The sequence below is a fragment of the Colletotrichum chrysophilum genome (genome assembly GCF_026319265.1).
Source record: "Colletotrichum chrysophilum strain AFK26 chromosome Unknown scaffold_15, whole genome shotgun sequence".
Lineage (NCBI taxonomy): Eukaryota > Fungi > Ascomycota > Sordariomycetes > Glomerellales > Glomerellaceae > Colletotrichum > Colletotrichum chrysophilum.
In genome coordinates this window covers 122,719-242,434 of record NW_026517302.1, presented here as the reverse complement: position 1 = coordinate 242,434, position 119,716 = coordinate 122,719, and the positions used below count along the sequence as shown (strand labels likewise).

General features: G+C 55.4%; 28 protein-coding genes across 28 annotated transcripts; 13 read left to right on the top strand and 15 right to left on the bottom strand.

Moving 5' to 3' along the window:
* Window positions 1-475: 475 nt before the first annotated feature.
* On the top strand, window positions 476-3,920 carry COL26b_002897 (uncharacterized protein; the record flags this gene model as incomplete). The annotated part of the gene is made up of 2 exons (XM_053175803.1): window positions 476-552; window positions 620-3,920. 2 exons carry the CDS (start codon window positions 476-478, stop codon window positions 3,918-3,920), a joined length of 3,378 nt encoding a protein of 1,125 aa, XP_053040232.1.
* A 1,908-nt stretch (window positions 3,921-5,828) lies between these two features.
* Window positions 5,829-10,089, bottom strand: COL26b_002896 (uncharacterized protein; the record flags this gene model as incomplete). The annotated part of the gene is made up of 7 exons (XM_053175802.1): window positions 5,829-6,239; window positions 6,295-6,478; window positions 6,533-6,973; window positions 7,027-7,355; window positions 7,648-7,741; window positions 7,976-10,017; window positions 10,069-10,089. The coding sequence occupies 7 exons, from the start codon at window positions 10,087-10,089 to the stop codon at window positions 5,829-5,831; spliced, it is 3,522 nt and encodes a 1,173-aa protein (XP_053040231.1).
* Window positions 10,090-11,525: 1,436 nt separating this feature from the next.
* COL26b_002895 (uncharacterized protein) lies at window positions 11,526-13,127 on the bottom strand (the record flags this gene model as incomplete). Its single annotated transcript, XM_053175801.1, has 4 exons — window positions 11,526-11,746; window positions 11,806-12,618; window positions 12,686-12,874; window positions 13,106-13,127. The coding sequence occupies 4 exons, from the start codon at window positions 13,125-13,127 to the stop codon at window positions 11,526-11,528; spliced, it is 1,245 nt and encodes a 414-aa protein (XP_053040230.1).
* Window positions 13,128-14,625: 1,498 nt separating this feature from the next.
* COL26b_002894 (uncharacterized protein) lies at window positions 14,626-16,886 on the top strand (the record flags this gene model as incomplete). The annotated part of the gene is made up of 2 exons (XM_053175800.1): window positions 14,626-16,494; window positions 16,551-16,886. 2 exons carry the CDS (start codon window positions 14,626-14,628, stop codon window positions 16,884-16,886), a joined length of 2,205 nt encoding a protein of 734 aa, XP_053040229.1.
* A 1,451-nt stretch (window positions 16,887-18,337) lies between these two features.
* On the top strand, window positions 18,338-19,235 carry COL26b_002893 (uncharacterized protein; the record flags this gene model as incomplete). The annotated part of the gene is made up of 3 exons (XM_053175799.1): window positions 18,338-18,886; window positions 18,954-19,176; window positions 19,228-19,235. 3 exons carry the CDS (start codon window positions 18,338-18,340, stop codon window positions 19,233-19,235), a joined length of 780 nt encoding a protein of 259 aa, XP_053040228.1.
* A 337-nt stretch (window positions 19,236-19,572) lies between these two features.
* COL26b_002892 (uncharacterized protein) lies at window positions 19,573-20,243 on the bottom strand (the record flags this gene model as incomplete). Its single annotated transcript, XM_053175798.1, has 2 exons — window positions 19,573-19,934; window positions 20,018-20,243. 2 exons carry the CDS (start codon window positions 20,241-20,243, stop codon window positions 19,573-19,575), a joined length of 588 nt encoding a protein of 195 aa, XP_053040227.1.
* A 997-nt stretch (window positions 20,244-21,240) lies between these two features.
* On the bottom strand, window positions 21,241-21,689 carry COL26b_002891 (uncharacterized protein; the record flags this gene model as incomplete). The annotated part of the gene is made up of 2 exons (XM_053175797.1): window positions 21,241-21,528; window positions 21,582-21,689. 2 exons carry the CDS (start codon window positions 21,687-21,689, stop codon window positions 21,241-21,243), a joined length of 396 nt encoding a protein of 131 aa, XP_053040226.1.
* A 3,035-nt stretch (window positions 21,690-24,724) lies between these two features.
* On the top strand, window positions 24,725-30,312 carry COL26b_002890 (uncharacterized protein; the record flags this gene model as incomplete). Its single annotated transcript, XM_053175796.1, has 3 exons — window positions 24,725-24,786; window positions 24,865-25,017; window positions 25,110-30,312. The coding sequence occupies 3 exons, from the start codon at window positions 24,725-24,727 to the stop codon at window positions 30,310-30,312; spliced, it is 5,418 nt and encodes a 1,805-aa protein (XP_053040225.1).
* Window positions 30,313-31,119: 807 nt separating this feature from the next.
* Window positions 31,120-33,342, bottom strand: COL26b_002889 (uncharacterized protein; the record flags this gene model as incomplete). Its single annotated transcript, XM_053175795.1, has 5 exons — window positions 31,120-32,225; window positions 32,276-32,935; window positions 32,999-33,145; window positions 33,206-33,235; window positions 33,297-33,342. The coding sequence occupies 5 exons, from the start codon at window positions 33,340-33,342 to the stop codon at window positions 31,120-31,122; spliced, it is 1,989 nt and encodes a 662-aa protein (XP_053040224.1).
* Window positions 33,343-35,815: 2,473 nt separating this feature from the next.
* Window positions 35,816-37,846, top strand: COL26b_002888 (uncharacterized protein; the record flags this gene model as incomplete). The annotated part of the gene is made up of 1 exon (XM_053175794.1): window positions 35,816-37,846. The coding sequence occupies one exon, from the start codon at window positions 35,816-35,818 to the stop codon at window positions 37,844-37,846; it is 2,031 nt and encodes a 676-aa protein (XP_053040223.1).
* A 923-nt stretch (window positions 37,847-38,769) lies between these two features.
* COL26b_002887 (uncharacterized protein) lies at window positions 38,770-41,393 on the bottom strand (the record flags this gene model as incomplete). Its single annotated transcript, XM_053175793.1, has 2 exons — window positions 38,770-41,183; window positions 41,243-41,393. 2 exons carry the CDS (start codon window positions 41,391-41,393, stop codon window positions 38,770-38,772), a joined length of 2,565 nt encoding a protein of 854 aa, XP_053040222.1.
* Window positions 41,394-43,121: 1,728 nt separating this feature from the next.
* COL26b_002886 (uncharacterized protein) lies at window positions 43,122-44,123 on the top strand (the record flags this gene model as incomplete). Its single annotated transcript, XM_053175792.1, has 5 exons — window positions 43,122-43,296; window positions 43,354-43,535; window positions 43,591-43,710; window positions 43,739-43,928; window positions 43,981-44,123. 5 exons carry the CDS (start codon window positions 43,122-43,124, stop codon window positions 44,121-44,123), a joined length of 810 nt encoding a protein of 269 aa, XP_053040221.1.
* A 587-nt stretch (window positions 44,124-44,710) lies between these two features.
* Window positions 44,711-45,797, bottom strand: COL26b_002885 (uncharacterized protein; the record flags this gene model as incomplete). The annotated part of the gene is made up of 3 exons (XM_053175791.1): window positions 44,711-44,719; window positions 44,785-45,478; window positions 45,751-45,797. 3 exons carry the CDS (start codon window positions 45,795-45,797, stop codon window positions 44,711-44,713), a joined length of 750 nt encoding a protein of 249 aa, XP_053040220.1.
* An 828-nt stretch (window positions 45,798-46,625) lies between these two features.
* COL26b_002884 (uncharacterized protein) lies at window positions 46,626-48,181 on the top strand (the record flags this gene model as incomplete). Its single annotated transcript, XM_053175790.1, has 3 exons — window positions 46,626-46,824; window positions 46,873-47,033; window positions 47,093-48,181. The coding sequence occupies 3 exons, from the start codon at window positions 46,626-46,628 to the stop codon at window positions 48,179-48,181; spliced, it is 1,449 nt and encodes a 482-aa protein (XP_053040219.1).
* An 868-nt stretch (window positions 48,182-49,049) lies between these two features.
* Window positions 49,050-50,402, bottom strand: COL26b_002883 (uncharacterized protein; the record flags this gene model as incomplete). Its single annotated transcript, XM_053175789.1, has 3 exons — window positions 49,050-49,615; window positions 49,709-50,328; window positions 50,383-50,402. 3 exons carry the CDS (start codon window positions 50,400-50,402, stop codon window positions 49,050-49,052), a joined length of 1,206 nt encoding a protein of 401 aa, XP_053040218.1.
* Window positions 50,403-52,514: 2,112 nt separating this feature from the next.
* On the bottom strand, window positions 52,515-53,876 carry COL26b_002882 (uncharacterized protein; the record flags this gene model as incomplete). Its single annotated transcript, XM_053175788.1, has 1 exon — window positions 52,515-53,876. One exon carries the CDS (start codon window positions 53,874-53,876, stop codon window positions 52,515-52,517), a length of 1,362 nt encoding a protein of 453 aa, XP_053040217.1.
* A 2,822-nt stretch (window positions 53,877-56,698) lies between these two features.
* COL26b_002881 (uncharacterized protein) lies at window positions 56,699-58,222 on the top strand (the record flags this gene model as incomplete). Its single annotated transcript, XM_053175787.1, has 6 exons — window positions 56,699-57,160; window positions 57,211-57,278; window positions 57,328-57,379; window positions 57,429-57,623; window positions 57,678-58,104; window positions 58,155-58,222. The coding sequence occupies 6 exons, from the start codon at window positions 56,699-56,701 to the stop codon at window positions 58,220-58,222; spliced, it is 1,272 nt and encodes a 423-aa protein (XP_053040216.1).
* A 1,853-nt stretch (window positions 58,223-60,075) lies between these two features.
* On the top strand, window positions 60,076-60,736 carry COL26b_002880 (uncharacterized protein; the record flags this gene model as incomplete). The annotated part of the gene is made up of 2 exons (XM_053175786.1): window positions 60,076-60,643; window positions 60,693-60,736. The coding sequence occupies 2 exons, from the start codon at window positions 60,076-60,078 to the stop codon at window positions 60,734-60,736; spliced, it is 612 nt and encodes a 203-aa protein (XP_053040215.1).
* Window positions 60,737-61,130: 394 nt separating this feature from the next.
* Window positions 61,131-64,829, bottom strand: COL26b_002879 (uncharacterized protein; the record flags this gene model as incomplete). The annotated part of the gene is made up of 1 exon (XM_053175785.1): window positions 61,131-64,829. The coding sequence occupies one exon, from the start codon at window positions 64,827-64,829 to the stop codon at window positions 61,131-61,133; it is 3,699 nt and encodes a 1,232-aa protein (XP_053040214.1).
* Window positions 64,830-66,992: 2,163 nt separating this feature from the next.
* Window positions 66,993-68,850, bottom strand: COL26b_002878 (uncharacterized protein; the record flags this gene model as incomplete). The annotated part of the gene is made up of 2 exons (XM_053175784.1): window positions 66,993-67,961; window positions 68,026-68,850. The coding sequence occupies 2 exons, from the start codon at window positions 68,848-68,850 to the stop codon at window positions 66,993-66,995; spliced, it is 1,794 nt and encodes a 597-aa protein (XP_053040213.1).
* A 2,196-nt stretch (window positions 68,851-71,046) lies between these two features.
* On the top strand, window positions 71,047-72,511 carry COL26b_002877 (uncharacterized protein; the record flags this gene model as incomplete). The annotated part of the gene is made up of 2 exons (XM_053175783.1): window positions 71,047-71,776; window positions 71,829-72,511. 2 exons carry the CDS (start codon window positions 71,047-71,049, stop codon window positions 72,509-72,511), a joined length of 1,413 nt encoding a protein of 470 aa, XP_053040212.1.
* Window positions 72,512-73,198: 687 nt separating this feature from the next.
* COL26b_002876 (uncharacterized protein) lies at window positions 73,199-74,593 on the bottom strand (the record flags this gene model as incomplete). Its single annotated transcript, XM_053175782.1, has 2 exons — window positions 73,199-73,809; window positions 73,864-74,593. 2 exons carry the CDS (start codon window positions 74,591-74,593, stop codon window positions 73,199-73,201), a joined length of 1,341 nt encoding a protein of 446 aa, XP_053040211.1.
* A 2,148-nt stretch (window positions 74,594-76,741) lies between these two features.
* COL26b_002875 (uncharacterized protein) lies at window positions 76,742-78,457 on the bottom strand (the record flags this gene model as incomplete). The annotated part of the gene is made up of 3 exons (XM_053175781.1): window positions 76,742-77,614; window positions 77,680-78,264; window positions 78,320-78,457. 3 exons carry the CDS (start codon window positions 78,455-78,457, stop codon window positions 76,742-76,744), a joined length of 1,596 nt encoding a protein of 531 aa, XP_053040210.1.
* A 1,042-nt stretch (window positions 78,458-79,499) lies between these two features.
* Window positions 79,500-80,093, bottom strand: COL26b_002874 (uncharacterized protein; the record flags this gene model as incomplete). The annotated part of the gene is made up of 1 exon (XM_053175780.1): window positions 79,500-80,093. The coding sequence occupies one exon, from the start codon at window positions 80,091-80,093 to the stop codon at window positions 79,500-79,502; it is 594 nt and encodes a 197-aa protein (XP_053040209.1).
* Window positions 80,094-93,919: 13,826 nt separating this feature from the next.
* Window positions 93,920-96,461, top strand: COL26b_002873 (uncharacterized protein; the record flags this gene model as incomplete). The annotated part of the gene is made up of 2 exons (XM_053175779.1): window positions 93,920-95,521; window positions 95,571-96,461. 2 exons carry the CDS (start codon window positions 93,920-93,922, stop codon window positions 96,459-96,461), a joined length of 2,493 nt encoding a protein of 830 aa, XP_053040208.1.
* A 1,010-nt stretch (window positions 96,462-97,471) lies between these two features.
* COL26b_002872 (uncharacterized protein) lies at window positions 97,472-98,829 on the top strand (the record flags this gene model as incomplete). The annotated part of the gene is made up of 3 exons (XM_053175778.1): window positions 97,472-98,206; window positions 98,264-98,494; window positions 98,551-98,829. The coding sequence occupies 3 exons, from the start codon at window positions 97,472-97,474 to the stop codon at window positions 98,827-98,829; spliced, it is 1,245 nt and encodes a 414-aa protein (XP_053040207.1).
* A 5,052-nt stretch (window positions 98,830-103,881) lies between these two features.
* Window positions 103,882-104,600, top strand: COL26b_002871 (uncharacterized protein; the record flags this gene model as incomplete). Its single annotated transcript, XM_053175777.1, has 2 exons — window positions 103,882-104,389; window positions 104,539-104,600. The coding sequence occupies 2 exons, from the start codon at window positions 103,882-103,884 to the stop codon at window positions 104,598-104,600; spliced, it is 570 nt and encodes a 189-aa protein (XP_053040206.1).
* A 90-nt stretch (window positions 104,601-104,690) lies between these two features.
* Window positions 104,691-105,974, bottom strand: COL26b_002870 (uncharacterized protein; the record flags this gene model as incomplete). Its single annotated transcript, XM_053175776.1, has 1 exon — window positions 104,691-105,974. The coding sequence occupies one exon, from the start codon at window positions 105,972-105,974 to the stop codon at window positions 104,691-104,693; it is 1,284 nt and encodes a 427-aa protein (XP_053040205.1).
* Between the last annotated feature and the right edge of the window lie 13,742 nt (window positions 105,975-119,716).

Genomic DNA, 119,716 nt, shown 5'->3' with positions numbered 1-119,716 from the left:
CGACAGGTTGGCAGCTCGTCCCGGACAGTCCGCGAAACAGCTTCGGCAGGAAAGAAAAAAAAACTAGGACGTTGGGGAAATTGACGCAGCATTTCGCTGTCGGTATCCCTTTCGACTCGTCCGACAGGGAATACGAGACGTTACGGTCTCCTCCAGGCTGTCCTCAAGTCGTCGGATTTGATTCTCCTTGGCGCGTGTTCATCGTCACCCCGGAGAACAGCATCCAATTCGACAGCCCCGTCATCCCATCGGGTCCATTTCAAGTGTCACAAACTTCTCTGATGAGGTGCGGCCTAGATAATTGATAATGTCAACTAGATCCGATCATTTGGCCATTGGTTACCCGCCCCAATCTGCCACACAGGCTCGGTCGACTTCACCGACTGCCAACAACACATCTCCCATTGACTCTGCCGCTGGTTCCTCGGTCAGATCTCCATTCGGCCTGCCAGGCAGCTTGAATCACACCAGCAAGATGGCTAGCGCTTCGCGATCAGGGGCTGGCTCTCCGTCGCACGAGATGCCCGGTTCCAGCAGGCTGTTCTCCAAGAGGTACGCGAGGTGCCCATTCCAGCTCCCTTTCTTTCTGGAACCACCAATGCTAACTGCTTCATCACAGAGCCCGGGAAATTCAAGCTCAGGAAGGCGTGCCTGGATTGCCGTTAAATCCCTGGGGCGGCCCGCCGACGAGCGGCAACTCCACGCCTCTCCGCGAGAACATCCCAGAATCGCCAACCGATGGCTTCCCCGACTTTGCCCAGCTTCCTACGCCTGACTCGCTACCCCAGACGAGGCGTGCCCGCGCTGGTACCGTCCCGTCACGATTCTCTCCCGGTGGTGTCGGCAACGGTCTGCTCAATATTCCTGCGATGGCTCCCAAGTCATCTCGGCCCACGCCTTCCCACAGCCCCTTCAAGTCATCTTCCCCAGGCCTCGAGCCAGCGGACACCGCCTCCAACAACTCCGCGCTGCTCTCCCGTCTTCGCGCCGGTTCAATGCCTCAGCGTAGCCCCTTTGCTCAAATTCCGGGTACCAGCTCTCCATTTGGACCCTCCATCTTCAGCAGCTGGAACCCCGCGGGAACCGGTCGCGATCGCGGCATGACACTGGCAAGCATTGCTAGCATCGGCTCTACGAACGGCCCCAGTTCGCCGACCCAGTCCCAGATCTCTAGAGAAGGCGGTGGTGAGAGTGATGTCCATATGAGGACGCTCGACTACCTGGGACTGGCTGAGACACCGCAGCCCCCTCGCGCGCAACTGGCGACTCCGTACATCCCGAGCTTCAACGATTTTACTAAGGCTAACCGTTTCCGCTCCTACTCGGTCAACAACAAGGACAAGTACGCTGACGAGGAAGAGGATGATTTCGAGGAGAACATGACTTTGGAGAGCCAATATGTCGCTCACCTCCAGGACCAGCTTGCGGCAACCAATGCGGCCATTCACAACCACAACCTGGCTGTGCAAGCTTTTGCCAACCAAGCGACCCGTCCTCGTGCCCGCACTGCGGGCGTTTTGGACACCCCTGGCTCCCGCCTGATGCGCACCTACATGTCTGGCAATGCTGGCATGGGCGGTGCTATCCCGCCCGCCGAGATCCGTCTGCCGGATGAGAAGGAGTTTGACGATCTGCCGCAAGCCGTCGCTGCTATGAACCTTGGACGGTCAAGCAGCCGCAACGCGAATCTCCTCAACGCCGAAGACCAAGGTCTCGAAGGTCCCACCAGCGCTCTCTGGCTGGGCAGCATTCCCACCTCCACCACAACGTCAACCTTGACGGAGATGTTCAAGTCATACGGCCCAATCTTGTCTGCTCGTGTCCTCACCCACAAGAACTGCGGCTTCGTGAACTTTGAGCGCATGGAGAGCGCCATCACGGCGAAGGCTAGCATGAATGGCAAGGAGATCTTCCCTGGAGCTGGACCGATCCGCATCAACTTCGCCAAGCCCCCATCTGCCTCCAACACGCCCGGCCACGATGGCGTCTTCCCGTCCCCCAGCCCCGATCCCTTCTCGAAGAACCAGGACGGCGCACCCGGTTCTGGCTCCGGCGCCGCCGCCGACAGCGCGCCCCTGGCTGCGCAGCCAGCGAATGCTGCTCCGACCGTGCCACCTCTGGCTGAGATGACGAATGACATCCTCCGTATCGTGAAGCAATTCCAGGCTTCTGACGAGGACTCTGCCAAGATCTCCCGCAGCCTCCAGTCTTCTATCCAGTTCAACAACTTTGTTGACGAGATCCCCCCTATTCGGGAGCCTGCTCACACCCGCGTCCACGACGCTCCGAGACTGAGGGACATCAGGAAGCGGATCGACAACCAGAGCCTCTCCCAGGCCGAGATCGAGACGACCGCCCTCGACATGCTTCCCGAGATTGCCGAGCTGTCGTCCGACTATCTGGGCAACACCGTCGTGCAGAAGCTCTTCGAGCACTGCTCCGACGACCTTCGGGATGCCATGCTTGCCGAGATTGCTCCTCACATGGCCGAGATTGGCGTGCACAAGAACGGCACCTGGGCTGCCCAGAAGATTATCGATGTCTGCAAGACTCCTCGCCAGATGTCCTTGATCGTTGAGCACCTGCGACCGTACACGATCCCCCTGTTCCTGGACCAGTACGGCAACTATGTGCTCCAGGGCTGCCTCAAGTTTGGCGCTCCCTACAATGACTTCATCTTCGAGACTATGCTTAGCCGCATGTGGGAGGTTGCTCAAGGCCGCTACGGTGCTCGTGCCATGCGCGCTTGCTTGGAGAGCCACCACTCCACCAAGGAGCAGCAGCGCATGCTTGCTGCCGCCATCGCCCTGCACAGCGTGCAGCTCGCCACCAACGCCAACGGAGCCCTGCTTCTGACTTGGTTCTTGGATACTTGCACGTTCCCTCAGCGCCGGACAGTTTTGTCGCCCCAGCTTGTCCCTTGCCTCGTCCATCTCTGCACACACAAGGTCGCTTACCTCACGGTTTTGAAGGTCATCAACCAGAAGGCCGAGCCGGAGGCACGAGACACCATTCTCAAGGCTCTGTTCTTCACGCCTAACGACCAGATTCTCGAGGCGATCCTCAGCGACCACGCCTGCGGTGCCACCTTGATTTTCAAGGTCCTCACCACACCCTTCTTCGACGAGAGCATCCGCAGCCAGGTGGTCGAGAATGTCAAGAATGTCTTAGTTCGTATCAAGGCCCAGCCCGGCCAAGGCTACAAGCGCTTGATGGACGAGGTTGGTCTTTCTACACGCAACAGCGGCGGAGGTGCTCGTGATCACGGACACGGCAACTCGAACAATAATGAACAGCGCCAGCGACCGGCTTCTCGCCAGGCCAACCTGAACAACCACCATCAGCAGGGTGGCCACATGAACAAGCAGCAGCAGTTCTACAACCCGCTCAACGCGCCTGTCAATCCGTCCAACTACGAGATGGGCTTTGGTGGCCAGCGTAACGAGCCTGCTGACGCCAACATGCCGCCGTTCCCGCCGTATGGTGTGCAAAACCCTATGTACAACCCATCGAACTCTCCGATGCCGGCTCCTGCGAACTTGCAACAGCTGCAGTACCAGCAGAACATGCTGAACCGCGCAACCCCTCCCATCAACAACTTCTTCCCGCCGATGCAGGCAGGATTTGGCGGTTACAACAGCCCTAGTCCATCGATCGACCAGTACCGCAGCCAGAACTTGGCCAACGGTAGCCCTATTCAGCCCCCGGCGACTCAGATCCCTCAGATGCCTCCCGGCCAGGCACCGTACGCACCTCCCGGATTTGGTATGAACATGGGAGGCATGGGAGGATTTGGTTACGGCAACATGGGTGGCGGCATGCAGAACATGGGTTACATGCAACAGGAGCAGGTCAATGGAAGACGTGGCCGAGTAGGTCAACCCCTACCTACCCCCATCGGTGTCCCCAGGCAGCACTAACTCTGATGACAAAGAGGTGATCCAAACGCCAATTGTACAGACGAAATGCTGGTCAGGGACGGTCTGACTGGCTCACGCCGCTCTTTTTGCTTGGTAAAGGATGGCTTGGTATGGAATCGGCACAGGAGTTTGGTGGATCTGGGTCGTCATGTAAAGAATGTTTGCAGGAGTAAACGCCGCCCGATGTGTCAGGAAAATGCGCAAGCCACTCCCATCGAGGAGGGGGCCATGTCTCGATGATAGACAAGGGCACATACGAATGCTGCCCCCGGATAGTGGTCGCAGCAACGAGAGAGGGTTTTATTTTTTTTTCTTCTTCGATTCACCTGGTGGGCTCCAGCAGCTCCACGAATGGCTCTTCATCCTTCCTGATCTTCACCTGGGAAGTTGTTTCTTTTTACAACACTACTATTGCTACCCTCACTTTGCTTGTGGCGTGGTATATAGAATGAGCGGGCGGTGGGTGACGGGCGGCAGACCGTCCTCCTGAAGCCCGCGCTTGCGAGGAAGTCAGACAAAACCAAAAACCACAAAAAAACAACCAACCCTACCCCCAAAAAAATGTGTGTTGCTTCCAGGTACTGCAAAGTCATCAATCGGAGTCTCAAACGATGGGCGGTCATCACTTCTTTTTCTGAGCTTTACAGCAGCAGCAGCAGCAGCAGCATCTGTTGTTTCTTGTTCTTCCCTTCTTTTTCCTTTCTTGTAGAAACCTTGGGTGGGGATGGAAGGGTGTCCTATGGCTTTCGAAAGTATGTCTTTTTTTTTCTTCTTCATTCGATTACGGCTGTGACGAAACTTCCTTCCCGTTCATGGTGGCACCAAAAGCTGCTCTTGACCGGGTTGTATAGATAGATAGCATGAGGTAGTGTTTGCATTGTAGTAAAAGCTATTGGTATTTCCCAACACACACATATGGCCTGTCTGTCCTTGTGCCTGTTTGTGTATCACATTTATTTATGGTGTCTGTCCAGTTTCAACCCCGCCAAGTGAAGAAGAGCCAGGTAAACCTTCTAAGCCAGCAGTAACCAGGGGGTTCTGTCATGAACGAGCCAAGAAGCTGGTTTTGGCAGTACCACGTGGGCCACATGTCACAGGGGCATGACTTGATTGATGCGGTGTGTAGTGTAGCATTCTATTCGATGCCTAATGCCCCCTCCGCCATCCCCATCCACTCGCTCACTCTCACCTCCGCCTCTGTGCCATCTCAAAACTTTTACCTTCCTGTGTGCCTTACCCATACCTAACCTAGGAACCCAAGGAAGAGATTACGAGTGTAAGATATTTGTGGTATGATACAAGACGACCGTAGAGAGAGAGGGGACGCGCAAACGAGCCCGACCCGACTGACTACTCCTTCTCCATCGATATATGCACGGTATACCCAGGCTACCTGTCATTCTCACCTTCCCCCCAACGCTATGGATAGCACATACTGCCGATGCCGTGCTTGCTCAAAAAAAAGTATGAAAAGACTCAAAATGCCACCCTTCTTCCTGCGCTCGAAATGTGTGCGAACTCGTTTCTCTTACTAGACCGCTGTGCTTCTTTCTATGACGTTGAGTGTGTGTGTGTGTGTGTGTGTGTGTGTGTGTGGTGTGTTTGGAGAGGTCCTCCTGTGTTCAATCGCTGATGCCCGATTCCTCCAAACTCCGGTATCCGTGCGAAAGGTCGTGTCTTGGGAATCAAGGGGCAATAATAATAAAAGGGAAAATAATAGAGAATACCGATGGCGAATACAACATGATCGTCGTGCCGTTCTTGTCAGACGACGTCGTGGTGTCTCTCCAGTGTCGGTACATGCGCGCCGGTTATGTCGTCATTAGGCTGTCGCATGTGTATGTCGGAGTTGGTTGGGGAAGAGGAACGTTCCATTGTCACCGACCGAGTCTCGTTGTGGTTGGCATCCTAATCGATATCCATAACGGTCGTGTCGTCGTCGTTCGGCACCTCCTGCGACGACTTCTCCCCAAGAACGCTGGCCGGCTCCGGGTTGTCCTGTGTCGTCGTCGCCGGGGTAGGCAGATCAGCCGGCGGCTCAACGGACTCGTTCTTGATTGTAGTCACATCGCCCTCCACGCTCTGTGTGACGTCTGTGGTGTTGCCGTCGGCTGTGGCGGCGTCCGCAGCCATCGGGGCCGGGCCAGCAACGCCGTGCAAACCGCCTCCAAGCAGGCTCTTGATGCGGTCAGACATGGCTTCCATGTGAGCAAGCATGGCGCGAAGACTTTGCTTGTCATTGGCATTCAAGTCACCGTTGGCAAAGTTCTCGGCGCTGCCACGCGCCATGATGGAAAGAACGTCTGCATCGGCACTCATCTGTGGATCTGTTAGTTCTACGTCTACGCCGTCTCGACGTCGCGGTTGTTCTTACCAAGAGAGCCTGAGTGAGGTCGTCGAGCTTGTTGTTTTGCCGATTGGAAGCCAGCTCGACCATGTTGAACACCGCTTGCTGTTCCGCCAGCGTGCGAGAGTCCAGAGGAGGGCTAGTCTGGTGTGGCTGGGCCCCAGCCAATGGCTGCGAGCCAGCAATGTAGCCTGCGCCATCCTTTCGAAGCCTGTGAAAATTGTTAGTACTCCCCGCAAATTCAGGCAACGCAGGCGGTACTGACTGAGAAATGAAGTCGAGCACAACGCCCTTGGCGGGCAGTTTGTACACTCGGCCAAAGGTCTTCACGTCGCTCCAGCCCGTTTCGTCACTTGATTCTTCCTCCTCAATCTCGATGAAGCCGTTGTTTCTCATACCGCGGCTAAAAGCAGGGGTGATGGTGGGTGCTCCTTTGATCTTCCGGAAGCGGTGAGCTGGTGCGAGCTGTTCCGGCAGCGTGGCCAGCAGGTCGTCTGCGTGAACCGGACAGCGCCATGTCCGCACGACTGGCGGAATCGCCAGAGGCGGGTCAAGGCAGTCCAGATGCCAGTAAAGTCCACACAGACTACAAGGAATGATGGCTCGGTTGTCTGCTGCTGGATGCTGGCAATTGTGGCATAGAACCGCAGAGCCGTCGGCGTCCCGAACCTTGAAGAAGTCGGGAGCTTCCTCATATCCCTTCTTCCTGGAGCGATTGTCAGCTGACGGTGACGATAAGCAGTGGGACTTGGCACTTACTTTGGCTTAGTGGGAACCACCACGTCCTCGTACTCGCCCTCAGGTCCAATCTTGACGCCTTCAAAGTAGAGCTGGACTGGCCGAGGCAGCTTGAAGGCTTGCGGGTTCGTCTTCTCCAAGCCATTCAGCAACCCTCCAAAGGGACCCTTGTGTTCGGGCACCCTAGTGGGGTATCTCGTGCTGAAACAGACGTTGCAAAACCACTCCTCGGGGAGCGTGTCGCCCAGGCCCAAGTCGACACATTCGAAATGGAATGACCTAGAGCAGTTCTCACAGCAAACGAGCTCCCCAACACCGCCGCAAGCCGAGCAGTAGTCATCATTCTCGTCCTGGTAGGTTGTAAGCATGTGTTCGCTGAGGCAATTTGCGGGAAATGAAGAGGTGGGAGTGCAGGCTGGGTCGGGAAAAACGGGAGGACGGGGGCCGCTAAACTCTGAGTCGGGATGTGCGCCTTGGCCGCTCAAGATCCATGCCCGCAGAATGCCCTCATGCCCTCGTGTGCTCCCATCCTGTCATCCCAACCACCAGCCCATCGAGTGCGCCAAAGGCAGAAAAAATGGTTTGGATTGAGGTGGGAAGCCTTGTGCTACGATGAAAAAGAGACATGCGACGTAGACTCACCTGATTTGTCGGGCCCCCGTTGGCGACAGATGGGCCGCCCTCTCCACTGGCACGGGGAACGCCAGCTGCAGTGCCTCCTTTCTTCTTCATAGGACTGTGATGGAACGCGTCAGTGACTTTAATTTTGCATGTTTATGATGTGCTTTGCGATGAAATTTCGGACGAATGCGATGGCTACGGCGACGAGATCAATCGCCTGCCGTGCGACGCCGCCCAGGTCGCCACTCAGGGCTGGGGTTCTCATCTCATCGCACTATGCCACTTCGACGCAAAGTCTGGGATAAAAGCTGCGATATGCAGAGTGCATCAGGGGCAAAAATGAACTTACGAAGTCTTGATACGCAAACCGGTCCGCTGCTTCTTCGTAGGGCGTAGGTTTGTGGGCGTCGCAGCTCTTGAGCTCGCCGTCGGAGTGACGTCCTCAATGAAGGATGGCGCGGTCGGAGAGCTGTTGTCTATCTCATCATGCGTCCTCTTGGCCGATCTCGTGGTCCTCGCGCTCAGGTTCAAATTCAGGCTCAGATTGGGAGCCGGCGTCCTGGCTGACTTGCGAAGATGCACCGCTGGCGAAGATGCAAACACGTATCCTGCTCTACCTCTCATGTCTGATCCGCGAATGTGGCTCTCTGGCTGGGGCGTCTGGCTGATGGTGCTGTCGCGTGCATTTCTCCTACGGGAAGTCGTGGCATCATCGCTGGGCAAGATGCGCGGTGCCTTGTCCTTGCTGGCGTTCTTCTTACCGGCCGCTTTTGTTGTCGTGGTCGTGTTGGCCGTGGACGACAGGTTGGGGAAAATGGGCGAGGAAAGTCGACCAGGCATGTTGCCAGCCCCTGCAGCTTGAGATGCGTTTGGGGGGAGGGTGGGTGAGTTTGGGTTGGATGCGTCAGACACGCTCGACTTAGCAGCAAGGGATCTGCCGCGTCTCTTAATTGGCTGGAGTTCGGTTGGCGGTGCTGCGCTGGTTGTGGTGGTCTCGGGGTCGGCCCCAGCAGCCGTGGTAGCCGTCGTGGCACTGTGACGGCGACTGTGGCTGACGACTCGAAATCCGACGGGAATGGGCGGAGAGCTGGGAGATGGCGAGTCTGGTGGCAGTGATGGCGATGCAGACAGTTCCGAGAGGGAAGAATCACTGCTTGCTGAGTCCCTTCGGGCGCGCCTGCGTGAGGGCGTGACGACACCCAAAGTCGCTGTTTCCGCGTCCATCATTGACTCATCCGCGTCGTCGACGGGGGATTCTAGCTCCTTCCGCCGCTTTCCTTTCTTTTTTGTCGGCGATGGGCTCTCTGTCTTGGCATCGAGAGAAAGAAGCCTGCCGTAGGGTGCTGTCTTGGGCTTGTGAGGGGTGAAGCGCGAGTTGGTGGAAGGGGGCACGAAAAAGTAGCATGCCTGATTGTCCTTCTTGCCCTCCTTCTTCTTCTCTTCGATAAGGCGAGCGAATTCATCCAGAGTGTCTGCGTCAGCCTTCTGATTGTACACGTCCTCAAACATGGCTAGGAAGGTTGGGTTCGCAGAGTTTTCATCGTAGAGGGTCCTCAGTGCCCACGCAGTGGGATAGCGGTAATGCCGGAGCGCCTCATCAACCGCGATCTCCACAACGCGCTCGACCGACTCCTTGCTCTCAGGAGTCGGATCCGGAGTAGGAGTAGGCTCAGGCGTAGCTTCACGAGGCGGAGGCTGCACGGCATCGCTGGAAGGTGCCGAGGGCTGTTGAATTGACGCTGAGAGGCGGCGTCCCGCAGATGGTCGCGAGAGGCTCTTGCGCGGGAGCGATGTGCGAGTCGCCGCATTCTTCACCGCCGCTGCCTTGGGCGTGTAGTCCTCGTCCTCATCGTCGTCATCAAACCCTCTGATCGTCAACGATTTTTTGCCCATCTTCGTCGCCGCGATGGGTGGTGAGGGGAGTGGCGGAGGAGGTGTTTCTGAGCGCTTTGGTGCCGACGCACTTGCGGCGGCCGCGGCAGAGTTTGCTGAGCTTGGCTTGATGATGATCTTCCTGACAGGTTGCTGCGCACCCTCCTGGCCCTGCTTCTTGGTGGTTCCTGCCTTTGGGAGGGTCCCAAGGGGCGCCATATTCTCCGTCACGCCATATCGGATCAATCCTGCCTCCTCAAAACTCGGCTTGCTCTGGACTGCGGGCTCCAACCATTTTTGCAAGAAGGTCTTGGACGCTGCACTGGGCGCATTCGACGACTTCTTCGCAGAGTCACCCCCTCCGTTGGCGTGCTGGTGCGGGCTGGAGAATCGCGACCTCGTAGCTCTCGTGCTCGTCGGCATCATGTCGAAAGGGCTCTTCTCGCCGGAAGGGCTCTCTGCGGCGGCCCCTGACCTCCTTGCCTTGGACCAGACTGACAAACGCTCCGAGTCGGAAGCCTGCAATCGCGTTAGTTCGTATCTTTGCAGAGGAAAAGGGGAGTTGGCTACTTCTCTGGTCTTGGAAGGCATTCGGTGATGCGTTCTAGGCGCGTTCCCTCCACTTGCGACGCGAGAAACTTGGTGGGAAGGAGGGATGGGAGAGAAAAAGGGTGCCGAGCTGCGGGATTGGTCTCGAGGATTTTCGGAGTCGACGGACTGGGGGTGGTGTGGGCTAAGGAGCTACGGTGCAGTGTAGGTACCTACAAAGCTACCTTACCACGGCGGTGGGCGGTGGGCACGGGGGGGGCTGCGAGGGTACCAGATGGCGAAGTGCAGGGGGGATGGGGGGCCAAGTCACAGCGCTCTTGGGAGCCAGTAGTTCGATGCCACAGCATGCCAAAGCCTTTGACCTCGCTGTTGGCCCTGTGACTTACACACCCGGCTCACCTCACTGGACGCGCTCATAAGGTTTCCAGCTTACTGCACGTTGGCGTCAATCCGTTGTCACTGGATTGGACTGTCTTCTTCGCCTCCTTCCTTTTCCTCTTGAACCTGCTGGGCGATGGACTCGAGGACGTCACTTGATCTTTGTTTCTCGAAGAACGAACACATCTACTTTCTCTGTAGACGGTTTCAAGGAATGGCGGGACGGGAGGGCTCTTTATCTTCAGGAGCTCACCTACTTGGGTCTCCTCCCGACGCTCGACCTGAGAAACGAAGTTTGGATACTCGGGATCCAACTTTGCTTCCCACCCAGGGGGCTGGGTTCTGCTGCGGGTGCGGGTGCTCACCACGCGGTACAGTCGCCATTTGCCTGGGCGGGTCCGCGTCTCTACCGTATCGACGACGACCAGGGTGAGCGACGGGCAACCTCTGGAATTGGGCATTCTGTTCCACTCATCCTCGTGGCCAACTTTCTCTTCCCCCGGCCGACGGCTTCTCCTGGCGTGCTGGGTCTCATCGGCAGAAACGCCCCTGTTCCATCTCCGTTCTCAGACATCATCACTTTGCGACAAACCATGCGGGATATCAGCAGTTTTGTTCTCACACGTCCCCTACGACGCTGATGCTTGGGGATCACTGGGATCCGGGTCGGTTAGGGAAACGGGCTCAGTGGAATGGTATATGAGATGCGCGTATGCGTGCAGATGACTTGTCTTTGTTGGGGCTGTTGCATCGGGGCATCAGGCTTTCCGACCTATCCTCTGCCAACAATGCGGCACATCCAGGGCTGCCTGCCTCAGGGACTTCCCGCGTTGCCAATCAAGCCGGCTCAGTGAGGCTTTCATCGAGAACCGTCGCTTCGCTGACACTCCGGCAAACAGTTTCGAAGCCCATCAGCCACCCAGCGTCGGATAGCAAGGACAAGCGCACCTGTTTCCGGCCTCACCATGGCCACACGGCCCTATCGTTTGTCCAAGGAGTAAATTCACGCATTTGACTTTCACGAACGAATTTTTGTGGGCGCAAAATCGGGCCGCCCCCTTTATCATTATTGATAGTCACTGTAGTTTTTCCACTTCCGCTTACTCCTCGTCGCTCTCCTCCTCCGCCTCACCAGCGGCAGCCTTCTTGGCGGGCTTCTTCTTCTTCTTGTTCTTGTTTTTGCTCTTGGTGGTATTTCTGGACAGAGGCTGCTCAAGAATCTTGAGGATCTCCTCGTCCTCGATCTTCTTGTCAGACTTGACCTTGCTGAGGTCAAGAGCCGGGGGGGCACCGAGCTTGGTGATGCCGTTCTTGGTGATGGCTGCGCAAAAGTTAGCTGGTTGCCTAGGGATGATGACGGCACTCCATCGGGAGGCTTACCAATAGTGGTCAGGTAGCGAGCGACGGGGGAGATGTCCTTGTCGCCAACAACCTCGTAGGCACGGAAAACGTTGCCGCGAACGCACTCAACGACACCAGACTTGGCATCGCGCTCATCCTCGAGCTGGCGCAAGCTGAAGGGGAAGGTACCGAACTTCTTCTGGACCTCGTTGAGGATCTTGCGGGAAGTCGGGCGCTTGAGGCCGTAGGTCTGGAGGGTACGGCGGTGCAGAGTGGTTCTCTGGTCAAAGGTCTTGACCTTTCCAGCGCCCAAGCTCACGCCCATCTCGACACCCCAGACCTCACCAATCTCGGGGGTACCGTCGCCCTTGGTGCCCTCGGCGGGGGCAAGAACAATCTTCTTCTTGCCCTCGATCTCGTTGCGCTCAAAGAGCCATGACGTGGTGCTCTCGACGAGGTTGCAGTCGTAGGCCTTGACGACCTTCTCGAGCAAGCTGGTAATCTTGGCCTGGCTGGGGGCCTTCTCGGCGCTGGCCTTGGCCTTCTCCTCATCAGTGCCGTTGGCCAGAGTGCCGGGAGGCAGCATCAAGCGAAGGAGGAGCTCATTGGCGTAGTAGTTGGCGAGGATCAGGTCAGCAGAGCGGCCAGTGATCTCCTCGGAAGCCTTCTCCTTGGGGGCAGCGATGATGGTGTCGCAGACGATGGAGCCGAAGCCGTCAATCTGGGCGCCGAGCTGGATCTTGATGGGCTCGCCCTCCTGGATCTCGACGTTGGCCTCGGCCTCGTCGGAGGTCAGAGGAGTGTAGGGAGTGACGAAAGAGGCCGGAGAGACCGTGGTAGGGTGAGAGAAGCCTGCGCGAAGCAATCACGGTCAGCAACGGGAGGTTCGAGGGGTGGCCAGAAGGGGGACTTGACTAACCCTTGTTGACCTTCTTTCCGCGGTAGACCTTGGCAAGCTCCTCCTCAATGAGCTTGTCGCCCTTCTCGCAGATGGTGACGATCTTCTCGCCGGGGACACATAGCTCGGCGACAGCAGCAAGGACCTTCTCAGAGATCTGAGCGGCGGTCTTGTACTTGGTGAGGGTGTCGGGGTTGTTGAGGGTGTAGTCTACCATACAGTTAGCTCCATGAACGAGTCCGCGATGGAAGGGCAGCTCTCCAGGCACGAGTCTCGTGAGCCTGAGCCGCAGCAGCGTTTGCTATGGCTGCTTGGGGCGTGGCGGGGTAGCAGCGTGGGCTGTTTTTGGTGTGTGACGCAAAGCAGCAGAAGGAGCAGCAACACACGACCACGCGAAAAGAAAATAGCAGCAGCAAGAACGGGCAAGACGGGGCAACTGACCGATCTCCTTCTCGTCCGACATCTTGGCGGTATTTTTGATCAAGGAATTGCCTACAAATCAAAGGGATATCTCAAGCGATTGTGGTGCACTGATCCAGGATCTCAAAAGTGGGAGAGAAGCTGGAACTGCTGGATGTGCGGGAAGATGCAGTGCAGAGTTGGTGTGCTCGGGGCTGGTATTTTTGACGACGAATACGTCGATTTTCAGGGCGGGGAAGGAGGGGCTAGCTGCTGTTTGTGGGTGCTCGGGCAGGTCAAGCAGATGCAGTTCCAAGGTCCAGTCTGATGTACCTGTGGTGGAGAATTTGCGCCGGGATCGCTTAGAGTCGTTACGTCGGTACGTGAGGTGAGGTAAGGTAAGGTACTTTACATAGGTATGCCCACCAGCGATTCAGCGAATGGTTGTTGACGGTTCACGCGGCAGCAGGAGAGAGATGGGAGCATTTTTGTGCCGTGCTACCTGTGGTCGGGTGAAGCCTAAATTGTTCCTTGACAGTGAAGCAGGCACCTGAGGCAAGGTGAAGGTAACAAGAGCTCAGGTACCGGGTGCCCAGCCGCCTCCAAGGTGAGGGGTTCCAGGTGCATGACCCAAGGTGAGGTAGCTCCGGCTCAAGGTGTACTCGGTGAATGAAGGAACCTTTTCTCGGCTCAGCCCTCCCAGAGCTGAAGCTGCCGATGCTCACAGCTCAGGGCAACCCGTCATCCCACCAACCTCAAACCGGCAAAAGCCCGGGCCGTACCGTAAGGCCACATGGGATCTCTCCAAGAGATGGGAGGGTTTCTACACGTCTGGCGACAGCGTATTATGTTCGTCCTGGTCAAGACGATCCTGGCCGGGACTCATCGATGTCGACAAGAGTGACTAAGGAACGAATGTGGTGGACTGCGACCATGGCAAAGCAGCTGTCGCAGCAACTGTTCTGAATGCTTCATGTGGTGCGCCACGCGCGAGGTTGCTTCGAGGCAGGTGTGGCGCCGACACTCGAGGCGGTGCGGCCAAGTCCAGTCTCAGTCGAGGTCAGGACGCGCTCAGATCGTGAAAGACACGCTCAGCGCCTGGTGCTTAGTGCGGCAGCCATCGAGGACGTGTAGGAGCGGCGACAGGTACCGTTCTGCTTAATTTGTACGGCAGAGTACATTGGCGTGACCAATGAATTTTCGAAGCAAGAGGCAACTGCAACTCCCGTCCCCTGAAAGCCTGGTACTGGTCTGCGCCGGCTAACAGAACCGGGTCACTCTGACCGGGAGTTCCCAGCAAAAACACGTCCTAGAGACATTTGGTGCGTTAGCCACCTGGCACCAACCAGCCTTCCCGCCCAACACCAACACGGAGCAGGAGGCTGCCGCAGACGTAGCAGAATCCACCTTGCACCTCTTGATCCGACTTTGGAGGCATCGCCAATTGGCATCTGCCACAACACGCGCGCAAATCGACCTCGGGCCAGTCTGCGCGTTTTCTACACCAGCTCGCGCCCGTCGCATTGCCGTTGCGATTCGGCACCCTGCACATTCCCTCCACAATGGCCGCCCAGCCATCTACGTCCACGCCCACCGGCGCTGGCGCGACAGCCTCATCATCAGCATCCACGTCCGCCAACAACAACCACGATGGCACTCCCCAGTCTGCCAGCGCGAAGGCGCTCCCGGTGCGGGACAAGGACTCTTTCAACAAGATGCAGGTCGAACGCTACGTCGCGCGCGATTGGCAACACTCGATCGCCATGAAGGATGCGCAAGCCAAGTTCGAAAAGGACATGGAGCAGATGCGAGACAAGATCGACGACTACAGCATCCTGAAGAATCAGCGCATGTTCTTTCCCCCGAGCAAGCTGTACGGCGAAGGCTATCGCGGTTACGGAAATGGATACACCGACATCGATCCCCGTATGCGAGCGCCCTTTCCCGCTCAGGTCATCTACCCGAGCCAGAAACCGCGGCCCGGAAAGCGCCAGTCGCATCCGTTGAGGTGGAAGAAGAAGGATTTGAAGAAGCAGGCGGAAATGCATGAAGAGCTCGTGCCGATACGGATCGATGTGGATTGGGAGAAGATCAAGCTTCGCGACACATTCACGTGGAACCTCCACGACAGGGTGATTCCCGCTGAGCTCTTCGCCCAGCACTTGGTGGAAGACATCGGCATCCCCTTGGACCAGGCAAACAAGCCGGTCCTTGACCAGGTCATTCATCAGATGCGCGACCAGCTCAATGATTTCTACCCCCTTGTCTTCTCCGAAGAGGACGCGCTTGATCCGGAATTGCCCTATTCCGCGTACAAGAACGACGAGATGAGGATATTAATCAAGCTCAACGTCACCGTCGGCCAGCACACTTTGGTCGACCAGTTCGAATGGGACATCAATAACCCCCTGAACTCGCCGGAGGATTTCGCCGCCACCATGGCGCGTGACTTGTCGTTGTCGGGCGAGTTCACCACCGCCATCGCCCACAGCATCCGTGAGCAGTGTCAACTCTTCACTCGCAGTCTGTACAGTGTTGGCCATCCCTTCGACGGCCGCCCGGTCGAAGATCCCGACCTCATCAACGCTTTCCTTCCCTCTCCTCTCACTTCCGTCTTCAGGCCCCAGCAACAAGCCAAAGACTACGCACCATACTTGTACGAGCTCAGCGACGCCGACCTGGACCGGAACGAGGTCATCTTTTCTCGCGAGCAAAGGAGGCAGAAGCGCTCCATCAACCGCCGCGGCGGGCCTCAGCTGCCAGATCTCAAGGAAAGGCAGCGCACGATCAGGACGCTGCTGGTGTCATCAGTGCTCCCTGGAGCCGCCCCGAACATGGAGGAGACGACGCTGTACAAGCGCGTTGCCGGCGCGCCAACCACACGCAAGAGGCCAGGTGCCCGCGACGGCGAGATTTCTGATTCCGATTCAAGCGACGACTCCGGCCCAGACTCGCCGGGCGTTTCACAACTCGGGGGAGGCACGGCCAGGACAAGAGGCCTTCGTGGAGCTGCTAGCGCCGCTCAGCAACGCATCACGAACCTGGGTCGCTCTGAGACGCCCGAAGCGAGCGTTATTCATCACCATGAGACGCGCAGAAATCTCAACCGATTCGGCGGCCGCGAGACTCGAGACGAGACTGAGGAGCCTTCTCAGCTCATTGTCACGCTCAAGGTCAGCAAAGACAAGCTGCGGAGACTTCTCCAGAACCCCAGAGCCAGAGTCACGCCGAGCGGTTCGCAGACCCCGTCAACGCCTGCGCACACACGCATCCCCAGTGTCGCGGCCCCTGCCAGCTCGATGCCCCCTCCGTCCACGCCGGCCTCCAACAGCCAAGCTCTGCCCGCGAAGCTAGGCACTCCTCTTCCTCAAGGTCAAATTGGCCGACAACCCGCACCACCACCAGTCGCTGGCCAGCCACCGCCACCTGCTGTAAGTAAATTCGCGTAATAAATGAAAGCATTGGAACAGTAGCTGACATGACCCAGCCTCCTCCGCCCGAGTGGCTCAAGGATTGCCTTCAGCAACTCAAGAACACGTATACGTACGACAACTTTGAAGGCATGATGAAGTACTCAGCAGTCAACCCCACCACAGAAATGCCGGTACCCGTTCCTGCGGGTTCACAGCCGCCAGAGGGCGTCAGGTGGATGTTCCTGCCAAGAATCCGCTGTCTGGATTGTCCCGGAAAGCTTTACACGCCTGGTCCAGAAATGACGGCCGGAAACTTTGAGGTGCATCTCAGGAACAAGCAACATCGTCAGAAGGTGGACGCCAGGGAGGGCAAGGACACTGCGCCTCCGGCCTCGACAGCCACATCCTAGAAGGCTGGTGAGCTTATGCTGGGAAGCCCAGTGCCCGACACTCCTCGGTACGAAAGCCGCTCGTCTCGTCGCGGGCCTTTCCAAGATGCTGCACCACAGAGCCTGTCGCTCGTGGGAGGCGCATTGCGTCAGCTGAGCTTTTCAGGAAGCTATGCTGAAAGCGACGATGATAAATAGGGGAGGTTCACCGCTTCCCTTATTGTACAAGGTACCTCTCATTTTCGTTCCTGTTTTTTTATTTGTAGAAAAGACGCTATTACATAGGCATCGAGCCTTGACCGCCCCTACGGCTGGTAGAGGCATAAAAGGGACACTAGATCGTCATTTTCTCTATGGAGCTTAGGGTAAGGGAGTTCAGATCCTGCCAGTGTGGCAGCGAAACGGGCGGAGGAGTTTCACCTTGGGTATTTGGATCAAGAGCAGCGAATTCAAGGGGGGAGTGCAAGCAAATGTAAACAAACTGACAATGAGCGCGCTATTGGGGGTGTCCGCGCTGCTACGGTAGTAAGAATAATACTACAAAGATCCGATCGGCGTTTGGTTCATTCTGTGATTGAGGGTGTTCCTTGATACAAAATACCATGAAGCTGGCTATATTCGATGCCTGGGCCCAGCTAGAACAGGACCAAGATCTCATCACACGGCTTGGTCGTCCACTTATCGCTCAGTCTTTTTTATCCTTCTCCGCAGATCCTTTCGCCTGTAAGCCGCGGTGGCTGCTTCCGAATGTAACCCTCACGACGTGTCAAGACACCACGCGGCATCTGGAGGGAGCACTCTCTCCCGGTTCCTGAACAGGAAGGGGAACAAGCTTCCTTGGCACACCGTGGCATTGCCGTGGTTCATTCGGCGCGTCTAGCATGCCGAGGAAGCTTCAAAAGGGTCAAAGATGGAATCGCGACCCCTTCAACGTCGTCAGAGCCCGAATGCCCCTTAATTGGGGTTGAGTTCGCCTTCGCCCAGCATGCCCTTGCCAGACGGCATGTCCTTATTCTCCTTGCGTGGCGGGGGTGGGCACGCTTTAAACTTCATACAGCCTAAATTTCCCCCTCTTCCGCCCAAAACAAATTCCCCAAATCATCGCCCGAACCGACGATAAAGTGCATCGGAAGGTGCTGTCCGGACGAATGCGACGGCACACCCAGTCAGCGTCGAAGCCAGTCTTAGAGGCTTCCTTCGCGGGCAAGCTCCTGGCTACTCGGTCCGTCCGGGGCGATGTTCATATTGCTCGTGACCCATCTTTTGCGTCTGAACTCCTATTTTCCCCTGGGGTTCGCAATGCACGCTACCGAATGTCGTGATCCCGAGTTCCCATATTGGATCTGCCTTGGAGTTGATATAAAAAGAGTTCGTTCTCCTGTTGCGGGGTGGTGGTTCTCCAGTTCGACTCGGATCCTCAGCCCTACCAGTACAATTACACATTCCATTTCCCCCGTCGTGATTTGCCCAGCATGAAGGCCGCCGCCCTCTTCTCCCTCCTCCCCCTCGCCTCCGGCAAGATCCTATGGGACGGCCGCTTCAACGACCTCAACTCCTCAACCGACCTCAACAAGTGGTCTTGGGCGAACCAGGTCGGGCCGTACCAGTACTACATCCACGGCTCAGGCGACGTCACTAAATACGTCAACCTGTCGCCGGATTACAAGAACCCGGCCGACACGGCGTCCAAGCAGGGCGTCAAGATCACGCTCGATAGCACGGCGTACTGGAACGGGCAGAACATGCGCCGTACAGAGCTGATTCCGCAGACCAAGGCGGCCATCAACTCGGGCAAAGTGTGGTACCACTTCTCCATCATGCGCAAGGACACGAATGCGCCGAGCATCTACCGCGAACACCAGATTGCCTTCTTCGAGAGCCACTTCACCGAGCTGAAGAGCGGGTGGATCAGCGGGGAGAGCGCGACGAGCAACGCGAACCTGCAGTTCATGGTGCAGCAGAAGAGCCTGTGGAAGGCGGAGTGGAAGGCCGGTGTGTGGCACAACGTGGCGTACGAGATTGTGAGTCTTCTTTGCTTGATGAACTGTTGGTTGGGCTGGGACGCATGCTGATGTGATGATCTTGCAGAACTTCTCCAGCGGCAGCGTTGGCTTCTGGCACTCTGAGGGCAGCGCGCCCCTCACGCAGGTCGTGGCTCCGGTCTCTGCCTCGACGTCGTCGAACGGTGCGGACTGGCACTTGGGCGTTCTGGAACTGCCCCGTGACGGGTACCCGGACAGCAACGAGGACTTTTACTTCTCGGGCGTTTATGTCGAGGATACTGCCATCACGACCTCCGTCACTGGACCTGGTGAGTCTCAATGAAGCACAATTGATACCCAATGACTGACCTTGGATATAGCTGCTTAAGAAGTGTTGGTTGCGTGGCCGAGGAGGCGTCATGTATACGGGGTAAATGCAACACATCTGCTTGGGTAACAACATGTACATAGCTCTTCTTCACTGCACATATTGCAATTTGGAAATATCGAATCTTGATTCTCTCTACCATATAATCGAATGTCTCTGGGGCTGACGGTGTTCCTCTTCAGATGTCATGATCGTCTGGTAACAGGTCTCCGGGTTTCTCCCAACCGTAAGCTTCTCGAAAATGGTTGATCATCTGCAATCCATAGTGTCAGCTGATGAGTTAAGCAAATCTTTTGGGCAACAAGGGCAGAATTGGAGACAACCTACGACGCTCTGTTCATTGAAAGAAAGATGCGCCTCTCGCTTTGAAAGCCTTGACAGTAGCAGTCTGTGTCGGGAGGTTGTTGCCGGACTCGTCCACGGAGGTCGAGGTGGGAGCTTCACAATTGCCAAGAGAGGTGCGCTGCATTCCAGGGATCGCACCAAGCGAGACATCCCAACCAGTAACACCAGCCCAGTACATGCAGTACGAGGTGCTGTCCTGGCAGAACTTATAACTGCAGTCCATTGCGACTGTGGGGGCAGGAGTGGTGAGCATCTCGTCGTTCTCAACCTTGCGCGGCAGGAGGTCTTGGGCAGCGGTGGCCGTAGGCATGGCGCAAGGACCGAGGTTGGTGACAGTCTCCCCTGGAATAGGGCCTCGAGAAGGGTCAAAACCTGGCAGGAAAGCTAAGTTAAATACCTAGTAAAGATAAGTGCTGAAGCATATCCATGAAGCTTACCTGTAACTCCAGCCCAGTGGGCGCACATGGAAGCTCCGTCCTGGCACCACTGGTGATCGCATTTGATAGAGGTAGTGGCAGGAGGCTGCACTGTGGTGGTGGCAGTGCCGATGTCAACGACTGTCTCGACCGACTGCTGAATGCTGGGCCTTATCGCAGCAGCAGCAGTGATTGTGACTGTGGCAGCCAAGACAGCAATTACAACGATGCCTTTGAGGTTGCACATTGTTGCAGGTTGGAACGGATCTGTTGGAGTAAGAGTCCTGTGATGAGGCTTGAACAAAGTCCTTTGGTTTGGAAATAGGAAGGAAAGAAGAAGAGTTGATGATACCCTTGGTGAGCTGAGAAGAACAAGAAGAAGAGATACAGAAGGAAAGGAAAGAGAGGTAGAGGAAAAGAGAGAAAGAAGGCAAGCAGCAAGAGGGTCAAAAGGTTGATAACGGATTTCGCAAGTCTAGCAACTCGCTTGGAGGTACGTAAGGAGGGAAGGAGCAAGCGACATCGCAGGAAAGGAGACAAAGACAGGTTGCCTGATCTTTCTGACAAGAGCCTAGAGCCGAAGAAGGACATTTAAAGTCTTGAAGTTCAACTACCACACGACTCTTGCTTACAGGCTGAGGAAGGATCAAAGAGAGTCTTGGGCAGTTGCGTCCATTTAAGTGGCTCAATCTGGGTCTGAAGTCCTGTATGTTCCACAATGCGGAAGGTTGTCTTACCCGTCATGCATCCTTCTTGCCATTGCTAGACCGCAACACTGGAAGCCACTCCGGGTACTGGTCCGGGTACTGGTTGCGAGGGTAAGACTGGGCATGAGGGATTCCAGGCTTGTTCCACTACATTCAGGCGAATGATGGCTTGCTGCACGTACGCTTCGCAAAAGCGAGGAACCGAACTTCAAGATCGCCTCGTGCAGACAAGCGGGCCAGATGCCACGTTTGCGGACGGCTGGGTGCTGTTGAAGCGGTACGAGGTTGTCAAGTGCGGCCCGAGAAGAAGCCGTCTGGGTGATTCGCAAGGCAACCTGATGGCACCACTTTCCTCATTGAGTTCCCCGAATACGCCGCCGATACAATGAAATCAAAAGTCGAGGAGCACGCCACTTCACCGGGACTAATCACCAAAAACGAAATCTCATAGTGTTGCTTGTAAGCAGGCCCGAGGCCGTGATCAATATTGTATACACGATTAGGCGATGCCCGAGTTACAAAGAAACCAGAGAAAACCTAGGCAGAAGCGAACTTCGAGGCGGCAGTGAAGTAAAGCGTAAAGGTGCAAGCGATGCTGAGAATCCATGAGAGACTGCGCACCGGGGCCCAATTGCGGTTGTCCTGCAGACGAATGTAGACGATGTTGTACAAAATGCGGAGGCCGATGTAGCTGAAGCTGATGGTGTTAACAAAACGGGGATCCACGCCGGCCACGTTGGCAGCGACCACGCCGGCCGCATAGAGGCCGAGAGTCTCGAAGCCGTTCGCAGCGGCGGCCTCGGCGCGGAAGATCCGGGCTTTGATCTGGAGCGACGGTCAGTCACGAACTCCCAAGACTCGGGCGGAGGGAGACGCACTATCTTGTTCATATTCTCGTCGGCCGCGACGACGTCGTTGAGCTTACGCGGGTTGGCTACGTCGTAGAGCTTTCCCGAGGCCATGGAGGCATAGGTGTGAGCGGCCATGATCGACGCTACTGCAGCTGGGACCTGTCTCCATCGTGAGCTTGGTGACGCGGATGAAGCCTCAGGTGAGGGGTAACTAACCGTGTACAGAGACAGGCCCTTTTGGGCAATGTCCAACCCGAGGAACGACATTTTCAATAGGACTGCGGTATTACAGGTATCAATCGGTGTCAAATGGGAAGTGATGCAAAGCGTTGGTGAACCAGCTGCATTGACAGAACGTATCCCTCACATATATGTACCAGCCAGATCATCAACTGTAAACTGCAAGATGACTTGTTTATCAAATATAAATAACGGGACGGCGCAGCTGCGGACTCCGGCGGGAAAGGAGCAATGGGGTCGCCCGAGGCACACAGGTTGCCCCGAACTGGGAGCCGTCTTCGGCTGTGCAAGGCGATTCTATCAGACTATCATTGACACTTTGGCGTGCAGATTCTATGTCAACCTAGCTGTCAACTCTGGGAGTTCATTGGCAGCACATGGCCCAGCCCCTGTACGAACCCACAAGGGCCAACTGCAACTGTGCTGGTAGGAATCGTGATGTCACACAAAACGGCATTTATACTCGTCCAGCCAATCCGAGAGGGCCGTGCATAACTCTCAGGATTTAAGCATTGTGTAAGGCACGACGGCCTCTCATTGGGCGACGGGTTTGCGTCCAAGCTGTCGTGGATGCGATTTCTTTTCTCCGGAGCTGTGACCCGTCAGGTACACCCACACATATCCAGCTGCCAGCTCGCTATTGTAAATATTCTGTCTTTGGTTTACTCGATTTTGTGTTCTGAAAGGTAGATCTTATGTCGCGTGTTGTAGCAGTTCCAAGTCTTGCTGACATTTGTTTAGACTTCCAGTGCTGGAAGAAAATGCGACGTCTTGGCAAACGCACAGCTGCGTCGAAACATCGGCTCGACTGGCTCGCTTTTTTCTCGGTTCCCCAGCTTCGATTTCCGGGTCCGTCGACAAGACCATTCAGCACAAATCACCACAACCCAGCACCAACGACTTGACCAAGAGAGAGACTGCGCAAGATGACGATCAGCCCGGCTCACGGGCCTTCGGGATAAAAATCCCCCAGAGGCTAGCTGACAGCTTCGACATGATGGTGATGATTTTAGGACCGCGCTGGAGCACGAGCTCCGGCCAATGAGCGTCGAGCACTCGACCCTGGCCGCCGCCCTGCACCTCTCACTGCTCAGGCTCACTCTCTCACACCCGATCACCCATGGGGCCCCGGCGCCAAAACCAGTGAGAAAATCTCGAAAAGCCGGCTGCAGGTTGGGATAAGTCATGGACTGCCCGTGTGTGGCCAACGGTCTGATCTCGCACATCGACGCCCCCCTTCCGAGATCCCAACCGAAAACTCTTCTGGAACTGACGACTTTTCCGCTGAAGGCTCCAGCTCTTCCGAGTGTTGGCGGCGCGGAACTGACTCGATGGTCGCAAGATTTTGGGCTGCACCTGCTCCTACTACTATTTAGACGGAGCGAAAGAGACGTTGAAAAATAGCTGGTCGACAGGTTGCGAGTCGAGCCTCTTTTGTGCTCAAAGGCACCCGACTCATGCCCATCCATCATTTCACCCTCGCCTCCGGGCTTGCTGTCTATGACGGTTGCTTCAGCGGACTTCAAGGGCGCAGGCAGGCGAATCAAGCGATTTCAGCTCTGTTGCAATTCGTCTCATCACAAGCACACCCACACCCACACACCAACAACCATACCGGGGTTCTGGCTCCTCGAGTGAGGATGCTATTAACTGCCTTGCCCTGGGCTTCGTTGGCGTGTTCCATCATGCGTTCGTTTGCCACGGTCGCTCCCTGCCCGTTTGTCATCGCATAATGGTCAAGCGACCAGCCGGACGACTCCCAGGCAGAAGCCATGTTTGTCATCGGGCCGTCGTGGAGGGGGAGCGCAAACTTACATGACCATCGGAATCTGAAGCCTGCTCTGAGGCTGGAGGGGAGAAAACCAACCTGAGGAGTGAAGGTTTTTGTTAGTCTTGCCAATTGCAGGCGTGGCGCATGATTGTGAGGCTGCCGCCTTGAAGAAACGTCCACAGCATGGTCGGGCAGGCTTTGGTCTAACAACCAGGAATACGGCCAAGAGGAAATCAAGTGAGATCCAGATTTTCACACAAACATGGAGCTGCAAAATCCCATGCAGGAAGCGACGACCGCTTGCACCTGAGGAATGTGAATGGGGCCAGGGATGCTAATGAGATTGGATGCCAGGCCACACAGGAATTGGGTTGGTCTAGACGAATGCAGCACTTGCAGACGCGAACCCTGAATCAAGCAGACAACCTCCATCATGACTGGTAGATACTTCACAGGGTCGTTTGGAGGCGCCTGTCTACTAAACTAAGACATGTACCGATACCTGCCTTGACGGCAGAGAAGGGGAAAAAAGAAGAGGGAAAGGGCAAAAAAGAAGAAAAGGAACGAGCGTGTGTCGGCGCTGCACTTGGACTGAGCGCGCTGGAGAAAGCCCAGAGGCACTGATGGAACGCCTCCAGTATTCCCCGGGGGTGGTTCACTTTCTCTCTCAACAGTCTTCGTGCGCGCCAAAAGCCTGGAGGGTCCGGTCCAGGCGTCCCCATTGGAGAGGCTTATCGCATAAGAGATTAGGACCTGGCACTGTGCCGCTTCTCCTTTTGGCCCCGGTCGTCCATCTCGCCATCACCGGGATCTGCACGCGTTGATGGTAAGCGCAAACCGGCGCGCACAGTGTCTTCTCCGCTTCCCCATGGTAGCGATAACATTTTTTCCTTGGTCCATCAATCTCTCTCCCGCCCAATCTAGCACCGCCAGCCCGGCCTGTGACTTCCAGAATCACCTACTCGTTCAGCGCCTGTAGACCGACAAAATTCTGGTCGAGCCTCCACGCCTCCACGACGAACTTCAATCGCGATCAATTGTCACGACCCGCCACCACCACTTTCATCACCTGCGATCGCTGATTCCATCTCTGCGAATCTCAAAAATTATCGTCGACATTCCGTTTTTGCCCAAAACGGATGTCGCGGCAGCTCATGACATGACTGAGGTCGGGCCTGCCGACCGCTCCAGGCTTTTGCGATCTAAACGCGATGAATTTAAGTGAGTAACTATTCCAGTCGATAGAGCTCGCTCTTCCGATTCCAGCGATACCAAATTCGAGGTGTTGACAATTTTTAGTTCAATTGTAACGTCGAGAAAGCGGAAGCTTCGCCAGCTCTTTGCTGTCGCGACCGATGGCGATGCACTCCCGACAAACGCTTTTGCAAAGCCCGACGCGCCGCCCTTCACAACAGCCGAAAATCAGTTCTTGCAGAGCAGCGATATTTCCCAGTACGTGCAATCTACCCTGCCGCGCTTTTTTGAATTAATTTGGTCGCGTTTTGCCCTGTTCGCCATTAAACCGTCGCTAACACGACTTACAGAGGACGGAAGCTGAATGAGCTGGCTATTCCCCAACGACCTCAACTACGCTACGATGTCTTGAAAAACTCCCTCGACACATCTGGCCTCTTCGCACCAGATGCCGAGCCTACTCCTCCACCGAAGCAAGCTGCTGTCGCCGAACCGCAAGCGAAACCCATCCCCGCGCCGTCGCAACAGCAGCCTCCGACTGCGCCCACCGAATCGAATGGCGTTCCCCCGTCCATTCGACCACTGACCGGCCTTGCTGCTCTGCCACCAAAGCCTCCAACTCCCGTCTCAGCGATCCCAACCCCAAATCGACACGAAGCTGTAAAGCCGCCTGCTGCCGCCGCTCCGACACCTCCGCCAGCCCCGCCGGCTGTTGTATCCAAGGACCCTTCCCATGCGTCGCGTCAGGATGCTAGTGATCCGGTGGATGGCGACAACTCGGAGAAGGCCGCCCCGTCGCCTGCACGGGACGAGCCGAAATCCACGTCGAAGGAGGTCGAGTCTGCGTCGCCTGTTGATGCGCCCAAAACGTCTACCGGTTTACCAGTTCCTCAGCCTCCAGCACCACAACCGCCCGCCCAGCAGGAACCCAAGAAGACGGAGGATACGGTTCCCCCGGCTGTTAGGCTGCCGCCGGACACCGCGCGGGCTGCGGATGCTCTCTCGTCACCGGGTTCGACAACCCAGACAGCAGCCACCCCAGCAGTTCATGATGCTTCGACGGATACCAGCCCTGACAACGAAGGTCCCCATTATGTCGAGCGTACGGAGCCCATGGACGAGGCAGAGACGGAGGACAAGGTTGAAGAGGAACCGAAGACGGCAGAGACGTCCCCTCTGGCAGATGCGGATCGGATTCCTGATGGGCCGGAGGCCCAGCTTTTGCAGGAATCCCTGGCAATGGACACCACTCCTTCGGCACCAGTAGTTCAAACTCCGAAAAAGGCACCTACGCCCCCACCTGCGTCCACCCCTGTGGTACCAGAAACTGAGGTGAAAGCTCATGAACCAGTGGCTGATAAGCCGTCAGCACCTGAGACCGTTGAGGATGCTCCCGCCACAACGGTCGAGGGACCGGCAGCCAAAGAGGTTCCGGATAGTCAAGAACAAGCTTCGAGTGACGACCAGATGGATGTGGATGAGCCAGCTTCTAACCCTGAGGATAAGGTTTCTGTGTCAGATGGACAAGAAGGTCGCCCCGAGCCCACACCGGCAAAATCTGCAACCCCGCAACCACAAAACCTCGCCAATGTCTCGCAAGATCCTGAACGTGCTGTCACACGAACGGCGTCCGGCGCTATGCGGCAGAAGTCGGTATCAGAGATCTTGGGAGAATCGCGGCCGGAACCTGTGGACACTGCCGGCACCGATAATGTACCACCCAGCCAGCTTACTCCGGTTACGCTTGCTCCGCAATCACCAACTATCAGATCAAAGACATTCGCCAGCAAGAAGAAGGACAAGGCCAGGAACACGCCCTCAGCGGTCGTCTTCGGAAAGTCAACAAAACGCTCAGCCGACAAGTCTGTGGTGCCCGCACAGCAAAAGCAGAGTTTTCTGCCAACGGACGATTACTTTACGCCACTCTTCGTGCAGGGCTTCACTCAAACTAGCAAGTGGATGAAACCGATCGAAGTTATTCTTAATCAGTCTCACAAGACGGTGTCGACTCCCGATGCTTACGTGGCCATTCAAGACAACCAGGCATGCCGTGTGCTGCGGCGGGTCTATCATCTTCAACAGCACGACAAGTGGTCTCTGCGTCAACCAAAGCGGTGTGCTGAGCCGGTACGCCCCGAGTCTCATTGGGACGTCTTGCTTCAAGAGATGAAGTGGATGAGGACAGATTTCCGAGAGGAGCGCAAGTGGAAGATGGCGGTCGCGCGCAACCTGGCGCAGGCGTGCGCTGAGTGGGTTACATCCAGTGCAGAAGAACGCAAGGAGCTCCAGATTCCTGCCTTCATTCCCCCCAAGCCACAATCGGCTGAGGCGGAGACGGACATGTCGATGGCAGACACCTCCATGGACGCGGTCGACGCTCAGCCCACCCCCGAGCTGATACCGTCCGGCGACTCGGATTCTCCTGAGCACGTGGATGAGTTGCGCGAGGAGGTCCTGGAGACTGTTGCACCGTCGGCGATTTTCGCACTCGAAGAAGATGATGTCGTGTTTGAGCTGCGAAACTCGCCAACGGCAGATCAACTGCTGCAGGAGCTGCCCATGTACGGTGCACCGCTCAAGGTCCCTTCGTTCGATTTCACCGGCCCCGAGTTCGACCCGGATGCTCACTGGCGCCGGCCCGCACTTCCTCTGAGCAAGTATGTTGAGGGTGAAATGAAGCTTTCGACGGACGGACCTCCGAGAAAGCGTAGCCGCTTCCAGTACGAAGAAGAGGAGGATGACGACGACGAGAAGGTCGTGTTTGGATCTCAGCCTGCCAAGAGGATGAAGCTGCCGCCGCAAAACACGGACGTGGCCCTTTTCAACCCCGATATGAAGCCGATTAGAGACCGTCTTCACGCCGGCCACCAGTTCCGCCCTCCTGCGGAATATCAGATGCCGATGCAAAACTTCTACGAGAGCCGCAGCCCTTCGCAGTGGACTCTTTCCGAAGATGACGAGTTACGTGGACTTGTTCGCGAGTATTCGTACAACTGGTCGCTAATCTCCAGCTTGCTCACGACGAGATCTGTGTTCGCCTCTGGTGCCGAGCGTCGAACGCCGTGGGAGTGCTTCGAGCGCTGGATCAATCTGGAGGGCCTACCAACGGACATGCAAAAGACGCAGTACTTCAAAGCATACCAGAACAGGATCGACGCGGCAAATCGGGTGATCATGCAACAAAACCAGCTTGCGGCGCAGCAGCAGCAGCAGCAGCAGCAACAGCAGCAACAACAACAGCCGCAATCACAACAACAACCAGCTGGCGCAACCACACCGGCGACACCGATTGCTAGGCGTAGACCGTCCACACCGCTTAGAGTGGAGCGAAGACGCAACCAGAAGCACTTGACGCTCATTGACGCAATGAGAAAGTTGGCCAAGAAGCGGGAGACGGCGGCTCAGAAGCAGCAGCATGCTTCTCAGATGGCAGCCATGCGCAAAGCCAATGAGTCGGCCCAACCGCGAGGACCAGTCAAGACGCCGAGGGACTACAGCTTGATGAGGTGGGAGCGTGACCAACAACTCGCTGAGAAGGTGGCCCAGTTCCACCAGCGACAAGAAACTCAGCGAAGGGTACGTCCTGTGCGAAATCCCGAGGGTATCGTACCTACTAACACAGATTCTCCCCAGATGGCCTTACAAGCACAACGTGCCCAGCAAGGCCAAGCTGCTGCCCAGATGGCGACCACTCCCGGCGCTGCCCAGATGCAGGCGAACGGTGCGGCGGCCGCAGCTGTGGCCGCCGCTGCCCAGGTCAATGGTAACTTGGCTCGCCCTAACATGCCGAACCAGCTTGCCGTCCCAGGTCAGGGCCGTGGCCGCATGCCGATGCAGGCTCCGACAGCCAACATGGGCGGCGCAACTGCTCAGATGGGCGGTCTTGTGCCGCCGATGCAGATGAACGGAGTGCCACAGGCGCAGATCCAAGCTGCGATGCAGGCCCAGCAACAGCACAGGATGCCAATGCCAAATCCCCAGCCGGAAGTTAATGTCAACCTGCTGCTTCAAGCCCGTCGCATCTCGGACCAGCAGCGTCAAGCCGTCGCCCACATGCAGCAGGCGCAGCAGCAACAAGTCCAACAGCCTCATCAACAACAACAGCAGCAGGCGCAACAGCAGCAAGGTCAGCAAGCGCAACAGGGTCAACAGCAGATGCACCAGGGCACGCCGGCTTCGCAGTCCCACTCACCGCCGAACATGCGCCCTGCTACCGTCAATGGCGTCAATGGCGTTAATGGTGCCAATGGCGTCAACGGTGTCCCTCAGCAGCATCTCCTTGCGAACGCTCAAGCAATGATGGCCTCCTTCAACGCCGCTAATGGCGGCGGAATGTCCACGCCTCCCGCAGGTGGTCTCCACATGCCCAATGGTACTTCTGGCTCGCCTCGCCCGCAGATGCCGCCCAATATCCAATTGCAGCTCAACGCGATCCAGGCCCAGTTTCAGGCAAAGAATCCCAACTTGACGGAACAGCAGGCTCGCCAAGCAGCTACGGATCACCTCACGCGGTTGATGATTGCCCAGCGAACGACAATGTCGCAGAGCGCTATGAACGCTGCCGCTGGTGGTGGAGGCGCTTCTTCCCCTGGTATGGCTAACGGCATAGCAGCCTCAACAAGCCCGCACCAGTATGCTGCACTTCTCAGACAGCAGCAACAGCAACAACAAGCGGCGCAGGCTGCTGCAAATGCCGGCCAGCCCAATGTTCAGCAGAACGGTCAGCATCAGCAGGCACACCAGCACCATGGCCAGCAACAACAGGCGCAACACCACCCTCAACAGCAACAACATGCTCAGCAACAAGCACACCTCCAACAGCAGCAACACGCCCAGCATCACCAGCAGCATGCTCAGCAACAACATCATGCTCAACAGCAACATCAGGCTCATTCCCGCGCTACATCTCAGTCTCATTCCACACCTCAACCTCAGCCTACACCACGACCTCAATCCACACCACAATCTCAACCTACGCCCACACCTCGACCTCAGTCAACTCCTCGGCCGCAGTCTACTCCTCAACCCCCTAACCAGCCTCAGCCACAACAACAGCAGACGCCGCATCAACAACACACGGCTCAGCAGCTGCAACAAGCTCAGCAGGCACAACGTGCGCAGCAAGCTCAGCAACTCCAACAGCGTGCCCAGGCCCAGGCACAACAGGCACAACAAGCTCAGCAGGCGCAGCAGAACCAGCCAAGCAAGCAACCGTCGCAGCCTCCGCCAACTCCGCAGACCTCGCAAGCTCAGCAGGCGAAGCCGCCGCAACCGCCTCAGGCGTCTCAGCAGGCCCAGCAGGCTCAGCCGCCGCCGCAACAGACGCAGCAACCGGTTCAGCAGCAAGCCCAGCAGCCAGCTCAACAACAAGTTCAAAAGTCTGCTCAGCCGCCAGCTCAGTCACCTGCTCAGCAGCAGGCAACGAAGCAGGCGACCCCGCAAGCAACACAGCAGGCCACTCCGCAGGCAACACAGCAGGCGACCCCTCAACCAACTCAGCCCGAGCGCCAAGCAAGCGGAAGTGCTACACCGTCTGCTGCGCCATCAACATAGGCCGAGGTAGCGAAGACGAGGCATCTTATTAAAAGTGATGATATCACACACATAACTCACACAAGTCGTAAATGTCTTCAGGGGGCAGAGATGAGTGCCCGGATATTTGCGATAGGGGACGATACACAATAACGGGTGCCGCGGGAAGCGCGGATTGCATGTTCCTTGGGGGAGAAACAAGGGCATCTTCGCAGTGTCGTCGCGCCGTCCGCCTCCCAGTCGCCCTAGTCTGCACTCTGATGCGGCTAGACGACACAGAAAGGAAAGGCCGGCGGCGCGAGCAGACGTCGTGTACATAGATAAAAGGAGTATTGCGAAATTCTTACTGGCAGCGGAGGCGAAAGAATCCACAAGGTTGTATATAACCTCTTGTAATGCGAAGACGAGACGGGAGGGGGCAGCAGTGCTTCTTAGACAGGCTGCCTGATGAGGAAAGACGAAATGAAAAAAAGAAGAAAGCCACTCCTACATATCTGTCACTACCATCGTATGTGAACCTGTGCTGTTGGTGTGGGCTTGCTCATCTAATCTCACACCGGACATCCAAAGCACGTCAAAACTTTTGCATGTCACAAAACTGACTTGAATAGCATTAGGAAACGACATTTCTTCATGGGTACTATGATATGGAAACCCAGGCCTCATGCGAGACCTCGCTCTATAGTTACGCCTAACGCCACTTGATGCCCACTCTCCCAGTGCCGCTGGAAGTGCAACAAACCCGTCTCCGAAGAGATGAAAGCAAACAAAACCCCTGAAATGACGTTTACACAGTTTGAAACGAGAACCGCTGCACGCGAGCCACATCTAAGCAGGCCCAGACCCGTTCCCGCGATGATTGTTGTTGTTGCCGCCGTCGAGCAACAGCTTGGGCTTGATAAAGTCCTCGTCCAGCTGCCGGAACAGACCCGCAGGATCCTCGGCGCTGAACAGCTGCCTGATGGCTGATGTCGCAGAGACGTGATGCGCTGCAGGTGAGGGCTCGGCTTGCAGGATGGCGGATGAAGTTGCCGAGTTCGATGCGCCAGGGGTGAGCATCGACGGGCTTGTCCTCCGCGGTTCGCGACGAGCAGGAGGCGGGAGATCCGACGTGTCAATATCGCTTCCCAGATCCGAGTCTGTCGTGTTACCGCTGCGGTCCAGCAGGTCGCCCCGCTCCGCCTCAGAATTCTTGCGGCTGAGGCTTGTGCCTCGCTTGATGGGGTTCGGCGAGTGGTGGCCGGAAACGTAGCTACCGCGTTCCGAGCCAGCGCCCAGACGAGTGCCGTTGCGTGAGGCGATGTTGTCTAGCGACATGCTGCCGTTCCGTCGCCCGGGGGTGAAGCCGATGCCGCCGGAGCGCTTGTAGTAGTTACCTCCGAACGACTCAATGTCGAACTCGTCATCGCTGTCAATCTCGTCGACGACGCCCGTGCGGATACCGAGGATTTCCAACATGCGCGCCGTCGTACCGCCAAAGATGATGACAGTGAGCACGACGACAACCAGGACGGTGGCTTTGAGCGCGTAGGAGTTCTCGCCCGTGAGCAGCGCTGCTAGAGCCACTCCGACAGCTCCGCGGAGGCCGGCCCAGAAGAGCATGGCCTGGTAGTTGTACGGAAGCTCGTCGCTGACATCTCCGCCCCTGCGTTGGGCTCTGTAACGGATGACCCAGTTGATGGCACGGGACAGCGGGAACACAGCGACCCATCGTGCCGCGCAGACTGCTGCGACGGTGATGATGATGAGCAGAGGTCGAAACTGCAGCGCATTGTCTGTGAACAGGGCAAGGCCGAGGTAGATGAAGATAAAGTTCTCTGACAGCTGTGCCAGGATCTGGAAAATGAATTTGGTGGTGAGCTGCGTCCGCCTTGACATGTTGAAGTAGGCGTAATGCTTCAGCGTGATACCGCAAAACAGCAAAGACACGATACCTACAGAGGGTCAGCGCCAAAACAAGAATACAGTCGTCGGGTCAACTTACCAGACATGTGGATGCCGTGAGAGAAGAAGTACGTGGCGTAGGCAATCAGCACAACCAAACAGCTCTCTGTCTTCGGGTAGCGGCGGATGTAGGTAAGCTTCAGAAGCAGTGCTGTCATGACACCGACGAGAACGCCGATTAACATGCTGCCGAAGAAGACAATCAAGAAGATGCCGATACCCTCGAAGAAGCTTAACAAGCCCAGCTTAGAGGCATCACCCTTTTTGTACTTTTGCGCCGTCTCGAAGATGACGATGGCAATAGCGTCATTCAAGATTGACTCGCCAAAGATAATGGTATAGAGCTTCGGATCGACTTTGTACGAGTTGAAGATGGCCAAAATGGTCACGGGGTCAGTGGCTGACAAGGTAGCTCCCACTGAGATAGCGTCGACAAATGACATGCTGATGGACTCGACTCCGGTGAGCGCGTAGAGCCACAGTATAAGACCAATGACCACCGCCGACAGGAACGTTCCGGCGAAAGCGAATGTCAAGATCGTGCCCATGTTTCGGAAGAAGTTGGCTTGGTGTAGTTCGTATCCCGATGCCAGGATAATTGGAGGCAGTAATAGGTTGAAAAAGATTTGGTAGTCGAAGCTGATTAGGTTTCGAATCGAGTCGCCAGAGGTCACGAGTAGGAGAAGTCCGACAGTCATACCTAGACGGTAGGGTTAGATTATCTCTCAGGATACAATCTGCGCATGGAGAGAAGGAAACGAACCCGCAAAGATGGAAATAACGGTTTCGTGGACCGCTTCAATCTTCCTCTCTTGGAGAAAGTAGCTTGTTAGGAATGCAATAATGAGCAGCATGATGGAAATGAACAGCGCCCACGCGGCGAAGATTTCCTTCTGAGAGCCATCGGAACCTGGAGTATACAGTCAGTCGCAGTCGGCAGGGCGGGAGATGGACAGCTTCGGCATCGTACTTTCGGGATCGCCTTCTTCGGCCGCACGTTCTGAGGATCGTCAGTTTGCGCGTTCTCTCTAGAGGTGGATGGCTGTGCCATGGCAACGTACGGACGATGCGCAGGGCCGTCCCTGCGAGATCGGAGGCGGAAAACATGTTGAAGGAAAGGTTCGGTGCGGTAATTGCGGCGCTCACGGGTTGGTGACAGAGTAAGATCCAGAATCAAGAGGGAAGCAGGCTGACCGGCGGGTCGCACATGAGCTCCGAGGATTGCGGATGGCGATCATGAACAAGCCAGCTCGACAGGCGTCGCAGGTGTCGAGGGATCGTCCGCCGCGGAGTCGTGTGAGGCGGCGACGAGAGGGCGCAATGTATCGATTTCGCCAGGCCTCAAGGTCGAGATGGCATTCGCAAAGGTGTCCACTCGAGATGCAGGCGCAGGTAAGGTCAGTAGGTGCAGCAGTGCAATAATTAGCAAGACAGACGGACGGGAGCCAGCCACTTCTCGGAGGCTGCAACAATGCACCGCGGTGGCTCTGTACCCGTCCGCTGATTGGCCATGGATGTTTGACGTTGCGTAGTCGCGGCGGGGTGGTAGAGCTACAATTGGGGGCGGGCAGGTGTCAGTGCCTTTTGGACGGAACAGCGGCCGCCAAGCGTCGATCTTGAAGTACCGGTACTGGAGGCCCAGTGTTTGAGCTTCGAACGTCCCAGATTCGGTTAGCCCGTTCGTCTGGACGCAAGGAACTCCTGATAAGTCGATAGGCTCGCTTAGGTGGTGGCCATGCGTGAATGGGCTTCGCTTATTGCATCTCCCGCAGATGATTTCATAATGACATGGCACGTGTCTTCCCCATGCCCACACTCACCCCCCCAACGGGTCTAGATCGCGGGCAACTCTGGGGCGGGCGGGTGCAGCTGCAACGAGACGCTGGGAACCAAGCACCAAGCAGCAAGAGGTACCCATTCTTTTCCCCAGCGCAGCGGTCGGGAGCCTGGAAACCTGGAGAAGACGACCAGTTCGCTGAGGGTGTCGAGGTCGGCACACACTGCGGTAAGACATCTGACACCTGGGGAGAGCGGTTGGGAGAGCGGAAGAGTTGTTGGGCAGCCTGGGGTGACACTTGACCAGATCCTCGTGAGGATTCTCTCAGTGTGAGTACGAATAGCCGAGCGGATGGCACCGTCAGCCGGGGGGTTGCTGCTGTTCCACCACACGAAAGCGACTCTGGCTGAAGCCGAGGTGAGATTGTGGCCTGCCCTACCGTACCTTGCTTGAAGATGTTTATTTCGCAGCGCCCACCCGAACGAGGAAGGCCATGCTGACACATGGGGCCGCGCTGACTTGATGATTGTACGTAAATCCGGGGGCCATGAATAGCATCTCTTTGTCACGGGCCGTAAGAGGAGATATGTTGCGCGCAGACTGCGAGAGACAATGTGGTACGCGTTTTGGAGTCTGAGGTGGCAGACGGCGGTGACAACGGGGGCGGAAGAAGGGAGCTACAGCCATGACGTACTGTTTTGCGGGGGTACCCTGGGCATGATGCCCCGGCAGCAGGCAAGCAAGGTGTCTCTCACTCGCTGTCCGATGCCATCGTGACCAGCTCCCGCTTGTCCCCCAGCTTCCAAGCCCCTCTCTCTCGGAACACCCGCCTTGTTCTGCCACCCAGTGGAAGCTTCCATCGGTCCCGCCACGGAGTTGCGCCGTGACTACCTCCCGGCTCCAGCAAATAAATACAAAGACCCTTCCCACTCTCGACCTCAGCTCAGTCAGGGTCCCGTGTCTCGAAACAGCCCACCAACGACCGATCCAACCGACTAGCTGCGCTCGCATCGCCAACACGTGTGTATCCAGCCGGCCTAACCAGCAAAGACACAGTCGCGATCCACGAAGGCGGACGGTTCAAGACCCCCCATCAGCCCGGCCCGGCAGCTGCACGACGGCTCTCCCTCGGCTTTGCACCACTCAGCTGCACGTCGCACGCAGCACGCTTCCACCCCTTACATCGAATTCCGCCAGTGCCAGTCGAACCCGACGCCGGTTCTGGCTGCCGCTCTCCCGCATCCGCTTCTGTCAAGCCTCCAGCTTTTACCCAGCCGGTTCCCCCTGTGGCAGACACTCTGGCGCAACCCTGGCACACCATCTCGATCCGCGGTACCGCCTCTAATTCGCCCGTGCCAGGCTCAACCGCATATCCTGGGCTCGAATCAGGAACCGGCCTACATTTTTAGTTGGTCATTCCGCCAGGGCGCAGTTTGCATCCAGCGAATGACGCAGCCCTCTGCCGCCAGAACTGTCATCGTCAGAAATCGACTCACTCCCGTCCGTACCTGCCAGCCAGCCCGAGGGGTCTCGTGGCATCCTCCTACTTGACCGCGTGACGGCACAACGTCTTTCTGCCTGACTTGGCCACGTCGGTTCCCTTGCCCACTCTCGCGAACCATTGAACCCGCTGTTTAAATACTCTTTCACGGGCTATCATTGACTAACGCAGTCAACGAACCCACCGACCTGTCTCTGGCATTCGAAACGAACCCCTCGAGTTGACACAAACCGACCTTCGATGCCCCGCTAGTGGGCCTGGTCCGAACTGAATAGCTTCACTCCGATATCTGTCCGCCCAACATGACTTCCAACAAAGCTCAATCCCCTAGAAGGGGGCGACCTTTGCCCAACATTGATCAGAGCAACCCTCCGTCCAAGACGAACAGCACTCAGACTCGCACATTGTCCGGCAGCACAGCTCGGAACGGCTCGACTGTGCGTGACAAGGGAATCGCCAGCGAACGATCTCCGCTTCTGTCTCCGAGCAGCGACGAAGATGGTTTCACCGACGGTAACACGGTCATGGGGGAGCAGGACGACTTGCAGCAGACAAAGAGCGTGTGGTACCTTATCCTCCTGACCATCAGCATTGGCGGTCTGCAGATCGCATGGTCCGTCGAGCTGTCTAATGGATCACCTTATTTGCTCTCTCTTGGCCTCAGCAAGTCGTTGATGGCCTTGGTGTGGATTGCAGGTCCGCTTACCGGTACGTTGGTTCAGCCCTATGTCGGCATGCTGAGCGACAACTGCCGACTGCCGTGGGGAAAGCGGAAACCATTTATGGTCGGCGGGGCCATCGCAACCATGGTGTCGCTGATGTTCTTGGCTTGGACGAGGGAAATTGTCGGCGGCTTCTTGGGGATTTTTGGAGCCGATCCGGAGTCCCAGGGAGTCAAGACCGCCATTATTTGCGTCGCCGTGGTCGGCATCTATGTACTCGATTTCGCCATCAACACCGTGCAGGCCGCCATTCGAGCCTTCATCGTGGACTGCGCACCTGCTCACCAACAGGAGGCAGCCAATGCCATGGCAAGTCGCATTACCGGTTTCGGCAACATTGTCGGATATATCGCGGGCTACATCGATTTGCCCAAATACGTCTGGTTTTTGGGTGACACCCAGTTCAAGGTGCTCTGCGCCATTGCCAGCATCGCCTTGGCGTCGACCATCCTGGTAAGCACAACATTTATCCACGAACGGGACCCCCGACTCGAGGGCCCGCCGGCGCAGAGCAAGGCTGGCGTCCTTCCATTCTTTGGGAAGATCTTTACCTCCATCAAGCGTCTGCCGCCTCAGGTTATGAGAGTCTGCCAGGTTCAATTCTGCGCTTGGGTTGGCTTCTTCCCCTTGCTATTCTATACCTCTTCGTACATTGGCGAGATCTACGTTGAGCCCTTCCTAGAGAAGAACCCGCACATGGCTCCGGAAGAGCTCGACAAGCTGTACGAACAGGCAACGAGAGTCGGAACGTTTGCTCTCCTCATCAACTCTATTGTCAGCTTGGCCACAAACGTCTTCCTGCCCTTCTTTATCGCTCCTACCTATGACAGCCACCCCGTCCTCTGCGACGTGCCGGGGGAGACGGATGCTGCTCCGAAGGACTTCGACAGCGAGAAGCCATCTTTCCTAGATCGTCTGCAGATTCCAGGCTTCACGCTCAAGAGAGCTTGGTTCATGTCGCTGTGGCTCTTCGCAGGTGCCATGTTCTGCACCGTCATCGTGCGCACAGTCGAAGCAGCGACAGCATTGATTGGCCTAGTCGGCATTACTTGGGCCATGACTCTGTGGGCTCCGTGGGCCATTATCAGCGCAGAGATCAGCCGCCGAGACGCGGTACTGCGTGCCAGACAACGACACTTGAGCCCAAGCAGGCGCTCAGATGGCCCAGCTTCCCCGTCCCTGGACTCCATTGCCGACTCCGACCGATCTGTTCTCAGCGAGGGCGAGGAGACCGACCAGGCGGGCGTCATCCTCGGCATCCACAACATGGCTATCGCCGCGCCGCAGATCATCGCCACTGTCGGCTCCAGCATCATCTTCAAGATCTGGCAGAAGCCCCGCGGCACTCCCGGCGACCACTCCATGGCCATCGTTCTGGCCCTGGGAGGTATTGCCGTGCTTGTCTCGTCCTTTTTTGTGGCGGCTATCAAGGAAAGCTCATCCTTGCCCGCGGACGCCATGGTCGCTGCAGAGGAGGGCGATTCCACCGGTGGAGGCAGTCGCCCAGGAACGGGCCATGTCCGCAACAAGAGCTACGAGCAGCTCCCGCGCGTCAGCATCAAGCGCGCGACACTCACGAGAAACAAGAGTTTTGGTGGTGCCGAGTACTAAATTACTCGGCTCAATCACTCGTTAGGCGTTGGGACTGGAGGGGTCACATGCGGGTGGCATCCCAGATTGGTTTGGAACATTGGAAACATGCAAGGAGTTTTGGGTATACCTACAATGAATGACGGTGGGAAGGGCTCCGCCAATCTTTTCTTTTTTCAATGACAGCGCGAGGCCTGGGAGCAACTGGGAAAATTGAAGGCAGGATTCCTTGTTTTTACCCCATCAGACACCTTAGAATGATGTAAGGGGAGTCATGAGATGTAGACCATACACAGAAGCAGCACAAGTTCTGCTTAGAATGATGAGGCACGCAGCCAATACGACATACCATTATGAATCACATTATTGCAGTCACATTTTGCACAGGAATTATCATGGTGACGAGCTCTCCAATTATCCACAAATACCCGTGTTGTCTTTCGTACAATCATCCATCGAGAGATGTTCGTATTCCTTCATACATATTCACAAACTCAGGCTTGCTTTCGTTTCCGTAAAACTCGTGAGAGCCGTTTGGGAGGGAAAATCGCGCGACATGCTCCAACCGTTATAAGATAGATGTCGTCCCTTTCAGGAGAAAGGAGGCGCCGGGTTCGAGAAAGAAAAGAAACAGACACAAAAATTCCACGCCCGTAAACTCCTTTCGGGGCCTGCTTGCGACAGCAGGGACACCCGACCCAATGCAATCTTTTTTGTACTTTGTGCCGTCAACCATGAAGAAGGAGAAGAGGGTGAAGAAGCAGTCGTGTCGCCGTAGCTAGAGTGCCAGTCTTCCCTGAAATATCGCGATTCAAAGATGGGACAGCAGCCAACCCAATGCCAAAAAGGGACCGTGGTCATACTTACCGCCCGGGCGAGGGGGGTGTTACATCAAAATGTCGTGTCGGTCGTGAACGCCGTCGCCGTCGCTGTTGACCGGCGTTCTAGTCGTACATGTCCACTCCTCCCGCCGGCGGGCGGCTCGCGCTGCTCCGTCTTCGCTCCTGTCTTCTCCTCCTCCGGTTGTGCTCCGCGGCGGATCCCGTGGGGTTCAGGCCGGCCGGCGGTACGGCGGGTGAGGGGCTCATCTGGCTCCAGGTGCCGTGCGTGTGCTCGCTGCCGATGCTAGAGACAGAGGGGTTTGCGCCGCCGGTCGGTCCAGAGTAGTAAGCCGAGTCCTTGGGCTTCCGGCCCGCCGCGAAAGCAGGGTTGGGGGGCGGGAGGGCGTCGCCTGCCTCGGCCATCTGCTCGGCTGCGGCCTCTGCTCTCCTTTGGCTCGAGTCACGGCGGTAGCGGCGTCCGCTGCCGACGTCGGTGCCGGAGAGACTGCTCACCGAGGTGCCGCGCCGTCTTCGGTGGTCGCGCTTGGATGCGGCGGCTTCTTCCTCGGTCAGCCTGCGCAGCGTGACGTTGCGGTCTTTATCGTCGTGGACCTTGACCTTGACGCTGACGGGTGCCAAAGTGGATTGGCCGAAGCGCTCAGACTCTGCGCGACGACGCTGCTCCTCCTTGGCTGCGAGGGCACTCGCCGAGGCGACGGCGGCCGCTGCTGCCTCATCGCCAGCCCTCCTGCGTTTGGCAGAATCGCGGCGCTGCGGTCGACCACTGGGAGATCCGTACACATCATTCTCGGACTCGCGGCTGAGGATGCCCTGCGGGTCTGGCGGCATCGCAGGCATGCTGACGGAGTCGGGGTAGCCGGCACCTGCACCGGGAGGCGTTCTCGGGGGGCGGGCAGAGTACGGCGGCATCGGGGGGCCCCCTCCGTAGCCGGTTCCGGAAGGACGGGGCTCAAGCTCGGAGGATTCGGTCAATTCGGTGATCTCTGTACTGATGGCGGACATGGGAGGTCTCGGGCGGCGTCCACCACTGGCGCGGCGAGAGGAGCGTCTGTCGCGGGACGGGGAGGACATGCCGTCGCCCGTGTATCTTGAGCCCGAAACGCCTGACCTCATCTCTTCCTCGTCCCTGATTCTCTGCTCTTCGGCCTTCTTGTTCTTGCGGTCGGCCATCTTCTTGGCGAACCATCCCAAGCCCAGACCAGCCAAGATGCCCTTGCCGGCCCCGCCTGAGGGCGGCGGCTCATCCCTACGTCTAGACGGGCTCACATACGATGAGTACTCGGAATCTTCGAAGCTGTACTGGGACCTGGTCCTGGCGTGAGGGGGCCGGTTCGTGCGAGACTCGGCGGCGCTGAGAGCTTGAGCGGCCATGACGGGGTTTCCAGGGGGCGGCAGGATGGAACCCTCGCGGGGTCTTCGTGCGGGCGGCGGGGTGTCTTCGGTCCAGTCCGTGTAGTCGGTGAACTCACTCTGGGCGGGGTAGCTTCGACTCGGGCGGCGGCGTTGAGGAGTCTCAGTCGAGACGGCAGAGTATTCCTCGTCGTGCGGTCGGCTCTTCTCCTTCTTCTTCATCAGGCCGGACAGAAGCTTTCCTGCGCCAATACCAGCACCGACACCGAACAACGTCTTCATGAAGCCGCCTCCTTCCTTCTTCTTGTCATCCCGGCGTGAATCGATGTCGGTGTACTTTTCGCTCTCAAAGTAGCTTGCGGAATCTCTGCGTGAGGGGAGGTAGCTCTGCGAGCCCCGTCTGGAACCGATGACCTCTGGTCCACGACTGCGGCTTCGCGATCGCGATCTCTCCCGGCTGAGCTCCTTCTCCTTCTCCTTGTGCTTCTTGCGACCGAACAAGGCGGCCAGGGTGGCACCAGCTGCGAGAGGCGCCACCCATCTGTTGCTCTTGGTCTTCTCTGTGTGGACATCACTGTAGTACTCTGAGTCGTAAGACACGCCGCTCGGTCCCTCGGACCGTCCTCCACTGATGTACGTCTCCCGGCCACGGTCATCGCCCTCGGCGCGGTAACTGAGGATGAAATAGAGCAAGAGCAAGAAGGCAACCCATAGGGAGTAGAGGATGAATGTGTACTTTGGGGAGCCGTAGAGCGTCAATCCAAGAGGCACCTGAATGAGACCAAGAAGTGCGATGAGCCGTCCGCTCCATCGATGAAACATCTTTCTGAGCGAGCGTCCCCTGATGTTCCTCACGAGCCGGCCGCCGATGATCTGCAGGAGAAACATAATGAAGATTGCCAGGCCGATGGCGTGGTGTGGGTTCGTCCAGCTTCGTTCGGGGCCGACGGCGAACCAGCCCAAGGTAAATACGGCGACGAGCAAGAGCGCTCCCAGGATCTGTAGCTGGGCGTGGTAGGGTACAGCGTAACCGGGCTTTCTCGTGTAGAATCGAACCGTCAAGACGGAGAATGGGACAATGACAAGGAAGACGATGGCTCCCATGACACCATGAGCGAGAATGAGGGTGTGGTACTGAGCGACTGTCGAGAAGCGATTGCCCATACCTAGGGTGGTCTGTGTTAGTGGAGTGTCATCATCGAAAACCCGGCTGGGACGCATTCACCATTGTATTGCATGGTCTCGAAATTGAGACCTTGGAGGTTGGGCAGCAAGAAGGTGTTCTTCTCAAAGTCCCAGGTTCCGTCGCCGACCGTCATGGTGTTGGAGTCGTAGGTAGCGACGCCCGGCGCCGAGAACCCTTCTGCCGGCGCCATGATGGCGACGACGAGCGGAGGAGTCCTTCAGACGCGGGTGGGAGGTGTTGAAGAATGCGGGAAACCCGTTTGGCGTCTTTATCGTGGCCGACTCTCGAGATCCTCAAAAGGAAAGGGACCCCGAGAAATGGTTGCGTTTATCGTTTGGGTGGGTTGGGCGGTTTCCTGAAAGTCGGTCAGTGAGCCGGCCGGAGGTGCAAGTGGGGGAAGTTTCGGTGTTGGCGTCTGCGCTGGAATGTTTGAAGCAGAACATGCGCCCTACCCCCAGAGGAAAGATAAGGTGTCGGGAGGTTGGGAACAAAGAAAATCTTCAGGATGAACCTGAAGACTTGTGTCACTACCTTCGCGACGAGAGACTAGGTTTCTCCAAGAGAAAAAGAGAGTGGGTTCGTCCTGTCTGTGAGCTCACCAGGTAGTCGCTGACAACCCAGCCGGACCTGCAGCGTGGTTGCGCGGGGTAACCGGGTCGCCCTTGGCGCCGAATCCTGGCTCCACAGCGGGCAACGGGCAGCGGGTGTGGTGGAGCCCAGCCTATCGATAGGCCACTTGGGGACAACGGGTTAGTGTCCCGGTGGCTGGCAAGCTCTTATCGGCACGTGACCGCCCGAACTGATCGCCCGAGCTCTTCCAAGGTTTCCAAGGCTGGTTTCCGTTCAAGACGTCAGCGTCCGTATTGTCCTGGGCAACCATGCTCTTTTTTCCAGGGTTCAGCTCCTTTTTAAAGTGCAAAACCGTTGTCCCATGTTCGCTTCGAGAAGCAGCTGCGGACTTTCGACGAACACCGTCAGCCTCAGCTGGGCACGCACAAATGGTGTGTTCGCCTCCGGGGCGGTGTGCCACGTGTCTGCGGTGAGCTGGCAGCGGCCATTCTGTCTGGCCCGGCCCTCTCTGCGTTATACGAATTTCTGAGATGGAAAGCGGATTCGAGCGAAGAGGGGATGACAATTGGAGGCGCAGAGACTCGAGGTTTTGAAACAGGCGGTGGGCGAACATCCCTGCTCAGGTACCAACGGCTACTGCAGAGTACCCGAACGGATCAAAGATCTCGACCTACCTCCCCGCTGTTAGCCTTCTTTTCTCCCCAAGACGGGCCGGCCATTCCACCCGTCGAATGAGTCACGTTGAGAAGATCGTGTCTGCGCAGCAAGTCATCACCGATTTGTGTCTCACTGCCCGTCATCTCAAGCTACTCGCTCGTCAGGCAAGTCATCGCCTGAGGGGAACAAACAGCGGGTCTAGCTGAATCGCAGACTCGGGTGACGGTGTTCTCGATGTGCGATATATCGAGAACGATGTCAAGAAGTCCTGTGAGGAAGAATGATCTGCCTTAACAGCCACATTTGAAGGGCTCAAATCCATGACGTTTGGTTTCGTTGAAATGCGATACTTGGTGCTGTCTGCGAGGCTCGTTCTCGTGGCTCGTTCTCGTTTTCGCAGTCGGTCGGGTCAGTGGCTGATGATGGCCTTGTCAACACAATGCTAACTTCCATTGCGCCAAGGGGCAATTTTAAGCATCGCCGTGTTGAGGTTTTGCTAGGAAATAGGCAAGATTTGATTCGATGATGGAAGGGAGGCGTGGTGTTCAGCATGAAAGTAGAATGTTTGAATGATTGATATAAAGGCCTGCCTGTTGTTTGAGATGCTGCCGTTATGGAGTATCGAAGCATCATTCTCACAGACTCAAATATATCAGTCATCTTCCAAATTCTCCTTCAGATCAATTCCACAATGCATATTTCTTCCATGATCATCGTGGGTCTGGCCCCTTTGGCCTATAGCTTCCCTCACTTTGCCAACTCTGGCGTTGGACACTCAATCCGGCCGCCAGTAATCAAGTCTGGAAACGGAACCGGACGTCTGACGCCGAATCACTTCTTCTGGAAAGCTCCGGGACCTGGCGATCGTAAATTTGAATCTGTCTCGACGGGTACACTTGAACGTGCTAACAGAATCAACGCAGAGCGTTCCCCATGCCCGACGATGAACACCCTCGCAAACCATGGCTTCGTTCCCCACGACGGCCGAAACATTACGCTCGACAAGCTCACAAAGGGGGTCAAGGATGCATTGAACGTGGCCGAATCCCGGGCTCTCAACATCTTTGAGAACGCTCTTGTAGTCAACCCCGTTCCCAACGCCACGGTAAGAGAAGCATCTGCATCGCTCCAAGAGGGCGGGCTGACCAAAGTCGCAACAGTTCTTCGACCTCGAGATGCTCCATGTCCACAATGTGATCGAACACGACGGCAGTCTCTCCCGCCGCGATGCCGTCTTCGACCCCACCAACTCCTTCGACAAGGGGACCTTTGACAACTTTGTGAGCTATTTTGGAAACGAGCGCCTAGGCCATCAACACGTCAATCATAGCCAACGCTCGTGCCAGACACGCCCTTTATATGAGCGAGATCAACCCAAGCTTCTCCATCACCCAAGAACAGATTCCGGTCATCGTCGGCGAGAACGCCTTCATGCTGGCCATTTTTGGTCATCCGGAAAACCCGGTAGCGAATAGGTCATTCATGGAGTACTTCTTTAGTAAGTGATTGTGGTTTCACATAGGCCATCGACATGCTCTAACCATCTATAGGGAACGAGCGGTTGCCAGTTGAGCTTGGCTGGACTCCGAGCGACACTCCGATTGACACCACGCTGGGCCAGTTCGTGCAGGATATTATTGCTCAGAGTCCTCCCGATGTGCCCCTCACATTTACCCCGCAGTCATCGATTTAAACACGGCGCGGAAGCTCGAGAACAGGTAAAACATTGTTGAGATCGCTATGCATATTATCGACGTCTGATGGATGTTGTGTACGGCATATATCTCCATCTCTATAGTTGATGAACAGGCAGTCCAACATTTTCATATCTCTCTATATAGTAGATGCATGATTGACCTTAAATTTTATAAACCTTGAACTCGATTTTACCACTTTATGCCCAGAAACCTTGAGTAAAGTCTTGCCGTTTATGAACGCTGCAGAAGGACGACCCGAAGTCATGTAGCATTTTGTGCACGCTTCATCAGAACAACCCAAAGCCCAGGAGACAAATTGGTACTTTAGCAAACTGACAGATGGTGCAAACCAATCGGCCTCCGGCTTGGGATGCCGCTTGAATCTCTCCCTCGCCGGTATGGATAAGGTGATGTACTCTCTCAAACCCCTCAACTCTGGAGGGCCAGTTTCGGTCGGACACCAGCGACAGCTGCCCGATTTGTAAAGATCCCCGAACAGCCCATTGGGTCTTCTAATTGTTTCAACATGCAATCAACTTCGTCAGCTCTGCGCGGGTCTTTCCTCCACGGATTCGTCCATGAATTACTCCATCTGAATGTCAGGATTTCGCCGGAGGGTCTTTTCGTTGCAGGCTGAGGAGGATACCCAGAACCCACGGTGATGATACCCGTCTTTATATAATCCAAGCATATGATGCCTTCCACAATGCTCCAGTCTAGTTCCTCTTGGCCAGATGTCCTTGGGGTGTTCTTGAAGAGCAAGCCCCTCGTTTTCGGCGGATGCTCGAAGGTTACCTTCGCATTGTAGGGGCCTCTCGATGTTCCATAAAACAGAGGAAACATGATGCAATCGTAGAAGCGTATCGGCCTTTGAGCGTTCCTAGCCCAAAGCAAGACTTCGTCGCGCTCCCAGAACGGTGTACCTGGTTGACCATCGGCTTTCCTGGTCTCGCTGAAATGTATGCCGAATGAGCCCGTGTAATCGCCCAGACGATCGACAACTTCGGCCGCGTCGCAGACCTTTGCGAGCAAGACGAGAAGTGCGGCTCTATACTTTCCACCTGGAGGAGCCTGCATGGAGACAACCGCCTCTTTGGGGTTGTAGTGTTTGAGGACCTTGGCGAAGACGGAGCGTGTGTTCTTGATCGACCACATTGACGTTCTGTGACGAACCCCTTGTTTCTCAGGTCCTTCGTCCACTGCCCAGGTGGCCTGGATCCTCATAGCTGAGCCTCTTATGAACTCTGAGTCGACAAAGACGCACAGCTTGTCGATGTCAATACGCTCGCAGTCGTGCTTCTCGTCGGGAGCGGGAGCTGTCTTTCCGAGGCGGCAGTTGCAGCGAACACGTCTGCGAGGCAGACGGTCAAGGATATCGGATCTCAGCTGGGAGTTGGTATGAAGAAGACTTGTGTATAAATGTGACGTTCGGGGGCAATGCGACAGATGGCTTCTTTTCAAATTTACTAAAAGTTAGGCTGTTACAAAACACTATGTGTGTTCAATTGGAGAACCTTGATCTCCTAGGCGATGCAAAGGTGCGACTTCAAGGTGGCCTCACAATATAGTTTAAAATTTCGTGTCAACTTTACTGTGTATGTCATCGGAGAGAGAAAAGGAAACCTCGTCGTCCTATCGTCTCTACTGTCGTAGTCTTCCTCGTCTGCCATCTCCGTTTACTGCCTTTAACTAAAGGAAGAAAACACGCGACATTTTTGGGGATCTTGTTATATGAAAGGCGGTGGAAGTAATAGACACAGGCACCTTGCCCAGGTTTGGGTCAGTCAGACACTGGTGCTAGCGAAGGGTTGAGGATGGATCAGGGCACAATTTCTTACGGAACGTCGACAGACAATCGAAGATACGGGATTAAGGTCTACCGAGACATTGGACATCCAAAACATAGATAATTTGCATGTGACGTTTTCGTCAATCACGCAAAGCAGGATAAGTCCAGATGCGGAAACCCTTCAGACATTGGCAAACTGGAGCAGCTGTAGTCGGTAAGCGGTTGGCGCTTCTTTGGACGGCCGATCAAAACAAGACATTTTAGCGGCAAATCAAATTCGCTTTTCAGTACAAGATCGACAGCCACTGAAGCTTGAGGCTCTAGGAACTAACTCCGGTGACGTTGACCCGTTTGCTGGTAGATGGAAGGTCTCAGATCTGAAGACAAGGCTGAGACTTTGCGCAATGTGAGTCAAGCCGACAGTGATAATTAGACATCTGATTCCACGGACTGCGCAGAGGTGACGTTATTTACCTCTTCTTGTCCGGGTCCGTCGTGAGAATTGATATGGTGTTTGATTTCATCAATGACATAGGAGGACGGTTTAGTATATAAAAGTAATCTCAACGAAGCGATCAGTCGCTGCTCATGGTATCTATCTGACTTGCTAGCATCCGTACTTGAGACTTCATTCTAATTACCCCCGTTTTTACTCTCACCTAGCTACACTTTTCCCTCAGACACTTTGGCCCCAGAGCACTCAATCACAATGCCGCCAATCTTCCCGTTAGCAATCAATACTGAGGGGTCGAAGGGCGAAAAAAAGCCGGAGCGGGAACCACGGAGCCTCGTACTCTTCTTCGATGGCACTGGAAACGAGTTCACCGGGTCTGACAAGGATACGAATGTGGTCAAATTGCTCAATATGATGGACCGCAATGCCTGCAATCAGTACCACTACTATCAAAGTACGTTAATCATATCTCAAAGTCGGCTGGTTGCTTACATGTCATTAGCTGGCATTGGAACATATGATGTCAAGGAGAAGACCGTCCACAAGTCCAGCTTCGGCGAGATGAAGAGCAGCTTCTGGAAAATGGTTGACCAGGGACTCGGTACGACATTCGACGCGCATGTCATTGCCGGCTATCGCTTCCTGATGCAGTACTATGCGCCCGTGAGTAAGCCGTCGCCCTAGAGTTGGCGAGCATTTCAACTAACCTTCCATGATGACAGGGTGATAGAATTTACGTGTTCGGGTTCAGTCGCGGGGCATACACCGCTAGATTTCTCTCACGCATGGTTTTCACTGTTGGACTTCTCTGCAAAGGGAACGAGGAGATGGTGCCTTTCGCATATCGCCTCTACCAGCGGCACTTGAACGGCGAGTTTAAGGCTGCCAAGAAAGGTGACCATCACATATCTCAGCACAACGACTATCAGACAAACCAATCTCCAAAGAAGTGCACAGCGGCCACGTGCGAGTTGGTCGCGTTTAGCGACACCTTCTGTTGGAGGGCACCACGGGCCAAGACCAACATCAAGGTCTTCTTCCTGGGCCTGTGGGACTGCGTCAACTCGGTGTCCGTTTTGGAAAAGAAGACGACGGCCAACGTCAAAGTCCAAGGGACTGCAGACATTATCAGGCATGCTGTGGCTGTCGACGAGCGCCGCGTCAAGTTCAAGCCAGCACTCTTCGACCAGGACAAAGCAAGTGACAGCATCCGAAAAGAGCACATCAAGGAAGTCTGGTTCCCGGGCAACCATAGCGATGTCGGCGGTGGTTGGCACCCCGACAGTGACTTTCTTTTGACCGACGACAAGAAGGCCACGATCTCGTTACGCCTGAAGTCTTGGAAAAAACTTCGGAAGCTGAGAAGGGAGCAAAAAAAGGAAGCACGAAACGACTGGGGTCAATGTGAAAAGTCTCACGAAACCTTGGAGCAATTGAAGGAATGCGAGGCCGAGCACTCCAAGTCATATTGCTCAAAGGATAAATGTGGAAGGTGTCACCATGACGGCCAACACGATTACTGCTCCCACAGGTACCGCATGAGGCCTTGCCAACTGAGCGATGCCCCCCTGTACTGGATGATTCAAGAGATTGAAGAGGCAGACAAGCGACAACGTGGCGAGGGAGACTACTGGCCTGATGGCGAGGGAATCAGGTGGGTTCCGGAGAAAGTCGCCGACTTCAAGGTCCGTTACCTATACCACAAGCACGATGCCGTACTCGCGTCTCTTCATGACCCGCTCAAATTTGGCTTCGGTGACACCATAGGGTCTGTTCTACTTTGGAACTTTCTTGGTGAGGCTCTTGCATAATCCTAATGTTAGAATATGGATGACTGACATGAACAGAGTTCTACCCTTTGGCCAAACGATGGGAGCTCAAGAGAAATACTGTTCGCGCCGACAAAGACCACACCGCCGACAAAGAAAATACTGCCGACACTTATCGTACCCATTGGCACTGGCAGATGTTTCCCCTCAACATGGGCGAAACCCGAGATATCCCGTGCAATGCAGTCTTGCATTCATCCCTAGTCGAACGCATCAAGAAACGCCCAACATACCGCCCGGTGAATAACAGTGGCGAAATTGATGGCAAGGAGACACCTTATTGCTTGATAACAGACAATAGACAGGAGATTTCCCCCAAAATCATCGAGAGGCCACCGGCAGAGTCAGAAGACCTCTATAGAGGATATTATACTTTTAGGGACGAAACCACTAGGTCTAGGGACGAAATCCCTTAGTCAGGTTGAATTCAATAGGGCATTGTGTTGTTTTCCCCGTGGATTTATGTTGCTGGACCTCTCCTGGCTGAGCTGGTGGAGTACCGTCTAGTGGAGTTACGGTCAGGAGGTATGCGGACCATGATTATTGAATAAGCGGCAGTCGAACAATTCTCGCGTTTGAGACGGCCTAGTTCTCATGTGTCTGCGCAGCTAAACTTCCTATGTAATTAAAAGATGTGACGTTTTACTTCGATTGTGGACGATAGTAAATTACAGTGATTAGAGATGAGAACGACTACGAGGACGACGAGGACGACGAGGACGACAACTAGGAGGAGGAGGAGGACGAGTGCGAATACACAGGAAGAATAGGGGATCTGCTTCGTTTTCCTAGTCATGCTGTTGACGTTTCAAAGGTGATAGAGCACCAAGTCAGACGTGCCAATGCATCACTACATACCACCATGCGCCCTTTTATTAACCAACAAGCTCGTCTCTTCCTCCGTCCCGAATGCCGCAAACCGCAAATCCTCATTCACATCCACAATCTCCCCAAACCTGACCTTGAGCTTCTTTAAATGCTCAGACATGCCCTCCTTGCCACCAGAACAAGCCTGTCTCGCCAACCGATTCAAAGTTCCATGTTCATGAGTCGTGGTGCACAAGATCTGCAGGAAGCCTCCAGGAGTCGCGGCGACGCCGTTCTGGAACATGGCAATTAAGCCGAGTAGCAAGAAGATCGCAGTGACAATCAAGTCTGCGGCGTACACTGCAATGAGTCTCCAGGGGGACTTGAAAACGTAACTCAGTCTATAGGTTTCGGTCGTGACGGAAGTTGAAGTCAAGTGTTGACCGTCATTGAATATTGAGAGGGAGACATTGGTCATGAGATCGCGAAGAATGTCTGGAGACAGCTTGTACTCCATGTACGTGTAGTCCTTCATTTGTTCGTCATACGTTGCCCTCGTGAGAGGCGTTTCTTGAATCAAAGAACTGCTCCTGTTGTAACCGTCGGTCCCTGCAGTCAGATGAGATTAGTCACAGTGCCACAGAACGGAAGGCCGAGGTGAAGCTCTGAATGAATAGGCTACGGATAGGGCAAAACACTTACCGAGATAAACAGCATCGCCCTTGAGTGGCTCTGTGAGGGTTTCGACCATAGAGAGAAGCTGACAGCCGTTGAATAAGACGTTCAATTCGTCTTTGGTATGAGTATACGTCGGGTATATGTATTCGATGCCATTCGGGCCGTCTTTGGCATGTTGCTCGCCGTAGAAAAGGTTGGGGTAAAACAACGCTGTTGCATTCAGCGGTTTCTCGTTCGATATACCCACAGTTATAGTCTGAATGGAGTTGGTGTAATTGGCATGAGAATTGTAAGTGGCCGCCATTGCGACGCAGTTCAGCGCCCGCAATGTAGCATTCTGCCGCTGCCCATCACTCTCGGCCCAGATCATGACAAATTCATACAGATCGTTGACTCTCTTGAAGTTAGGATTGTGGGGATAATGAGAAGCTCGATAGAATCCATTTTGCGCGTAGGTGTCGTTGAGGTCCGTGTTGAAGTACAATTTCGCTGTTGAAACAGGGTTCGCGTCCTTACATTGAAGGGACGGAGCCGCAAATTGGAGATCATAGGAGCAGTTGACTCCGCAAGGTGATGTGCGAGTGAGATAGGCACCTTCGAGTAGAGAGCGTTTGCCAATGGCCGAGTACTCCAAGATCGGCATCCTAGTTGTTGATCAGAATCGAGCTTCAGGTGAGAATTTGGTGTGAAAAACGTACTTGTACTCGCCATCGGGCATTGTACTGAACATGGCATACTTGAAGAGGTCGGCTGCTGATCCATTGCCGCGGAAATTGACATCAAGAGCTGGGATTGATGCTGCACTGGTTGCGTTCCGAGCTACCTGCTCTACGACAAGGCTTCCGCCCGGAAGTGATGCTGACAATGGGACCAATAGGAGTAGTAATCCGAAGAACCACAAAAGGGGGACTAGTTTCAATATCCCGAGCTGATACAAGTTAAGCGGACCGAAATTCAGCTGGAAGAGGGCTTCCACTTTCTCCAGTGGAAGCGACCTCCGGCGTAGATACCACCACAGGAGTTGCGCGAATACTGCTGAAGCGGACGCTGTCAGGATGGTTGAGAAGGCCCGTGAAAGAACTAGGATGAAAAAGCTGTTCCATGTCTGAGATATGCCGACTTCGTCGATGGGTCTGCCACCTCCTCCGCCAATCACGTAGAAGTAGATGTAGTTGGCAATTGCGATAACCATCGCTCCGATGAAGCCCCCGACGATCACGGCTGGTGTATACCATCCTATGGAAGAAAGCTTGCTCGTACTCGGAATTTTCGGTGAGACTACCGATGTGAACCCCTTGGTCTCCCGAACAAAGGGTGTCGAGGAATCAGTGATATTGGCAGCGTCGAGTGGATGAGGGCTGTATTCATCGTGGCTGTTTGAGTCTGTCTCCAGCTCCGCGCGATGCGCGATGTCACTCATTTTTCGGTATTCAGCGTTCGTCTTTTGTCCGGGTTTGAAACCAGCTCGGTCGTGAAAACCTGCGTTGGATGCTTCCTCATATTATAGGAAGCTACACGTCGAACCCCTGAAGGATCGCACTTTTCAGCTGAGCACCCGGGCTTTGTCTAGACCGATGCTACCACAGACTCATTGGCAAACTATGGCAAAGGTAAATGAGTTGAGTGCGATAGACCTCAAGATAGACCTTGGAGGCTGGATAGGCTACATGCAAGATCTTGGAAGAGCTGAAGATCTAGCGTGGTGTTAGCTGAAGTGTGAATGTCAACACAGACTCGAATTAGCCTAACCACTAGCGACCGTTGTCTCACTTGTAGGTGCCCTGCATCTCAGCTCCAGCTTTGGTGACCCTGCGTTAAGCCAAACTCCTGTTGTGCGCCCAAGACGTGACATTCGGAGCATCGGTAGGTTTTGGGGAGTTGCGGCCATGCATGCGATGTGGTCTCCGAAAGCCCTTTTGCTGAGTTTGCACTAGCATCTCAGCATCTCATGTTCCATATCTGAGTCTAACTCCTTCAAAAAGGCCACAACAGTCTCTCTCACAGCCTACATCTCACCTGTCGCTCTACCTCATAAAATGACGTTGCGCCATGTGATCGTCTGCTTGTACAGGACTAGGACTACCCAGGGTCTTCAATAGACGCTGAGCTCCTGAGGCAATCAAGGCTGCCATTGATAGTCTTCTAACAACGGAGGAAATAGTCATGACGGCCGAGTTATTCTGTAGATATCACGTTGCCTACGTCAACCTTTGCTCTCGGTGACAAGCTCACGCTCTATAAGCATCTTGCGTTCCTCTCTTTGGCACATACGACCATACCCGCTGGAGAACTCGGGATCCCGTCCGCTCTCCCATAGATAAGCCAGGGAGGGATGGAGTAGTAGTCGGGTCGGTGACGACCGGCGAATGCCCGTTGTTGTATGTTTTTTTGCGTTCACGATCCATTTTTTGGTGTTTTTGTGGACTGGCTATGCATACGTTGTGGCGCCGTACACTTCGCACCAGCCGGCCCCATTCGCGATGACAAGTACTGGTAAGAAACGTCCGTCTTGCATATTGCAGTTGGCTCTTTAAAAAAGCATGAGCATGATCATAAGTTCCTTGCCTTCCTTTCCATGCTTTACGATCATAATATCGCCCTCTCTTGTGGATCTCCTCGGTATCTACTGTTCCGTATCCGATTCTACCTATCTCCTTGAAAGAGACCGCCGCCACCTTTTTCTGGTCCGCGAACGCGGAGACAGGCTCGTTGACTACACATAGCCTTAGACACCAAACTCCTACGTGCAATCAAGACTGCCATGTCTATGTATACAACGGAGTTGAGATGTCTATGCTAATAATACGCAGTTTTAATCGAAGGTCCTTCTCTACTTGATCATCCACAAAATGCGCTCGTCAATCACACCCAGCGAATCCATCCCCTCGTTCTCAGCCATGAGCTCCAGCGCACGCCTCTTGTACCGCCCGTCCGCAAGCACCTTGTCCACCGCCCCGCGCACCGCGGCGGCGCCGGGCGTCTGCGTCCTCAGGTTCACCGCGAAGCCCGCCACCGACCCGCGCTCCGCCACCTCGGCCTTCTCCTCCGTCTGGCCAGCGAAGACGGCCGGCACCCCGTTGACCACCGCGTGCGTGAAGCCCCCGTACCCGGCGTTGGAGACGAACACGTCGGCGTGGGCGAGCACCGCGTTGTAGGGGAAGTAGTCGAGCACGCGCGCATTGGTGGGCAGCCGGGACACGTCGAGGGTTGCGCCTCGGCTGCCCAGGACGACGATGACGAGCACGTCGTCGCGGCCAGCGAGACCCTGGACGGTGGGCATGATGAGGTCCTCGGGGTCGGTGTTCACGGTGCCCTGCGTGACGAATACGACCTTCTTCCCGGACTCGCCCTTGTTCGTGACCTCGGACCACCAGGGCGGGTATGCCAGGTCTTTGCCGAGGGGCGGACGGGGCAGACAGCCTGCGAAGCCGACCGTGGACGGCTTATCGGACAGGTCGTACTCGAGGCTCGGCGAGCAGAGGAGGAGCGTCTGGTCATAGTCGACGAAGAAGATGTCATTGACTGTATGGGCTGGCAGCGACGTGCAGCCCAGCGACCGGAAGACGGCGTCCCTCTTCTCATGCAGCTTCTTGAACGGGCCGTCGTTGATTAGCTGGTTCAGCGCCGCGTTGCGGAGCCTGCCCGAGTAGGACGTGTCGGGCGGCAGGCCGAGGGGCGTGGGCGCGCAGTCCACGCTCTGCATGATGAGCGGGCAGGGGCTGACGCCGAGCGTCCGGGGGAACTCGTCGAAGCCCCGCGGGAGGGGGCGGCCGTACCGCCAGGGCACCGACGCCATGTTCGGCCCGTCCTCGACAACGACGATCTGCCTGCCGGGATCGCGGACCCTCAGCGCCTCGAGCGTCTCTTGGAGCCTCTCGGTCCTGGCGGGGAGGTCGTCGAGGAAGACACAGCCCATGGCGTACGCGTAGCGTCTCGGGCCGACGGGGATGTCCCGCTGGGACCCGAGTTCGGCGAACTTGGCGGGAGTGAAGGGGTCCGGCGCCTCGAAGAACTCGGCACCAATGGCGCGGATCTTGGGCTCGTATTGGCTGGCGGCGAGGTAGGCGACGTCCCAGCCGCGCTGCACCAGGCCGGCGGCGACGCGCAGCAGAGGTCTGGTGTGGCCGTCGCCAGGAAAGGACGTTACGAGGAGGAGAGGTCGGGAGTCTTGAGTGTTGACGATGGATCCCATTGTGGCTGTCCTGAGAGGGTGATTTGGGGACCAGAGCTACAATGAAAACTTCTGGCGCTACAGCCTCACATATCAAAACAACGTCTATGTAATTGAAGTCGAAGACAATGTAAAGACGGATAACTTGAAACAGCTCGTCGATTGACTTGCCTACATATACTAGACAATCATCAAAAGGGCGCAATACCTTGAGAATTCTCCGATCCGGGGCCGACTCCGTTCCCCCAATTGATATTGCTTACTTCATACGGACCTTGGCGACATCACGTTTTGTCATCTAGGTAACATTGATAGTCCTGTGTCCTCGTAAACCGAGCTGCTATTGTTATAAATGGCGAGGGCGTGTACGAAGTTCGCGGTCTTGGCCAAGACCGAAGCCGCGAAAGCGGGGGCCTGCACGAATGTGACTTTGCGGTCTCGGCTAAGAATGAAGCAGCGAAAGCTGGTTCAGCTACATACAGCCTTCAAAACTGCGGCCTGCTTTGTTATTCATGCACATCTCAAAAACAATCAGACAGAGGTGTAGATTCTTGACAATGGCCTCGCAGAAGAGAGATTGACATTTCTTAAGATCATAAGCCAGTCTATCAACAAGTCCCGCTGTAACAGGGACCAGATCGACAACCCGGGGTCCGGATTTTCGCGCTCTTTCACGAGGGGTCTCGGCTGAACAGCGAGAACATTTGAATGGAAATGACAATTAATGGTAAGGAGCGTTCGTCTTCCATGTTGCAATCGACTCGAAAAAGCATAAGCACGATCATGAGTTCCTTGCCTTCCCTTCTGTACCGTGCGATTATCAATGGATGGGCCTTCTCTTGTGGATCACCGCCTGTCGTTACTGCACTTGCTTGATTGGGGGCTGTCGGTGCCTCTCATTGGTGTGAGCTGGCGTCGAACGGGGCCCGCCAGCAAGGTTGCAGGGGTCACCTTGACGGCCATGGCTGCCGCTGTAGGTTTTCGAAGGTCCGGAAATCAACGTGAAACCCAACAGCAGACAAACAACCTGCTTTAACTGCCTGCATCAGAGCGATGGCTTCATCAGCGGCAGAAGCGGGCGGAGAAGACAGCGATGAAAACATTGCGAATCTATCAATCCGCGAAATATGTCGTCGCTTCCAGGGAGAACGTCTCATTGTGCAGCCGCTGGCATGGACTACGCGGCACCTTCAACTCCTTCGCTGCACCATCAACGAGTTGCCCAAGTCATCAAGTAATGCATCTCAGCTGCAACCCATGCCCAACACGCCGCAGCCATCCCCCGATATCGCGACAAATTGGGCTAGAACGGTGGTCACACGCTATCCAGATGAGGTTGCCAGTGCCGTGGGCTCTCTCTTGGAGTTCTACTCATTTACCAAGCTCTCGTAAGTTGACGGTATGATCTGAGGCGTGCTTCCGGTTCTAACTGCATAGTGGTGCCCTCATGTTCTACTACGAAAAACACAAGATTCATCATCCGTGCGACATATATACCGGCATTTCTCCATGTCCAAACGGTCCGCAACTGTCATCCGTTGCTTATGTTGATGAACTCAATATTTATCATCTACGCTGTGATGTTTTAACGCGCCGAATGCTCTGGGGACTTCCACAGCATGAAAATCGAAAAGCGGCCTTCACAGACCCATACACTGCCGCTCTTCTCATTGCCCAAGCCCAACGACTTCGCAAGGAAAATGCACTTTCTAACCGAACTCAAGACCCTGGAGGGAGTTCTTGCAAGTCACACTCGCCTTACAAGGTCAGCCATCACTCATTCAATATTGTACGTTTGCTAACCAAGCTCCAGGTTCATTTGATGAAGTCAGTTCAAATGGGCGTCAGGAGGAATCAACTGTGGTTGTACACGGCGTTCGTCACGGACGCTTTCTTGGACAAGCTTGCCTACCCCTCCCAAAGGTCAGAGTCACATCTTGACATTTGGTATAGTGGCATAGAATCTGAGCCGTTCGAGACTTTCCCTCTGCGCGTGATAGAAGCAATGCATCAAAATTCCAGAGGGGAGAAGCGGCGAAGGGGTGATGATGAGTTGGAGAATCAAGACGGCAAAAGGTGTGCCGGCGGCCCCCAAAGCTGCGCTGCGAAGCGCTGACTAGGACGCTGGAACCTTAGTCATCGCGCTGAATGGTGCAGCAGACAGCCCCCGCAAGCTGCCCGGCTGGCAACCTTCCAACTTGGGCAGCTGGAGCTAAACATCGACAGGGGATGATGGGCCAGACCTCGCTCGGGTTAGCCCGCCGTCGCACGCCAATCCTTCACTCAGCCAAGCCTAGCTTGGCAGGATAACCTATTACAGCTTTACGATGGTGGGGGGTGCTAGAGACATATCTCCAGGCAGCCGTCAATTGCACCTGGTCGAGATGCTCGGATGCAGGAACAAACGGCAGCCTATTTTTTTTTCATCCCTCTTCCTTGGCTCGTATTGGATGAACCTGCAATTCGATCCCACAATATCCCCCTGCATCCTCCCCAAATAGCCGTAGACGCTTAAACTTTGATGAGATAGATTCGAAGAAACATGTCCATTGAAATCCAAGATCTGGAGTCGAAGCGAGCTCTCATGATCGGCATTTGCGCTAGCGTCTTGACCCCAACCAGTCCGTTGTTACCGCATCGCGGCTGAGCCCCCTGGAATAATCTCTTTTCTTACTCAATGGCTTCGGTTGCTGCTCGGCGGCTACTGAGGTCATCGTTCGGTCCCGTACATCGCTAGGGTGTGGAAAAGCTTGTTAAGACGGCCCGTCTCGCCACGCTTTGTCGCTGGATCTTGTTCTCCATCCCTATCAACGCAACTGGACCACAGTCTTCAATTTTTCATCATGGTTCGTCTTACACTGTTGGCACTCGCTGCCACTGCTCAGCTTTCTCACGCGTGGCTGCCAGTTGATGGCTCAAAGAAGCTCTTGGACACTCGCGGCTTCAGCCTGTTCGATGGCCAGAACACCACCGACGATGAGGCGCACAGCGTTGGCAAGCGTTGGATGCCCGCGGCCGGCAAGATCAGGGGCGTCAACCTGGGCTCCCTTTTCGTCTTTGAGCCGTGGATGGCCAACACCGAATGGAACAACATGGGCTGCGGCGGTCAGAAGTCCGAATTCGACTGTGTGATGAACATTGGCCAGGACAAGGCGGACGCGGCGTTCCAGAAGCACTGGGGTTCGTGGATCACCCAGACCGACCTCGACGAGATGACGGGCTACGGCATCAACACGATCCGTATCCCGCTCGGCTACTGGCTGGACGAGTCGTTGGTCGACAAGAACTCTGAGCACTTCCCTAGGGTTCGTGTTGCGTCGCGGAAAGACATGAAGCGTTGACTAACCTTTGCTAGGGAGCCGAGAAGTACTTGATCCAACTCTGCGGATGGGCCAGCGATCGTGGCTTCTACATCATCTTGGAGTAAGTCGTGTCAGCCCGATCGCGTTTTCTTTAGCTGACATGTTCGAAGCCACCACGGTGCCCCCGGTGCCCAAGTCGCACAGAACGCCTTTACTGGCCAAGTAAGATGACCTTCAGTGGACGACGAGACTTCTGATCTGACGTGAATAGTTCGCGCCCTCTGCCGGCTTCTACAACGACTACCAGTACGGCCGAGCCGTCAAGTTCCTCCAGTACCTCAGGAAGCTTGCCCACGACCACAATGAGATGCGCAATGTCGGCATGATCGAGCTCGTCAACGAGCCCACCAGCTGGGACTCAGCCGTCCCCTCGATGCGTAGCACCTTCTACAAGAACGCCTACAACGTGAGTGTTCCATCATCATACCCTGAGACCACCTCGCTGACATGCTTTCCACAGGCCATCCGCCAAGTCGAGAAGGACCTCGGCGTCTCGGCGAACAATTACTTCCACATCCAAATGATGAACACGCTCTGGGGCTCAGGCAACCCGGTCGAGTTCCTGGACGACAAGTACTTCACCGCCTTTGACGACCACCGCTACCTCAAGTGGGCGACGAACGTGCCCGTGACGCACGCCGACTACATCTCAACCTCGTGCAACGACAACCGCAACAGCGACTCCTCCGGCCCCACCCTCGTCGGCGAGTGGAGCATCAGCCCGCCGGACTCGGTCGAGAACACGGACGGCTGGAGCAAGGACACGCAAAAGGACTTTTACAAGAAGTGGTTCGCGGCGCAGGTGCACTCTTATGAGAAGAACACCGCCGGCTGGGTGTTTTGGTCATGGAAGGCTCAGCTTGGAGACTACCGGTGGTCCTACAGAGGTATGTCAACTCACGCTAGAGTGAATTGCTCAATGCTAACAATGATCTAGATGCTGTCATCGCAGGTATTGTCCCTACAGACCTGAACTCCATTGCCAGCTCCGGTGTTTGCAATTAAGGCGTGACGTCTTATAGACTATGCTTAACGGCCTTCTGGCTGTTTGGAAACCTTGGCATTTACATCTTCATTGTACATAATTCAGCTTGAATGATAGATACACGACTCAATCGATGACAACTAGCTGCCCAAATGAGATGGCGGATACTTTTATGATATTTTGAAAGTAATGTAACGTAGCCTGCAAGACCATTTTGACTAGGCTAGGCAAACTGGGCCCGAAAGGGAGCATTCTGCGAAGAGTCGAGCGGCGTTTGATTCCTTCCCGCATTCGGCAACGCTGCTCACCCCAGAACCGGCGTCTGTCAGCAACGGCCGCGAGATCGCCCTCGCCGGTGCGGAGGATACGGGAGATCAGCGTTCGGCAGCAAAAGTATTTCTTGGATGCCTGCGATTCTCCCCGCAGTCGCCCAAAGCTTGCTGGTCCCGGGTTGCACCGCCCTCTCGCCCCCGTTTGTTGTCATTCGGCCCTTTCATTAAACCCGTATGCTAAGCTCATGTCTCGGTCCGGCAACCGCTGAGATTAACGGGAAGCCAAGCATCATGGCCGGGCCATCGGCACCATTCGCGTGTTTAGAGTGCTGGTTTCAACGTCATGTCTCACAAACACATGGTGTCCGCTCTTTGCCCCCCTTGCAAACGCCCTCGGGCTGAATTTCCTGCAATACCCAACGCTGGGAAAGTGGAGCGGAAATCCGCCTCTTGTCTCGAATGCCTAAATTGCAAACGCGGTGTTTGTGATCGCCCCAGGGTGACATTTGACGTTCAGCCGCAATCGCGGTTCCCGGCATCCATGACGTGCATGTGGCGGGCGCTCCGTTGCGTACCCACGACGCCGACGCAAGGGAGGACACTGGAGCTGCCACTGGAGAAGCCAAACAAGATTTTATGCTTCTTTTCCTGAAGGAAGCTTCGGTTCTAGACTGTCATTCCCCTCTTTTCAATCATCAATCTCAGATCAACCCACACTGCGGAAGTTGGACTCCGATCCACGCGAAGCGGCGTGGCTGGAATTGTGGGTTGCCATGACTTGAACACCAAGCGTGATTGCCGTCCGACGATGCCATCAGTCGTTTACGGGTGGAGCAGGGCCGCTGACGCAGTGCGACCCTGTGTGACGATCCAAATCAGACATCCGCCTGCGCAGCTGTTTCCCCAGATTTTTTCACCGAGTCGAGCTGCCGCCTCCCTCACTGGCTCGTTCCCTCCTAGCTCCATGTCCATCGGAGCCGATTTGTGGGCGGGTGGTGATCGACATGCCCCAGCGAGTAGCTTCCCTTTCCCTTTCCCTTTTCCCCTTTCAGCCTGACAGACATTTGGAAAGGCTCCGGGTCGCCCGGCTCATACGACTGGTTGGATGCCATGCTACCCTGAGGTAACAGCACCCAACTGTCTGCTTCCGAGTGAGGAAGCAATGTACCTCACAGGAAAGCAAATCAGCGGGGTTCCGACGGTAAGGTTGCGGCTCCCTTGGGACCTCTTGCCTGTTGCTTGACTGACGACATGGCGGAGAAGGAACCATGCCCCAAGTCGTGGAGAGAGTAGTGTGCAGAAGGAAGCACACCGTCTTCTCGCCTTGCCCGCCATCCCTATTTAGACCCCTCCATCTTCTCGAACATCTCCCACCTCCATCCCAACGACATACCATCCACAACCCGTCTTTGGCTAGCCTTGTCCGACAGAACTCGTATTCTCGCAACGAAGCCATCATCAAGGCACATCGACGACTCCTCTCCTCAGTATAAGACTCAACTTGCCGCCCTCCACTCACTCACATTCCATCTCCATCAGCATCACTTCTCCCCTCTGTCTCTCCAACACAAACAATCTCGACCCATTCTTCTATCGACAAAATGAAGGCCACCGCTGTCTTTGCTCTCCTGGGCGCCGCCCTGGTCTCTGCCCAAGAGACAACGCAGTCTTCACCCTTCTACCTCAAGTACGTGCCTCGTAGCGAGCCGTCATGCAAGGGGACCTACCTCGCATCATGCCACTCTGGAGCTGGCCAAGCTGGTCTCTGCCCTGAGCGCAGCACTAATGGCTCCGCGCAAACTCACTCAGAGTACTTTTGGAATATGACCACCAGCTCTAGCCAGCCTACTCTCGGCCCTCTGATTTGGAACCTGCCCATCGGCAATGGTGACCCTGTTCCTACGACTCTGGACCTCCAGCTTCAGTTGGTCAGCAACGGGGCCATTCCCATCTTCTCTCCCGGCACCACGGGCATCTACAGCTTTGGCTTCGACGACGACGACAACGAGCTCTTCATCTACAGTCGCCAGGACGATTCCAAGGCTGTCCCCGACAAGGTCAACTACACCGCGGAAAAGTACTACCGCTGGCACGTCTGCTGGACCTTTGTCGGCAACTACTACTACCAAGCTCTCGTTTGGGTCACCGGTGGTGCACCCGTCAATCCCAGTATGTCTTCTCCTGCTTTGGCATGTTGATTCTTGCTAACATTACCTAGCCTGTCAGGAGGTCCGGGTTTTCCGTGAGGAGGTCTCTAAGTAATCATGTCGGTATGGGGACGCGTAGAAGTGGAAGACCATGGAGCCGATAGAATTGGGCTCGGCGTGGCGAGGACGGCCAAACGCACAACATCATACCCACATCCGTAACTAATACCTAATAAAAAACACGGTCACGTTAAAATGAAATGCAAGAGAGTCCAAGTGATGCGTGATTGAAGCTGATTACTTTTACCCGAATTGTTTCCAACTACGTTAACTGCGCTTCGCTTCCCTACAACTCCCTACGCAATACTGCCAAAAACTAAACTGGGTATAATTTGAACGTCTAGAATCCCAAACGCCAAACGCGCATGCCATGGACATGCCTAAGAGTTTCTGTATCTTTTTGAGCGACAAAAGAAAATTCGCTGTATCCACGATGGATCTCGGGCATGCTAAGCCTGCAGCGACGTCGAGCGCTCAACACCCGGCCGCTCAGACTTGCTCGCTGCCTCCGCATCCGCCTCTGCCTGCGCCTCGCCCGTCTTGTTCTCGACCAGGGCGCTGTCATCCTTCGTGGTATTCGGCGGGCTTTCGGCAGACTTGCGTCCTCGGTCATTTTCCCCCGACCGCCTCGTGTCGACGCTGTGCCTCGCGGCGGGGCTCTTGCGCTTCTCGTCCGTCTTGCGCAGCTCCTTCTCCGTGCCGACGACGGTGCTGATGTCCTCGCCCTTTCTGAGGGCGGTGAGGGTGCGCTCGGCGATGTCGACGCTCTCAAAGGCGGCGTGGTTGACGCGCTGCTTCTTGGAGGACAGCCGGCCTGTGATGCCCTTCTTCTTCTCCTCGACTTCGAGGGCCTCCATGAGCTCGCGGATGGTCAGCCAGCCCGTGATGACCTCCTTGTCGACCTCGCGCTTGCGGTCGCCGAGCTGTCGCCGCTCCCGCTGGCCCTGGACGATGCGCGCGCGGCGGACGACCCGGTCCGGCTGCTTGTGGCGCTCCGTCTGCTTGACGATCCCCTTGAGGGTGTAGCCGACGGGGCTGATGATGGCGCTGAGGTCTTTGAGGACGAAGCCCGTCAGGCCCATGCCGGTGCCCTTGACGAAACCCGTGAAGCCGTCCTTCTTGGCTCCGCGCGCGGGCAGGCGGACGAGGCCGGTCGTGCCGTCGTAGATGCCGAAGACGAACTCTTTGCCGGCCGCCTTGAGACCGGAGCGGATACCCGTCACGCGGGGCGGGCGGCGGACGGTGTCGTCGCCGTAGAGGCGGGGTGCGTTGTGGAAGCCCTGCGCCAGGGCCATGGACAGGTCGACCGGGGCGCGGGCCAGGGCTGAGGCCGTCTTGCCGACGCCGTCGCCGACCTCGGTGGCGTAGTCTTCGACGGGATTGTCGACCGTCGTGGCGGTTTCGACCGAGGACATGGTGTCGCGGCGGTCGCCCTGGCCGGGCCTTCCTGAAGCTGCGTTGCCATTTGTTTGAGAGTCCTTCTTGGTACCCTCCTTGGCATGGCCGTTTTGCGCTTCCTGGTTTTCGTTCTCACTGGAATCGCCTTCTTGCCTATTCAACGCCTTGGGCACGTCATTCTCGGTCTCCGCGTGCCCATTGGCTTCCGAATCCTGTTTCTTTGCCGACGTACGCTTCTCCCTCATCGCCTTGAGCCTCTTCTTCTTCTCCTTCTTCTCTTTTCGCTTACGAGATGTCTTTGCCAGCTTGTAGGGAACGCTCCCCACACCACCAAACACGTTCCCTAACGTTCCGGCGACAGAACCAGCTACGCCAGTGACGGGCTCGCCGGGACCCTCGAAATCGTTCCACTCCATGTGGCGAAGCAGCCGGAGCCTCTTCCACGAAATCTGTCCCTCTTCGACAATGATATCGGCGGCCAGAGCGCTGAGCTTGATATTGGTCTTCTTCAGGGTCCAGACCGCGGCCCGGTCTCTGAGAACGGAGCAGCGCATGGAGTTCAGACCCTGCAGGTTGAGGTGGTGGTGGAACGAGCGCACCGCGTTCTTGGCGCCATCGCCTTCTAGCTCAATGTCTTTGGCGACCTTGCCGGCTGCTTCTTGCGCCTCCTCCGTGAGACAGTACTTGATGCCCTCGGCAAGCTTCTCGGCGGTGAGGTGCTTGTAGGGCACCGCCTCGGGGCCCGCAGAGCAGTTGGAGAGGATGCTGCCCCAGAAATGCTGGTCGCCAAAGAAGGGAACAATCATGGTGGGCTTGCCGCACTTGAGGGCGATCGCAGTGGTTCCGGCACCGCCATGAATGACACATGCCTTGACACGGGGGAAGAGCCAGTCATGGGGTGTGTTCTCCAACATGAAAATGTTATCGGGGACGTCCATCTCGTCTCCGCCAAGACCACCCCATCCCTTGGACACCAAAGCGCGAACCCCCGCCATCTCGACGGCGTCGAAGATCATCTGCGTGAAGCGATCGGCATCATCGACGACAATTGAGCCGAACCCAATGTAGATGGGCTCGTCTCCTGCTTCGAGAAACTTTTCCAAGTCGCTGGGCGGCTCGAAAGACGAGGCCAGGTCGAGGAACACGAAGCCAGAGACGTCAATCTCGTCGCCCCAGTCCTGGGGCTTCGGCACGAGGCCAGGGCTCCAGAGGTACGTGAACGGGACGTGCAATCGGTAGGTTGCGCCTGGGGCCCAGAGTGTCGAGACCGGGTCCAGTCCGAGTGTTTTCACTCGGAAGTCGTTGACCAAATCGCCCAGTCCCTGCCAGACCATCATCTCAACCAAAGGGTAGGAGATGAAGTTTGTGTATCCCGGGTCCACGTTGGACTTTTTGATGCTCGCCAACGGGTGCGGGAACGCTTGCGTCGGCGTGTAAGGGAAAGTGAACATCAGGTGGAGAGGGATACCGAGTGCTTCAGCACAATGGACGTGTGCGAAGCTGGGCGGGTTGGCAATGATCGCGTCGGCAATGAATGGGTCTCTCTGGCCCATCATCTTGAGGTTGTGGACGTCCTTTTCGTCGTCCGTCGCATTGATACAGGCCCGCCAGAACCCCTCAAACATCTCTGCCATGGCCGATCTTCGCCGGCCAATGTCTCCGGCTTTGACGGCATCGAGAGTGGGGATCATGCCGGGGTTCTTGACCATGAAGGCCATCAACTCGGAGGGGTCGCCACCGACGGAGAAGAACTCGAGGCCGGAGTCCTTCTCGACAAACTCGCGGAAAGCCGGGTGGGTCGCAATGCGCACCCGGTGTCCATAGTCCTCCTTTAGAATCTTTCCGATCTTCAGAAACGGCTGTGCGTCGCCACGTGAGCCAATGACCATGATTACGATATTAAGCCGCGGCTTCGGCTCGCGATCGGTGGCCGTTGTGGCAGATGACAAGCGAGACAAATCAGGTCGTCGGGCTTCTTCCCCGTCCTCCTGGCCTTCGTGGATCGGTACGACCCTCTTGACGGCGTGGCCCAAAGCTTTGGCGAGATATCCTGTGTTTGCCGTCTCCTTGACCGAGATCCTCAGACGGCCATCTCGCTTGACCTTGCCTTTGGTGTTGTAGTTGTCGTTTCCTACACGGAACCGCCTGTAGCGATCCGCGGACTCTTGTCGACGCCTTGCCTTGGCCCGAGCCTTTTCCTCGGCAGCCTTCTGTTCGGCTGGCGTCCTTGATTCTTCATCATCAGAAGAGTCGCTCGAGCTCGTTGAGTCCGAATCTTGCGTGTTCGCCTGCCAGATTGCCTTGTTCAGGTAGGAGGTCCCCGCCCGTTTGGGCACAGTAGGGAACGGCGCATTTTGTGGGTTCGTCTTGCGGCCAGGAGCCTCCGTCCTCGATCTTGCGTCCATAGGCGGGCGATCTTGCCCCCCGGTGGAGGCGGGCGCCTTCGTCTGCTCGAGAGCTGTCGGGTCTGAAGTTGTCTTCCGGGGCTTGGCCGCTTCTGGTGCCGGTGCATTGGGAAAGTTTGCGGACTTTGGTGTCCGGGGAGACGCGGCATTGGTAGGGGAGTCAATCTCGGGAGGCACGTAGGACGGGTAGACAATGTTGTTGTTCCCGTCTCTGAGGACGGCCACTTGCTGGCCGCCGTCGTTGATCTCGTCGATGTGAAGGCTCTCGGTCTGCGGCGTCGAGGCAGCTTCTGAATCTGCCGTCTGGCCTAGGGCCACGTTCGCCGTCGGAAGTGGGTTCGCCATGATGGCGTCGACCTTCTTAGGCGGTCTTTCGTTTGGGGTTATTGATTTTTGACTGGATATGCTGCTGCGGTCTTCGAGATTTGGTGATGGCGTGGTTCGGGTCAGTCGCGGTGGTTCAGTGTCGCCATGAAGGGGCGGGCTTCCACAACAAAAGAGATTATTGCTCGGAGCGAAGAATGTAACCACAGAATTCGCGTCACCGGTGTGCTTGGCCAGTTGTCATGCTACCACAGAGATTGACGTACGGCAGAGCCAGGGGGCGTTAGCTGGGGGCAAGCTACTTCGTAGACAACGAGGAGACGGAGAAAATAAAGGAACAGCGGCAACGCCCTGCGTATTGTCGGCACACGCCAGAGACCTGTTCGGGCCCGTCTCGAGCGCCTCAGTACGGGTGAGTTTCACACCAAAAAGCAAGCTTCTGCAAGCCGGCCGCACAGTGCTAGCCCGTTTCCAAAGCAGCAGCAAGTCTGAGCTGCTACGAAATTCCAGCCCCTGGCATTATGACATCACCTCCCGATCACACTAAAAGGCTTCGCGGGCTAGCCAGGCCTGCCCAGTGCCAGGGTGGATCCCTGTCAAATGGAAAGTGGCCCTCCGGACCGTGCGCCGAGATTTACATTGGCTGGACCGCATTGGTCCGTGCAGGGGTAAGCGATCTGGTTGGCCGGAGACTCTGTCCCGGACACCACACTTCGCGTTGAATCAACCCACCACCAATCTCTTGTGTGTTGAACGTTACTGCGTACCATGCCTCACTGACAACACACACTTCGCGCCCATCATCATCACACTGCCGGCCGGTTCTTGTCGGACAGTGCCAGGCACAAGAGTGACGACTGAAGTTGCAACCTCGACCACAGCGGGCGCTTGAAGACTGGGTCTACATTGCCGGCCGTCTATCTGTAGCAAATTGGCTCAAACCCCTTGAGATGCGGCGCGACGAAATCTGCACGTCCTGGCCTATGTCGCCTTCCAGGTTCTGGGCTTTTACGTGATTGCTCGCATGTGTCGTTGGCGGCGCCACAACAAAGATCCACATTTTTGCAATTGGCTTTCGGCAGGCCAATGGGCTGAGCAGATGGGATGTCCATAAAGCACAGCCACGTAACGCCCTCGCCACACTTGACGTCGCGTTCACCAAGTGTGAGCCAAGCTTCTCTCGACGGGGGGCACTTTGGGCGCTTGGCAAGACGGAAAGAGTTTCCAACTTGCGAAACAATGCGGTTCTCGGAGGCCCGAACCGGACCCTCAAGGTAGTGTGCGTTCCGCTTGGACTTCATCCATTACCACGAAGCTCCTTCGTCACGTCCTGCGTGGGGGATAAGACGACACGTGCGAGCGGTGCCGATGCAACAGGATGAGTCGCCGTCTGTTTGTGGTCTGTAGAATTATCGCCCATGGAAGGGTTTCAACTCCCACATGAGGGACAGTCTTGCCAAGCTGCCTCTCCTTCAACTAACGTGTGGCCTTCCAAGTCGACCAGAGATACACTTTATGCGCTGAAGAAACATGTAAAGTATGTGCTCAGACAGCAGTATCGAAACGACAGCACTCGCGCGGGGTCTCGGTTGCAAATTTGAACGTGGAGTAACGTGTCGTAGAGGGATTCGCAAAGTGAGGCTGGCTGTCATCGTCGGATGCCACGGGTAGCTCCGGTTAGGAACAAGGCTGGAGGAGGAAGAAAAGGTTTAAAGAGAGGAAGATTGCCTTTGAGATGATTGTGGGGGAGTTAGCAGGCGAGTATGATGGATGTGTCCAGTCCCACGTCCAGCAACGTCGAGCAAAGCCACGGCTAGTTGTCTCGATTAAGATTGCTGGATGGGTGCCGACACAGCCCTCCCAGTAATGGACACCGAAAGTATCAACGTGGCCCGCGCCCGCAAAGCCACGATTATTGAGATAGTCACCACCAACCCGCACCTCAGGTAAGCACCGGCGTTGAGCACACATCATCATCGAAGATCACATAAACCAGGTCAACAAGCTTTGGCACTGTGATTTTAGATTGCGTGCTGCTCGTTGCTCAGCAGCCTAGGTGATTCGTAATTCATAAGAAACTCCGTCATAACCCACGCCCAAAAATGCAAGGCCTTGTATCAGAGAGCAATTCGGCTTGCCGGCGCCGTGGCTCCCTTGATGTCCGGCGGCTGATGTACACGAAGCTTACTGAAGGGGCAAGCTCTTTAATCGCATCGTCAAGATTTCGAGTTGCGTGAATACCTCTCCGCCCTGTCCCTGGTCGTCAATCTCCTTCTTTTCCACGGCTGCCTGTAGCGTCTTGGCAGCATGCAGCAGCGGCTCTACGTAGCGCTGCTCGACGGCACCCGGCATGCTCGCTGGTACGAGGTGCTGGAATTCAGTGCCGGCGAATAGGAAGTAGGCAAAGTTGGCGAGTTGCAGGTGGAAGGGGAAGTTTTGCACCCAGTACTCCCAGAGAGCGGTGGCGTCTTGGTCCTTGAGGAAGGCCAGGTTGGGAAACAATGCGTACTGAAGGGTATCAATGGCGTCCGTTGACGCGAATCTGTTTGTAAGCTTGCGTTTATGCGCAATAATCACCTCCTCTCGCAGCCATGTCACCGCAGAGGCCTGCAGGGCGGAGAAGATGCAGTTCTCGAGGAGATCCTCCAAGATCTTCAGGCGGTCGTTGTCGTCAGGGTCGTCGTGCAGGACGAGGCCGGCGAGGGTCGTGGCGACGTTGCGCACAGTGAGAGATGGATGGAACACCGAGACCAGTGTCAACAGGTGGTGGTAGGGCATGAAGTCACCGTGGCCGTCTGATGGCGATATGCGCTTGTAGTTCTCCAAATACAGCCCCATCACGACCAGGGCTTCTGTCGTTCCCGGGTTGCCCACGATGCGGGTTTGGGGGTCATCGCCGAGGAAGCCCTGCAACAGCTTGTTGTGGTCGGGGAAAATTGTCATCTGCACCTGCTCGTAATCGGCATCAAAGACTTCCGCCGAGAAGAGCCAGTACGCCACAAGGCACCAGACGCCTCCGGTGGAAAGCTTGATGGCGGAGGGGCTAAGGGCATCGGTATCGATGGACAGGGGGCTGTGGACGATGGAACCTTCGAAGATTTCCTTGACAGACAGGTCATGTACTCGAGTTAATCCGAGATCTCCTGCAAGCGCCTAGTTAAATTGTTAGCAGTTCGTCCGTCCGCAACGCTAACATCGGACGAAGGCTTGTACATACCACCAGCTGGCCAACCAGAGCGTCCCTGGCCAAAAAGTCGTCGTCCTCCTTGAAGGCGCGCAACATGCTTTTCCGGATCACGACGCGCTCCGGGTTGTAGAACTCGAGCAGGCGGGAGGCCCATTCCATGCTCGTGCAGTTGACATAGGCCTCGATTATGCAGGTGATGAAGGACTGCAGGAGCCGCTTCGTGGTGGCCGGCTCGGTTGGCGCGAGTTGTTGGGACTTCCCCGCCTCGGGGTCAGGTGCGTGCTTCGTGGGGTCGCTGGATGTGAAGGGAGTGTCGAGCTTGTTGCTCGACTGGCGAGTGGGCAGAGGTGGTCGCTTTTCGCCTGACAAGGAGCGGATAAGGGCGATGACTGCGGCCGTCATTTCAGGATTGCGGGGATGGTAGGTGCGGTAGACGCTCTGGAGGGTTGTGTGGACGAAGCGAGAGGGCCGCGCGACGTTCAGGCGTTTGTGGAGGATGCTGAGCATGCCGACGAGGTTGACGAATGTGGCCGTGGTCTGGTCGTCGTCCTCGTCGTCTGTGGCATCGTCGACGTTCTTCTCGAGGACCTCGAGGACCTTCAGGATGACCTCGCGCGGGTTGCCCAGCTGCGCAATGGTCTCGAGACACTGCTCGCTCCCTTGGATGGGGACGAGCATCTCGACCAGGTCCCATCCGATGTCCTGGGTGAGCTGTGCATCTTGCAAAATGTCGTTGAGCTCTGGCAGAATCTCAGGAGACAGGACCTCGCCGATGATGGTCAGATAGGTGAAGGTGTCGGTGGCAGGGGGTTTGGACTCGCGCAGGGCCTGTAGGCCCTTTGAGGAGTCTGCCATGGCAGGAGCGGACGGGATGGTGGCGGCTTCAATCATCAGGTCTGGTGTTCTTGTGGCACAAGGATTGGCGAAGGGATCTATCTCAATGTGGGCGGGTGCAGAGACGATGGCGAGGGAGGAATGGAAGGTGAAGCAAGATGAAGAAAGAAAAGAAAAGAGGCTGCGCCCTCTACCTGGGTTTCGTCATCGGAGCTTCCTGCGAAGGCTGGCTGGCGCGAACAAGGGTTCCAACTCCAATTCATTGCCCCCCCACCTCACACGCGCATATAATTAGCACCTTCACTGCAATTCACCCTCTCACAGCCTGAGGATCACAGCCTAAGGAACACGGATACAGCAGCAGCACATCAATCAGGACCCAGATCTGGGACTGGCTGAGGTGAGAGGACCGGCTGGAGCACACTACCTGGCCGGGATGGGGCGGGATGGAATGAGATGGGATGGGTTGGGATGGGGGAACTGGAACTGCGACTGTTACTGGGACTGGGACTGGGACTGGGACAGGTGGGAAATGGTGAGATGCTGCCGGCCCAGAAATGCCAGCAGTGGGCGCAGCAGGAACCCCGCACTAGCCCTGATTCAGTGAGGGAGCCCCGCTGGAACCTGCCCCACCGCTGCTCGTTCAGTGCAGATGTGGCCTGTGACTGACCCCGAGGAGCGCTGTGAAACCCATCGGCACAGTTGGTTCCAGGCCGCAACGCTGGATGTGAACGGTGAGGTGGTTCCGTCCAGCATCCGCCCCGCCACTGGAATACCTCACACTCACAGTGCTCCCTCGGGTCAGTGTTGGTTGGACCTGAGGCTGGCGGCTGGCTGGAGCGTCAGGCTTGGCGGTGATTGTGCCGTTTCGTGCCGTCGAGAGCAGTTTGGGAGGCTGTCGGGTGTTGTCAGGCTTGTCTTGAAGTGGTCTGGCAATTGGCAAGCCTGGCCTGGTCTGGTCCGGGCCTGGGCTGTGCCACGAGACGTGGGTTTCTGTCTCTCAGACCAGGAGAAGTGGCCACTGGGCCGCTTCAGTGCAGCCAGCAGTGTGTCAAGCGCTGGCCTGGCCTGGCATCTTTGGGAGATCGGCTCGAGTCTGGTTTATGCTTAACTATGGAACCTGGAGGCATCCGAACAGACTACGAAACTGGATGGCCCTCAATTCCTTTAATCTGCGGGACGGAACGGAACCCTTGAATCATTGTCGACGAGAGAACCTGGCCCTGCTCCGTGTTGGATAAATGATGGCTCGTCGACTACTATCCGTTCGCCGTAAGGTAGTTAGTCACCTAAGGGAGGTCCCATATCGATAAAGTCAGGTGTGTCGTATCGATAACCGCCTTACCTTATCCATCTTTTTGGAGTGGGGCCCGCTTGAGATAACGGCATGCGCTGCGATAGGACTTGGCGGCAGGGGGCGGCTGGCAGGAGGAGCGGTGCAGTGCAGTGAGGAGGGGGATGGGAGACGGGAGGTACCCCGTGGTTACGGCTACAACCTCCCGTCCTAAGGTACACACCTCAAGGCGCCTTCCTTTGTGACCTCCTTCATCTGGAGGCTCCTCGTTTGCCTTGGACAACCACATACCTACCTACCTTGCCTACTTTGCACCTCAGTCTCTGACCTGACGGCCAGCATCACGACTACAGCATCAGCAATCCGCCAACGCTTGAACTTCTCCAAAGTTTCCGCCGCCTGCCACGTCGACCCCGCACTCTGCGATAACAGGTCCCTCACTCATTACCACCTCTTTGAGGAGCGGCCCGGTACTTGTCGACGGTCCAGTGGGTCACGCACACGGCCCTGCGCTGTACATCCCGGCGGACCGTCAGAGGCGGGAGTTGGGGAGGTACTTTCCACAGCCTCCCTTCGACACCCAACCACTTGCTCTGGCGCTTGTACCTCCAGGTCTCCGTCACCTTGGGCCTCCAATCCAGTCCAGTCCAGCACCTCTCTCACCTTACCTTACTCACTTCAGGCCCAGGGTCGGATCAGGTGCACCATCCCCGCCTGCCGCTACCAACGCCGCCCTGCCTCGCTCTGACCGACTCTTACCGACCACAGCCTCAGCGGACTGGCAGGCCACACCCGAACTCAAGTCAACCTCCTGTCGTCTCATCCCGCAACCTCACCTGCCTCGCCGCAGGGCCAGCAGACACTCTTTTCCTGCCCTTGCCTCTCCAGTTGCCAAACACGGTGCCTCAGCCTGAGCGAGCATGATGGATAGGTTCTACCAGCTCCCCCCGGAACTCCGTGCCACCGTCGTTGAGTCTCTCGTCGACCACTGGCGGTATGCAGATGAGCAAGAGTCCATCGCTCCCTATGCCTCCGTCTGCAAGGAATGGCAAGCCCTCGTCGAGCGATATAACTTCTCTGCTCTGCGTGTCACCCAAGAGAGCCTCAATGAGTTCGAGGCCTGTATGGTCGGCTCTCGCCGCGGCCTATTGAAACAAATCAATCTCCACGTCCAGCTGCCAAATTACGACAATGATCCCTGCGAAAAGAAGGAGACCTGGGAAGACAAGTTCGAGAACAACATGTGCTTCACCAAAGCCGTTCATGGTTTGTTTCGTTTGATGAGTTCATGGACTTTCAGTGAGGCCTGTCGGGAAGGCGTCGACTTGACTCTGAGTATATCCTCACCGAGCGATCTTCGCAACGCAAACTTTGAGCTTTGGCAGAGACGCAGATGGAACATCAAAGACATTGGCGAGAAGCGCTTCGCCGACTCGTGGATCGATTTCGTTGGCCACGACGAGGAGTTTGCCCGCAACAACCCGCTCCCAAGGGTCGACGTTATTCGCTCATTCCTGGCGAGCCCTCAGAACCACCGCGCGCTGATGCCTGCCGCCCACGCCGACATCGTGGCCAGGCTGCCGTGCCTGCGGGAAGCATCTTTCGACATTCTCAAAGATAGGAGAAAGGAGACGCGCAAGATACATTTTAACCGTAAGCTGCCGGCGTTGGGTGTGCTGCTCTGCCCTTCACTGACCATGTTCAGAGTTCGCCGGGTCCATGGCGGCGTGGCCGCTCTCTCTGGAGAAACTCACCATCTCCTCCAACACGATATCGTCGTGGCGCCATATCCCCCACGAGACCCTGGCAGAGGCCGACAGCGGTGCCAAGCTCTGCGACAAGCTGCGCAGAGCTGCCCACTTTCTCAAGCACTTGAACATCACCAACGTTGTGCGTGTCCGCGAGTTTTTGAAGCCTCACTGGCCCTCCGGTGTCGATGACACGGAGCCATTCGTTCCAAAGCTCTGCGAACCAGTACACTGGCGCCTCGAGACCCTGAACATATCTTACGGGTCTATTTGGTACAACACGGAGTGGCACAAGCAGGGCGACGACATTAACGAGTCTTCTGATCTCGTCGAGTTTCGGCAATGCGTCTCGCTGGCCGCCGCGAGACTGGCTTATACAATGCCCAAGCTCAAACACATGATTATCAAGCAGCGGCCTCTGATGTATGCCGGCAAGCACGAGCTCGAGTACCGCGTCAACGGTGATAAGGCCAGCCTTGTGTGGACGAGCAGTTTTGATTTCAGGCCGTGGGAGCGGACGATGGAGGCATGGACCGAGGTGGCCAGACGACATGCAGGGGCGAGGCTGGAAGTCCGCACAGTCACGACGCCGTGGCACACAGATGGCAAAGCACCTCACCTCCCGTCTCTAACTTTTTAGATTTTTTTGCCTTTCTTTCTTCCTGTTGGTTCGATTTTGATTGGGAGTTTGGAGTGACAAGGTTTGTGGGTGGCTTGCATCGCTTGGCTTTTGATACCCGGGTCACGACGAAGGGCACGCTGGACAGAGGCTGAGAACATAAGGAAGTAAAGCATGATGATCATAAAGACGTCCGTTCTACGATAGATAATTCCATATCACGATACACGATTCAATATTTGACCATGTCTTGCGATGTAAGACTTGAGGTGTCGACTTGGGGGATGCACGTGAGTCTCACCTCACCACGTGAAGTGAGCTGCTTAGGGGATGACGTCGGGGTCGGTGCGTTTAATCAATATGAACCGTGTGCTTGGACTTTGAGATCCAGGCAAATACGGCCTCGAGCACATAACAACTTATAATGACGACTTCTCACAAGCAATTAAACACACAGCAAGGTCACCAGCGTAAAAAGCACAAATCGAAGTAGTGAAAGTATTTCTTTTGCAGTCTCATATCCAATGCTATTTGTCCCAACCGAGAAAAGAACCCCAACGCCTTTTCCTGACGCCCGATTCCAAAAAGGTACCCCGCCCCCAAAAACCGATGACATCGCACAGGTGTATACACACATCTACATTTTGATACATGTGTTGTTGTTTTTTCTTTTTACCCATCTCGCCCTGAAACCCGATCCCGTCTCATTTACTCGTCATCTTCGTCAACCTCGACGACCCGCTTCTCTCCCCAGCTGTAGCGCTTGCGCGTCCTGAGCATCCAGCTCCAGTGGGCCCACGGGTCCTCGGCAAGCTTCGACATCTCAATCACGTCCCCGTGGCCCTCCCACAGCGTGGTCAAGCCGTACTCGATCGCCAGCCGGGCGTACTTCGTCGCGAGCCACGGCTCGCCGATGCCGTTGTACTCGATCGCGGCGAGCGTGTACGCCTCGCTTAGCAAGCTCCAGTTGTGCTCCTGCTCGTACAGCGAGATGAGCAGCTCCGCCATCTGGGGCGTCGCGCGGGAGGCCGGGGTGTAGTCGTTGAACTCCTCGCGCAGCAGGGCGATCTGCTCGATGCGCAAGTCCGAGGCGTCCGTCTTGAGGCGCGACTGGGTGCAGTGGTGGCAGGAGCAGTGGAAGCCCCAGGTGCCGTGGAGGCGCTCGCGGCGGGCCTTGCGGGACTGCATGGGGTCGATGTAGGAGAGGGTGAGCTCCTCGCCGGGCATGATGTCGCGGATGGCGGTGGTGCGTTGGGTGAGAGTGCGGGGGTCGAACCAGTAGTCCACGTTGGGGCGGCAGTCGTGGTTCATGCGGGAGGCTTTGGGTATGTGTTAGCTGTCATTCATCAGAACGCCAAAGGATGTAGACTTACTGTTAACGAAGACGGCGTAAAAGTCATCGTCACGCTTGGCGTCGTCCATCTCGACATCAAACGAGTTGGTCACGAGGATCTTGTCGACCATGGACAGGTGGTCGCCCTGGTACCCGTGGGCAGACATGTTCATGAACTGGCTGCGATGGTTGAACGGGAGGTAGTCCACCGCGTGGGCCTGCATCTTCTTCATCTCCGCAGGTGGCACATTGGCGAACGCGGCGTAGTCGATGAGCAGACTGGCCGTCTCCTTGACAATGATCTCACCACGCTTGATGGGAACAGTAGCGACCAGGCCATAATCCTTGCCCGGAACCTTGGCGACATGATACTTTTGTAAGGGCTGGTTGGTACCCTCCAGAGACTCGGGTTTCGTGAATCCCCAGCTGCGGGTGATGTGTGCCGCGCGCTCAGCGTCGGTGATGATGGAAATGCCCTTGTTGCCGTAGGTTTGGCTGTGGAAGATGCAAAACTCGAGAGACTCGGTGCCGTTCTTGAAGCAGGGAGACGTCTTCGTCCAGCTGAAGCTCGTGGCAGAGCCCTTGAGCGGGTTCTGGGCCTCGTCAGAGTGTGAGAGGGTGAGGCCGTCCTTGTTGCGGCAGACCGGGTTGCTGGAGGATGCTGCCAGCAGTTGCGAGGAGATGCAGATCTCGTCGGGGCGGGAAGAGATTGAGTCGCGCAGGGCGGCAAGGGTGGAGCCGGCGCCCAGGAGAATGAGTGAGGGCTTCATGATGGGGAGAGGGAGCTTGGTATCGTTTGGATAATTACAAAGAAGTTTCTCGATTGTGATCTACACAACGCAACGAAGAGATGGACTAGAAGAGGAAAGACGGAATGGAAAAAGAGACGTGACTTCGTCCCATTAATCTTTGCCCGGAACCCCAACCTGACTTCTGCTGCTCATGAGTAGGTCCGGGTGTGTGCGGGATATGGGATAATATAGAGTCTGGGTTGATCATTAAGAGCAGAAGCGTCAGGACCCTTGGCGCGCTTCGACTTGAAGCATGGCGGGACGGGGTTCGAGCTCGGCGCTGGGCTGGGCTGGGCTGGACCAGCGTTTGGGATGCTCGCGGGGGGTCAGCATGGGCAGCAGGCAAGCAACCTTGGAAGCTTGCAGCAGTAGCAACAGCAGCAGCATCAGTAGCAACTGTGGATGGGATACTAGAGCAGGATTGGCGATGGCGATGCTCGTGTGGGTGCGGGAAGACGTGACAAGGTCCGCGAGCTTCGTCAACCCCGGAACCTGGGAAAAGTTTGGCAAGCCGTGTGCCGTCTGTGCCTGGGGGGTTTGCGTGAGTCTGTCTGTCTTCTGTCTGCGCACCCATTCGTTCATTCGCTGATCGTTCCTGGAATCTTGGGTTAGCGATTGCTACTTCGTACAGCATGTTCGTTGGATCCGCTCCGGATCACATCCTTTCGTCTTGTCTTGCTCCTTGTTTCCTCCTGGCGCTGCCCGTGGCCCCCGTGGCAATCTCCAGGTTTCCCAAAAGACCCAAGATGTGACGGGCCCCTCGGGTAACGCTGACCAGAAGTTGTAACGAAGACGAAGGGAGGGAAAGGCTAGGCGAGTCGCGACCAGCGTGGCAGGGCCGTAGGAGCCGTTCAGGCCCCGGCCCAATGGGACGCTGGGGTTGTTTGCATCGTTTGAGGTGCTGGAACCGGGGCGCGGCGTGCCTTGGGCGGGCTCTTTTGTTTCTTGTGTCAAGATCCTCGTTGATGGGCGTTCGAGGGGGTTGTGCGGTCGTGTCAGATGTGTAGCAGATGACCCGTTCCCACCCTCTGGCTCTCTGCCTGTTGGCCGTACGTACTGTCTGCAGCGTGCTCTCTGCGTCTCTTGCTCTCCAGCATGTGTGGGGTCGGGGGAAAAGGGGGCCTGTTGCAGATCCAAGGGGGGAACGTTCTGTGACACAAGCACCTTTCTTGTTAGGCGAGAGTGACATTTTGGCTGCAGGTGCTGCAAGCTAAAAGATGCTAAGCACTGGAGCTAAGGGCACCCTGGCTCCCCCTTCCCTGCATGGGGCAATGTTTCCAAACGGCTTCTGTGGGAGGATTTCAGGCGCAGCGCTGCGAGACAAAGCAGGCACCAAGGAGAGTCGAGCAAAATGTTCCCGAAAGAGTAGCATGTCCTCTGCACACTGTCGAATGTTCGTGGTTTAAAGTTGAATCTAAAAACACACACACATGAGCAATCCCGATGCATGCATCTTGGAGCAGATTGTCTCTGGTCCGATGGGTCCACCGTCTCGTCATCTTCATGGTGGAGAGTTTCCCCCAGGGACGGGATGTGCATGGAAGGAGAATTAACACGAACGAATTGTCAAGGGAAACCAGACAAGATGCAGGTCGATGACTTGTTCCTGGAAATAGATGCTACCGAGATTGTCAAGGAAACTTAAGACGAGGACCGCGGTTGTGCATGTCTGGGCAAATCCGTGCCAAAGGCCATCGTGGCGGCTAAAACGCACCCCTACAGCTGCACTTGGACTTGTTCGTGCCGCTTTACCCTGCGCCGCCTTTCGACGTGCCGCTCCTTTACAAATAATGGCTTGCTGCTGGCTCCAGTCCGTCGGTAGTTCCTGTGCCTTATTGTGTGGAGTGGTTCCACAAACCAATTTCCAGGCGAGCTGTCGCGTCTTGTCAAATTGCTTGGCCCCAGTTGGTGATTAGATGCCGTGTGACAGCTGAGCCGGCGAATCATCAACCTTATCGCTCCTGTGACTAAGGTAGGTACCACCGGACCGGATTACGGTGTTCGAATCCACCGTTCGGAGGCCGACCCGGTCCAGAGTGGAGACACACCCGGAGAGCAAACGCATTCGAACCCCAGTGAGATAATGACGTCTGAATGAACTACAAGGCATGGCAGGAAACTGAACACTCAGTTCTTCGGCTTCTCCTCCAGCACCCCGCCTCTCTTTCTGAACTGGTCTGCAACGCTCTGCATCTCTACAGCAGGGAACCGCGGGTCCTTTTGCCACGGCAAGAAGTCGCTACTAGCTACCATCCACCTCAGAACCACGCTCTCCATCCGCCGTCTCACGTCCTGGTACTCGGCGACCTCGGCAAGGTTATGAAGCTCGCCGGTATCGCCCGCGCGGTCGTACAGCTCCGCCGGCTCGTACAGCCTGTAAATGAACGTCCACCGCTTGTCGCGGCACGACACGCTCTTGCCCACGACGGTCGTGTCCTCGTGCTGCAGCGCCGCCTTGATGTCGTACGGATACGGCGCCTGCTCCAGCAGCGGCTCCTCGCTCGTCAGGAAGCCGCCCTCGGTGAAGGCGAACTCCTTGTGCCTGATCACGTCCCCGTTGCCGTCCCTGCCCGCCGACGTCAGGATGTCCGCCAGCGACGTGCCGCAGTGCGGGAAGTGCTCCCCGATGCCGGCAAACTGGAACACTGTCGGGACCAGGTCAACCATCTCCGCCATCTCGTCGTAGACCGCGCCGGCCGGCAGCCCCGCGCCGCCGACGATGAGCGGCTCGTGCGTGAGCGAGTCGGAGAGGCCCGAGGGCCACTTCTCGATCATGCCGTGGTCGCCGAGGTACTCGCCGTGGTCCGTGAAGAAGAGCGTCACGGTGGAGTCCCAGTGGCCGAGGGCCTTGGTGCGCTCGACCACGCGCCCGAACTGGTCGTCCAGGCGGGAGATCATGCCGTAGTAGGTCGCCATCACCTCGGCCCAGATTTCAGGGGTGGCGCGGTGAGTGCCGTAGCGTTCGCGGTTCAGCTGCATGTATCGCGGCTCGTAGCCCGTCTGTTCGTGGTGTCAGTCAAGATATCCTCCCCCTGGATGATACATCCTCGCAGATCACCACATACCTTGTCCGAGGGCTTGGTCGGCTGTCCCATCTCCCCACGGTTGTACATTGAAAAGTACGGCTCCTCCACCTGGAACGGGCAGTGCGGGAAGATGAGCGGCATGAAGAGAACCCACGGCTTGTCCGTCGGCGGGTGCTCCAGCCACTTCAACGCCCCCTTGACGACCGCATCGTCATAATCCAGAGCCTCGTTCGGGTTCCTCAGCCCCTTGTAAAAGAGCCTCTTCCAAATGTCCTCCTTCTCCTCTGGCTCCGCCCTGCCGCCGCCCGCGAAGCGCGGCACGAACTCGGGGGTCTCGAGGAAGCCGTACTCGTCCAGGGACATCTCCGTCACCGTCGGCGCGAAGGTGTCGCCGCGGGGCGCGAGGCAGGCGACGTGGTACCCGCCCTTTTCCTTGAGGGAGCGGAAAAGGTTCGGCTCCCAGGGCTTGATGAGGTTCTCGAGGGAGCGGTGGCCCGAGACGTGGGGGTAGTTGCCGGTGAACATGCTGCAGCGGGACTGCGTGCAGACGGACGCCTGGACGAAGCAGTTGGTGAAGCGGGTGCCCTCCGCGGCGAAGCTGTCAATGTGCGGCGTCTTGACGATCTGGCGGTTCTTGTTAGTGCGGTGAAGATGAGGAGGCGAGAAGGGAGCAGTTCACCTTGTTACCGTTACAGCCCAGTGAGTCGTAGCGGAGCTGGTCTGGCATGAAGATGATGAAGTTGGGCTTGTCCACCTTCAGCCCGCTGGGCTTTGGAGGTAGCTCATAGGGAGGAGGAATCTCGGAAGACGGAGCCATGATGGCGACGAGCAGATGTGCAAGACGGCCTACTGCGCAGGATCGAGACTTGAACGACACTCGTAGAGGCGAGGACGGCCCGGTGGAGGGCCACAAGTCAAGATATAGGCGACCACGAGGTCGACCCCGCGACGATGCCGTATCCACGTCTGTGACATGCTAACCCACTCGTCATCTCAATTGAAGATTGCGACTGGTTGATGCGGCGTTGAGAAGGCGATGCGCATCGAGAGGTCGCACAGCCGATACCCGGGGATGTTACCCGGCGAGATCCGGCGAGGGTGGGGCCTGACAACTGGGTCCAAGCATGTCGAGTTGGTGTGATCTGATTCGGGGTTGTCGACGATCTCTGCGATAAACCACCGATATGTCACCCGAGCTCTACGATCAACACTGTCAGTTTGCAGCCTTGTAGATCCGTCAAATAAGCAACATCAACTACCTGCGGTCGGGCTTGCGAGACGAGCGAGGTACCTGTGCGGCAATTCGCTCTCTCGACAACCAACCTATGCCAAGGACACCAAGGCGGCTAGCCAGCGAATGAAGCGAGCTTTATCGATTGAACGTCTTAATTCAGAGCCAGCCGCCAGCGGTTGCTCACGTTGCATCAACAAGTCACAGCGTCACCAGAAGCAGGCAGATCGAGAACGGTGGAATTATACAGCATTAGAGAATACGGGTATTCTACAGCCCGACGATCGCCTCCACCACACGGTGAATCCTAGTTCACACCGCGGGACAGGCCTCCCGGGGTAGTCGTTAAGTTTATATGTACGTGATGTTTTGCGCCCAGAGCCATATCCAAAAAGTCCGATGCACTACAAACGCCGCAAACGCAAGCCGGACCCTCCGTCTGCGGGCGGTGCATTGAATCCAAGTCGTCGGTGCGCAGGGTATAAAGTGTGTGTCGTCGAACGCCATGCCATGAGAAAATTGCTGGATGCTTTTGTACAGCGGGTGCCGATCTGTACAGATTTTGTCCGGGCAGATGGGACACTTGAAGGTGTAATTCCGGTGAAAGTTGAAAATCGAGCGGAGAAGCTTAGTTGAAACGCTCCTTCTCGCGGAGACCGCCGATCGAGTCCATGTCGACGGAGTAGAATTGCGACTTGCTGTCCTTCTCGTAGGCAGGGAGCTCCTCGCGGACGGGCTCGAGGCCGACGGAGCCGCCGTCGCCGACACGGACGACCAACACGCGGCCGCTCTTGCGACGGCCACCCTCGTCCTGCTCATCGGGGAAGGTGATGTGGATCTCGGGAACGTTGTCGGGGGAGTGAGGGGCGGACGCAGGGTTCTGGAGCATGGGGGAGCGACCGTTCTCTCCGCCGATGTACAGGACGCTTGAGCGGCCGTCCTGGCTTGTCTGAATGGTAAGGTTGTGGTGGTTTCTGACGCTCTTGACCTCCTGGTAGGTAGGAAGCATCTGCTCCTGCATCCTTTGTTGCCTGCGCATACGGCGCATGAGGAAGAGTGTGGAGATGAGGAGGAGGGCGAAGAAGATGAGGGCGAGGACGACGATCATGAGGTTGAGCATGTCGCCGCCGTCGTCGTCGCCGCGGCGGACAACGATGTGGGAATCGCTGCGGCGGACGACGGGGGAGTTGTTGCGGGAGATGAGGTTCTGGATGGAAGGCATTGTGGCGGCTTCGTGACGCTTGGTATTAATTACTGAGAATATCCCTTTTGGTGGAGTTGGCCGGAGGCGGGGAAGGGAGCGGTATTCGAGGTAATTATTAAAGAGGGAACGAAACTGTCGGGCGAGATCATGTTAGCATCGCGAAGGACGGAGGGGCTTGTTGCGCTGGCTGTGTTGTTTGAGGGTGCGACGGGCGGGCAACCGAGACATTCTGGAGCATTGTGAGGCAACACACAAAGGGGGACCGCATTCCGAGTCTCCCTTCTTTCACCGGCCAACGGCCAACGCAATGCTCCAGACGTTCGGTAGGGGTCCCAGTCCCAGAAGGTGTGTCTCGTGGGGGATCGAAAGGGGTGGTGGGTAGGGTCGTTGGCTCAGGTCTCGAACATACGTAAGGGATTAAGTCCTCTCTCGGTGGTGGTGGGCCGTCAGAAGTAGTCGTAAAGAATGCACTTGTCTTTCGTGTCGTGTGTGTATTTTTGGATGGGTTGGTATGGTATTTTCTTGATCGGAGGATAGTAGCGGAATTAACGATAGGACGGAAGACAGCCGAGTGAGTGAAGAGCTGGAATTCCAAAGGGACGAGATTAAGGGAATGACTGTATTGGGGTAGGTGCTAATAGAGAGCGAATGACAACACGGTCCTGCAACGGTAACAGCAAGGACGACGACGATTGAACAAAGTTGTTGAAGAAGAAGGAAGGGAAAGAAGAGGAGAAGAAGAATCCGGAAGGGAAGTGAGGAAGGATATGTCCTGGAAAATGAGCGACCAGGGGGTGTGGTTCAGCCAGCATGCAGCCATGGCCAGCCGGGTCCAGAAGCGGTGCTGGCGCGGGTGCGGTGTGGTGGTTCCATCCAATCCGTCCAGGGCACCTCTCCTCGAGTCCTCTGAGCCTGGCGGCCTGCTGGGGGGGGGGGGGGAAAAGGTGCGTGCCGGGTTCTGGGCTGGCTGGGTGGTAGCGCTGGGATTGGGACTGGGAAGAGACACTGGGGCCAAGCAGGAATAGGAACGAACGATGGAGCCATTCCTTTCCTGGGCAGGCACACTTTACGGGTACGCATGAGAGGATTCATTGGTGCTATTCACGCTCGGCATGTGGTAGTGGTAATGTAAGGTACGGCGCAATGCTGCAGCATCAAGTGACGGAGGTGCATAACATGGACAGACAGCACAACACAGGGCGGGCGGGCGGCTGACAGGGGGGGTCTACTTTGTAATGATCCTATATGTTCTTTTTGGGATGTTAGTTTTGATTACCACTTTGCAACCCAGCAGCAATCCGCACAAATCAAGGACAGAGAAACTGCCCGGCACGGCATGGCATGGCAGGCCACCTCGTCATCCAGGACTGGCTGGCTACCTTAGGTCTACTGCGGTACATAGTAGGACAAGAGAGGACAGCCGCCAGCCAGCGGAGCGGAAGTTGGCATCTCCTCTTGCAGCTTGCTCTCTCTCTCCTCTCCTCTCTGCTCCCACCTTCCCTTCCTCGAAATCCATAGTTCGGTCCCCATTGAAAACCATTGAACCATTGGCACAGTGGACCCGGCCCCGGGCCAATTCTCCATTCGCGGCCAGCACAGCCCATGGACGATGGACTCGATGGAGGGGGATGGGGGGCAACGGTCCAAGATTGAGCGCATCTGACAGGCGCGAGCGATTCGTCAACGGGCGGCTGCAATTTCCGCCATTGACCAATCGCCGCAGACTGTGCCTGGAAAGAGCGGGGCCTCCCTGAGAGACGCCACGAAACGGCGCCGTCCATTGGCCCGCCGTTGGCCGTTTGTGAACTAAGCTCATTGACCCCCTGCAGGGGTAAGTGGCCCGTGGGCACTCGCGAGCTCGTGTGATCCTGGTCGCCTTCTTTCCTTCTCCTTTGCAATTGCTCCTCACCAGTCATCACCCATGGGCCATGGACTCCTGTCTCTCGCTCTCTGTGTCTGTCTCTCCGCTCGGCTCTGGCCAGTGTCGTGCTCGTTGTGCCTGCGTGGCTGCATCTGCAAGCAACGCAACTGCCAATGCAGGCTCAGGCTCAGGCTTAGGCTCCCCTTTTACCGGCGGGTGCCTCTGCTCTGCAATCTGGACTCTCGCAAATCAGCATCCACTGTGGACTCGTCGTTTGTGGAGCCCAAAAGTCCAACACGCCGCCTAGCGTCGTGATGCCGTCCATTTCGAGAAGGCAGGAGCGTCAGCAACAAACAAACAAGTCCAAAAAGAACAACAACCGCCCACGAATGCCACAATCTTCCGAGCCAATCCCGACTCCTCCCCCTCTTTTCCCACGCCCGATGCTGCAGCCATCATCCATGACCGCCACCTTCCATCGCCTTGGTTTTTTTTTTTTTTTTTTTAACCCGTCGTCCACGGCAGCATGGCACTCCTCTCGAATCGAATCTCCTCCGGTTCCGAGCCTCGTTTGGACGACTACCGACCCCCTCCTCTCGCTTCCCCTTCTCGCCTCGCCTCACATCGCCTCGCTTCCCCCTTCGCCCTTCTCCGTGGCACCTTATCTGCCATCCTAAGTCCATGGGCACCACGCCGGCGCTTACCCACTCGATCTCGACCCAGGTTGTGGCAAGCACGATAACGAAAGTCTTCTTCACGGCTCTGCTCGCCACCCCTGACCGCCATCAACGTCTGTCTTTTTGACTGACCCGAGAGCTGACAATGACAAGCTGACTGCCGTCCACGTCGGCCCTACGTCGTCCTTGAGGCTTGGCCTCTTGGAGGACCCACGATGCAGAATGTCAGAATCAGGCTTCCCCCGGCTCACGGCCATTCCCCTCCTTCTAGAAGGACACGCGGGATGCTCTTCATCACACCGGCTCTCCCACTCTTTGGCGCCGGTAACCTCCCGATGCCAGAAATAGCTTCATAATAGCTCCAGCGTCTGTCCATGCGGATGGGGCACGGCCCACCGTCACGCTCCAGAAAAGAGCCTCTTGGTCCACGTTCCTCGTTGCCCTACATACGAAATTACGGAATGCGAATGGGCTCGTCTGGGCACCCCAACGCCCTCGCACAACGACTGTGTACAATTCCGCCTTGTCCGGGCCGCAACGATCTAAGCATAGCTTTTGGAACCCGGCTCCTCCTCCCGGCTCCTATTGTCGCAGATCCTCCTCTTTGGGAAGATTCACGAGATTTCCTGGAATTGCAGACCCTCACCAACACAAACACGAGCCTCTTCATCTCCTGAACTCCCGAGCTGTGCGAGCCTTATGAACGAAACCGACGTTGCATTGCCGTTGAATTATCAATGCGCCCGACACCTTTCATCTGAACCACCCATGTTTCTCCGCGTCCAATGCAACATTGAGGTGGCCTAGGCTCAAAGGTTGCCCTACCCCTGGAAGAGGCGCACGAGGCGTCAGCCACCTCCCTCGCGTGATGTGGCTTGCGCCCACTTACCTCGGCTTCTTCCCACACGGCCCCGATTCGGGAAGCCGGCGTGGCACGATGGGTCTCTCGGCTCGCCGATTCTACCGACCGCCGACCGTCGACGGTCCGAGTTGGTTCCACCTTGCTTCGGCCCTTGACCCGCCGAGAGCCACATCCGGCCCGCGGTGAGCAGCAGCCCCGAGGAGCCAAGCCGGCACACGTTTCAAAGCGAGAAAGACATTGTTGTGCCCATCAACTACTGGCAGGTCCCTTGACCGCTCGAGGATTCATTCACATCGTCTCCCTGTACTCATCGATGGCTGCCTTGTGTCGAGCGCGGCTTGAAAAAGGCATGACCTAAGGTTACGGCGCAGGCAAACCCAGCAGAAGGATCACGTCAAGTTTGTCCAGCACGTGGGCATTAACCATCCATGCTACACTGCCACTTTGACACGGCTGCATCACACCGGGGAGAAAGCCCCACGGAAAACCTACTCATCTGCAATGCTGGCGTGGATTCTTTGAATACTACAGAGTCGGACGCGCCCTCGCCGAACATATCGGGGCTTAGCTTGCTAGTGAAGTTCTTCTGGTTGACGATGGCTTCACTACCAGCAAGTTTGTTCATCTCTTCGCTTGAGTCACGCTGTGAGAGGGGGAAAGCTACCACACGAGAGGTGACATCTCAAATTGCAAAAGGCATGTACGTCACCGAGGGCGACAATACCAGCCACATGGACTGTCTGCCAGAAGTGAGAAAGGTCTCTATTCTTGGGAAGTTGCGGCCGATCGTAGGAGTCTGTCGGACAGGAGCAATGCGGCTTCACTGTCGTCGACTGGTAGCCTTCCTGAACAGGCGGTGAGCATACATTCATGCTACAAGCTTCACATGAACATTCGGTAGAGGCCAGGCAATGGTCTATACATGATTGCACGGCCACAGTAGCCAACACCACGTCATGAGGCATCTGTTTCGTTGGGAGATCTGCCAAGCACTCCGAGGCATTAGTGTAGCGTGGCAACTGGAGGCCAAGTCGCTGACCGCAGATGTCCAGGCCTTTCGACGAACAGCGTTTCGCCTGTCATTGATACAGTCGATGAGTGATGTCCACGAATTTCGGCTCACGGGACGTTGGTGTTCGCCGCTCAGCTGCGGTAAATGCGCCCTGCCGTTGCCACACTGCAAAGACGCCCTGCTGGCCACCGAGATCCTAGAAGAGATCTGTCTCGCACTAGAACTCTGCACGACAGGAAGCGGTGTGGCACTCTTCAGCGGCGATGCGAGTGAAATAGCCCTGGGCGAATGTCTGAGGAGAAAGCACTCCAGGAGACACTCTCGGAGACGACAGGAGATGAAGGTCGAATGTCTTCCAGCTACATCGGTATCACTCAATAGCGATCGACCGCAAGATCGAAACACCGGTCGCCAGTGATGTCTCGGTGCAGTTGGCATCGTGCGTCGTTGAGATGCAAGTACAGCTGGCCTCAGTGGTAAAAGCAAACATAAGGCGGTAAGCGAGCTGGCGATTAACCGGATCATCTCTAGCCAACAGATGCGTCCTCTTCCAGAAGAGCAGGGCATCAAGCGGAGCTCTGCTACGGCCGGTCTGGCTGGGACGTCCACATATGGCCGGACAAGGTCCATTTTGACGACTCTGTGCGGCACATCGTTTCGCAACGACGTGATGTTTGCCTGCACCCATACACTTTGAGACGGGTTTGGACGACTTGTGTGGCCGAAAGCGCCGCGTTTATGTGCGGAAGGCCATGATGAGGCCCAACCAGAGGGACTGCCGTGCGCTCTGTACAACGGCTCAGCAGGTCAGACGGCTAGTCGGTCTCTTGAGGTCTTTTTGTTGAAAGCGGGGCATCTTGGGTCTTCCTGGCATTGCTTTTCCTCACTTCATTTACGCATAATTGATTTTTGCAGGATCTCGTGCGCCACGCTCACCAGCACCAAGGGCTGGAGTCTGACGATAATCCCGTGTCAAGCCAACTATCTCGGCCGCGGTCAGCGAAGCTGCCAAGCCTTGGGAAATGCAAAAGCAAGGTGATCTATTACGGCCTTGTCGAGGCGAGCAACACGTCTTGCGTCCCACGGCATGCAACGGAAAAGGACTGGACAAAGACGTGGGCGACCGAGAGATGTCAGCCCCCGCGAGATTGCATGTCTAACCTTCAAAGCGTTGATTGGAGACAAGTCAGAGGAATTTATGCACGAAGTGACGATACGTTCCAGATTCAGCAACACCACTTGGATGCAAGTTGATCACCGTGCCTATGGCCCTAGAAGCCGGCCACCGTTGGCTGGCAATATGCATATCGTTGGGAGTTGAAGATCCCTTACCCCAAAGATGCCTTCCCAGTGCGATCATCCAATGAGACCCTGCGCGGGTGCGCCAGGGGAGAGTGTGGGCGGGACAGGCTGTCTGGAATGCGAGCTCCTCGTGACTGCCTTATTTTACCGGCAAAGTTGAAACACTGAAACATGGAACGACATATCCTCCCCGCTGGAGTGGGTCTCAATCCGGGGTCGAATTTCGGGCGGTCTTGGGGGATTCCATGATCCATGAGAGAGGGACGAAAAAAAGTTGCTCGAAGTTTCAAAGAACCCCGTAATCCCTGAGCAGAGGAAAAAGGCAGATGGCCCCGTACAGACGCTGACAGCAGAGCGGGCGGTATGACATGCAATCGCATCTTGCGGGCCGATGTCGCACCGTGACTTGTCGCATGGCGACGGCGCACGGCAAGCAGGAGAGCCAAAAAGCACACATTGCTCGGTGGCTTGGCTTTTCTTAGCAGAGCGAGCGTGCTGGATGCCACGACGCGGCGGTAAATACGCCCACGAACAACAATAGGCAATAAGCTGCGAAACATGTCAGTCCCAAGCAGGAGGGCCCATCCACACCAAGACCATGGTTGCCGCTCAGGACGTGCCTCTCTTTGACATCTTTAAGGGGGTGAGGGTCCGCGCCCCGGACGCAGTGTGACGCTGAAGGAGAAGCTGTGTGTTAGAGATGAACGCTAACAGGCGTCCAGCAGCGGGATGAGCCTGGCATGTGTGGGCTCTGTGTGAGCAGGTCATTCCTAGCCCGTCGGCTTCGAACGGGAACACGGCGGTGTCGAACTGCTGCAATTTTTTACTTAGGTTGCCGTGCTCAGAGTGCCTGACTGATGTAGGTTTGACAGGGCGTGATGGGACGGGAGAAGCTCCCGTCAGGGTCAGGACGGCCCCGACGCTCATCGACCGGTTCGTACCAAGGGCGGCGTTGAACGGCTCATCTCCCCAGCCGAGGGATGGTAGAACAGTTGCGTGCCGCCACGGCCGACACCGATATTGCAACATTCCGCGGCAAGCCTCCATATAGCAGTCCAATTGCCGCCGCGTGCCACAAGCTTGCCGGCAAGATGGCGAAGAAACAAACGGGAGGAGCTCTCGCTCTTTCAGAGCTTGGGTTACATCACTTTGTTCCTCCCCTGACTTGGCTCTTCTGGGGCACAGAGTAAGACCTGACTTGTGAGCGGGACATGGGAACGACGAGGGTACAACACTGTTTGTTTCCTCCCTTCCTTGAGGCCTGTCTTATTGACAGAGTCGACAAATTGGCGATAGACGCAGCGACTAATGGAATCGGTACCGTATCGGTGGTGGGTTCGCCATGTATTGAAAACATGGACCCGGACAAAGGCGAGGATGCAGAGACAATCCTGCCCTTATTCAACGGTTTCCCATCCTCTGCGCTGCCATCCCTGCACTTAATAGCCAACTCCGATGGCCGACAGAAGGCGCAAACGAGGCGGCGAGAAGCACGAAATGCATGCCAAAGAGGTCATGCGATGCTCGGTTGCGCTTGCAGTGCAGTCTGCCCCTTCTCACACCTCCCCACTTGACTATATTGCGCTCTCTCCCTCTCTCTGTCCAAGGCCGGCCATGAGAGACATGCCTTCGCTACAGCTCGTAATGACCGAGATGGGCTATAACACGATAGGGCATATAGCCAATTTTCCTTTTTCGCGAATCCCGACAACATACCAACGTGGCAGCCAGTTTGCTTTCCAGTCCTAATGAAGCGAGGAAACACAAAGCCACACAACACGTGACATCGCAGATAGCAATACCTCGCCGGCCCGTTGCCAATCTGACAGATGTGTGGTGGCTCTGTGCAGAGATCGCTACATAGCACCGAGTAAGGGTGCTTGCGAGAAACGGGGAGGTCCCTTTTCGTTTCGGTTGACGATTTTCTGCGAGGCTTGGCTGTTGCTCCTGCCCCGGAATCCCTGAAGATCATACACGGAACTCGGCCGGAACAAAGATGGAGGTACACATCCAGCACATACGGCCGCCCCCTGACCCTGAACATCCACCATAGCAAGGCCTGGTACGGGCACAAAAGTCGAAGCGACGCAAGACGCACGGCGTCAGCTACAGCGGACGGAGGTGCTCTCGCAGTGCGCGCACACCCGCACACGTCGTGGGGAACCCGGGGTTTTGGCACTCGGCGGTAACCTGTCACCAGTCACTTGCGGTTCGCCCGGTTTTTCCATGCGATCAGTCGCACCTCAGACGCCCGACAGTCATCCGTCGAGCGGCCACGAGTGTGTCTGGTGAGAAAACAAAACAAGCTGCTGCGGCTGGCTGCCCGTCATCGAGCGTCTGTCTCTCTTACACGGCGATCCACCCGGCTGCTGCAGAGTCGTGTGGTCCCTTGGCACCCCTGGTCCCGACTGACTTCGACCTACCCTGGTCTCCTCCACAATTGGTGCAGCGCAGGTGCCGTTGTCCGTTTGTTCTCGTGGAGCGCTTGACGAGGACGACGAGCAATCCAACGGGCAGCAGACAGCGAGGGAAACATGAGAGCCGGAGATTCTGGCCGGGTCGTTGATTACATCACCTGCGGATTAGCCCAGGAACGATACAACGCAAACCACATCGGAACAATCATATGAGAAGCAGAGAGTGTGTTTCCTCAGAAGTGGCCGTCCCTTGTCGGTATTTCTCGCCTGCATTGATCATCGAGCCATCAGTGCCGGGCTCCGTCGACATCAGCGCAGCAATTCGTCAGCTCAGCGGAGCACCAGACTCGTCAACAGACGACGGGCTCCGTTTGCTGAAGGACAGGATACGCAAGCCGCCTCCCACTTGAGGTACAATGGGCAACGGCGCAAATTGACGCATCTCACGGAAGCTCCCACTCGACCGACGACAAAGATCCACGAAGACGTCTGTATGTGTGTGTGCCGCGCAACGGTTCAACCCAGTCGTTGGGCAGTCGTCGCTATCGCATCCCACATCTCTTGGCTCCGTCAATGAGCGCCTCCCCGAACAAACTGACCCCCCGTCCACGCTAAAAAAGACGGCAGCCCCCTTCTTCCCCGGCAGACGGGGGCTTTTGTTCTTGACTTGTCTCGTCCTAGCGCCTTCCCGCCCGTGGCCTCCCTCGATTGGAGCTGTCGCCCATTGTTCACTGGTTCAGCCCAGCAGATTCCTCCTGGACGTCCAGACTTCCAGACCCAAATGTGACAGGCCACCTGAGAGAGTGACACTTGGATCGCCGAAGGTACGGGACTTCCTTCACCTTACCTTGGTAAGGCAACGAAGGAGGAGGAGGACGGTCTGTTCTTGTATGATCTGTTCAGGCAGCACTCATCGACACAACCTTGCTGTTCCGGAGACTTAGGCCCAGGGACAGAGAGAGATCTCTGGTCGATCTGTGATTCACCGCAACCCATACCCGGGCCCGCTAGCCATTTGCTTGTTGCTCGTCTCTTACGACGAGCGCAGCTATCGCCCATCTCTGCACCCATTCTCCTGGGATCTGACCCGAGGTCAGCCCGCACTCCGCTTCGTGTCTTGAATTCCGCCTGCGACTAGCTCTTCACGTCCACGTATCCGTACGGGGTCTCTTGCGCGGTGCACCACGAACGATTGGAAAGCTGTTTGTGCAGGAGCCAGGACAATACCTCCCGCGAGGTGCTCCAGTTCTGGTCGAATACCTGCCCCTGCTTTCATCTGGTCTGGCCTTTTTGGTCTCGTCTGTCTCTGTTGCTCCGCAATGGCCCACACTCCCGGCTCCGCGCGCTGCATCTAATCTGCATTCTCGCATCGACGAGCAAATAGAATACTTCCAGCGCAGCCTCTCTACCTGCGTTTTCTCTTGCAGTGTGTGGTGTGCGCAGGCGCCTCGCTACGACGGCATCAGATACACGTTTCTACCTTGGCAGCCCGGGTCACGGTATTCCCTTTTGCTGCCCGCCGGGGAGCAAACCGCACGGGAAGATAGCATCCCTGATCCCGGCATTGTTGTCTACTTACGAAGTAGAAGTCGTTTTGCAGCTGGAGCAGAATTGTCGCCGCCCTTGAGCAGCCGGCAGATCCAGCAGCAGCTCACAATCATCCTGAGCGACGCAGAGAGTGTTTCCAGTCCGCAGAGAGTGTGTGAGAGGGAGTGCCCTTGGTCGCTTCTTGGTCGCCTTTGGTGGTCCCTCACCCAACAGACGAGCGAGCGTCTTTGAGAAGGATTTTGGATTCGGACACCTTGCTTGGCTTGGCTGCCCTGGCGCACAGCTACCTGCCCTTTGGCGACATCTTCGCATTTGCCCTTTGCCCTTCTAAACAGCCCTGCTTTAACTAAGGTTACCCGAATCTCGAGGTACCTTGGGTCTGGTACAAGCCAGTTGCAACATCAACGCCTCTCCCTGTCGTGCCTGTGGCCTGCCGTCGGAGGCCAATCGCAAATCGCCGTCTCATTCCAAAAGAGCAGAAAAGGGCCCCAAAGAGACTCAGACTCGCCGCACCCATCATTCTCTGAGAGTTCTGTTTATCATCTGGGACGACGCCTCATCGCAGTTGCCTCGCGCCCTCAAGGTAACTCGTCTGCCTACATCATCCGCCTGTTTGCCTTCTTATTCTTCTTCCCTCTCTCTCTCTCTTTCGTCCTGCTTGCTTCCTTCATCGTTCTTACCTCTTCCACTGCTATTCCCCGCGTCTCCGGCCCTCACGCTGCACCGGACATCGCCCACCCCCTGGACATTGCTCTGCATGGGCAAGAGACCGGACGACATTTGAGAGCAGGCAAACGTCAATACCGACCGAGCAAGTAATTACATACACACACATACACACACACACATACGGGTGCACAAGCACACAGACGCACACACACCACACACCTACCGAGGTGCCTTTCGACAGCCCAGCCAGACAGATAGGCACACACGCGACAGACTGCATACACCTTTCGTCCCGACTTTTCAACGTTTCGAACCCCGGGTCTTCCGTCCTGTACATGTCCCATCGCCGCATTTAATACCTACTACAGTGTGCTGCTTTTGATTTCTTGGACCCGGGCACGCACGCACGACCACCTGAGCCTGGACCGAACCCAACAGCTGGATGGTGCTCAAGAGCCATCGTTCAAAGTCGGACATCAAATCAGTCGAGCAGCCATCGGGTGGACAGAGCTCCTGCTTCCCCATCGAGGTTGATTGGACGTCTTCGTTTGCGTTGTCGATATCCGTAAAGAGTGGCAGCCACCAACAGCTCTGGGCGCAGCTCGGCGGCACGGTACAGATACATCGACAAGGTATCGGGCCTCAGCTCGTCGCAGTTCCACACTACGTCCCCTCCCGCCGTACCTATCTTACCTTTGGTACCTGGCTGGACGCACGCATAACCCGTCCACTCAGCGCTGCAAACGAACATTAGCTTTTTTGTCAAGCCGCACATCACATCATTTGGAGACGAACGCTCTCGCTCGCCCGCCGCACAAACCAGAGACACCTCTCCTGCAATAGGGCCGATCTGTCGTCACTACCTTGTCTGCCCTGCCCTGCACCAGGCACCCTCAGCTCAGTCGGTCAGCTTCCTGGGTACGGTACCTTGCAAGGACAGACAGATAGAAACAAGAGACACCAGAGGGGAACAAGACGCACGGAAACACACAAAAGAGGCAATTCGACAGCATTGGTTGGGAACTGTGTGCATCCCCGTCTCAAGCATCGAGGCAAAAAGCCAAACACGGGAATTGGGTAAGTGGGATTCTCAACATTGTCATGTGTTTGACAGACAGGCAGCGCAAACTGTCTCTCGTTGCCCTCTCTAGCTGGCTGTCCACAGTCATCCATCCATTCCGTCTCTCTGCCTGCGCTACCTACCTCACCTTACCTTGCGTGGGCTTGCTGGGTGGTGTTCATTCTGATCTTCCCGTTCCCTGTGTCTTCTTTTCTTTTTCCTCCTCTTTCCCTCGCTCTCTCACCCCCCCTCAACTCATCTTCACCTTCTCCACCATCAAATCGCCTCCAACCCGGTCGTCCATCAGTCGACGACGCATCCCTCTCTGGCGGCCGGCTTTCAAGTTTCCCATCCTCGCAGCCAGCAGCAGCATCGTGCACCCACTGGCACCGCCTAAAAAACACCCGGTCCCGTCTGGCACCCATCAATCAGGGCAGCCATCCATCCTCCCGTCCCAGCGTCCGTCCACTTGGCTCCATCCTTCAGGCCCAGGGCTCCCCTACTAGTCAGTAGGTAGTAGGTTGGGTTGGTACCTGGCCCAGAAGGAAAGGCGAGGTCAAAGGTACGAGTGTTTTGCGCAGATAAACTACCCGAACTGGCTTTGCTGCAAAAGTACATGCGGATTCAAGCTCTTTCTCTCTCCCTCTCTCTCGTCTGCTCTTCTCCGTCCCCTCCCCAGCAGCTCCAGCAGCGGCACCACCAATGCACCCCCCGGTCATATCCTTGAAGGCACTGCGCACTGGAGACGCCCCAAGTCGAAGAGAGCTCCATGTCGGCTCCCCCCTTCAAACCTGTCCCCCCCCAACCCATCCCAAGCATCCCTGGCCCCTTCCCTCCGCTTCCGCTCCCCTTCCCCTCCCTCCTGCACTAAACTAAACGGTAGAGGGCCTAGCCTCCCGTGTACACTACTGGGAAGTACCTACGGTGTTGTCTCTCCTTGCCCTCTTTTGCCTTTGGGTTGACCCTCTTACCTGGCGAAAAAGACTGGAACGAGGTGCCATCTGCTCCATGTTCAGGGAGTTCCAAGGGTGCAGTCTCCTCCATATTGGATCTGGTGCAGGCATGGAAGCAAGCAAAAAAAATAAAAAATCTCCTACAAAGTTATTAGCTGCCCGCTCCCGTCCTGCCTTTCGCCCTAGCTGGCAGCGGGCGCTCCATCCATCACCAACCTAATCAGCCTTACCGCAACTGCTTTATTCTCACTCTTTTTTTTTTTTTTTTCTTTTCTTTCTTTCCCCGTCGTCGCTACTGCTGCTACTGCTGCCGCATTCTCGTTCCTCCCTCCCTCATCCTCGTCGTCATCCTCTTTCCATCCGCAAATCCTCATCATCCTCATTCTTGGTCCATATCTCACTCGCCCTTTCCTCCTACTTACTCCTCCTCCTCCCTCTGTGCATATTCCGCGCCTCCCACATATCCCGAATCCACTCTTTCTTTCTTTCACAAGCAAGGTACTTTGCCTCTCAACCGTGTTGTCCTCCTTGTCTTTGGCTGGGAACACACATTGCCAATCCTCCTCCTCCACACTCACCTTTCCGTCCAACTCTGCCCTCTTCACCCCATCGAATCTGCATCTGCATCTGCATCTGCTCTTTTCCCTCGCTCTATCAATCTTCTACGTGCATCCAGCTCTATCGCCCCCAATACCCCCAACGGCCTGGCTTTACGCTAGCACATCGCCCCCAGTTCGACCTGGTCTTTTGCTGACAGCTGGCGTGCTGCCTTCGTTTAGTTCGCGCCATAGAGAATTCCTGGAGAAAGTCACTGTCGCAAGAAAAAAAAAGTTCACACATAGTCGTATATAATTCACCAGCGGAAAACCCAAAAACCTGCACCCACGCCACCAGCAAACCAGCAAACGGAGCAGAGTCACACCTTTTGCCGCCACAGATACCCCTCATAGATATCTTGACGAAACACCTTTGCGTCGAACCACCCTTACGGCCTCCTACCAACTCGCAAACCTTCCGACATTTTTTTTGCACTCAACATTCTTCACGAAAAACCAACAGCGGAGAAGCGTCATCATAGCGAGCACAAAAGTCGCGATCTCGCATCCGACGTCCGAAGACCGACTTTGCGCTAACTACACCAAAACTCCTCGAGAATGACAACCACTGTAAGTTGCTTTCCCTTTTACTCCACGCGAGGTCCGGAGGGGGATGATGGACTCCCGGATGCGACGATGCGAGCGCGCGGCCGTGTGTCTCAAGACTGCGCCTAACTAGAGCCATCATGGCCCTTGGCTCGAGTCGCCAACTCGGCGCTCGGAACTTCGCCTAGACCTGGCAGCTTGCTCAAAAAAAGAAGGCTCGCCTCGTGCTGTCCGTCATCATTCCTTCCCGTCCTTCGTCGTCCTCTGCTCTCATGGCTTCCACGTTGCTAACTTGTCACGTTTCACAGGCACGGCCAGGTCGCTTCCAGACCTTCCCAGCGATGGCAAACGGACGAGACGAGAAGATAGCACCCGGAGCGGCGCAAGCCTTCGGCTCCAACCACCTTTACACCACAGGATCAAACATCTGGACAACGACCTATGGGGGACCAGCCAAGGCCAACGCCGGAAACGCCAGAGCCGAAGACGCATTCACAACCCAGCCGTCGGGCTCTGGCGCACTCGCCGCGGGCTCGGAGGCAGACACTTGGGGTCAGGGCCCTTGGAACCAGGACGGCACCCAGACCCGATCTGCTTCCGGAAGCACGTCGCCAAACCGCACACGCGACAACCTGCACAACAGCACCTCATCATTCTTTGACAATGCTACCATCGGACAGGGCCGCGGCTTCATCAACGGCCGGCCAAAATCGTTTTTGGAGGAGGACAAGGAAAATACCAGCTTCGGAGCCAGCTTCAACAGTCCGTATGAGGGGTACGCCAGACAGGAGAAGCGCGGCTCGAAAGAGACTGCGTATCTGGCCGGCCTGGGCGCTGTTGGTGCTCCCTCCAGAGACAGCAGCATTCCTCCCTCGCGCCAGTCTGATGATTCGCACCACTCGCCCCCTGCGTTCCGAGACACGTTTGGTGGTTATGGCCATACCCCGAGCAATTCAATCGCCTCGACTCGTCCCATGCCTGCCCACTCTTCGTCCTTCCCCTCGCAAACCACCAACCAGCGCGCTTTCCTGGCGAACAACAGGCAGATGGAGGATTCAGACCTTGCCTCCACGTTCAAGAAGTCCATGACTCTGGATGATGGGTCCGGAATCGCCCAGACCATTGGCGGTGGCGCACCGGGCTTCCAGTTCAACCCTGGGTCTCAGCCCTGGAGGGCAGACGTCAACGGAGCCTTCCCTGATGCCTACGCCGACCCCGTGGCACAGCAGCAGTATAAGCGGGGCTCCATCGCCAGCATCTCTGGCACGCCGGCTCAGTACCGTGTCGTCACCAGCCCCAAGACGTATGCGTCCCAGCAGACTGATCCTTGGAGGTCATCGTCTCGCGACCTGAGAATGGTCTCGGATGGCGACCGGCGGACCCCGGTTCAGCCCTTCATCCCGGCCCAGGCGCCTACCTTCTTCCCCGCGGGGCCTTACTATAACCCCAACTTCGCCGGACAATTCGCTCCCCAGGTGTACGACCCATACGTCAGGCAGCAGATCCCCATGCCCGGATACGGACTGCACATGGCGCCGTACTCCATCCCCGGAGTGGTGCCGATCCGTGCCACCAAGGACCAGGACCCGAGCAAGGGCATGCGCAGCATGCTTCTGGAGGAGTTCAGGTCCAGCTCCAAGTCTAACAAGCGGTACGAGCTTAAGGACATTTACAGCCACGTCGTCGAATTCAGCGGCGACCAGCACGGCTCCAGATTCATCCAGCAGAAGCTCGAGACGGCGAACAGTGACGAGAAGGACCAGGTCTTCCGCGAGATCGAGCCCAACGCTATCCAGCTGATGAAGGACGTCTTTGGCAACTACGTCATCCAGAAGTTCTTTGAACACGGCAACCAGGTGCAGAAGAAGGTGCTGGCCTCCCAGATGAAGGGCAAGGTCGTCGACCTGTCGATGCAGATGTACGCCTGCAGAGTTGTCCAGAAGGTGAGTTCCCGCATCAATCTGCTACTGTCCCTTTACTGACTTTTCACAGGCCTTGGAGCACGTCCTCGTTGAGCAGCAGGCGGAGCTCGTCAAGGAGCTTGAGCCGGAGATTGTCAAGGTTGTCAAGGACCAGAACGGCAACCACGTAGTCCAAAAGATCATTGAGCTCGTCCCCCGCCATTACATCAACTTCATCATGGACTCTTTCCGTGGTCAAGTGAGCACCCTGGCCTCGCACATGTACGCCTGCAGGGTCATTCAGCGCATGCTCGAGTACGGCACCGAACAGGACAAGGAGACGATCCTCGGCGAGCTGCACAACTCAACCCAGAGCCTCATCACCGACCAGTACGGCAACTACGTTGTTCAGCACATTATCGAGCACGGCAAGCCCGAGGACCGCTCAAGAATTATCCAGCTTGTCATCTCCCAGCTGGTCACCCTGTCCAAGCACAAGTTCGCCTCGAACGTGGTTGAGAAGTGCATCCAGTTCGGCACCGCGGAGGAGCGCAAGGGCATCCGCGAGCAGATCACTTCCCAGGCCAGTGACGGAACCAGCTCGCTGCAGTTGATGATGAAGGATCAGTACGGCAATTACGTGATTCAGAAACTGCTCAACCTGATTGAAGGCTCCGAGCGCGAGGCCTTCATCGAGGAGATGAAGCCCCAGTTTAACCTCCTCCGCAAGACGAGCACTAGCCGTCAGCTTGCGGCCATTGACCGGCTCCTCTATGCCACACAGACCCTTCCCTCCAAGTCCGGAGGATCTCAGGCCGACTCTACCGCACCTACCCCGGTTCTGACGATGGAGCCCAACAGCCCTCAGAGCAGCAGTCCTCCCAGCACGAACGCCAGCGCCATCGGCGAGGTGGCGGACGACGACAACAAGTCCGGGGTGCCCGGTGGTGTGAGCCTCAAGGTGCAGGTTGAGGAGGCTTAGATCAAACCTGCTCACGAAACTTCGTTCGGTATGATGGCGTCACGGTTGCTTCGAGGTACTACACAAATGCATCACGACACGACACGGACTTGATGATCCCTGTCGTGGGTATCACGTCTCCTACTTAATCTCTTGTTTTTACAACACACCCCCGAATATGCAAAACCCAACACATACACGGCTGGCAAGGTCAACGGTAGAAAAATTGTTTGGACAACATACTTTTTTGGGGGATCCAAAAAAAGGGCTGTTTTGGCTTACTCGTGTTTTCTTTACCTCTTGATGGTTCCTCTCATTCACACACACTCCTGGGTCATACATCTTCAGAAAGGTGGAGTATCAAGGGACCAAAAGGCTGAGACATGTACGCAAGGTTGGAGAACCGGTCAAGGGGGGCAAGGTAGACGTTCACGGGTGCATCTTTTTTTTGGGTTCACGGGCGATTCACGTGGGCGAGGTTGAACTTTTGACTTCATGTATTTTATTGGAATTATCGTGTCTATGCGATACCAGCGTTGGTCTGACGGATAGACCTGTCAATAGACAAGTGCAGTAAAAGTAAAAGCGATAACCACATATACATTGAGGTCCTATGTAACGGTATTAGGACGGACATCCAGGGACGTTCGTCTGGACGTGAGGGAGCCGGATATCCGGTGCATCTGAAAGGCATGTCCGGCGACGTCCCAAGATGCTCACGAGCTGACAGCTCCGGTCAGCCAATGCAAAGTTGCCCGATTCGGGGACTACCCAGCATTAGCTAATCAGGGGTCCCAGCCATTACATCATGGCGCCGACGTTAAGCGGCAGGCTTTGGTGTCAGTCGGGCACCTGAACTAGCTCCGACATTGGTCCCGCAAACCCCTGTGCGCCCCCACGTGTCCAATCGTCCCGCAGCAATTATCGTGGGAAATTGGGCCGGGTGGGCGTTCCGACCTACAACGTCCCGTCACGCATAACTGATTCTCCCTCGTTTCTTCTCTCTTGCAACCTTCAATGCACCGCACACGATGTCGACGACACGACTGACCTTTTTGTACCCGCACCTCTACCGCACCCTGCGCGCCAGCGAGCCCAGGGCATCGTCGACATGTCGCAGCAGCAGCAGCAGCAGCAAACGGGCCGCCGCCGAGGTTCGGAGGAGAGGGTACGCCGCCTTCGCGCCCACGCCCGAGGCCCGACAGTCCGGCTTCGCGCCGCGGCACGGCAAGGGCATCGAGCCTGTGAAGGCCGAGAGCGAGAAGACGCGCAAACCGGTGCCGGCGCCGAAGCCTGAACCAAACACCACCACCACCGCGCCGGAGAAGACCCCCGACTCGTCGGCAGCCAACCCGAAACCGAGCGGGACCGCATCCGAAGACGGGTCGGCGGCGGAGACACCGACGTCAACGACAACAACACCCACGAGCACACCACCACCGCCGCCGACCGGCGAGGAGCAACAGCAGGAGGCGGAGGAGGCCAAGGTGGCGAAGCAGGAGGCGCGGGACCAGGCCAAGAAGAGCGGGCCGCTGGAGGCGGTGCTGCAGATGGGACCGCCGGAGCAGGTCGCGAAGCAGCACCCGCACATGGAGACGCCGCCGTACGTGCACCACTTTGACAGCTTCTCGCTGGTGAAGCAGCTCGGCGGCGGGGGGTACACGGAGGCGCAGTCCATCACGGCGATGAAGGCCATCCGGGCGATTCTGGCGCACAATCTGGATGTGGCGCAGGAGAGTTTGGTCAGCAAGAGCGATGTGGAGAATGTGAGTTCTGTTCCTGTGAGGAGGAGATGATGATGGAGGTTGCTGACGCAGTTGCAGGAGACGTATCTGTTCAGGGCGGCGTGCTCTGAGCTCAGCACCGAGGTGAAGAACAACCAGAAGCTGGCGGACGAGGAGATGAGGCAGAAGAGGACGCTGCTGCAGCACGAGGTGGACATACTCACGCAGTCGCTGAATCAGGAGCTGCTGACGCTCAACGATAACGTCCGCGGCATGTTCAACGACCGCAAGATGGCGGTGAGGGAGGAGCAGAAGGCTGGTGAGAGCGTGGTAAGTGGTCCATCGTCTTACCCCTACTTGTCGTCGGCACATCCTAAGACAGCTAGATCCAACAAATCAACTATAAAATCAGCCTGCACCTCAGCAGCGACGCCAAGTCCGACATCGAGGGCCTGCGGTGGGTGCTCATCAGGCGGTCCGTCATCGGGATCCTCTTCATGGCCGTCGTGACGCTCGGCACGCTGCGGTACGGGTCGTACGTCTCGCATGAGAAGCAGAAGGAGGCGGAGAGGATCAAGAAGCAGGTCGAACTGATTAAGAAGTCGCATGGCAAGAATGATCATAGCTCGTCGCCAGATGCTGCTGAGATTTTGGCGGCAAATTAGAAACGAGGAGGTGGTGTGGAGACAAGATGAATGCTGCGCATTAGCTGAGAAGCTCACGGATGGTTGCTCCAAGGGAGAAAGTATATTCAAGCATGTGTCGACCGTTGCATTTTGGCGGACTAGGAAGATACCCCATAGACGTTAAGTAGGGTTATAGAAGGCACCGACTTGATATACGAAGACTTTCGTCCTTGCTTCGTCGCGACGACACAAGGACATGCTGGCGTGGCTTGACGTCGTCACGAAGAATCCAGGCTGCTTAGTATGGGAGGTGGCATCCCGCCTCTGGGATTAAAGTGACAGCCTCCGAGTAGCTGAATTAGTGTCAGACGTCCTTCCATAAGGAGGTTTCAGCGCGGGGACTTCTCTCATGTCGCCGTCGGGCTGCCGGATGCCAAAATTACATTGGCACAACTACCAGGGCATCATCAAAAAGCCCTGCTGGTCCAGGGAAGCTCAAGGACGGCCAGGGATAATGAAACGGCCTAGCTTCGATCAAGGACGCGAAGTGAGGGTGCCGTTCTCCGCAAAACTCCTCAAAATGGGCACATAATCGAGGTTTTGGGAACTTCCTCCAATATAATCGAGGTTTTTTTTTTTTTTTTTAGTTTTTTTTTCCCCGCCCTCCGTACCCATGCGGACCAGACGGTGGTGTAGGATGAGGTAAGGTAAGGCAAAGTCTGGGCAGCCTTTCAGTGGTCAGGGCCTGCAGATAAGCCAGTCTCAAATTATTGTTGGTCTTCTAGTGGTGGATCAGCTATGATTTTGAATCCTCCTTGGCTTGCCGCACAGCAAAACTTTCTATAAGCACATCGACGCGCAGAATCTCGCATTATCGTCGTATGCGCCTGTGTATTTAGAGAGATTCTAAGCTCGCAACAATGGACGTTCTGTGTCCATCGTATGAATGCAATCTTTTTTCTGTAAGAATCGCCTCTCCTGATCTGCTAGAAACCGTGACTTCTCACGCCTGAAATCACATCGGAATCTAGTCGATCTCAAGTCCTTCCGGCGAGGTTAGGTAGGAACCATGACAGACAAGAAATGCAGTACTTGAAGCTCCTTATTACACAAGCGATAGCGACAAGTAAGGCCAGGCCACGAGGTTCTAGTGAAATTTAGTCGTCGACTGTAGCCGCCTTCTCAGACACGGGACGCAGCTTGTGGCAGGCATCACGGCTGCCGGGGTGTATGGTATGTGTGTGTAGATAGATGCACGAAGCAACACCGCAAAACCATGCCATGCACCATCCCAGACCCGTAAGGGTCACGCTGCCTGCTTGGGAGTCCCGTTTGCTTTTCCTTCCTGGATCCATCAAAATGTACATTGAACAGCAAGCACCACGCCAACTGTCTTGACCACCCGGCGCGGGATAGTACGCAGTAGGTGAGGTGAAGTAGAAGGAGGTGAGGCGAGGTGAAGTAGATGAAGGAAAATCGAGATATGGGGGTGCAGGTGGTGGAAATAACCTTTTTACAGGTGCAAGCTTGATACGGTAACGGTACGTGGAGGTGTGAGCGTAAGGTGCATCACATGTATCAGCGTTGAGTGGATGAGGGTTGGATTGCAGGGCACCAAAGGACTAACAATCTGCCTGCGGCGGGTGCGTGGGAAGCTGGCCAACTCCTTCACAGTGTGCGCTCTGCGGACGTGCGAAGTTGGCGCGTTCTTCACTGTGCAAATGCTGCTTTTCCGCCCAGAGGCTCTATGTACCGACACTGGGAGGGAGGAAGGGAAAGGCTAGGTGGAAGAACAAGGCCCCGGGGCACTGTGACCTTCACAGTGTGCGCAGCGGGCGCAGCGGGCGATTTGTGCTACACCAACGGCGGGTAAGCCACAGGTGGGCACAAACGCGCCTGCTCGAGGAGGTGAGATATGGTCATCGGCAACTCGCTCAGTATCCCTGGTTGTGAATCCTCAAATACTGCTGTCCAAAATATATAACCCGGGAAAAGACATGCCAGATGGCTCAAAACATTCTATCATCGATACTTCCCCCTTTTCGTCTGTTACGTCGGTATCGTGAGAGAGCAGTAACACAACACAAAACACCTTCATCGTTAGAGAACCCGGGTACCCAGAACCTCCACGTCCTCGCAACTCCACAACCATGGTCGGTCGTACTTCTGCCACCAGCTTGAGATGTTCCAATCTCGAGTGCAATTCTACTTTTTCCACCAAATCAAACTTGAATAGACACGTCAAATCCAAGCATGGTCCAAAGGTTTAGGCGGCCTGTGGGAAAGAATTCCCGAACCAACCTTGGAACATCAAGCGGCACACGAGTACCTGCAGCGAGTGCAAGAAAACGATGGACCACCACGACACCTCGACTTCGCCGGAGAAACACAGAGCTGCTGTCGACAGCCTTGATCATCACAACTTCCTTGCTGAAGACGGGGCTTCGGGTCAATATGATCATGATCCAAGCCTTGGGGACATCGTGAACGGTGATATAATCTTCTGGGGCTGGAGAGAATACTCGCTCGCTTTGGAGTATGAAAACCTGAAGGATTGATTTGTTACGATAGATGATGAGTTCTATTTGTCTACGTTGTTCACAATACTCCAATTGACGCTGCTCGCAAACAGTGTGGAAAGTCTTAATTGCCTGGTTGGATCCAACCAGTCACTTGACCCATTCACTCATCAGATTATTTTCTGCGTTCTCCGCTCTTAGAAAGAAAATAGAAATCAAATGCAGTTGTACGAGCGTTGGATTCTATCTTGAGGCGCGCAAAACATGAAACCTAGCGACGTATCTCACTCGCGCTGCGCGACTGAAGACATAACCAGACCCACCCTATCAGCCAGCAACCCTTGCCTGTCTCGCTCCCTCTAGCCACGCTTAGATTGCCCGGAACGAACCCTTCTTGTCAGGGATGGTCCATCTCCAACCATTCATCAACACTACTGCGGTGTATTTCCTCTTGATAGAAAAGCCCTTTCCACAACCCTCCGATCGATAGACGAACAAGTAGCCGATAGTCGACTGCCCCAAAACTGTGGGCACAGATCTTCACCCATTTCTCCCACTTGCTACCTTGAGCACATCGGGACTGGGTATTCATCAGGAGACGGCGGGGTATGCTGAGGAAAGAAGCACTAGAAAAGAAAAGCATGGTGTCACTCACCCACATCCCAGAACCCTGTCGATCCGACCCGCCGTTTGGCAGACCTACTAATCCTCCCGAGGCTCTCGAGGCTGCCACTCGTGCTATCATTGGTGCCAATCTGGGGGAACTGGATGGGGGGGAGCTCGACTCTTTTCTAGCGCGGGTCGGTGTTGCTACCCCTGCTGTTCTGCCTTATTAAAAAGACTGCAATAATAAAATCCCGGGTGATATTTTTGCACTTCCCCTTGAGTTTTTTGGGACGACGCAGCTCCCTGTTGCACTTCTCCTTACTGTGGTCTGCACCACGCTGAAATAGACGGAATCCTCAATCTCGACCCGAGCAGATCTATTCCATGAGAGCTATAAATTCTAACTTGACATCCAATTGTTTCTTCATGAAAATGTCTGCTAAGCATCATAGGCCAAACAGTTCTCCGACCCGTAGTCACCAAGGATCGATCACAAGCTCTGACTTATACCAACAGCCACTTATTCGCTATGGCTGTGCTACTGACTTCCATACCAACTCTCTTTTTTAAATGCAAGGAACAGAATTGTCATTCAAAGCATTTTACGACAAGCTCTAACCTCAAGAGACATATGAGGTCTAAGCATGGTCCTAAAGTCCGGATGGCATGCGGAGAGGAGCGCCAAAACCATTCATCCAACAAGAAACATCACCAGAGCAGCTGCAGCAAGTGCAAGAACATCGCTGCACAGCAGGTGAATGTCACCTCTGCCCCTAAGAATCACGACGTCAACCACATGGATCCCACAAACTTCGACTCAGAAACCGCAATGTTCGAGACACAGCCTGGAGACTATGGCACTGGACTCAGTCAAGAGCTCCTCGATGTGTCTTGCTGGACTTATCAGAACCTTGGCCCCGTCTATGAAGCCAAGCAGTGGAACAAAGAATCACTTGGCTGAACGATTGCGTACGTGATTTCGACATGTAAACATGGCAGATGCTAATAACTGTTGTAGATGGCTATGATACACCGGTGCTCATGGAACACAAGGTAGGGATGATTGGAAGGTTGGAAAATGTGGTGAAGTTTGCAGTAATGCTTATTGCTGCCATAATAAGCCCAAATACACCTTTTCAGCACTCACTAGCAATTCTTCGGAACCTGAACTGAAGCCTTGATCTCAGTGAACCAAATTTCTGTGCAATTCTACCAGTCCACCAATTTAGTGCCAACTCATTCAGACAGGTGAGCGGAACGTGATGCTAACTTAGCGCCCGTCTTTAGCTTCTTCCGACGGACCGGGAGTCGTGTAGGTTGAGGCCGACTCCGTCAGGTGGATCTAGCTAGACCCCAGTGCTCCAAGCAGCCCGAATGGACTGTTGAGGGGGCTGATGTACAAGGCGGGAGGTTCGGGAACACTGAAATGCGGAAATCCTTTGGCCTTTAGATGCAGCGGTTTTTAAGTTGGATTTACTAACCAGAGTCCTCCAACTTCACTGGGGTGTCTGCTCAAGGCTGCTTGCCCATGGACAGCCGCTGAGACGGGCAAGCAAAGAAATCAACTGAACAAGCATTGAATTTCTTCACATTTTGTCTCCTTCCCCGGGAGCTATATTTGCCATAGCACTTCATAATACTTGAGCTTGTATATTTTCTCTGAAACTTTCCTTTCGCGAGCTGCGCTGACCGAAGGCCACAGCGCGTGGTCGTGCTCCACCCCGACTTACACCGTTGCCCCGCTTGCCTTCCTCTCACCATCACACACCGACAAGCACCTTCCAGACTCCCTTCTCTCAAACAGCCATCACCAAAAATACATCCCGAACACGACAAAAACCTTTTTGTCTCGCTTCACCCATCAGCCTCCAGATAAAGCAGACCGTAAGTATCCGTAGGAATTTGTGATTGGCCTCAAAATATATCCTCTTTTTTGTTCACTGTCTAACCAAGTGACAGACACACCATGCCTCCCCGAAAGGCACAAACCGACGTTCCCGCCTCCAAGCTCAGAAAGCGACATCATGACTGTGACTTGATCCCAGATGATTCAGACGGCGATGGCTCCGACGTCACTCACAAGAAAGCCCGTCGCGACGAGGTTGGCGACGAGGAACATCAGACCGGCGCCGGAAACCTGCCAGCAGCCTTGGAAGGCGAGGATGTACAGGAGAACGAGCAGCAGCAAGAAGCGGCAGTCGGCCCTGTTGACGATGTTGGTGACAGAGTCTCCATGGTCCAGAGGCTTTGCACCGGCATTGATAGGCAGCTACACGCTCTCAACAAAAACCTGAGCAATCCAGAGTCGACGCTCACAACCGCGTTGTTCAACGCGGCAACCACGGCTGTGAGGCAATCTTTGGTGGATTCACCGGTGAAGAAACTCGAACAGGAGATTTTCCAGTGCAAGCAGCTCCTGGTGAGGAAGCAGCAGAATTTCGACGAGCTCCAAAGAAGCAGCCAACAAGAGCGATGTGAGCAAGCCGATGCCCTTCTTCGTGAACAGAGCTGGAGACAGTTATCCACGTAACACCGTGGTCCAGACTTGAAGTCTATCAATCGATTCTGCAACTCTAACTAACTGGCCGAACCTTGATCCATACATTTGTGATCTGACCGGTAGACTCCAAGAGAATTGGCCATGCGCTCTCCCGCGACGAGCCCCTAGACCCCAGCTCGACTTAGGCTGTTGAGTTGACCGCCTCCCTCGCTACTATCTTTTGCCGACATTAAGTTGTGAGTTTTCTGAAGAAACCTCACAGCACTTTCAACACCCTAAGCGGTATCACTCGAGTTTGGCTCGCCCTTGATGCAAGGCTCGTTCTTGATGTCCGGCTCGTCCTTGATACCAGGCTCATTCTCTGCAGCCGAAGAGTTGTGAGAGACTGCAGTCCTGTCCATGCCAAGAGCCTGAGAAGGCTGTTCTATCGATGCGCGGGCGCTTTTCGCTGGGCGCTCGCTTTCCTCTGCACTTAGAGACCGGTCTCTCTTCGTGTCGTCACCAAGACAACCATCCAGATATGCCTGTGCTGCGGCAAGTCCTCTCTCGTACGCAGGTCTAGTAGCCTTGCGGTCTTCACGGAGTTTCCGCACGCTGGCTCTCTCTTCCAGGCTCAATGGAAACCAGTTGGCTTTGGTCTCGTGGTAGTAAAGAGCATACGTGTAATCAGGCTCGCCGATCTCCCAGTCCGACTCGCTGTAGGCCTCCTCATCCGATGGTAAATTGTCTGAACCGGTTTCGTGGAAAGATCTGATGTGATCCATTCCATCCTTGCCTTCGGCCCGTTGCCTGACAGCCATAGCCAACACGTACCGATATGGTCCCTTAAGTGGATGATGCCGACCATACGGCAGGACCATCTTGAAAGTCAGAAAATCCATCAGGTTGAACTTGTCGTTCGCAGACGGCGTAAATCTGGCTCTGATAATCGGCGGGGCGTAGGTAAAGATGAAGCTTATGGTGCCGTCGTCGGTAGGTCCACAAGGCCTTCTGATTGCGGCCGGGACGTCGAATCCAGTCATCCCCTGCGTTTCGTTGTCGATGACGATGACGTGCTCTTTGGAGTTCAACCTCACCTCTTGCCATGGGTCCTCCTCCTTCTCTTTGGTCATCTTGACAAAGAGGTTGAATTGCCCACGAGCCCAAATGGTTTCGGCGAGCTTTTCGCACTGCTCCAGGTAGGCGAATGAGAGGTCGTGTTCGGCAGTCTCTCCGGATACGATCTTGTGTTTGATGAGATTGTTCCTCAGGTTCTCGAAGTCGCCGGGGTAGCAGAGGGGCGCAGTCTCCCATGACAGCTGCAGTAGCGGGTTGTCTTCTTCCTCTTTCCTTCGGAGCGGGTCGTTGTAAGCCACCTCATCCTTTAACAACCAAGAGTTGAAGTGTCTGATGATTACCATGAGGCAAGAGACGCCCGAGAACCCCGCTGGCGTGTTGATGGGCCAAATATGAAAGAGGGGTCCGCGCCAAGCATTGGTGCTGTTGCCGTGCTTCTTGCGAACATCGCCATCCTCCCTTTCGACTATCAAGGTAAACGGCGTTTTATACTCGGAGGTCATTTTGCGCGAGGATGATCGTGTCTTATGAGGGTGTTGTGCAGTCCGTGTCTGAGAAGGCAGCAGCCCTTGAGAGAGGTTACAGGTGTGTGAGTTTCGATAATAAAAGTGAGAGGTTGTGAGATGAGCAGCTCTGGCTGCAGTGAGGGTGGGCCCGGCGAGAGAATTTGGTCTGAAATTGTGCAAGTCGACAGATAGGCAGGCGCAAACCGCCTTGACATACACCGACAATAGAAACTACCAGCAGGTAGGGAACTGTGGCTTTCACCGATTCTTTAAGATCTAGACTTCTTAAGAAAAGAAAAAAATAATGAAAGTAAAAAATTTTTGCGCGAGCTGCGGCGACCAGAGGTCACGGCGCGTCGTCGCGGACTTGTCTCCCACACCGACTTACACCGGCGCCTCACTTACTTTTTCCCTCCTTCCCCTTCGTCGTACTTTCTCTCCATCACCTACCAATTTTCCCAGGCCAATTATCGTCCGGGTACTTCAAATAACGCTTCAAAGGACCTCCATAAGCACATACCCGAGAGAAAGATGAGTGAAGTACTCAAGGAGCTGCGGGATTGCGTTTTCTCGGCAACGATCCGCCGTCCTATAAGCCAGCACTTGAGCTGTATTTTAAGATAGTGTGTTACATTTTGTCATTCGCATATTTCAAGTGGTCACTATATAGCTGAGTGATCTGCAATCCTGCCGGGCTCAAGCATACCACGAGATAGATTCTAATGATGCACCGAGACCTGGAGAGCGAGCGAACGACGAAGCTGAACTGCGGTGGAGCGGGAGACCTACAGAAGATGGCGAGATCGTCTTTTTTTCCCATATCGGAGACGACAGCAGTAACGGTGACAGCGACAACATGACGACGACGGTAATAACGATCGAAACAGCAACAAGAACAACAGCGACGGGCTATTGGGCTGACTGAAGTGTCTGAAAATGCTTGAATCGTTCATATGGAGCACGAAGACTGTTATGGATGCGCCTTCCTGGTGGATCGGTTGATGGATTTGGCAGCTGTCGATTTTCTTTCAATATTTCACGTCAACTGGATTTTCTTCTGCGAGTCTTGATCTTGTCTATCACGTCATATAGATGCGTAAGGCCTATGTCATCCCGAATTACCTCCCGCTGAAGAGGGGCAAGGACGGGGAAGGCCCCATGTCCAAAAGCTGGCAGGTGTTTTCCGCCTCGAAGAGAACCTAACTCACTGCTTCATCATGCCGCTCGGCAGGATGCAGTCGAAGAAGAAAGAGCATGTTTCTTCGTGCAGCTCCTTCCAATGCACGCTGACGGATCTTTCCTTGAATGCGTACTACCGCCATGGCCTACTTTTCTCTCCATTTCACCGTGGACGACATAAAACAATACAACTTCAGCTCTCTCCATGGCTCGTCTTTCACACTTTATCACAGCATCTCTTGCACCCCTGCTATCATCAAAGTCTACGCATACTCTATACAGCAGTCCTACATCTCTCTGTATTCAGTTCTCGGCTTTCCTTTTCGTTGAAGAAAACAAACCGCGCTCAAGATGTCCTCCACCAGCAATACCTACCCCAGCCGTTCTCGCGATAGATTCGGCCAGTTCAAATCTTCGTGTGAAGAATTCAGGTCCAATCACTCGCTTCCCTGCGGATGAAGCGAGGGTGACCAGAAGCAGGCGACAAGGTCACCTATCGGCCGCTGCTTGTTTGTCATCGAGGTGGAGCAGCGCATGTCGCAGCTCGGCTCCTTGACAAACATGCAGCTTTCATTGACTCTTTCGTTGGCTTACCACCGTGCTCACATGCATTCAAGTGTGGGAAGAATGAATAGGCCAGAGATTAAATCTAGCCATGGCCGCCTCCCTGCCGCAAAAGGACTCTCCAGTCTCCTCTGTTCCGGCTACTTCCTGACGAGTGGGATGGCTCATCAGACGAGCCAGCCTGAAGACGATGCGACTCTTCAATACTTTGTCTGTTCTCGGAGCGATGATCGTCGTTGTCAAAGCTACGAGTTCTTGGCCCTACAATGCTGGCTTATCACCGACTCCGCCTCCAAGACTTGAAGCCAGAGACAGCCTTACCAGTAGACCGATCAATGTTTGCGGCTACTACACTCCCGAGGAAGACAAATGTTCCAACTATCTCCCTCCTAATGACTTAAACTATGGGCTGACTAGTTCACAGTAATTAGAACACACCAATGTCCGCCGAATGAGGCTTGCAAGATATCTGACGGGTTCATCGGCTGCAACAATATCGCGTATTCGGTGTGCGCGAACGCACGGGAGATCCAGGGTTGTCAATCTGGGAAGACAGTCGGCGCCGGCACACTTTGTTGGTAAGTTTGAGAAAGTTGGCTCCTCAGCCCACTCACGAACTAACGGTGATAGTCGCGAAACTTCCGGCTGGGTGCCGGCATGCCAGACATATGTCCGAGACGATGCCGAACTGGGAATCAAGAAGATGTATGGATGCCGCGATGTTGCGCTCGCCTGGGATAAGACGGTCACCTTGCACTGGGCAACGAGTTTACTGGTTCAGATAGACTCTATCACCCTACCTGCGCCATTTACGACAACCACCGGAAGCATCTTGGCTGCTGGATCTTCTATCGAGGCCCGGACATCTGAAGCTCCGGCGATATCTTCCCCTATAACAGAACCTGCGCCTACTTTGCCCTCTGCTTCGGAATCTTCTGACACAAGCAACGAAAACTCGTCTTCTTCACAAGCTGGGGTCATTGTGGGAGGTGTCATAGGTGATATTGCCATTGTGGGCGCCATCTCGTGCTTCGTCCTTTGGCTTCTTGTCCGGCGACGTCGAAGTCTAGAAGGAAAGGTAGAGACAGTGGGCAGACGGCTTGAGACACCGATGGCTGAGCTTCAGGGGGACGAGCCTGATGCTTCTGAGAACAGAGAGCAGGGTGAGTATCGGCCTGCGGCGTTAGTACCTCCGACACCGCCAGAGTCGCCGGTCATCAGAGTGTCGGCGCCGAGGATTTCGACCGCTTCGGTATGTAAGGCGCCGTCAGGCAATCAGCTTGGTAGCCCAACTACGCCGGCAGAGCTGGATTCGTAGGTTCGCATATGGGTATCACAGGCTGGCGTTTGGTACGAAAGTATTGGTAGAGATAATGTTAATAGGCTCAATAACTCGATCTCACTTGATGACTAGGGTGTTGGTTGCCGAACAAACGTGGCAGCGGATTTGGGTTCTCGCTTGAAGACAAAGAGTCCGCCCCTGTTAGCATCGCGAACGTGGCAAACAACACCACCGGGCCATGGTTCATCCATGCAAGGGCCAAGAAGATCTCTGGGCATGATCACTGATGATCATTTGAAAACAGGGCGTCTCGAATGCCATCATCAAAGAAACAAAGTCGAGGGACACAAGGTTTGGTCATTCGAGAATTGTCAGGCCGAGTAACATGTCGACAAACACTCACAAGAGGATGTTAAATCGAAGTCCTCCTCGGCGGGAGGACAAACACTCGCCCTTACACCGTCTCTTTCATTAACTTCGCCACTGAGCCGAGACGTGCCAAAGGGTGACGATGAGAGTCTCTCCGCTTATAACTTCTGAGAGTCCCCTTTCTCGAGCCATACCATTGCTTTATCCAGTGATGAGCCAAACTGCCTTGCATTCCACCCTTCCTCGTTCTAATCGAGCAGACCTACCAAGACAAGATGGAAACTCCAGAGAATATGGTTGGCCATCAACGGCCGGCCACCCCTCCTAAGACTACTTGCAGAGTTCCTAATTCGAACAACACCATCTACCACGACGGCGGGAGTAGCAAGCAAGACGCTTTCGAGAACAAGAAAAACAGACACGATGGTCCGAATAACAGCAAAGACCGCCAAACTCGGAATGAACGAACTGGAAATTTGAGCCACCAACGCGAGCACAGGCTAGTCAGGAACATCCGTCCAATTGAGAAGGGTAACGGGCTTCAGGATGACGGCAAGTGGAAAGGCCCCCTTGGCAGCGTTCACAGTCGTGGCGGCCATCTCGATCGGCCGAAAAGAACTCAAGCACGCAGATCCAGATATCTTGCTACCGGCATACCGCCAGAGCCAACATCAGCACCTAGCCTAGAGTTGAGGGCCATGTCAATTCGCCATCACGAAACTCTCGGGCCAGACACCTGCGGGTTCTTCACTGTGAGCCATGATCATGGTATGGCTCAGCTTTCTATGTTTGAAGATGGGGAAACTGACATACCGTCCATCAAGATTTGATGACTCGCGTATGCGATGATATTGCATCCGACTGCTCGGCTTGGGGTTCATGGCTGGGGTGTGGGTACAGACCATACACAACCTGCCTTGGGGGTCCTGCCCCTGAATGCGCGGCCGGCAAGACTATCGGGAGTCAGACTTTGTGTTGGTACGTCGCGTTGCCTTTCCTTTTGCTCACTTTATACTGACATTCATATGAAGCACATCAGCTTCTGGGTGGCTTCCAGAATGCCAGACCTTTCTCAGGGATGATGGTGGTTTGGGCACCAAAACGCTCTTAGGTTGCCGAAACGACGACGTTGTATGGGACGCGACTGTCTGGCTGCACACAGCAGCAATGGAGGCTTTGGGGAGCACTGAAGTACCAGCAACGACTTCAGTGGCGTCTTCAGTCGTTCCATCTTCTACTTCTCTGATCTTGAGCAGTCCAACTGCCCCGTTGACGCCCGTCAGTGAGGCGAGCAGTGGCAGCTCTCCGACCCCGGTAGGCCCTATTGTCGGCGGCGTTCTCGGTGGCCTCGCTATTCTTGCTATTGCCGGCTGCATCGTAGTCTGTCTTATTGTGCAGAAGAAACGCGGGACATCACGGCCATTCAGGAGGTCGACAGTCGTCCAGGAGCTCCAGGGAAATCACAGTCCTCACCACCAACCACAGACCGAAGGCTGGTACGGGCAGTCCAAGAGCAATCCTGCGTCACCTACTTCTCCCGTAGATACCCCGATAGCCAAAGAAATTTACGAGGCTCCTGTGGTGGAGAAGCCGGTGCAGCTCCCCGCGACGGTCAATTCCGTGGGCAGCCCGAGCAAGCCGGCAGAACTCGGATGATGGTTTTTGGATGGCTGAGAAGGATCAAGTTTGATCTGGCAGTTTCGACAGAAGTTTGGAGGTAATTCTCAATTGTGTATGGCCTTTCAGTTGTTCATAGTAAATGAAGAGTAGTTTAATGCGCAATATCGCGAAGGGTCATTCAAATCACGAACAGCTTCAAGTCAGGCCAAGACACTCAATCAGCCTCGGGACGCCACAAACTGCCGGACTTGGGTCAAATCAAAACAGATCTGCATGACCAGTATTCGAGCCGGCGCCGAATTGGCTTTATGTGCCTGAGACATATAAATACGCTGTGTGGCACAGATCCTTGCGACTTTTAGAAAGCTGCTGTCTTGGCCTCTCCCTCGCGAACTAGCCAAGACCTTTTCTCCCTTGGAGGCGGAATAACTTGAGAAAATATAGTACTTTATTTCCATCTCAGTTACAACAATTCAATATCGAAACAATTCACTACGAGAATTAGCCAACTTATCAAGCCCGTTTATCTCAACTTCCTCACAAGATTTGCTCGTCCCGAGGACTGCCTTGGCATCTGTATCAGCCTGCATCTTATTTGACTCTCACGAAGCCGCTTTTAGTAGAAAGAGCGTCTAAAATGTCTAGGCCTTATTAGATGGCATGGAACTTACTCTACCCGAGGTATGCTGCCTCATTCCTCGTCATCGGCCACCCAATGCCAGAGTTGGTCAGAGGCAGATATTTAGGACGGGAAGCTGAGTGTCACATGAGAATTCAGTGCCTCTTCTTGAGTTCTCTCCAACTCGTCCATCTGCAATTGAACAACATATGTATGCATTGTCTCCCAAGGTGGTGGCCATTCTGTCAACGTTGCCGTGATCTATATCCGTCAGTCCGACGCAGTCCCTCAACCGTGAACGAATGATGCGTCTGTATCTACTTCTTATACTTCCCACCGGTGCTGTCTGTCTCTTGCAGCCCGGAAAGCGGATGGACGTTGCAAACCCATTGCCGGCCCGCCGCACACCCATCGGCGATGGCTTTGGATTCGTTGAGAGGGCGTCGCCCGCTCCGACTACACCGCCAAGAATACGATTCAGAAATGCGCATCTCGACCGGCGAGCAGCTGAGAATACCTGCGGATTCCTAGTGAACTCGGCAGAAAGTTAGTGGTGCTTTTCCAAGATTCTTCGTCACAGGTGCCCTTCTGACGCAGTAGCAGCCGAGCCTCAAGCACTATTCTGCCCAAGTACGACCTGCATGACCTCAGGATCATACATTGGATGTTCCCCTCAACCATATACTGCTTGCTATGATGGAAGTGCAGGGATATGTCGAACCGGCACACTAGGCCCTGGAACTCGATGCTGGTATGCCTTCCTTGGCGATGCTTTTCTATACAGGACGAAAGAAAAGCCAGACCAAACACCACTCTTGGCTTCGATGTGACTAATAATCGAATCCGTAGTACCGCGAGCACCAGCGGATGGCAACCCCAGTGCGTTAATTGGCGGATGGAGAATCCTGATGGCGAGATGACCTATATTGGATGCTACAATACCATGCTGTCGGGATTGAATACGAACAGCATATTCCTAGTCACAGATACAAGCCTCCTGCCATGGCTGTTACCCCCGCCTTCTACCACAGAAACATCCCCCTCGACCGATAGTACAAGTTCACCCACCGATTCGGCCGAGTCCTCGCCGGAAACTACCTCCACGGGTCTTCCAGATTCAACCGTATCTTTTTCATTAGGTGCACCATCAGAGACTGGCGGTCCAGCTCCCGTGGGACCGCCGGTCGGTGCCATTATTGGCGGCATTGTTGGTGGCATTGCTGTTATTGCGCTCATCGTGTTCGCTGTAGTTTGGTTTACGATGTATAGAAAGAGGAGGCCCGTACGCAACAATGGAATCCAGTCACCGGCGGCACCACATAAACAGCCGGGGATTGTTGTTCAAGTCCATCCTATTCCACCTCCAGCACATCAAAAGCAGCCGCGATATCAAGCTCAAGCTCAACAGCAACGACATGGCCATGACCACAAATCCAAGGTCTACTACCAACAACATCCGCTTGCGGTTTCCTCGAAGCCACCATCGTAGCGAATCAGCTTCGAATGTTGGTGGGAGCAGTTTGATTGTTGGAATACCTGGTCAGAGACTCCGAAGTTGCTCGAGGGGGGGCGGGACTAAGTTTTATACTGTTGAAGGTCGAAAGCCACGAGATCGATTCATTCGTTCAACTTATCTCGTCGAACCCTCAAACCCCTTTACAAGCACGCAGGTATGTCTGTGGGGGCAGCGTCACACAGCGTCACACAAGATGGAAAGTTGATTAGAGTCGGACGCTAGCTTAGACCAGGGGCGGGTAGGTCGCGACGGCGGCCATGTCTCGGTCGTCAGCCGCGATCCTTCACTCACTGGCCTCGGAAGTCCCCGCCATCGAAGGGAACGACTTGGCGGTTAAATCCTCGCCACGTTTGAGCCTCTTTGACCAATCTGCCATCGGTCCGTTTTGACCTCTTGATTCCTTGGTCCTTGTATGTGAGTGGCTATTAAGGCTTAGATCAGGTCAGACTCTTCTGCAATAAGAAACAACATGTCCAATGAAGGCGCACCGGTGATCACGCTAAGTCGTTTGTACCTCGACTATTTTGATCACCAAAACACAGATGGAAAATCCTGGGTTGCCTAGCATCTTTTCAAGTTGAATCTGCACAGATCTCATACTCTCGAAACGAATGTCTAAAGTTGCTCGACATGAGGCTTCAGTAGTAAAGAGATTAGCCAATTCAACAAATTCGGGATGCTCACAAACTCCCTTGAATGTTTTTTTCCAGAGAATGACAATCGCGACTTAAGCATAACCCCCTTGAGCTAGCGCTGCCGCTGACGTCTGAAGCATGGATCTCGCGTTCGCCCTAAATATATCAGGCTTACAAGCCAAGCCACCTCTCCAATTTTCTCGGCAAACCACGGACGCCGTTGCATGAAACCAGGCTACAGTTCATCATAGGGCATTGTCGATCCAACGCTACAGTGCCTCTTTTGACGGGCCATTGGCCGATCAACAATACGCCTGTGCTGATGGTTACACTGACCTGCAATTCCTTCGTCTTACTGCGCCACCCGCCTTCGCCGCTGCAGAACGTGAGATTTGGAGAGATAAAACACTCATTATCCCTTTTACCCAGACTTTTGAAAGTTTTGGCCAGTCTTCCCACAGAGGCCGTCATCCACGATTTCATGCCAGGCCATCGATCTTGATTTGCGACATCGGCTTAGCAAATTGATATTTCGAGATGCGAACTGCGACATTGCTTGCGGCCGCCGGCCAAATTTCAATGGCCATGGCAGCAGGGTCTTTGGCTGGAAACGACCGATTTGCGCGGCAAACAGTCGCGGCGGGGGACAAAGGCTACGGCTACGATGTGGGACCGCTGGCGCCGGCGCCGACACCCGACCCCGCCCGGGGACTATGGGGCCGAATGCCGGACCTGGCCGGCCGTGCTGAGTCGCTTGGGCCTAATACCTGTGGAATTGTCACCAACGGACCAGACAGTGAGTCGATTCTTTCCATAATGTAGAATATATTCCATAATGCTAATCGTCGGAGGTCCCTTTCCCATCTCCTGCCCCAATAATCCCTGTCAAACGAATGGCAACTTTATGGGGTGCGCTTCACGACCCTATTCCAAATGCTTCCTCAGCTCGGCGTCACAATGTCAACAGTCTTCGCTACCACCTGGCGTCTTATGCTGGTGAGTCATGTGTTATTTTTTCAACCAACCGTCTACTGACACGATGCAGCACGCGAACCGCGAACGGCTGGATACCCCGTTGCGCAACCTACTTAAAAGATGCCGGCAGATTGGACTTTAGAACACGATTGACGTGTGCGCACTCCAGCTTGAGCGGGACCCTGACGATGACGATGATCGCAGCCACCGATGAGGCGGGCTTCTTCAGCAGCGGCGGTACAGTGACAGGGACGGATCCCATACCGACGGACTCCTCCCCAAGCGAGACATCTCCTCCGTCAGGCGGTGGCTCTTCTTCGAATACGGGCGCAATTGTGGGTGGTGTTGTGAGTGGTGTCGCTGTGGTGGCCATCGCAGCCTGCGTCATTGTTTGGCTGGTCGTGCGAAAGAGGCGGGAAGCCAGGAGTAAGACTCCGCCACCTCCGGGGCAAGAGCCTTATTTGAGCCCTGGTCAGAGCCATGCTCCCTCTTCGAGCCCGCATTACCATTACGCGGGGGCCGAAGAGCAGTACAAGTACCAGGCGGTGCCTCCCGTTTACCCGCCTGCCCCGGTGATCCACGAGGCACCCGGGGACACGCAACCTAATAATAGCACCCCTCGTGCGGAACTGGAAGATAGACAGGTTGGGAGAGATTAGGCGAGATATTTTTCAGCATACATGGCGTTTGACGGACTTGGTAAACGACTACAGGACATAGGCATCTTGGCGTCTCCGGCTGGCAGCATTTCTTCAGCGGCTATACCATTGTTTCGCGCAATTTGCATAGACTTGAGAGACAAAGAAACACGCGTAATCAATAAGTGTAAAAAGGCTTCTGTTCAGCTGTAATCTCTGCGGCATTGAACACTTTCATCAAAACGGTTCATCTTGCCTATGTTGCGTTCTTCCAAAATCATGAGTCCAGGCATCTCGATGCGCGTTTTAGGGTGTCATGGCTTCGAAACGTCTTTAAGAGGAATAAGAAATTTCAACCGAATGTTGGGTGAGGCACAGGAGGCACAGAACCTAAAAAGGGTATCAGTCCCCGTGGTTATCGTTGGCTCTGTTGGTAGATCACAGTTCCCTCGTGTTTGCATCCTCCAGTTTCAAACAGTGCTGTTGCCTTATGCGACTTGACCGCAATTGCAATATGCTCTTCGGAGATTAAGCATATCACTTTGCGGATTGCTTTAAGGAGAAGTGGTGCAGACTCATGGTTTCGTCGCTTCCCATCGCAGATATTCTTTCAACAACAGACTTAACCAAAGTTGACCAAGGTACAGAACGCGCCGACATTCCACCATTGAGCCCCCAGCTAAGATAAGCAAAGACAACTTTTTGGCATTTCTGTCACATTTAATACTACGGCCGCAAGCTTTAAGCTGAAGGCTGTGCTGCAGCCAACTCATCGCACCCCGGCAGTATCGTCAGAGAATCCCAACCATCATTTGACCGTCCAACAACCAACGAGACCAGGATCAGTTGCGGGCCCGGCTGAAAACGAAACGATTTCCGCACATAGAAAACTCCCGACATGTTGGTACACGTTCCAGGGTAAAAAGGACCGGGCATGATTGGAGAGTTGTCGCGTTGGATATCCTTGATATATACAAGGCCACACCAGCCCCCAACATCATCAAAATTCTCCCCAACCGCGGGCTGCCAAGACTCGCTCTTTCAGGTCAGCATCTGGCGAGGCGTTCTCAAGAGAACCTGCAGACGCAAGATGCGACCCTCTCCGAGCCTGCTGCTGGCTTTCATCAGCGCATGCTGTACAACCTCAGCCAACCCGCTGCAGAACAGCCGACATAAACAACACGCGCCTCCGCGTCGCACGTCTCCCGCAGAAGTATTCAGGTCCACCGAAGACACCGCGCCGGTTCCGACACCAGCTCCCAAGCTTCGTTATCGAAACGCAAAGATTGAGCCTCGATCAAAGGGCCCAGATACGTGTGGATTCTGGTCTTCTTATGGAGAAAGTCAGTAACGACTCGTGACATAAAGGATTGTTTTCAAAACTGACAATTTTCTAGCCGATTGGCAGACTCTAGTTTGCCACACTGGGGCTTCGTGCCAGACGTCAGGAACCGTTTTTGGATGTCGCGACGAGCCATACACGGGATGCATAGACGCGAGCAGCCCGTCAAGCTTGACATCTTTGTGCGGGAACGATGACTCTTACGACGGGAATATTTGCTGGTACGTTGGGCTGAATTTTCCGGCGGCCTCTTTACCCAAGTATTGCCATGATAACTGATGCTAATGGGAGTTGCTAGCGTAACGGTTGCTGAGCCGACATGTTTCATGTTTGTTCAGAATTACGGATTATCGAGTACGGTCACAAATCACAGATGCTGGCAAAGCATGTTTGGGCAATGGAACGCCCAGTACCTCGACACAACTACGGGCTCGATTGCGATCACCTCGATTGTGATAACGAGGACTGCCCTGGTGTTAAAGACCCTATCATCAACTGCATCCTCGGCAGCGGAAGCTGCATCAGAATCATCTTCTTCAGGCGGTTCAGGCGGTTCAGGCACCCCCGCCTCCTCGACCACTGGTGCCATCGTGGCTGGTGTTGTCGGCGGCGTCGCCGTGATCGCCATCGCAGTCTGCGTTATCGTCTGGCTCATACTCAGACATAAGAGACAACACAAGGAAGAATATGTACATCCCATGACACCGGGTCCTCCAGAGCACTTCTCCATGCAGCCGTACGTCGCCTCCCCCGGTCCCGGTACGCCACGCTATCTCAGCGGGTTCTACGAGCCAGAAAAATACCAGCCCGTGCCGATTATCGACCCAAGTTCTCGTGAGGCGCGGGGATCACCGAGCATCAGCCATAGCAGAGTCAATGATAATGACAATGGCGATCGAATTGAGCTCGCTTAATGAGATTTTGATGATAATTGTGCATACATATTGGAATGAAGACGTTATTATCAGGCGATGGGGGATGATATCAGCTGGGACAGTTGGCCATGTTGTCTGGAGATACCATTTACTTTCGTAGAAATCAACTGTTACTGGAACTCAACTTGAAGCTTTAATCGCTCAAACCATGCTTGAAGTTTCAACCCATGGTAAGCACAAGAATCCTCCACAAGTCGGTCTCGTGACACGACCTGGTGGCGGGAAGCCCCCGAGGGATCTCGGAGGAGTCGGGCAGTCCGACTCTTACACCTTGGCAGCCTTGCCATGGCAGACAAGTGAGAAATCCAATTGGATGGCTGTCCCGTAACTTGAGAGACATAATGGCGCGCAGTGCGACCGGAAGTAAAACAGACAACGCCCAGGTTGCACGAAGGCCGCGAGACATTGAGGGGAAGAATGCATCCTTCCGCCCAGAGGGATAGATAAGCAGGCCAAATGCCATGTTGGCACTCTATTCGAAGTCGCAGTTCCCGTGTTCACATACGATGTCTTCAGACTCTTGCGACATCAAATTCACGATGCACCGCCTGTCCCGTCTCTTACTCTCGGGGTTGAGAGCCCTCAGCCCACAATGCTCGCAACATCCCAGGGCCAACACATCTTACAATCCGAGTTATCGCACACCGAATCAACGTGCGAAGGCAAAATACGTCGTTCAACCCACACCTCGTCCCAAAGAACGCGTTCGAGTCCGAGAGCCCAGCATCGATTCGAGCATTGAGCTCGCTCCCCTACTCCCTCTCGAGTTTGTCTGAACTTTGAGGAAGTGTCGAGGCAGTGGAGAACCGGGGTTCTGAAGTGACCTAGGAGGTTAGGATATTCGCCTTTGTTCACTGTTGTCTTACGGATAAGGCCGCGATATAAGGTTGAGAGGTCCATGAAGGTTCCTTGGTGATGAGAAGAAATTTGTCATAACACATTGTTGCTATAATGTATTCTTTGCCTCTCATCGTTGGTTTGGTATTCCTCATGACTATATACAAGGGTCGCCAGAGCATAGGCACAGACGAATAAAGTCGGAGGGTTGTGGCTTGCTATCTTGCATGGCGGAACCATGATGGTTTCATCCAGAGCGTGGCCATGGGTCACTGTTTACATTGCCTACTTTCTTCTCTGTCACATGGAGGTTTGTCCCTTCACCTTTATTTGAACACGATTCTGGAAATCTCGTTCTTTCAACCGTCCCCGCAAGACATCCAGGCTTATCCAAAGCCCTTTAAAAGGGCTTAGGCGGCCGTGATTCCATGGAACAACGCCAATGTAACACATCTTCGCCCAGCGTTGGTGTTAATCATTAAGGAGATAGTTGGCTGACTGAGACCAGCGAGGCCGCGCGCTGTCTGGGACGTTAGGCGCAGAGCAAGAGATACCACAGCCCCTTCGTCGCCCTTCAACGTCGGTGGCCACTGTTCCCCCTGGCGTATTGATATGTACCTGTATATAATACGCCGTTGTCCTATTGTTCATCGAGATAATCTACAAACTGGGCCCCCATTATGCGCGAGTCCATCTCGCAACTTGTTTCCCAAACACCGTGGATGAAGACGATGATTTCTCGTTGGAGAGGCAAACTGAACCGAAGAACCATCCTATTATACAAGAACTATCTAGAGTGGTATCGCGCTCTTACTATTTCCGAATGGGACTACTTATAAGGTCAATTCCGAGGCTCTAATGAAAACTACCAATTTGACGACATTCTAAGAAGTCAGACACATTCCATGAAGGTCTCTTGAGATCAAATATATCTCACGTATTCTCGGACCGTGTCTCGCAATTGGATTTGGCTTCGCTCCCCGCTATCCGTCAGCGTCCCCCTGTGGGTTATTCACCATGATAAGAAAGAGAAGCAAAGCCGAGGAAGTCTCCAGTAAGATGGTTTTATACTCTATCATGCCATCATCATAAATAGAGAGACCTCCCAAAGGCTTGATATTTTTGTTGTCCATCTCAAAATCAACATCAGCATTGGAAACGAAGATTCTATAGTCAGCCCCTGATAAACTTGTCACATTGCTTTCTTGAGATAGTCATGACAAGTTCG